This window comes from Leptosomus discolor, chromosome 4 (assembly GCF_034619465.1).
Source record: "Leptosomus discolor isolate bLepDis1 chromosome 4, bLepDis1.hap2, whole genome shotgun sequence".
Taxonomy (NCBI): domain Eukaryota; kingdom Metazoa; phylum Chordata; class Aves; order Leptosomiformes; family Leptosomidae; genus Leptosomus; species Leptosomus discolor.
The window spans coordinates 19454503-19583658 of NC_141394.1; the positions used below are offsets into that span (position 1 = coordinate 19454503).

The window sequence follows — 129156 nt, forward strand, 5'->3', positions numbered from 1 at the left end:
CTAAATGTTAATGCTGATATTTATGTGCATTTTTAAAATAGACATATGTAGAGATCTGATTCTTGGGGAAAAAAATGAACAAGACAGGAAGTACCTAAAATTTAAAGGGACGCTGTCAACCCGAATAGGACCTCAGGTGAAATTGAGTTCCAGGCAACATCCCTGAAGGATAATTTTATTTCATAGAACTTTTTTTTTCAAAGAGGATAATGGGTTTTAAGGTGTGCTTCGATTTTATTTTTTGAGTACGTGAAAGATCACTTCAGTGACACCTGCCTGGCTCCTAACTGCCTCTGCCTGGGACTGCTGCGCTGCAGTAGAAGTGCGGAGTCGGTCCCAAGCCTGGCTGGCACATCAGGCAAATGTGGCCAAGTGTGATGATTTCTGCTCCGACAGAAGGCAGAGCCCGTTTGCCTTTCCCTGGGTTCAGCGGCCTCTGGCTGCCCCAAACCCAGCAGAAAGAAAGTCCTGTCCCAGCTGCGGCCACCAAGGAAAGATCTTCAGCATGACCCTGCCTGGAGCCGTATTCCTAACCAGTGGACCGGGAAGCTTTGCTGGTGTGCTTCAAAGACAGCATATGCAGGTCCCAGAACAGATGGCAGGAGTCTCTTTTTAAAAATTGAAAGCTGTTTTTAAAAGTTTAAAAAATAAATATATATATATATATACTTCTAAGGCTGGATCTACAGCATATATAGCTTAGCTCTTAAAACTAACCTTTACCGCCATCCTATTATATCCTTGTTAGATTAAGAAAATAAAAAACCTGCATAGCATAAGTCTTCATTTACAACCGTGTAAAGTAGCAGTAATGGAAAAAACCTGCAAGATAATGTAACTGAATGTTTAAGTCTTACTGAGAACACTTTATATAAAATGAATAGTATCCTGTATCAACTTACTGAGTAATATGTTAAAATGAAAACTGGAGCACCTGCACTTTCAATCTCGCTTCTTTTATACAAATATTTGGGATTTTTTTTTTACGTTTTGTTAGCTGTTTTTTAATTCATATTTGTTCAGTTCAGGATCATGCCTACATGCCTAATCTTTCTTTGCTGTTTTGAGACTATTTTCTGTAGAATACTGTTGATTTTTTTATACTCCTGTATATTGCGTCCATGTAACTTGCAGATTTTTTAGCAGATGCTATGTTTAATTCTTTTGGTTTAAAAGACTTTAAACTGTCAGATGAAGTGGTTTTTAACCACCAATAGGTAATGTGAACAAATAAAGTACACTCTGCACAAATTTGATTTTTGACTGTTGAAGTCATGCTAGAGGGAGAAGTAGGTGATTGTGTTTTATTACACAGACAAATGACTGTGGATCTTCAACACCAGGTTTCAGAACAAAAATATTTGTTGTTTCCATGTGTGGTTTTGTTTAACACTTGAGCGCATTTAAATTCCATCTGCGACAAGCAACCTGTGCAAGCCTCTCTCACCCAAGTTCATCAAACGGGTTTCCCTGCTACACACACTCACACTTGGTGACAACAGCTGTAACTACTTGTAAAGACCCCAGATACTTTATGACCCATCTGTGCTTTGCTGTAGCTCGCTAGGCATGCTTTTAAGGCTTAATTATTAGAATGGTTTTTAGAGGGCACTGATAAGCTGAGCTATCAGCCACAAAACCGTGGCAGTGACGGAACAGGCAGGGGTGTGCTCTGTTCAGTGAATTGGGTTTTTGAATCTCGCCAGCTGTTTGTGTGCACAATGTTACTTTGCCGAACGCGGCTGTTGATTTCTAAGCACTGCTGATACATCCCTTGTCTCAGTCAGTTTACTGTTGATTTTTTTCTTTTATTGGGAGTAGAATTCTCTTCTTTCTAATGTAGCCATATGTAGACTACATGTGTAACGGGATGAAAAAGCAATATGGTCTTTCTGCATATGAGACTGTGCAGATTGGTTTATGTCTGTATCAAATAATGATATTCATCTGAAGCCATAATCACCATTTTGAAGAATATGACTTTGTTTTGACTTCAGGTGCCAAGGCCAGTGCAGGGTGCTTTGTTGTAATGCCTGGCAGCTGAGTAAGTTATCACAGAAGTCTTCAGCGCTAGGGGTTAACATCCTTAAGTGGACTGTTGACCTTTTTGAGTTTGCAGATCCCTAAAATGTTTCTCCTTTAGGTGTCTGTCATGATAAAGTGAATTTAAGCCTACCAGCAGTCTTCCACACACCCCTGGAGATGCACAGACCACAGATGAAAAACCTTTATCTGAAAAGGGCTTTGCCAGCTTTGCTCTGCACCCACAGGGCTGGGGACACATTGTATCCTGATAATTATTTTAGTGTTACAACTCCTGTAACAAGAAGAGGCATCCACAAGTTGATCTCTGGTTAACAAGAGCCGTTTTGCTCCAGTATCCTTCCTTACCTTCCTGATCATGTCAACAAAGCTCTGAAGTGTAAGCCAGGCTGTCTTTAAGAATGGCATTGCTATAGGTAGCAGCCAGGTGAGCTGATTTTCTCAGGATTTTTGCGGGTGAGGCCACTCACCTGATGAAGGCCACACCAAATGGCCCCCTGGCAGTTGCCTGTTTGATGACGAGACCTGTTCTTTAGTAGCTGGGTGAGAGCTGATGAGAGGAAAGCTACAGAAGAGTTCAACTGACCAGCACACAGCGATGGGAAACTGTTGAGAAAACGTGAGTGAATGTATTCTTTAAGTCTTACCTGTGTGCGTAGGCGTGCTACAGAAGCGAGTCGGTATGGCTTTAGAAGTGCCTGTGTCTCGTGCTTTGAGATACAGTCTCTTTGATCTATGAACTGTAGAGTTTACTGAGGGCTGTTAGTCTCACAGCTGGGGGAAAGAAGGAAATAAAAAAAAAAGGAAAATCTTTTTCCCTCTTCAGAGCTGCAATCTGTGACTGGAGGACACTGACATGTGCTGATTTTCTAGCTTGGTAGGAGGCTGGTGGCAACAGCGTGCTGCCTGCCTGCCCAGGGACAGCAGGTAATGGAGGAGTGGGAGGTTATTTTGTAGAGCCAAAAAGAAACGTTCTTCTCAAGTTTTCTTCCAGTCTGTCTTTCAACTGACTCAGATGCTGAAAGCACATGAAAGTTCAAGGGTACTTATTTCCTTCATTGTAGCATCTTGCAGCTCCTAAATCCTAGGTGTTACAGCTGAGGGTTGTGTTTGAGACTCGTGAGGGTTTGTGTCACGCGCATTTTGGGCAAGCAGACAGAAAGCCCGTTATGTGATGTATTAAACTTACTGAAAATCTGACATCAAAACCGGTAAAGAGAAAAGCACCTCAGGGGTTCTTACACAGTGACAGTTGAGCTTCAGTTATAGTAGATGCTGTATGTTGGGTGTTGTGTCATAAATTAAGATGGCAGAGGCTGGTATGGCGTATATGGTATGATACGCAAGGGGGCCGTGGGATGTATGCACGTTGATGAGTTCCGGTGCTGTTACTCTCCAAACTTCTGGCATCCCTGTGAGTGACTTAACTGTAGTCTCTCATCTGTTCTGGGTCTTGGCAATTTAGCAATAATAAGGTATGCTGTAGCTAGAAGTTGCCTTTTATCAGAAATATTAACTATAAAAAATACTTGATGCTGTTGTATCCATTTTTGTAAGGAAAATGGACTTGTCAGGCTTAGACTAAAATGTGGGAAAAATGAGAAAATACTGAGGCATAGCATACGGGTTGGTAGGTTAGCCCAGCCTATGGTGGAGCATGCTTTAGTGTCCTGGCCTTTTGCTTAGCTAGAGCACGCGGGTCCAGCGGCCGGGGCCTGCCTTCGGGCCCTGGCATCAACACCTGATGCTGTGGGAGGAGGCTGTCCCGTGACTACAGCTCGCCCGTTCAGATACACGCCGAGGCGTAACGATACAGCACGAATGGAAGCAAAGCAGTTGCGACTGTTACTGAGCCTTATCCTCTGGTTGGAAGAAAACATTTCTTTTATGCTATTTCTGTTTCTTTCCGCTCGAAGATAGTCTTGAGTCAATGTTACATACTTCAAGTGGCAATTTTGACTTTTAATGCTCATTTAAAATGCTGATTTATTCAACAGTGAAGGTATAAACTAGCCCAACAGCAATTAGAAAGGAACAGTGGCAGTGAACGTTACACTGGAATATGGCGATGTGTGACACGTGCTGGTCTCGGCAGGATCACTGTGTAAGAGCGTTTCAGGGCTGGGAATGCAAGGGATGAAATACAAGAAGTTAAGTCTTAACTGCAGTGCAGGATGCTCCCCATAAGTGGTGGCAGGTAACGTTTCAAAGCATGTCACGTCAGAAGATGACTTAATTCTGGTTCTTCTCTTTCCTGCAGTACTCAGTATCTCAATTTAAATTTCCTGAATAGCTGCTTCCTCATCCCATTTCTTAAAGTAACTGCTATTTGCATAACTGGCCGACTTGACATTTGGAGGAGTGGCATGTTTCTGTACTGCAGGGCCTGTTCTCTGCTTCTGAAGAAATAAAAATTGCTACAGGTGAGATCTTGTAGTTCTCATGTAGTGGCACTTTGGTACATTCATAGAAGCATTTGGTCCCCAAAACTCAGGAGCAGAAACAAATGCTACCCGAGAAATACAAATGGAACTGAAAAACCCAGTAAATTACTTAACATAGCTTGTGTGGAGATGAAGGAATGGTGGAACATACAGAGATAAAAATACTTTCTTGGTTAAAAACAAACAAACAAAAAAAACCATTAAAATATATCAGAGTTTCTCTCTCTTTCTCCAGAAAAGTTATCCAGTTCTTCTCCAATGCTCAGTTTTGTTCCTGGAGTCTTGCTCTCCTGCACAAAAACGCTTGCACTTTGAGTGAACTCCCAAGAACTAACTTCCGTGTCCTTCAGACAAAATCCTTGTTGCGGGTTTTTTTGGGGGGTTGCTTGGTTTTTTGTAGTGGTTTTTGTTTGTTTAAAGCTTAAAACAAAGCAAGGATTTCAAAAGTGACTGAAATAAAGCCTTAATAAATCCCTACCGCTTGCAGCAGAGTACAGCAGCCTACCGGTGTAATACTCTCTCACATTCCATAGTCAAAATTCTGGTCCATCACAACATAGTGCTGCAGCTAAGGAAACTCGGCAAAACTCCTCTCTGCCGCCTTCCAGCCCAGTGTGCTTTCTGTATAGGCTGTACTTCCTGCAGTGAGGCGTGCTTTCTGTGGTAGAGACCAAAAGAATTTGAGAAAAACCTTTCTGCTCGGGCGTAGAACAGAGTCAGGCAGGGGCTGCAGGAGCCTTTCCTCTCGCCTCTGGGCAATGCGCCGTGGCCGTGGCTTCGGCCGGGAGCAGCAGGGTGACGAAGGTCCAGGGAGTGTTAAAGGCCGTAATGTGCAAAAACTCATAACGTGTGCCAAACTCGGACTTTCCCATCGCACACTTTCTTGTTGCAACAGATGTAAGATTTCAGGTGGACTTGGGTGTAAGCGTGTTTTTCCATGGTAGCAGACTAATCTTGAGACTTTAAAACAAACACTCTTTGTACAGCTCTCCGAGTCAGATTTAAATCTCATTCCTTTCTTCTGGTGTTCACTTTAAGGTACATAACTTGGATGATGATTTAAAAATTAGGAAATGTACAAGTGCCAGCCAGCCCTTATCCCAGCTGTTGTTGGGTTTCCCAGTTCAGCTTCCGTACACCGATGTTCTGCTGCCTGCTATTGTGGCCGTTTGTGCTATAGCGTTACTTCCTAGGAACACGCCTTTCCTAGGCACAAACACAAGCCCAGTACAAGGATCGGAGAGACCTCTAACCAAGTTCTCTGAGATGGAGAGGAAAAAAACCTCAAAGCCACAAAAGAAGATGGCATAAAGCTTTCTCTGCTATCACAGTGCACATGCCTGAACTGAGAGCATGGCGAACTGGTAATTGTCACCTTTTCTAGCAGGCCATAACGCACTAATGTTGACATATTTTGGAATAACTGTTTCTTTATTTGCTACCATTGTAAACATCATTCTATTACACAGACATCACAGTTTACATTATTGCTTTTATACTGTGGTAAACAGAAATTTCTATTAGGATGCAGCTATCTAAGCACAGTGTGATAAGAAGAAACTGCCCACAAGCTGTCCTGGGCTGTTTGGGTTTTCTCTTCCCTAGAGGAAGACAATACGTAGACTGGCACACGAAACATCAGCCCAAAGATTGATCACCATTGCACTACAGCAACACAAAACAAGTATGACAGAAAGAAACAACAGGTTACATCTTTACCACGCGTCCACTGGCAGTATTTTCAAGAATACTGACTGCCGAACTCCCACCTAACTGAATACAAACTTCTTCATCACCATAACCCTTGAAACAAGGCTAACCAGTATTTTTTTGTAAAATGTTTGAGTTTTTAAACTAAGATGGAAAATCTGGAAAATGAATCCTTGGGGCTTTGTGTGTGTTTAATTTGTTTGCCTTTTGTTTTATTTCATTTTTCAAAGAGTATAAATCCAAAGCTATTTACCTGAGGTGCTTAAATCAGCCCCTTCTCCTATTGTCCTTTAGGACCAAACGCCCTGTTCTTCACACTGCTGTATCAGGTGACAGAAGCACAACCAGTTTAAAAATATTCTCGGTTTCTTTCTTTCTAAGTAGCACTGTCTTCAAATCGCTTTCCCATCAAGTTGGTTACTTATGAAGCCATGTGTTTACTTATTGAAAGACTAGATTTTACTTTTGCTTGTGTAAACTTCTACTTATCTTCAGATTAATATGTTCATGGAGTGGTACCACGTTTGGAGCATACACTAAACAACAGAAGTGGAGGTAGTTTGTTAAACAGTTGCTACAGGAACAACACCACAAAATTTAGAGAACCACCTTGTTGTCTTCAGTTTTAGATTTTTTTTTTTTTTTTTTCCTAAAATCACTATTGCATATGAGCTTTCACACAGTGAATGCTTTAAAGAGGCAGCAAGTTAGAAAGCTAACAGTACTGGCAAATTCTAATAAGGTAATACATACTTTAAAACATGACAGTTAATAAATAACAACAAGAGAATTTAACAAGGTTTTTAAGATTCTTAGAATAAGCCATGAGCAACAAATTCTGATGTTAAACAAATTGATTATATCAACTTGCAGAAAGGCGGCCTACCTCCATTTTGAATCTTCCGTAACCTCAGGATTGTCACCCTACAACAGTTAGTACAAAATACCACTGACAAGTAAAACATTATTCTTCCCTAAACACAATTTTTCCTTTTTCCATATATTTCCTAGCTACCACCCTAATACAATTAGCCTACCGCTGGTGTAAAACAGGGACACCCAGTTCTAGTCTACACATAGCGAGTGACTCCTAGAGAGAAGGACTGGGCTACTCAATCGTACAAAACTACACGCAAATTCTGTTTACTGGGAAGGTGTGATGGAGCCTAACATAAACGTTCACCTTAACGACTACATGCAAACTAATGCAATCCCATATATCTCGCTCATCTGGTGATGGCTGGGTTTACTTTGTTTCCCTTGTATACTGCCACAGTTTACTCCCAGCTCACACTTTTTGATTTTTTTTTAAAAAAAAAAAAAGCTAATAAAGATGCTTCTCACATCGGGCTCAATCTACATTCTACACTAAAATGTCTTAGGTGTGTGGTAGGAAACCTGAAACTTGATGGTTGGGCTTTAAAAGCCTCAGCCATAGTTGAACAAGGAGCCAAGTGAAAGTTTCAAGGCTGGAAAGACCAGAGCGTAGATTATTTTTGCAACTATTGCCCCCCCAAAAAAGAAAAAGAAAGGTTACAAGCTCTAGCACAGGGGAGCGTTTTAGAGAGATTTAGAGAGACGGCTCAAGCAATTTTGTTTTACTTGCTAGCAAGCAGTAGAATTTCCTGCTGCTGCTAAACAGAGCGGGGTCACTTGTGAAATTCAAAGTCAGTCTCATGTTGCTTGCAAAGGACATCTACAAGCAATAGAAAAGCGATTAGTGAGGGAAGATAAACATGACGGAAGCCGGGCCTAGCAAGTGACAGACAACTGATCTCTCGGCATGGGGAAAGTCTGCTTTCCACTTCCTCGGATTGTAGGAATGCCCGCTGTCTGGGGGTCAGAGAAACAGCTCCGCCGCAGGACCTGAATCCCAGAACATTCGCCGCAGGATCTTGGCTTTTTCAGTGGCGAGAATTACAGGACCCAAGTACCCAGGAGAAGCAAAAGAACGAGCCTTTCTGGGGTCAGTTTTGCATCTGATTAGTCAGTTTAGCTGTTCAGCTTACAAGCCCTGGCATAACTGTAAATACTCTCCCTACCAGCATCTTCACTTTGTTTTGTTTTGTTTTAGTAGAATAGCACCAACCCAACACGGATGAGATGAACCCTCCTCCACCCTGCACATGTTACACTTGGGAATTGTTCAGTTCTCATCTATACTTGAGGTATCATAAAAAGAAAACAGAACTGTGTTACCTCCCACATACGCAGTGTCTGCCCTCTGCAGGAGCTTTCCCACAGGCAAGAGATCACCAGCATTTAAGGGATCAGGAGCAACTGGGTGGGTGCAGTGCCAGAAGCCCCAAGTTACACAATACAGGCTCACAGAATTACTGAGGTGCGAAGCCCCCTCTGGGGATTGCCTAGTCCAACCCCCTGCCCCAAGCAGGGTCACCTAAAGGAGGCTTCTTAGGACCACGTCCATTTGGGGTTTCATTATCTCCAAGGAAACGTAGTACTACATATTAGAATAATAAATTTAATACTTATGTAGTGTCACATCACTCATTACAAAAAGGGGTTTGTTTTTTTTCTTCTCATGTTCAACATTGGTATTCTTCAGGAATCTCTTCAGGATTAGTGATTGACTAGAAGTTAACTGATTTACCTGAGATGATTTTTAAAAAAAAAAAAAAAGAAGAGAGGGGGCACAAAAGCTTCTATTAGCCTAGAAAGTTTGTGCCGCCGTGTGCTATTCAGGTATACACTGAATGAGACCCAAATAACTCGAGCTTCTAAGGCTGTGATCTGGTTACAGAATCAAAATAAACCACTAATTGAATAAAGCAGAAGGCACTTAGTTAATAGTAGGTTTTAGAAAACAAAGTCTGGTCATACCAAATCTGTTTAAAGTTGCTTTAAGCAAAAATTAGTCACAATATAGATATGGAGTCCTATTGACTAGATTGTCTGAGGATGCCAAGATTAAGGAACATGTCGCAGTTGCCTCCCTTCCATGGAAAATACACCTTTGTAAGAAACTTGTACTCAGGTGTGAACTTATTTTCACATAATAGGGACTGCAGCTGCAATAAAGGTTTTTAATGAGTGAACTTTATAAAAGGCCTAAGCTAACTCTCCTGTACTTCCCACTGAGAACACTTCATTAGCTGCTAAAAGAACACGCTGACAACAAAGTCAAGCAGCCTCAGCAGCTGAAGACAGATTAGAAAGAATTGAAAATCCTTACAGTAGGAATAGTTTTAGAAGGAGTAGCTTTAGTCTGAGGATCTGATCCTCACACTGATGACTTGTGGTTCTTTTTGTTTGCAAACTAAGCTTTTTCCAAGCATAGGAATTTGCTGGTAGATTTCCATAGATAAAAAAACTTCCTTAGCCAGAAGTAATTTCTAGTAACTGTGTCAGTGTGTTGATGGATTAAGCCTCTTCTCCAAAATCATAAGCAACTAACACATCCCCTTCGTGGACCTCTTCATTACAGAGAAATTTAACACTGATGAGGGAATGATCCAACTACATTTACAGAACAAGAACACCAAAAGTCTAAAACATGAGTAATTTCAACTAAAAGAAGTTTTTAAAAGACAATTAACAGTCAAACCTATTCACAGAAAACACGATGCGGCATCAACGCCCGCTTCACGTTCCTGCACCAACAAGTATAAAAGAAATCGTGAAAGCAAGTGATCCAGAGGCTCTTGAGAGTTGCGGGTTGGTTTTTGTGTTGGGCTGTGGGTTGCTTTTGTTCTGTGGTGGGGTTTTTTGTTTTTTGTTTGTTTTTTTTTTTAAAAAAAAAAAAAAAAGCTGTCCTTTGGAGAATAGCATATAAAGACCTGTAAACAGAAGTTGATTGTCCAAGCTTTCTTAACTGAATTTTGATTTTTTTTTTTTAAATGTAAAAAAAAAAAGTTCTATTGTTAAACAGTTTTTGGTGAAACATGCAAACTTCCATCCAAATGCATAATTCCATTTTTGATGCAGATCCTCATAGACTGCAGAGGAGTTAAGGTTTCTTTGTATTTTGTAAGGTTAGTATCACATTACAATCCAGCAGAAGTCCCTTAATTTTTTCATGGAATTTCTCTCTGTACTGGTTGAAGTGCATAATGCTTTCTGGTTCTTCTTCAAACCAGAACTTGTCAAACTCATAAACCAGATAACCTGTGAAGAAAATAAAATACAGATCTGCGAAAATGACCTCCACAGTTTCTGCCTTGATCTAGCTAGACCTAGAATGATCCTTTAGACTCTATTCAATCCCTTAAAATAGGGACTGTCCCATCCTGGTCAACAGCAAGCTTTTGGACACTGTAGCAATGAACAAAAAAAAAATCTGCAAATATTGAGTTTTCAGACTGCAGTCGCTAATATATAGGAAAGCCACGCAAATCTGCCCCTTGAAGGTACATTTCTGTAGCACAATGTTTAAGCATCAGGTGTGTTTCCAATACCCGATCCAGAAGATAAACAGCTTGCTCTGGCTAATGAGAAGAGTGGAAACCCACCTCAGAAAATCAGAACACGATGCCATAGGCCTCCCCCCGGCAGTCTGTACCAAAGAAGCTACAGATACTTACAGTAAAACTGATGGAAGTGCTCCATCTGCGGGAATCCAGGGACCATGTTGTACAGATGAGACTTTAAAGCACCATTCTTAAGTAAGCTGTATGCCATTTCTGTCAGATTGATTCCAACTATTGCATAAGAATATCTGCAACACCGATCATAGGTCAGGTTTTACCTTATGAATCAAAGGACTTCAAAGGTTCCCTGAAACAGCCTGCATTAGGGGAACTGTAAGGGTCAATTCTTCCTGTGATGCTTGTTGCCAAGCTGACTCCAGCCTACAGACCACTCTTCCCATTCCCTAGCGCATCCAACCATGTTAAAGTTATTTAAAAACGATAGTATCCTGTACAATAAATATGGGAAATGCCTCCCTTAGGCAATAATGAGATGGTAAGGCTAATCAACATTGACCTCAATTTGCTCATTTGAAATCATTAAATCTGCTGGAATATTAGAAATTGGACATCAAAAATGCGGAGATTCCAAAAGGACTGTCAAAACAGTGTTTCTGGGGGAAGGGAAAAAAAAAAGGATTAATCTGTGTCAGTGATGGGGGCATTTAATTGAGCTAAATGTCTCAGATATCCTATTCGTGACCTAGTGGCACAAGGTAATGTTGGTCACAAATGAAGTCACGAAAGCCCCCTATTCTGGGTTGGTGACTGAGTTGGGAACTAGATGGCTCAGATACACACAGGTTTACCAGCTTTCCTCTGTGTCATCTGACTGGTTTTAGAGTATATTTCCCTGTAAAATGAGCTAAATGTTTTCATTTGCAAAGTTTTCAAAAATTAACAGTTGAAAACCAACAGTTCTGTTGAACAACACCACACCTATTTGTACATACTTATTACAGAACAGAAACCTAGCAAAAAAAGGGACCTTGAGATAATCTGTACCATCCCAACACAGGATCAGTAAGAAGGTGAAGAATAACTATGCATTTCTAAATGTAATCCAAGCCTGTTACAAATAAAGCTGACTCTGATGTTCACTGTGTTAACCAAAGCCAGTAACTTGCCCAATTTTTTCTCCCAACCAGTCTTATTCTGGATGGAAAAAAAAAAAAAAAAGCTGCTGCACATAGTTCCCAGCCTGAAATTGATTTCTGTGTTCGGTTTCTCACGCCTTTCTACTTTGGCCTTTTTTTCATCCTTTAATGGAAAAACACACAAATATTTTCCTCTTTATTTTCAGGACATGTACTTGGCAGCTTCACATGAGCTCTTACACAGGACAAGCCAGAAAAAGTCATATAGTGACTTACCCGAGCGTTGGGTGATTTGAATGAGAAAGGATCTGCCGAGCTTCGTCGGTGTAATGCTTACTAAAATACCTGTCAGTGTGAAACAGGATCTTCCATTATTTTTTTTTTAAGTTCATAAAAAAAAATGTGTTCAATATCAAAATGTGCAGATTTACACTAAAGCTGAATACTACTCTGTACTGAAAAACAGCACAAAATGAAAACCGAGAAAAAGGTAGCAAATTAAATTATATTCAACATCAACTAATACAGTTAAAAAAAAGTCATTGTGATCTGAACATCAAATATGAAGTTTACCCAAGTCCACAAATTAGCTTAGCAAAATTATGCAAACCTGTTTATTTTCATTACAGTAATTAATTCAAGAATTTTAAAAGCTTTTGACAAGTTACTTTCTAAGTTATAATCTATCAAATCTACCATACGACAATAAAAAAAATGAGATGTCTTGGGCAACTTTCTGTTCCTCCCCTCACTTGTTGGCTCTACCCAACCACACGTTTACACAGAGCTGTTAGAAATGCTGACTTAATTCAGAAAGTACTAGTTTTCACCGTACAGAAGCCACCATTTCTATTTGCTTCTCTTCAGTCTTTATTAGAAATCGCACTAACTAGAGAAAATACAGAGATGCTGAAAGTTAGTTACAACAGAAGTTAAATACTGCTTTTTACTTACACCAGATTCACTAACCCCAGCAGGCCCATTCCTCTGAAGTCTGTTTTGGGGTCATCACCTTGGAAGCCAATGTCACACCACTGCTTGGTGATTCTGGCCTTCAGATTCTCATGAGGCATCAGTAAATTCCAAAGCTGCACAAATATGCTTCCAGTTACGCACAGCTGCTACAGCGTTCCAAGTCACGCCCTTCAGAACACCCGCTGCCGCGCGCACGCGCCAGAACCCATTTGCCAAGGAGCAGGACACCATCTGCACACGCCGCTCTTCTCGGTGGGCGGCCACCGGGAGTCACACTACAACGGCTTATATCAGCAGTTATGAAAATGATTACATTTAACATTAAATGCGACAATTCCCCTTCACGGACAAAGCCACTGCACCAATACTAAAGAAGCAGAAGTTAATTTACGCATCATTTTCTGACAGGACGGCTATAAGCTGAAATACAAATTCCCAGTGACTGCTTACGTAACTCGTCAACGTTGGGACTGGCATAGCTTGCACGAGATGCTAAGAAAGTGGCAAGCTCATAGATTTGCACAGTAGAAGCTATTTTAAAAAGCCTCGAGCAGCATTACAGAATTTGTCTGCTATTATTTATTGTTACCTAAAATACATCACTGATGGTTTTCCTCTTCCAGCATTAAACTCTCCTCTTTGACATTGACTGGGATGCAGTAATAAGAAAACACCAGTGTCTTTTTTTATTTAGTAATTATTGGTTTACAAAGTTAGACATGTGCACAAGGTTAAGTCTCTTTTTAGTCATGATCCCCCAGTGACCCCTTACAAAATTATTTTGCTAGCTATGTGTTGTTATGTCCGATTTCACACAACATAATCCCAGTGCAAGTAACTGTAATTTACTAATTACTTTTGCTTCGATGTTGTATTTTAATGTGTCACTTCTATAATGGCTCAGCAGTGGGAAAGAGCTTTAAATAGGCCAGCTGGTAAGAACACTACCAATAAATTAAGTTCATTCAAGCTGTTGGACTTGGAGAGGAAAAACCAAATAAACAGCTTTTGTATTTAAAAGATTATTTTCACCTCAATTAACTTTTCCTCGTGTTCTTCGTTATCCGAATCATATGGGACCTTCCTCAGATTTTCCACATTCAAATAAAGCTTTTTATAACCCGATATCTGCAGTAAGGATATATGCAGGTTTGTCTTAAACCTGAAATAATAACAAAACATCACACAGATGCTATTAGAGGGGTCATTAGCCATAAATTCTTGCTTGAACTACCAGATAAGACCTTTCTTACGTTAACGCAATGTAAACACTAGAATTAGGAAGTGCTTTATGTTTATCTTCCAAACTACAGCATCCTGGTTAAGGGTACTGCTATATGGATCTTGTTTCTACCTGAAAACAACTCTAGCCGATTCCAGTGCTGGGCAGTCAGGCCCCATTCACTTAAGTTACGGAAGAAGAAACTAATTTCGCTAAAATCTGTGACGACACAAGAAAACTCCGTATGTCATCCTGACCCCTGTACCTTCACCCACCCTCAAACTTTTTCTAAGCCTTCAAGTGAAACTTTGTCAGAAATACAGCTTCAAAGAAGCGTTTCATTAAACTTTAACATTTTGACTATTCACAATTTTTCCTCTCAATCGTGCATAATTCCGCAGACGAATGCGAACATTGGTCGGGCATCACTATACTCTCTCAGATACATCTGAGCAATTACACAGTTGATGCAATCAACCTACGCAATACTCATGTTACTTAGAAATAAGGAGTGACAGGAGGGACTTGCAAGATAGGGATGCAGTTACCCCAAATCCGTGTCAATTAAAACTTCGTGATTTTTTTTTCTAGAACTGAAAAGGACATAACCATACCTTATTTTCTGATGTCATTCTAAAGATTTGTGCTGAACGGCCTAAATATTATATCAGATTAAGCAACTGCGAGAACACACCCAGAAGTCAGAATTATCTGCCATGAAGAACTTATGTTCGGGTTCCAAACGTACCCTGTATCCTTCTGTTCAATCTTCTTTTCTTTCATTACGTCTCTGACACATTTCTCCACTTCAGCTTCCTCAACGTGTACGGCATTTCTTAAAACCTAGGAAGTTAACATAGTGCAAGACTTCAGGAGGAACGCAGAAATCTGTCACCTACTTTATTCTTATTTCTCACCTTCTGTCCACCTGCCATGCATGTATTCTTTACTATAAAAGAAGTCAACTTGTTGCAAAAGTCCACAGTAAATGGGCTCAAATCGCACATAAAAGATCTGCAATAATTCCATAAAAGCATAGTTTGTAACTTTGTCAGACTGTAAGCAACGTCTACACAGGAGCTCCATAAAGAATAAATAAAAAGCTCGAGAGTTGCTTAGTCTTGGTTCTCATTTGCTTTCAAATGCTGAATTGAAACATGTTCTTCTTAACACAGCTGAAACAAATGCACCTATCGAGGAGCAAAGACTTCAAGAAGGAAATAATATTTCAGAATTGGGAGATGGTGGACTAACAAGGTTGAGGTTTCAATGCTGGGGTGAAACAAACGAACTTAATGTAAGATATTGCTATTCTGCAGCCTTCCAGAGTAAAGGGCAAACACTAGTGACGATAATTATACACTGCCCACCTCAAATCACTTCACAACAATTTAACTTTGTCTTCTAAACTTTTATGGTTCTTTAATACAACTCATGCTAACACCAAGGCAGCTTCATTTCAGTAAAGCAAAAGGTCAACTCTTTCAAAACCGAACGTTACAAGATTTATTATCATTTAGAGATGCTAAAGGACCCACCCACACTGTGCTCTACTGCAACAAAGATGCTTGTGGCAGTTACTAATTCTCTCTCCACTGCAGTGATCAGCTAGAACAGGGAGAACACAGTCATCTCGCTGTCCAAAGAGGAAAAGTTTTGTTCAAGATACACAAATGTGAGGGTTTAAAGCATTAGCTTATGTCTAACTGCTGCAGAACAACTGGAATGAGCTTCAGTTAAATGTCTACCTGCAAACCAGCATTACATTTTTTTTCAAGACACTGTTGTACTCACCACATTTAACTGCTTTATCCATTACCGTTTACCTGCATCTATACCACACTTCTGGTTTCTACAAAAGCAGCAAAAGAGGCTGCTGGGACAGGGGGAACTGACCCTCCCCAAGACAGAAGCTCCATGTAACAACTTGTCTGACTTGCTGCTAAAGAGCAGGTAATCCTTCTGAGAGAGGGAAATGAACATTTGAAGGGACACAGGATTATTTTTGAGAAACCTTGACTAGCACTAGCATACACAACCCAAAATGCTTTTCTCTCCTCTGTTTTTTATTCCTCTACTTTTCTTCACCCTCAAAAAGTATATGCACATGTTCTTTTCTGGGATCTGTCTCTGAAGGAAGGTTTTATTACAGTTTAATGTCTAGTATCTCTTACCTTATTCTTTGATGATTCCAGTGAATGTTCTGCAATACAAAAAAAAAAAAAAGTAGCTGTTAAATTTAACTGAATTGTTGGCAATAGGTGTTCTTGGAGTATTACAAAATCTTGCATCCCTTTTAGACACATAATTCATAAAAAATTACTCAATCTTAAAATCAACAGGTATCAGGCAACTGAAAGCCTTCATTTACTTTTTTTTTTTTTTGTAATCCTGGAGTACAATGTTGGAAATAGACTTGGATTTTTTAAAAAATCTGTCAATTACATGTACAAAAATTTGAAAAGGTGTCAAGACAAAAATATGTCTCTTCACATTTTTCCATTCTTAGAAATGTTCGTGTGTTCATTACTGAAGTACAAGGAAGCAAAGTCACTTCCTCAAGCTATTGTTAAAACGGCAAAAACTATAATTAGTTTCTTAAGTTACTTATTTTAGATCAAACTTCTGCATCAAGCAGAATTGTGCATTTAATCGCTCTTCCTCCCTCCCCAAAAAAAGCCGCGTTCGCGGCTGTTCTGTGTGGCTTGTTTAAGAACAGGAAGGCAAGAACAGAGCGATGGGAAGCCTTACGTGAGGTTTCCGACTGGCTTTTTGACGCCACCTGGAATTACCTGCCCAGGCAGGGAAGCAAACGAGACCTGGCGTTCCGGTTTACCAACCCACACCGCACAGCCGGGAAGAAGGGAAGGGTGAAAGCAGGGGGTGCAGGCTGCATCCCTCGGGACGGGTCCTGGTCCCCAACGCCTGCTTTCCACGCCGTTTCTAAGGCCCCAAAGCAGCCCCCCCCCCGCCCCGCCCCGCCCCGCCCCGGCACCCCGCATTACCTATGCTCAGCGTCCGCTGCGCACCTGCCCTGGAGCCGCCCAAGACCCGCTGCAGCTCGCATTTCCCCGTCACCAGCCTCAGGATCCACTTCAGCCAGAACCGCACGTACTTGCTGTACAGGAACCCCCAGAAGTACACCAGCATCTTCTGCGGGAAGAAAGCCCACCCCCGCCCCGGCGTTAGCAGGAGGGGCGCGCCGGCAGCCCCGGCCGCCTGACCACCCTCCCGCTGCCCCCCGAGGCGGGCTCCCCCTCAGCCCCGCGCCGCCCTCACGAGCCGTTAGCGGCCAGCGCCCCCGCGAGGCCGGGCAGCCGTCGCGCCGCGGGCGGTACCGGCCCACCTGCCCCGGCAGCGCCCAGCGCCCACCCTGGCGGCGACCTAGCGGCGCCCGGCCGCCCCCCGCATCCTCCCGCCGGAAACCGCCTCCCCGACCTGGAAGTGCTCGCGGGGCGGAAGTGCCCGTCCGCAGCGTCGAGCCCCGTCCCGGTGGCCGTTACCGGCCGTCCCGCCCGCTCCTCGTGGGGCGAGTGGCGCTGGGCGCCCGGTTCCGCTCCCTCACCCGGCGGCTCCCCCTGCCCTGCCTCGGCGGGCTGAGGCTGAGGCTCCGGCCCCGCCGGCGCGGCCCGCTCCGGGGCGGAGGCGCGCTGCCTGCCCCGCTGGGAGCGGAGGGAGCCCCGGGCAGGGCGGCCGCTGGCGGGTGCGGCCGCCTTTCCCTCCCAGGCGCGCTTGGCTGCGGGCGGAGGGAGAGCGGGCAGGCGGGCGCTGCTTGGGCCGGCCTGCGCCCTGTGCCAGCGGGCGGCCTAGCGCGGGTGAAGAAGCACCTCCCGCCCTAGGAGCCTGGAGGCTTTGGGTGCCAGTCCGGTGCCGGGGGCGCAGGCCGCGGTGGCAGGCGTGCCTCCCTAGGCAGCGGCGCAGAGGCCCTCAGGCATGCCCTGTGCGGGCCTGCCAGCTGCGACACGCCGCTCTGGCTTCAGGGCTGACCCCAGCGCTAACTGGGGGATCGGCACAAGCAGCCCAGCTCGCACCCAGACCAAAACCCAGTGTGCCGTCTCGCTAGTTAACACCTTCAGCTCGGTGGTGGTGCCTTACAAAATACAGTTGGGGATTGCTGGTGCTTGTTTAAGTGTTTACAAAACTCTGCTCTAAGACCTGTTGCTGCCCTCCGCTGCAGCTGAAGGCAACGCTAATCAGGAAAACGTTAACGATTTTAGTTGGGCTAGGTGCTCTTAAGGAGAGGTGTTCTGCCGTTGCTGAATGGAGGCTCAGCTAAAGTGTTTCACTTAGTTCCAGTCAGTACTTCCATTGTGTTCCAAGTAATGATTGTTTCAGTAAACACGGGCTGAACAATTCCTTTGGGGGCAGCGGAAGGAATTCCTGTTCCTTTAAGTTGTATGCAAAATTTGGAGGGTTGAAAGGGAGCTGACAGACTTGCTTGACCACATTCTGATAGGTTTTTTAATGTGAGGAAACTGAAGTATCTTTTACACAGAATCAAAAGCCACACAGCAGCTCTGGTGGCCTATGTCACACAGAGGATTTCAGGGGGTGGACCAACACATTTGGCATCCTCCCTTTGGATTTTTACGCTCTTAGGGGTGCAGAGTTTCACGGGGGGGTGGTCATCATTGATACATGAATTTCAATTGTTTGGAGATCTGATTCCTACTCTTAAAAACTGTGAGGAGAGATGGTGCATGTTAAGAGGCAGCAGGTGGTAATTTTTTTCAGTGTTACTTCTTAAGTGAACAATCTGACTTTTACAGCATTGGAGTGCTACTGAATGAAAATAAACTAAAAAATATTTCTCTCTATTAAAAAGTATTCTTGCTCGGTGTCAGGATAGCATGATGATTCTGTCACATAACCTACCTAGGTTCAAAGGTAGCCAAAACCCACAAAATATCTTGAAAAAATACAAAGATCCAGTGCCTAAGAACTGATGAGAGAAACTGGAAGAAAGAAATCTGTCTGCATTGCAGGTCCTGGGCAATCTGCAGCTCCCACCTAGCTTGTACGGGAAAGAACTCTGAGCAAAGAAGCCAGATCAGGAAAAAAAAACGGTGGCGCTACACCTGCAATCTGATTGTTGGCAGAGCACTGCTGCTGCGGTATTTAAACCCAGCTGGGCCGGCAGCTTGTTGTCGGGAGAATGCTGGCTTCAGCAGCAGCGGGGTGCTAGGGTTTGGTGTTGGGAGGCGGGGGGGGGGAGTTGTAACAAGACGGAGGAATGGAAGGGTGGTCAAGTCCTCGCTGTCAGTCTTTGTGCCCACGCGTGGATTGCTCTGAGAGCGTTCATTAGGAGCACGAGCTACCGGAATTACTGAGAAAGTCCCGCAGGTGCGTCCTTGAAGTGTGGGTCTGTGCAAACAACACAGAGAAGTCTGTGCCTTGTGAGACTTTTGTTAATGTATACCAAAATAAAACTTTCCTACTGCTTCAAGAGTTTCACTTTCCATGCCATCTTTTAATGCATTAAATATCATCATACCAATATGATTTTTTCCCCCTGTTATTTATACTTAAATAGAAATTCCTTTTTGTATGGACTGTTAAGAACCAAAGCAACCTCCTCTTCTACTACAGGTTTTGGAATTTGTTCCACTTCCCATTTTGGTTTATGACAGTCTTTACTGTAACAATAAATACACACAGCACACGAGCGTTGTTTTCTCAGTCAGTTCTTTTTGCTTCCAGTCTCCAGGACTGATGTGTAGAGTATCCAGTGTTGACAATATACCACACTTCTCTGTGTTACAGTTAGACTTGTTGATGTAAGCTTGAAAATTTTGAAGGTCTTGTTTTAAAGCACTTCTGAAACGTGAGAGTTTAAAAGATGCGAGTTTTCATCTAGCCTATGCTTTTTTTGCTTATACAATGTTTTCTTTACTTAAATCTGTATTTTAAAGTAAGATCTGTAACTGATTACATTTATTTAAAAATATTAAAACATGCATTTTTGACAGGGGTTTTTTCACAGGTTTTTATAACTTGTTAATGAAAACTTATAGAGCTTATCTACTGTAGAGAAGGCAGGAGGCAACAGTGATTATACCAAACTCAGTAATTTTAGGTGTGTTAATTTCTCTTTAGGTTCCAAACTTCATGTTTTTCAGTGTATAACAGCAAATGTAAACTCTTTCCTTAAAGCTTCGTTGTGTTCTTTACAGAACCGAGTGATCCAGCAGCGAGCACATTTAATTTTACACAGATGTTAGTACCTGAATCATGCAAGATGCTTCTGTATCATCATCTTCAGTCAATTCATAGATTATATTAGGGCAGTCAAAAATATAAAGCCATGGCTTCAGAAAAAGTGTTCTAGCTTCCTCTTTTTGTGTTCAGTAGTTGCCTTCTAGTATTATTTCATAGAGACTTTGGTTGAAGGAAAGGTAGTGACTTATTGTTTACCTTTTAAAATGACATTTCTTAGGTGACAGCAGGGCAAAAAGGGACTTTAACCAGCAGTATCAGTTGGATCTCTACGCCATCAGAAAACTTTCCATGCAGCAACTGTTACCATTGTTAGTGATAGTTATTCTTTGTTCGCTTACCCTTGTAGATGAAGGGCAGCTGCAACTCACATGCAAAATAATCCATTACTTGTTTCACTCCTAAGCCTGTATTTTGTCAAATATTTATTTTAATCTTTCTTATCTCTATTCTTGCTTACACGCAGATGTGTGAAAACAGTATCGAAAACGTGAGACAATCATCTTAGCAAGAAAAGACATTCGGTTACAAAGCACAAGGACAAGCCTATAAACTCTTTCTTGCAGGTAAGCCGCCTCGATGGAACTAGTCCACTGAATGGCTTGCTTGGTGTAAGTAAGTATTAGAGGTTACTCAGCATCATGTTCTAGACAGTGTTTTTAAAGATGATCAGTTTGCCAAAAATGCAGAAAGTCTGCTGCTGGGATGTAAAACTGGTCTGAAACATTTAACCCCCCCAAAAAATCCTGCACGTCTTATTCCAGTTGTATGTAGTTCTTGAGCATATGCAGTAACGTATGAAGAAAGCGCTGGGAAGGAGATACTAGGAAGGCCTGCAGCAAGTAAGAGGGCCTGTTTGCAAGTAGGTCCCAAGGCAGTGGAAGTTCATGACACTTCCAGTGATTAGGTAATTGATTTTTATTTTTTTTTTGAGGAACAGTTACTGCACTACCTCATCATAAGCCACTGCACTAGTCAAAGAGTCAGCATTAAGTAAATGGTCACCACAGCTCAGCACAGCTGAGTAACTGCGTCTGCGTTAGAGTCAGCCACGATAAATACACCTAATGCACTCAGGGGCGGTCTCCACAGACATTTCCTGTTGTACTGGTGTGGCTGGGATAGAATCACAGCCCAACCAGGCTAGGCAGGCTCAGGGCAGCTGACCTGAGTGAGCTGCAGGTGTAGCCCATCCCATAGTGTCATGGTCATTACAAAGGGAGCGGGTTTACTGAGGAGAGGGAGCTCCTGTGGGGTTCCTCCTGCTCTTCCTCCTTCTCTTCCTCTGGTTTCTCCCGAGGACAGCTCTCTGGTTGATGGTGACAACAGCATATTCATTTGGCTGAGTATACCTGTGTCGGTATTGGTGGTGTTTTCATTAAATCTGTTGTGCTTCTGCCCACGAGTCTGCTCTCCTTCTTCCCAATTCTCCTTCCTGGCTGGTGAGGGTTTGTTGGGTGATAGAGCGACTGTTACAGTTTAGCCCCCGGTACAGGCTAAATTAGACACCCGTACAGTGTGTAGGTTTGTTATTAGTTTCTGGAAATAATATGATTTGATTTTTTTTTTTTTCCTTACTGGCTCTGAAAATAAGCTAAAATTAAATGTGTGTTAGATTTCTGTTATTTTTATCTTTGGTAGCCCTCCTGCTTGACCACATCATTTACATGTGCGCTTGGGCTTTGTAACAGCTAAACCACCACACAGTCAATTAGAAGGCATTTTATTCATTATGTGTGACATATTTAATGTTTATTTGTTCCTCTTAGCTTTAAATCTCTGTTTTACTGCAAATGTGCCCAAATCTACGTTGATCCTCCATCAAAAGTTAGTGCCTTGAGCTTTTCATTTGTTATCTTGGAGAGGGACATTGTGATGGGGTGGCAACAGTGTAAGGGGATTGAGTCATAATCGCATTGGTTAACATGAACAATTACAAATACATGCAAAAATACTGCTTAAAGGAAATTTGTCAGTAAAAATATCACAGATACAGTCAGCAACGGAAGGGGGAAATTTAGAATGAATAGAGGAATAGTGAGGTCTAAGTTGAGGTTCTGCAGTGATTCATGAAGGCATGCTCGGATTTCTAGTTTTCCATTTGTATACTGATGCAGGCTACCAGCAGCCTCCTGCATTATATAGCGAATAATGACATTTATAAAGTAATTAGTAAACAGAGAAGTAAACGCATCCATGTCGTCATTCAAACACGAGGAGGTTACGCTGACCTCACAAGGGCACCAATGTATGCTTTGGGGAGCCTAACTTTCAGAGAAGGCCAGAGCTGTGCTGCTGGCAGTATCCAGAGCGGCACACAAGGGCAGCGTTCCCATCAGGACTCCAGCACGCTGGTGGCTGGACACCAGTGTTGTAGGTTTTTGGTTTGCTTTACACAACGCTATTCCAAAAGGTTCAGGGTTTTGGTAAAAGATGAGATGCAGTTGTTACATAAACAAATAGAGAAAAGGAGGGAACAGATATTGGATTAATAATACCAGTACATTTTTATAGACCAAATTATATAAAATACTGTATCCTTTGGGTGAATAAGGTAATAAATTATATATGCTAGTAATGAGGAAGTAGGTACCAGATTAGATAGCAAACACCTTACTGCTTTTATCAGCTGACAGTCTGGTGCTAATTTCTGAAGTTGTCCTTTAGATCTTTGCAACACAGAGTGGGTAACGGTGTGTTCTTTATCACAGGTGTGGAGTCGGGGGTAAGTTTGTGAGCAGGTAAAGAACACGTCAAAGTGAAAGACACCAACTACTTGCTCATCAGGTATAAAAAGCAGGGCCTTTTTTCTTATAAAACATAGGTGGTTCTACTAGAACCGTGTCCCTGCAACAGCTTCTGGAAGGCTCCGTAAATAGGATGTCCCTTCCCTTTATACAACCTGTTATGGAAGATGTATTCTAAACAGTGACTAACTTTTTGTTTGCTTGTGGATTGCCGAGGCCCCAAAATGGAAAAGAGGTGTGCCTGCGGTAACGGGAAGGCCCATGGGTGAAGCAGGGCATAGTGGCCGAAGTGAAACACCTTTACCCGTGTATGTTAGGGTTTTGTCAGGTTAGATTCTACAGCTGCTTTCCCTGCTTTTTCTTTAAAGATGGACTGAAAACCGTTGTTTCCTTATCTGACTGTGCTAACGCCTGTATTAACTGGACACGACAGCCCGACTTCCTGGTACGCGCTCGTAGGCGATACGGCAACAGCTGCACCGCTGGCTGGAGATGAACCGAGTGAGCGCCGGTAACCACTAGGGCGCTGAGCGGTACCCGTCGAGGTGCCGGGCCGAGAAGTTTTTTGCTGTGAAAATAGGGCCGATGCTTCCCGCAGTCAAGAGGTGTTTCGGTTTGGGTCCCAGCACCGGGGGGGGGGCTCTGCCGCGGGCGCGCGCGCGCCTCGCCGGTGGGACAGCTCGGCGGCGGGAGGAGCGGGTCCTCCGCGACGGGCGCCCGCTCCCCGGGCAACGCCGCTGCCGGGCGGGAGGGCACGGCCTCGGGGCGAGCGGAGAGATGGGGCCGGGACATGCCCTCGGCGCCGGGGGCGGGCAGGTTAGGGCGGCCCGGACACGCCCGGCCGGCAGTCGCCCGGGCGGCAGAGCCGCGGCTGGGCGAGCAGGCGGCCAGGCGGGAGATGCGGCTGTGGCCGGGCCGGCTCCTGACGGCGCTGTTCCTCGGCGCCGCCTTCCCCCTGCTGTGGTACGCGGCGTGGCAGGGGAGCCAGGGTGAGAGCCGGCACCGGCCGCGGGGGGCGAGGGGCGCGAAGGGCGGGCGGCCCGGCGGCACCTGCTGCCTCCCTCTCGTCGAGGACACGGCGGCGCTGGGCTCCCTGACGGCGGGGCCGTCCCGGCGAGCGGCAGCGAGTCAGGGCAGGGGCGGAGGTGTCGGGGCGCCCCTTCCGCTGCCGCAGCTCCCCGCGGGAGGAGGGCCGGTAACGGCTGCGCTGCCGGCCCGGGGCGCGGAGCCGGTGCCCGCGCTCGGCGGCTCAGCCCCCCGGGCCGGGCCGGGCTGTCAGCCGCGGCGGGGGCTGCCCCCAGCCCGCCTCGGCTCGGCGCCGCGCTCGGCGCTCGCTGCCGCGGTGGGGAGGCCGGTCCCCCGGGGCACGGCTTAGGCGCACCGAGCTGCCGCCGTGTGTGACAGCTTACCGGGTTGTGTCCTTGGGGCAAACCTGTCCAGTTGCAAAGAAAAAGCAACATCAAAACCAGATATAAGGAACAAATTTAATAGAAGTTGCTAAGAAGCATCCTGCATTAGGATGGAAAGAACAGGTCTAAAGGCGATTGCCGTGGCTGTCCCTTTTTACGTGTTTTTGGTTTGAATGTTACTCGGGGAGGACAAAGTGGCATTATCTGCTCTGCGGTTGTATTTGTGCCTCGTGTACAGTCACTTTTCCATGTGTGTGTTTCCAGCACCAGAGTGCAACGTTCAATCAACAAAATAAAAAAACAACAGAGTTTTTATATTTTATTTATAAGCTTTAAAATACAAAATATCTTTTTAATAGGTTATGTAGGTGGCACATGTGGGGATAGATTGACAGAAAGCCATGTCTAAGATTCTCCAGGCCTACATAGGAAAGAGAAAACTGATGCTATTTTCCCAAAATGAATTGGAAGATCTGTCCAAATAGCACCTCTGAGGCCTGCAGACATGGCTTGTTAGGTGACTGTTTGGGGCAAGGGAGAGCTGGTGGATCTTTAAGTGCTCCCTGTATACAGCTTTATTAAAAAGGGCTGGTTTTATAGATGCAGAAGAATTAGAATAAGCTGATTAGTAATTTCTGGGATAAGCACCGAACTCTTGACTAGTTGTTAGTTTATTTATATTAATTGTTTCTGTAACAAATAGAAGTGGCAGCAGAGATCTTGGCCCCACAATGGAATATTGAATAGAGTGGAGACGGTGCTGATCCTCCTGCCTTTGTAACTTCTTGTCAACTATATGGTGCCTTACCTTGCAAAGCTTGACACTTTTCCTGGTAGCAATACTGCTTGGAGTGAGGAAGGAGAAAAAGAAGTAAAAGCAGGGTGTGTCTTAACAAGCAAAGATCCAAGAGATGATAGAATGAAAGCGTTTGCCCCATTTGCAGTTACCACCCCTATCACCATGTTACTGTGTGACTTGTATTTTGTGACTCCTCGTTACTGAAATTCCATTTTCATTCTGCTTTCTGTTTGGCCTTTCTTTGCTGGTGTTCCATGCTGTGGTGTTTTGCTTTGGGTTTTTTTTGGGGAGGAGGGGTAATATGTGTGGTGGTATATATATATAATGTGTTGCCTTTTCTCTTTCTGTAGTTGTCACCTCCTCCACAGTAAACAGAGTAACTAATTCCTCTCAGATGGTGTCATTTTCCTAATTATTATTATTAGCACCTGTTTTCTTAAGAAACTTTTGACCATTACAAATGTAAATATGTAGTGTTCGGAGACACATTCTCTCTTAAGCTTGGTAAATCTCAAAATGTATAAATAAAAGATTTGGTGATTAAAGGAGGAGGTAATAGCATGTGGTGAATGACTTTATATTAAGTTTATTTTGCTGGAAAGATAGTAATTGCTCCTGAGTGGTGCTAGAAGCCTTCTACCCATCCAAAAAAACCCCAGGAACAGCCATGTTCCACAGGGAGAGAAGCACTGGGAGCAACAATGAGTGCTGTATTGTTGGCACAGAGTATCTCTTTAAGAAGGTAGTTTGAAATTAATCTTTTTCTCTACAAACAGGCAGATAGCTCAGTTTAGATATTGTTGAACCTCTCTTCTTCCCTTCTGCGCTGCTGAACTTGCCTCTCTGCTGGCATGCCTAGGGCCCTACAGGAGCTCCCACTTTTCTCCCATCTCAACCTGTGGTGTTTGTTTTCTTTTCTAATACCCTTTTCACTTATCCCACCTGTTACCAAGAGGCCAAGTACTATCTCAGCTTGTCAGCTTCCATCTCTTTCACTCGTTTGACAAATGTTCTTCTCTGGCCCATTTTCTTCCACACATTTGTTAAATCTCCTCTTACTTCAGTTTCCTTCTCTGCTTTGCCCATTAAAACATTTCGGCTGCTCTCGATCTTTGACTACAGCATATCGCACGAAGCAGCAGTAGTCTGTAGTATTCCCACCGGTTTCTATCCAGTTATTGTTTGTTGGACTGTAGTGATGTTGGGATAGCAAATAATCTTTTTTGTTTGTTGTACAACTAGGACAGGGCATCCCAGCTCAAGACTAGCAGTCTGAAGTACTTCCATAATACGAGAAGTATATAATAGCCCTGTAAAACATTGCTCAGTTTGCCTGCAGTCTCAGAGCCTTTCAGCCCTTGAGTATCGGCTTGGAAGTGTAAATGGGGTATTAGCTCTGGCCCGATTTCTGTGCAAATAAAAATCAATGGCTTAAGCCAGCGGCGTTTAAATGCCTTATACTAGGGGGGCAGCTAGCTTGAGAGATTTGAGTTGGCATGTGTTTGCTGTCATTGGCAGCAGTAAATAATTGGGTGTTCAGAACTGCTTCTAACTACTCAGTACAGCCTGAGTGTTGACTTGCAGTTGTAAGACTTAACTTGAGCATGGGTAACTTGAACTGGCATGGCAGGGCAGATGCTCCTGCGTCTCTCGTGCACTTAAAAATGAAAGTTCAGAATCTACCAAAGCCACTAGACTTGAGCGATTGTGGATAATATTATATACATTTTAACTATCCTTGCAAAGATATGTTCATAGTCACTTTTCCCATTGCTTTCTAAATATAAGCAGAGGTTTCATTTTAAATAGGCTTATATTTCTGTGGCAAAAAATAAAAGGGAAAAAAGAGATAAAAGTAATTACAGAGTCAATTGGTAATTACCAGGTCTTCAGCGAAGCCTGATCCTGTCTGTCTAAACTCGCATGGTGATTCCTTCAACATCCTCCAGAATGCTTGTGAACACAGGCTGCCATTAGCAAGCAGTCATGAACTGCTGTAGCAATACCTGTCCCACCTCCTGCATGGTTTTGCTGTGAGCTTTTTGGTCCCTCCCCAGGCCCCAAGCAAAACCTGTCTGAAGCAAACAGTTTGTATCTGAGAATAGGAAAGGCTGTTATCAGGCTGATGCAGGTGTTCCTACCGTTGTGAAACTGAGTTACAATCCGCTTGTTAATTCACCTGACCAAAAGTATTTGCTCTCATATAAATACTCTTCATATAGATTTGCAGTTATGGAAAGTAGTATACAACTTACAATATATGTAGTAATTTTTCTCACACAGTTTTAGCTACCATTTTCCATGTTTATTAATCAACAAGATATATCACAGGTATACAAAAATACAAAAGTAAATGTAAGGAGGTAGCAAATATTTTGGTTTTTTCACCACTTGAAAACCAGTAAAGGAGAAGGCAAGAGTGCATTATAAACTCCTTATGAACTTACATAAAGTTTCTTCAGAGGAAAGACTATTCCTGAATAAAAAGAAACTTTGGTGTCTTGGCTGAATTTTTTAGAAGTCACAGCAGTGAGGTAAATCAGATCATCTCGTATGGCAGCGCTTCTTCATGTTGCTTGTAAGGGTGACAAGATCAGATCTCTTTGAATGGCTTTGTTGCTGCCGTCTTCACCTAAGTTTGTGGGATGCTTTATTCAAGTAAATTATAACTAAGCTTTGTTGGGAAGTTAGGAGAAAGTGATGCTGAAATATGATGTCACAAGGACCTAAACATGCTAATATATACATGTTGAGTCAAACATTGTGAAACCTCTATTTCTTTAGTTATTTCTTTGAGGCGGGGTGAAGAAGAGCAAAACTGTTTGTACTTAATTGCATTCACAGAAGTACACTTAAAGTTTATCAAATTGTTTAAGATACTAAATTTTTCATTATTTCACAAAACTTTTCATTAGGAAAAGGGGTACAAAGGGTTAAAAAGGTATTTCTGATTAAAGTCTTTTCTTTTGCAGTTGAAATACAGTAACGTACATGCTAGCCCAAACAGCTGATTACACATTTCTTTTCTTTCCAATAATCTTCTGGGCACAGTGGGATGCTTTGCTTCGGCTGGCCAACCCCTGCTCCTGCTGTGCACCCACACTCAGGTCCCCGGGAGATCCTCTCATTGGTGATGGAGTTCTTTGCAGGTCTGGCACACTCTGTCTTAGAGCTTCAACTAAATAGTGGCAAATTGACAGATTTGATAAGGGGTTTTTGATTACACCGTTCTCATTTCAGGCAATACATCTTATTCAGGTTTATGAACATGCAGAAGCCAACTTTCCTGCCTTCTCTGGGCCAGTTAGGCTGTGTTTAATGACCGTTTTCCCCAGTTGACTGGTAGGCTACATTTTCCCTCCTTGCCTTCGTGCATACATTTCCTTCCAGTGGAACTGAGAGTGCACAGAGGTTATGGCACATCCAGGTTTTGTCCCAACACGCAGTGGCTGAAATGCACAGTGTGGTAAGGGAAGAGTTTCTCCAGTCCACTGATTGCTTAGTTTCTTTTTGCAGTTCTGCATTTTAGGTATTAAAAAAAACCTCATACAACAACGTCAAATGGGACTTAAGACTTAGTATTTACTGATCCTGAATTTTGTATCAAAATTTATATCCAAGACTTACAAAAGCTGTATAGTTTTTCTGGCTTCTACATGTGTAATTAACTGAACTAAGAGTCTGTTGCTTCTCACAGTTACTTCAGGCCAAATAGTGGCTGCCTTGTCCTCAAATTTGAGGAATTGAGTCATAAATCCTATAAAGATTCAGGTACGAATGAGACCAGTAACTCTTGGTTTTCGTTGAGAAAGGGGTAGGGAACATTTCAGACCTCTCTTTGTTTGCTGTGCAGTGCCTCATCACAGCCTGTACTTAAGCGAGCATAAACATACGGCCTTCATACTTTCCTGATGTTGCACACCAAGTCTTGAGGAACGCAGTTTTATCGAGAAATATTTAGTTAGTGGCTACACACTTAATTAAATGTGTGAATAAATGACTGATTGTTGCTACATCAGGCAGAACAGTGAAAATGTTTAAAATACTAACCAGAACGAAGCAATAACCATTACTGGAAGTGAATGAGTATTTTTTTATTTATCTGATAAAGACCACATTCAAATCAGATTTTTCCACTGCTATTAAGAACCTGTATTGTGTTACTATGTTAAAACCTACGTGTACCAATTATGGGCAAACGCCATGCAATATCCATTCAATTTATATATTTTTCTGCTTATTTTAATACTATTCATTTCCTATATAGTGCTTATAATGATATTCTGACTGAATGTTTTAAGATTACTTTTTCACTACGTTCTAATATAGGAAAAGATTCAGATCTAAAATGATTGTTTGCCAACATTTAGGAAAATATTATTAGAACTTAAGTTGTATTTTCTTTGAAACAAGTTTGCTTATCTATTTTCAGTTAGATACAGTATGTAAGTGGTTCAGTAAAAAGTATTCTGTGCCAAATCCAGTAGTGAGTCCGTGTTCATTATACAATTGAGTGCGTTTTTAAAGTTCAGTTATTAACTTTGATCTGCTGTTCACTTTGTAAGGTGTTTTTGTTTGTTTTAATACTGGAAAGCGATTCTGATTCTTTTCCTAGTACTTCCTCTATACGGGCACAGATGAACCCTAACTTCCCCTGCCCAAGTTGCTGGCACACTGCTTTTCTTTGATGTCACTGGGTTAATGCAGCGTCCTTCTGCTGGCCTCGACTCTCTTGAAGCTCCTGATGTGGATACTGTCAAAGACGAGCACACTCACAGGCAGAACATACTGCTGCCTGGTGTCTCTGCTCGCTTAGACGCCTCTGTAAAGAGGTATAAAAACACATTGAGAGATTCCTCACTGCATGTTGAGCCCCACGCTTTGGCTTACCAAGCCTGCATGTTTGATGTTGCTGCTTTGTGGCCAGGCAAAGGTTTCAGCCAGTCAGCTGAGAATTGTGCCTGGCTGAAATTAATCTTTCTCCTCCTACTTGTAGCCTCCGCCACTGGCCATAGCAATAGCCCCTGCAGCCCAGCTGCCATCAGAGCATGGACAGGACAGACGAGTGGAAACAATGAGAAGCTTCCTAACCTGCTCACTTAACCTTCCCTTTTCAACTGTGTAAAATAAACCGACCTCAGCCCTGACTGACCTCAGAGGCTCCTGAAGATTTAAGATATACATTAAGACATGCTGTGTCCTATGCTGAAAGCCCAACAGTTGAAGCTACCCCAGTTCTGAGGAACATTAAACAAAATGGGTGAATGTACCCAGTGCAAGTGAAGTGGCTTCTGACTTTATGGTAGTTTTTCTTGTCTGCCTCTAACCTGTTGGGAGACACGAATAATTCTGTGCTTGAATAGAATAAACAAAATATTTAAAGATCATGCACAAATTCAGGAAGGTCTCCTTACCTGGAAAGGTGCTTAAATACTCTTAACAGTTTAGCCCATTGTTGAATTTAAGCGTTTGAGTAAGAACCGGCTGTTCTGAACTAAGACAGAGGCATTGGTTGGTGGATTTTTTTTTTTTTTCCTCCTTGCTTTGAGAGAACAAAACCCGAGCTTGCAAAGCATGTAACAAGATTTAGAAAGGTCTCTCTATTTTAGATCCGTTATGGGAAGATAACAAACCGCCACAGTTGTTAGTGCAATGCATGCCTCAATGGTTTAATGTGCTTCATTAACCTGAACAGCGAGCAGTGGTTCCAAGCACGGAGTATGACAAGATCTTTTGCAGTTAGGGTGCTTATATAGTTTTCTTTTAAAGAAGGCACTAAACAAAATTCAGTTTCTAAAAGAAAGTGCCTTTAGGTACAATAAGCAGCGTGGCTTGTAATCAAGAAATAAGAACAAGAGTCACTGCTAGACTATGGGGTGTTTTCTTTCCTCCTTCATTCTGCCACTCCCAGTTTTCCTTTTATTCTCTCTGACTCCTAGGAGGAGCTTGTCATGAACTTTTCCACAGCTCTCGGATATTGACAGAAGTCAATTGTTAATAAAACTGGAAGCATTTATGATAATAGGAAGTATGCATGTGTGGAGCTAAGAGAAATAATCGTTTGACTTTCAGAATGAGTATTTGCTTTAGAGATTACTATTGTTTCTGAACAGTTTCAGTTTCCGCTGCAGGAGGTTATATATATGTATCTATTAAGAGATAACACAAGATTGCATTTAAAACCAATTTTAAGTATTGCCATCTTAGAATTGCAGTAGTCATAAGTATATATGACAGTGTGTAGTGAACAGTCAGAGGAAATGCTGTGGTAGAGCTGAAAATTCGTTACAAAAGCTTTGAGTGCTATCACCAAGTCTAGTTGCTTGGTGCTTTTTTTTTTTTTTTCTCCCCTGGCTTGTATCCAGCGTCACCCCATTGAAATTTCCTAGTAAGGTTTCCTTAGCCCACCAGAGTGGTTCATCTTCAGCTCACGAAGGGGAAAAGAAGCTTGACCTCCATTTACTTTTTGTAGTTTTGCCATAGGTCCTCATCTTGCTGTTTTCTGGTTTTGTCCTGATGCTCCTGGTTGCTGATAGAACCATTGGTAGACAACGTGTGGCCAGGTCAGGCTGTTGCTGGGGGCAGACAGTGTTTCATGATACAGCCAAAGCTCTTTTCTCCTGGCCGTCCTTGCCAGAGTGAGCTATATTTGTGAAAATGCCCTGCCTACTTATTTTCAAGCAAGCTATTGCAAGCAGCTGTTGTAGTTCTCTGTAGATCCTTAGATACTTGAAGAGCAACATACCACACACATGCTAAAATCTGTTTAAACTTAATGACTATTTAAATATTTAGAATATTTATCTTCTAATTTTATCTTCTTAGCTTGCAACAGTTCTGTCGGTAATAAATACTGTTCATCACACTACCTTATTGCACAGCAAGATACAAAAAGTTAAGTACTGCTTTCCAAACACACATTTTTTGCTAAAGGTTTACTAATAGTTAATGTTGCTCATTTACGTATGCTCTAATAACACTTAGAACATTTCATATTCTATTTCAACTGTATATGTTCATAATAACAAACTCATTCTTCACTAAGGGTGAGCGAATACTACGTTCCTGTTGTCAAACCCTTGCTTCCCCTGCTCTCAAAATCAAATGAGATAAGCAATTACTAAGAGTCTTGTTCTCTACTAACCGAACAGAGGCTTCAATTCTGACAGACTCAAAAATGTGGTTTCCATCCTCTGGCCTGAAGGAATAGATAAGACTAATTACAAATGCCAGTTTCTTTGGGCACACTCAGTGATAGCTGAGTATTGACTTTTTATTTGCCAGAGGCATCTAGGAAATTTTGGTAGGCTCACCTATAAGTAAGCAAATAAAACTACAGTTACTTAGTGCTTGCCAAAATGTCAGCCCGGTGGTGACACTGGTAGTTTTGAGTCACACTGACACTGGATAGCTGAAACAATTGTAAAGAGAGGGACTGTGATGCTATTCATCTGCAGTTTCTTTACCGATTCCTCCTCTAATATAGTTGTACTGAGGGGAATTTAATTTGGTTTAGCAAAATCTTATGCTATTACAGCACTGGAAATGTCAATGGAACAACAGTTTCCAGCGTGTAATTATGAAATGTCTCCATTACAAAATGATTGATTCCCTTTTCAGAAGCAGTGAGTTGCATTCTGTGATAACATGTATTTATCCTATGATTGTGGGCTTGCTCTTTGTTGTTTGCATCTTCCCAGGGGCATGTGGAACTTTACTTCAGATTAAACCTCCACTTTTTCTTGGAACTCAATGCTATCTAATTCCTAATAAAGGCAATTGGAATTTATAGAAAAATGCACATCCATTACTGTATCTTTAGTTTATACCTCTGAATTTGTCTTGGAATTGCAAGATAAATCTCCACTGTGTTTACATGTATTGATGCTCTATTTGGAATCGCTTTCTTGCCATGAAAACAGTTTATTAATGTCTGTCAGTCACCTAAATCATCTTAAACCTTCTATTTCCATTTTATTCATATACGTTCTAAAAGCAAAAGGATAAAGGTTGGATTATGGCATTGGAAACACAGCTGTGAAAGAAAAGTACAAACCAAGAGTGTATTCCTACCTAGTAGTTTTTGAAAGGGATCTTCCTTAGGTGCTCCAATAATTTGGCTCATTTGGGGTTCTAGCTCTGAGGCCTGATGCATCGTGACAGATTTGTATTGGAAATCTATTTTAACCTTTCCCCTGCAGTTGTTAAAAGTTGGACTCTCCATCTGTTTCCTAATTTGACCTTCCATTTATTTATTTTTTATTTAGTGATTATTTTTTGGGGAAGGCTGCTTCAGTACAGTAGAACTTTCTTGTTGCACACAGCTGAAATAATCTAGTTTTCCCCTCCCTTCAACAATGCTAAATTTACATTCATAGCTGCATAGTACAGAATACTCCTAGATATGAATGCCTTTCTTGCAAGTCAAAATGTTTTTAAGACTGTCAGAGAATTTTAGGAAGCATTCATTTTATAGGCATTTTACTAAACTTACTTCATACTTTATATTTTTAATGAGACCAATAATAATAATCACAGGTTTACTTATTTTTTCTAACTACTTTCTTCCTAGATGTTTCAAACTTTGGGGTCTTCCAATCATCCATTTATCGATTAAAGACTTGTTTTTACTGCAAGTAAAAAAAACTGTTTATCCAAAATGCAAATTAATTCCAGTTTGAAATGCCTCTGCAAATCCTCACAAATTTCTATTACCTGTGCGTTTTTGCTCTTAGTCTATTTTACAGGCTAGAACCCCTGGGAATTCACTATTGCTGAGAGACAATGGTGGGTCCTAGAAAATTAGTCCTGCTAAGCATTGGACTTGGCAAACTCCCCAAAAAGAATGGGGGAAGTGTCTAAATAACAGCATTTAGCTCAAAAAAAAAAAAAAAAAGGCAGTATTATAAAACATTTTTAAATGAAGTAGAAGTCCCCTTCTGCCCTCTGCTCTCTTTACTTCCTTTTGCAAAGTGCGTAACATTATTGAAGTGTTGCCTTATATTAATTTTCATAAGTCTAAGGATCTTTATTCACATGACAGTGAGGCAGTGGAGGCTCTGACAGGAATGAGTCTTGTATATCATCTGTGATAACTGAGAAGTTCTCACAGTATGTGCTTCTTAGGAAAGTGGATCTTCTGTAAACATAACATTGACATTATGGGACTATGCAGAACAGCAGAGGTGTCTGATAACCATGGCTGAGAGTACAGTGTTTCTAATAGCGATATGATTGTGGAGTATCTCATCAAAGGTAGGCTATATGTTATGAAGGTATCCTTCAATCTAGAGCACAGTTTCAGTTGTTATCTGATTAAATATATCCAGGAGTTCAAATAACCATCTTTACTAATATACTCTGGGCACTCTTTAACTCATAGATGAAGACTGAATAACTTACTAGCTGTATTTTAATCTTAATAGTGTTTTATACAAAAGACAAGCCATTACATAATTACACTCTTCTATGTCACAAGGGTCATCAAGATTTGTCACTTCGTAAAAACTGTTGTTGGCTTTACTGGATAGCACCTCCTCCTGCAACTCACAGTCTTTCACTGACGTTTTCCTTACTGTGGGTGTCATATTCTTGTTCCTGTCTTCAATTGCAAGCCTTTATCCACCTGTGCTCCCTAAACTCTATTTAATACTCTTCCGGACTTCTGCATTCCATGCATAAACTTTGAGTGGCCTCTTTTATTGTTGTTTATAATGACTTCTGGTCATGTCTTCTTCTGGACCATCTCCTGTTCTTAAACTTTCTCTTTATTCCATCATGTAACACCTTTTTGAAAAGAAATTATGTTCTCATTGCAGAAAGTGACTTAGACATGTACCGAAGCCAGTTTCTGGAACTTAAGCAAAGACTATTGTATGCTGAAAAGGAAAATAAAAAAAGATCACGCCAACTGAGCAGTGCCCTGGACAAAATTAAACATGTAATTGCAAAAAGAATGAACTTGACAACAAATCATACAGGTTTGTAAGCATAAACATGTACTGCGTTAACGGTTCAAAGTTTTGCGTGCTCATGTTTCTTTATCACTGACGTGGGGAGAAAAATCATAGATTTGATTATATTAGCATTAGGTAGAAGTTTCTGCTTTAAGAAAAGGGTGGTAAGGTAATCTGTAGTCTCTCTCTAAATAGGATCCGTTAGTAACCAAACAAATCAGGAGAGAAGAAAAAGGGGATACAATAGACTGCAGTGGTGTCATAGTGGCAAAGCTGTACATATTGCTAATCGAGTTTCTTACAGTGCTTATTCCTCTCTTGCTGCCAACTACGGAGCATGAAATGAGCTATTTTAACCAGCTTTTATTATGCCAATACACCCTGATAAATAGTAGGGCTGTATCTAACCTGGAAGGCAGGCACACCTCCTCAGATGTTCCACAGTCCTGGTCCCCCTCCTGTCCAGGAGGCATGACTTTTTAGGGAGACTTTTTGGCCATGAGTGCTCTGCTATCCTGTCAGCGGACCCCAGGCACCGAGGTGCACGTGAAGGGTATGCAGTCTTATCTCAGCAGGCAGACCGCATGCAGCTGGGTGCTTGCTTGAATCTGGGAGCTGAGAAGCCCCATGAGGTCTTGCTGCCTAGATACAGCCTAAGAATGTTCCCTCTAGAATTTTTGTTTGTCTTGCAAGTAGTTTGTTAATAATCTGAAGAAAGTGCGAATGCCTGTAAGTGATGCCAATTAGAAGAAAACCTTTGAGGGGGGTTTCTCTGCTTTTTCTTTTTTAGAGGGACACCAACATGCAATTAAGCTTACTCTAGTGATCTGGCTTCTTCCCATTGTTTAATTAAACACCTTATTTATTTAAAAATATATTAGATTCTTGCCTTACAGACTGTGGTACATCCCCATCTATCTGCACAGTGTAGTTGCATACAATAGATTAGACAATTTGATTCTGTCCCCTAAAAGAAATGATGTAGTAGTGCAGGGTCTGCCTTCCTCCCTGTTCAGTTTGGAAGAGCTACTTCCCTGGGGAGAGAAGGAAAAGTAGAAGGGGCACCTCTGCACTGGAATCATTCCACAATACACCTCGACTTCAAAATTAGTCTGGATGCTACCGAAAACTACTTTTTAAAAATCCTTATTTGCATTCAGTACAGCAGGCTGGTATCAGATTAAAATAGGGAATTAACCAGGACAGTTACAGGGAAAGAAGGAACAAGGTTCATTCCTGCTTTGCGTAGTTGGCTTCATGTCTTATCCTGTCCTTCCCTGCCTCTTTTTGTCTGTTTATTCAATATGAATTCAGTTCAAATGTGTAGGAACAAATGTGTAAGTGTTGGCAGTGTTGTGGCCTTACAAGCTTTAGAATAGAGACCATGTTGTCAGCCACCAGTGGCCCCACATACTGTGGACAAAGAGTTATTGCCTAATGCACATAATAGCAGTAGAAGAGAGTCCAAGTTCCCCTTCCCTCTGCTCTCCATTCTTACTGGAGCCAGCTGAATATCAGAAAGTATTAAAGCTGTCAATTCACAGGATTCAAAGTGGAAATTTCTTAAAATCACTAAATAGTTTTCCTTTAATTTTTACTTACCCTTCTGCTTCATTCCAGCCAAGTTTTTTTTATTGTGTGCAATAAAACTAAAGTCACTTGCCTGACCCTTGATAGGCACTAATTCCAAATGAAAATGAAAAGTTATGAAAGTGGTTAAAAAAAAAAAAAAAATTTTTTGTGCAGCAAAATTCCAGTATATTTAATGGCAAAACAGAGTGGTAGGAGTTGCGGTTCTCTTGTTTGTACACAAATGTCTGGACGTATATATGTGTGTTTGATTGGGTTTTTTTAAAAACTGCTTTCTGTTGAGTCCTAATTTTCAGTGGGAATTCTTTTGGAAAAGCTTCAAACAAATATTGCCTATTTGGTAAGCCTCTGTCTTCATTGATCTAAGCTGAGTGAATAAAGCTGATGATGGTCATTTGTAAGACTTGTTTTAAGTAACTTTGAGCGGTAATAAATCTGGGGAGTTATCTTGGATGTATTTCTTAGGAAACAACTTTCCGTCTAAGTCAATAAACCTTCTGTTGCTTTTCTGACTCTGAAACTGAGTTTTCAAGTTTTCTGCAGCTTGGAAGGCTGTTGACATGATTTGTTGGCTAAAACTAATTGAGCTGGTGTTCTGTGCAGAGCTGATAAAAGTGTCTGGAGGAGGCGCCCACTGAAGTATGAATTGCCTTAGATAAATTCATAGGAGCTTTATTTTTCTTTCAGGGCAAAAAGGCATACGCTTTGTAGGTAGCTAGTAGGGTACAGAAAAATTCAGAAACAGAGAATGACAGACAAAATTCTAGTATGAAAGTGATATGGCAGCTGTGTCATGGAAGCAAGATTTAAGCCTTTAGAAACTGGTAAATAAAGTCTGGAGTGATGTTCAGTTTTGTTTCCAAGCAGTTTTCTTAAATATTAGAAAGACCATTTGCTCTTTGTAAATACAGTCTTAATTTTAATCCATTCAAATGCCTTTTCAAAAATTACATGGTGTGTATCATTTCTGCCCCCATGGGTATCTTATATTAAGCACAATTTTTTTTGCAAGCTTATAATTGATTTTATAATTATTTTAGAATTAAGTTGTTCATGTTTTTATTAAATTTATTTAAAAGAATTTTTATCACCACTGGAACATTCAGGAATGTTTACATCAAGGAAGATAAATGAGTAAATTAATGGTATCTGGTTTTTATATGGCTTACTTTAAAAAAAAATGTTTTTATAAGGTCACACTTGAATTATTTCAACATGAATAAATATTCTGATTATGTTCATCTTTATTTTAAACTAGTAAAGAAAATATAAACATTCCCTACTTTTCTCTTAAATACAACAGTCTTTTGTTTCTCTATTAGTTTCTAAAGGCCTGGATCTTGTTGTCCTTTTTGCCATAGGACTTTTCATAACCTGAGAACTTCTGTTTGAGCCCTGAAGACCACCATGCAGTGTTTTTTTAAGTAATTAAGAAATTTATTAATCAGAATCTGTGTTTCTGTCATTTGAAAACTTGCTTGCCAACTATGCAAAAAACAAGCCAGTTTTTTTTTTTTTTTTCCTGTTGCTTTTAAAATAACTGCTTATTTTGTTTTAAGATGGCTCAATCCTGCAACTGTCCACGCATAGGGAAATGCAGGTGGAGTTTCCAGGATGATCAGGCTTGGAAGCTCGGAACTGTCACCGGGGTTGAGAGGTTGTACTGGGCAATTCACAGTTTATCATCACAGGAGGGTAGTATATATGACATATAATCACTTCTGAGGAATAGTTCTGATTGAATAACCTTCTCTGTGGTAATCTGCTGGTATTCAGTTGAGGAAAAAGTTGAAATAATATGCTTCACTGCTGGCTTCTTATTTTATGTGTATAAGTGGTCTTGTTGTTTCTTTAAGATGATACGAAGTGGAGAGTGTTAAACCTCACCAGAAAACTTCCTGTGCATCTTACAAACATGTACTACTATCTACCTCACCTTCGAGAACATGAAGATGCCATTTTCCCAAATGTTATTTTTGGCCAGCAGAGAACTGGAGGTAGGAAATAAAGTTTGGCTTATATCTTCTATATATTTATATTTTATATTAAGTTCTGTCAATGAAGCATACTCAAAAGTTTGGAGGGGGTTTCTCCCTAAACTTTATGATGTTACCTAACTAAATAAATTTTTTAACGGGGATGGCAAAAGCACTTTCACCACTACCATCCCAATTTCAAGTCTTCCCCAAAGTATTCTGATAAACCTTTTCAAATACCAGCCAAAAATAGTCGTAACTGAAAAGCAGTATTATTTTTGTTCTTAGTCATGGATTCCTGTGGCAAAGGTGCATTAGCTGACATTTTTTTTCCTCAAAGATTAGTATGAGTAAGGAAGCCAGGGAGAATTTACAATTGACATAGTTTGTTAAAGTTAGAAGCAAATGGAAAGGTGATGTGATTATTCGAAGGATATTAATAAATCTTCAGTGTAACTTGCATCCACGTGAGAAATCAGCTGACACCTGCATAAATCATAATGAATTCCAGTGAACTAATAATACAAATAGTAAAGTTACGTCTTCTGATTGTCATGTGATAGGTAAAAAGAACATTCAAAAGCAGTAAGCAAACAAGGAACTAGTCAACCATTTTGCTGGGTTTTGTATTTTGTTGAAATGTTGACTTTTCTCTAGCGTGATTTTATATAAAGAAACATTGTCAGCACTTTTGATTTGACTAAAAAACCAACTTGGCCATGCCCATGACAATGGATAACCTTCTCCAGTCTTCTCATTAGTAGGTGGTGGTGGCGTAGCAGTGTGATCTAGTGCTGTAGTTCTCGCTGGAGTGCCCGTAGATCAGTCTCAGTCTGCAAAAGACCAAAGGTTGTCAGCAAAATGATTTTCAAAAGACCCTCAGAAAACCAGATACATTCACAAGGAAGGAAAAAAAAAAAAAGAGGAAGAAAAGTAATAAGTAATAGAAGAATGCTCCATGTTTAATTTTCATTTATTTGTACATGAAAATCACAATAGCAAGACTGCAGTTTAACAGGTTGACCTTCAGCATGTAAACCCCAAAGGTTTAGCAGGTTATGTGTTGGGAAGGGGCATTGGAAATTCAGCATTTATGAGCTGACACTGGCACGGATGATGAAGTCTGGAGCAAGTCACTAACTGCACCTACTCCTTTCCTTCAAAATCTGCTGCTTCCTTACCAGCCTTCCGAGGTTTTGGTGAATAGGAATTGTCTGCAAGGACTAAGAATTCCACAGGTTAATGAGCTATATTAGGTCGCTGATTTAGGTAATGCCCCTGCCAATGAAAAAAGATGTCCTGCTTACAATCTAATAATGTAATACAGCACAAGTTTGCTACTAGCAGAGTCTTTGCTAGAGACAATTTCAGTTCCTTTCTTCTTAATAACGGTGACGTCCAAGTTCATTTCTTCTTTTTATTGTTTATGTCAAAGCCATTGATTCATATCAATCAAATTGCTCAGAAACTTTTTTGAGCTCGATTCCTTTCCGATTCACCTCCTGTGAGAATTTGCTTAGTAAAGCAGTCTTGGTTTAAATCTTACTACTCAGATCTTCAACTCCATACCAAGAGCTAGCGCTTATTTTGCAATACCCACTTTTGAAACTCAATACCAGATACCTTTGTGTTTGCCAGAGGTAGTAATATCACCAAGTTGTCAAATGTTAACAGTCTACACAGTGTAGACCTGTGCTTATTACACAGACACAGGCGTCTCTAACCTAAACTTAGCTGGAGGTATCTCTCCTTCCAGGTAGTAAAGCAAATGCTGTCACTGTGCTATAGGAATATTAACTGTCACCAAGTCTCATGACCACATCAGATCAAAATTAACATGTAATTTCAGTTTCCCTTTACCTGACTTAAAATGACGTGGCTTGTGGACCTTTTTCTTTGCAGTCTCACTGGTGATGGGTATTCCTACTGTGAAAAGGGAAAAACAGCATTACCTGATTAATACACTGCATTCACTACTGTACGAACTTTCTGAAGAGCAAGAGAACGACTGTGTAATCATCGTCTTTGTAGCAGAGGTAGGTTTGCATGGAAAGGTGCAGTATGCTGATGGACAATATGGAGCTTCATGTCTTAGTGTAATAGCATAGGAGAGGCTGCAAAATACTGTTAGGTAGGCCTTTGGGATGGATTTCATCAGGGCTGGAGGAGATAGTGAGCAGTTAGTGCCTCGGTGTTCATACGTGGAAAAAACTCTGTAACTCAGATAATCGAAGGGTAAAAAGTCGTATTACTTCTACAAACACAGTTGTTACAGTCAGATTTTCAAATAAAACCATATGAACTCATTATTTATCTCCAAAAGTAAAGTATTCTACTTCAAGAATAAAATGTTAACCTTCCACAGAAAAATTGCATAGACTCTGAAAAATGTAAACTTACTCAGTCTAACAAAAGTTCAGATTATTTTTCTGCTGCTTTGATGTCGTATATCTTGCAAAGTACCTTGACATGCTGGAGCCTTGCCTTCTGTATGTGTATTGACATTTCTTGTGAAAAAGAAAACTGTTCAGAGACTTGAATGGTTCCACGTTTGAGGGAGTGAACAGTGCTGAAGGTAAAATACTAGGGGTAAATGAATTTTTTTCTTATTCCAAAATGTCTTGATCACATTGGAAAAAAGCTACAGAAGGGAATTAGCTAATGATAGTTACTTGCAGGTAAGAAGTCTGTGTTATTCAGACTTCGTATTTATTCTTCATATTTTTTTGTCCTTCCATAAACAGCATTAAATTTCATACATGTATTCATTAAAGTTGGCTTTTTTATTTTATTCAGTCAACACTTAGAGCAGCTTTTGCAGCTGTAATACTGTCAAACAGAACATAGTTCACTTTATGAAGTTAGGTCATGACTTCCACTTTTCTGTTTGGATCACAATGGTAAGTAGGTAGGCCAAATTTTACTGGCTGTAGTTCCTCTTCAGCATAATTTTCAGGAGCTGAACTTAGTGTACAGTTGCTGTTTCCCCATGAAGAGCCCTGGCAATGATGAGCTTTGCCTAGGTGCTGTTCTATAACAGGGCTTCAGAGAGTTCCTTGAGCTTTTAAGGGTTAACTTCTGACTACTACGGTTTCCCACTGTGGATGGTCCTAATGTGGCACTTTCAACAAACAGTAGTTTTGGTTGTAGTAATAGGCCATTTCAGCCAATTTAGGATTAAACTGCGGTTGTAAGAATCAGTCTTTCCTCTTTCTTCCATCCCCAAAGTCACGTTCTTGCAGCCTCCATTTTTCAGCCATGCAGTAAATTAGAGTAGGTTGGTCGTGCTGATATGAGAGGTGATAAGAATATTTAATTATGAGAGGAGGGCAGGTGTGTTCACTGGTCATGAATCCACACCTTCCTTTTTCCCAGCAGGTTTCAGAAGATCAGGGTGAATGTTTACATCATTGGTTAAGTCAGAATAACTTATTGACTGAAAGTGAGTTGTGAAGTTGTTGGTGTTTTTTTCTTATCACAGTTCTTTACTTATTACAAATTTAATATATAGCTGGTAACGATTATTTGTGTACTTAGAAAAAGAATCGGAACTGCTAAGACAGGTATTGTATTGCTTTGGAACTCCCATCCATAAAACCTAGCACTCTAATATCGTTAACAGATTTGTTTTGCACATTAAAACTGTTACTTTTATGAAACAGCAGCAATGAATAAGTATGTCCTCAAAATTTCCAAACTAAGAGCCGTAAGTTTGTTATATTAGGAAGAAACTCTAAATAAAAATTGTAAATATCTCTAGCTTGGGGAAATTTTGCTTGAGTGACTTTTCTTAACAGCCTTAGACCTCTTCTGTGATTTTTAGATGATTAACCTGAAACAGCCCTTTTTACTGACAGTTATATGACATGCTTTTCTGGCATAATGGAAAGCTCTAGAACAGAATTTATGCAGTAAATGTCTTGGCTTCCTGCAGAAGCAATGAAAACAAAATGCAGGGACCATAGCTGCAGATATTTTGGTTCTGCTTTCAACTACGTTGAAGTTCAGTTGGCTTGAAAACCCCATACTGTCCTTTAGTAGAAATGCTGCTATAAAATATTGCTTTTGTTTGGAAAGAAAATAATTAGAGAATAAAAATTAAGTGTTTGCATATAAGTATTCCCTACAAAATGTTGCTTAATACAAAAACGGGTGACTTGAAATGAAACCCTCCTTCTTTTCTTTAGGTGAATGCAGAGTATGTTAACAGTGTTGCAGGAAGTGTTAAAAGCAGGTAAGTCCTGTAGAGTGTAACACCCAACAGCTAGTGAATACATTTTGAGCTTTTATGGAAAGAATTAGAGCATTTCAGCAATAAATTGTAACTCTACCATACTGAAATGGAACTGCTAAGAAATGAGGCAAATGTGCACTCTTAGTACGTGTATCATAACACACTAAAATTCAGAACAGAAGGATATATATCAGTTTATTTTCCTGTCATAAATAGGCTTTAACTAATCAGGCAAGGTCTCAGCTTAAGCCTCTGGTAACTATTTACTTGAACCTAAGTCTTTTCCCTGTGAAATTAATGATGCAGTTCAAGGCACCTGAGGCTACATGTGTTAGGTCCCCACTGACTTCTCAGCCCTCCAATGTGTTCTGCTCTCTGTCATGTTTTCTAGGTGTTTTTGTTTCCTTATTTGCCTCTTTTTCATGAAGGCAATGGACTTTGGACAGCAACGGGATTACATTTATAATGTTAAATACTATTGTATGATGGGTAACATGAGATGGATATTCTTTGCTGTGCCAAATTAATGTAAGAGCTATCAAATGAAGGCTTAATTCCCGCTGCAGTTTTGCTTTTTGTTACCATTCTTTCCCATAGATGTTTACAGCATTGTGTGCCTGTTAAAAACGTTAGAGCAGCTTGAGAGGAACTACTAAACTAAAATGTCTGGGCAAAAAAATACAGTCATTGGTAGATTTATATTGTCTTAGAAAAGCTGCTGAGAGATAATATAGTGTAGCTAACAGTCACAAAGCAGATAAGGCTAAAGGCCCTGAAGTGCTGCTGACTGAAAGAAGCAAGAGATGAAATCTGCATTGTGCTGCAATGCTGGTGTTGCTGGTTTCTTTGATGCAGAAGCTTATTTGTGATTTGGTTACTCTGACAGGACGCCACTTTGGCCAGTATTTGAAGCGAAACAGCCTTTCACCTCTCTCCTTTAAAATGACTACAGGAGAGCTCTCAATCTTTGTATCAATTTCCGTTAAAATCATAGAATCATTTAGGTTGGAAAAGACCCTTAAGATCATTGGAATCTTAAGTCCAGTCGTTAACCAAATGCTGCCAAGTCCACCACTAGACCATGTCCCCAAGTGACACATCTACATGTCTTTTAAATACCTCCAGGGGTGGCGACGCCAACACTTCCCTGGGCAGCCTGTTCCAGTGCTTGACAACCCTTTTGGTGAAGACATTTTTCCTAATATCCAATCTAAACCTCTCCTGGCACAACTTGAGGCCATTTCCTCTTGTCCTATCACTTGTTACTTGGGAGAAGAGCTGGGCACCCACCCAAAACAAAGCAAACAAAAAAATTGAACCAGATCCCTGGAAAGGTTGCCCTTTTCCTTCACTTTTGAGGCTTTTCTGCATGTCCTGCTCCACTCAAGGGTTTCCGAGACTGTATTTAGGGTGCAGGTTTCCCCCAGAAGGCTCCCCAAAGCTCAGCCTGCTAGCTAAGTAGTAGCAATAGCTTTCTGCCTCCAGAAGGTTTAGCTCTGCTGGGAGTACTGCAGCTAGGACAAGGTGAAGAGGCAGTCCTCAGCACTGTTGAGCACCACCAAGGTACAATACATATGGCAACTTCATCACTTAGATAATTTTCATGATTTCTTTATGGGTTTTGAAAAAATTACTGCAGAGTAGATGCTTTGTCAGTGCTACACAGTAGGATTGAGATTCTTTTTCATAAGCGTGCTTGTACTGTGATGTACTTAATTTTTAATGTTAGCTTTTTTCATTAATCAGAGGAAATGGGTAACTTGGTTCTGAAAAATCCTTATTTCAGTGATCCTATACCTATTAAAACCTGAAGAAAAGTTGGGGTTGTTTGGTTTTGGTTTTTTTTGTTGGGTTTGTTTGTTGTTTTGTTTTGGTTTTTTTTTTACATATTCTGGAGGAAGGGGGAGATTTGACTTCCAAGTTTGGCTCCTAAACTTGATTATGCATTTTTTCAATGACTTTTTAAATGAAAAATTTAATCCTTGGAGCAGAGACGAGACCCAGACTTCCCATACCAAAGCCCCACTCCAGGACAGTATCATTTTGGCTAGAACGTAGAATTGAGAGTTAGAGCAAGTGTAAGGAAGCTAGGACCTCTCATGCAAGGGGGAGCAGTTGTGTGTCATTCTAGATAGTGGATTTGGTTGTGAATTACTGCTGCATTTTGGCAGCCATCGCAGGATTACAAGTAAGCATCTATAGATGCAGGAGGGGTGGGATTTCTGAGACACACTTCAGTGTTTTCCAGGACTTCGATTAGTTACTGTTCTGCCTGCTCTGATGGGTGTCAAAGACCTCTTCTCGGTTCCTAATATACAATCTATGTGACTCTAGTTTCTTTGCTGGAGTTGTGAATTCCATTTATGGAGGAGCAGGTCTAACTCTGGGGAGCTGCTCTCCATGGTTGCCCTCAAGTCCTTTTGAGGAATGGGATCTCACTAAGCTTCTCTTCACAGCTTCCCCAGAGAAATCCAGTCTGGAGTCCTAGAGGTTATTTCTCCTCCTGCTTCTTTTTATCCAGATCTTTCCAACCTGAAGAAAACATTTGGGGATTCAGAGGACAGAGTAAGGTAAGATAGCTGTGTATAACCTAAGAACTTTTGCTAAGAGTATAAAATGGAAAATTCTGCAAAAGTCAGCGTTGTTTGAGTTGACAATGTTTTTGTATTTCAGAGCTAATGCACCTGAAGTGTACTTTTAAAAACCCATTATTATACAAGGGGATCTTGAGAAAAGCTGTGCTGCACATCAGCTTTAGGGTGAGAGCCAAGACTGCTTCTTTGTGTCTTGACTCTAGGCATCCCACAGGTTTTAAACCAGATGGATCATGCCAAGAGGTGATAGGCTAGATGATCTGGTCATAAAGGGAAAAATAGGCAAATCTTTTATGTGACTGATATGGGAGAGGCTCTGTGAACACACAGAGGAAACCCCATGTGGCCCCTTAGCTAACTAGTAACAACTACTGTGGGTTTAATTAATGACTTTTGGTAATAATGGACTTTTTATACTACTGTTAATAATATATCCTAACTGGTGATTCCATTTGCTCATGTGCCCCAAATTCACTGAGACAGAGATTATAACCTAACAAAATTGATTTGGAGGAAAGTAATTTTCTTTTGATGAACACTAACTAATTTATCAGAAGCTACCCCAACAATGCAGCAAGAGAGCTGCAGTACTGAGTTTAGGTTGGAGGAAATCAGCAAGTGTATGTATGCATGTATATTTGGTTCATAGATAAACCTTATATCTTTCAGTGCTTAAAACATGTTTACATACTGAAGTTTCAGGTAAGATTAGGTTTGAATCAGATACACTTTTATGTTAATTAAATACTGATAAATTACTCTGTAGTCTTTTAGCATTGATTATCAAACATTACTTTCATCTTCTGGTAAAATGAGAGACAATACTTTGTAGAGAAAAATCTGTGTTTACATTTAAACCTGAAAATGAAGTTTATCAACCTGTTTCTGTGCTGTTCATCAGTAAAAGCACTTAATTTTTTATCTTTAAATGATCATTGTGTGTTGATCTGTACTGTTCATAATATAATGAGTAGAATCTTTAGATCACTTGACATGAATATACTTGTTAGACATTTTGTTTCAGGCTGCATTGATACAGATCAATATTTTTTGTTTAGTTAATGTTAACTGTTATAGGAAATAGGAAAGTCAAATTATTTACAAATGTTTACACTGATTATAGAGGATTTTTTATTCACTTAACAATGAGTTAGAATACTCAACCTCATGATTTTAGTGTAGAGAAAAAACAGCAGAGAATTAGAAATGCTTTTATGGTAGAAATAACTCTTGCAAATCCCCCCCCTTCCCCCCCAAAAAAAAGCTTATCAGAATTTGCTGCTTATGTTTAGGTGGCGAACTAAACAGAATTTGGATTATAGCTTTTTAATGCTGTATGCCCAACCTAAGGGAACATTTTATTTACAGGTATGTTTGTATTATCATTAAGTAGCTATAATACATCTGTACCGATTATTAGCTTTGGCAATTTTAATTTGTTTCAAAGGCCTCTTTAACAGTAGTCTGTTGTTATTTTTGGTGTATTTTGCACGTGCTCTTTACAAGCATCGACATGTTTCTGTGTTTATATGCGTCTTGTAGCCAGGTACTATTTGATTAAATCCATCTGTACCTTCCTGTCATTTGTGAGGTTGAATAACAAGATAACTGAAGCATGAAGCCCTTATTTAATTAGGTTAAGAAAGCCAGAATTTAATATGTTTTCACTTGGTGCAGCAGGACAGAATAGTGGTGGTAGGTCCAGGTTCTAGCCCAGATCACAGTGAACCAAAAAACCCTTACAGATAGGAAAAATGCCATAAAAAGGTACTGGAGACAATATTAAACTGCAAGTTGGTACAGATCCAAAATTCTCCAGAAGATTTAGTGTGTTAGACTTTAAGAAGATGCCCATGCATTCAGGCTTAGGTTTAGCCATCATTCTAGATTTCTGTTAATTTGCACTCCATAAAGATGATAATCACCACCAGAGATTCCAAAATATATCATGACTGTTCAATAATGGAACAGATCCATAAAATTTCATGTAGCTTGTGAATGTGAACAGTTTAAAAAAACCCCTCAGAACAGCATTTTGCTTAGTTCTTAGTTTTCCTGAGTCTTCTGCTCAAACAGGCCTCAGACTCTGTATCACATAAGTACATCACGAGATTCCCAGAAGCAGAAGAGAAGACCACAAAAGCAGGCATTTTGTGCAAGTCTTGTCAGCGTTTAACACAAACACATTTGAGCTGGGCTACTCAAGAGTCTATGTTCCATTCTCAAATTTGGCTTAGGTGGACAGGTGGACAAAGGAAAATGTTGTCTATTGAACAGTTAAGGTTTACTGGAAAATGAACTGTTTTCCCGTGACTTTTGTATATTTTTAAGAACGCTACCCAAGTTTACTAAGTGCACTAGAGCATTAAGGCATGGGAAACATGCTGAAGGGAAATGTTAAACGTGCTGCCAGACACTTAATATCCCTTTCTATTATAAAGTACTCCAAGCATTCATGTTTGTGCGGAAATTACTTAATTATGTATTTGTAAAGAGATTTGAGAATATGTGCTGTTTTATCTGGGACATTATATAAGGACTGAATGTGTTATTCAGAGCAAAGCCTGGATTGTGATGGTCTGGTGGTAGTTATGGCTTCATACAGCATTTTCTTAGAAACTATGCTTTCCTTATACTGCTACCCAGTACATCCACTTCTTCAGTTGTGTGTCCAGTCTGCAACTGCTTCTGTAGCACAGATGCTGGTCTGCCCAGAAGATACTCTGTAGAGTACAGGTGAAAGGAAGGAACGCATGCTGCCATAAAGTTAGTATGATCTCCCTCCATTTGGAAGCCTTGTATTAATGGAAAGCGAATAACTTCAAAAACCCCCTTTCCTCAGCCTAGTACAAAGATTTACTTCAGTAATCTTAGGGAAAACTTGAACTAGCTTAGATTTTACTTACTGCTTTGTCAGGAATATTATCATTTGGGTGACTGGTATTAACTTCTGAATTTTGAAAGAAGATAAACATACGTAATTAGCCTTGATGACTCCAGAACAGTTGATGTCATGAGTCAGGCAAGATCTTTGCTGGATAGACATGTAAACGCTCATTCTAGGATACTGCTAAATCAGGATTTAAGCAAGTAGCTTCGTGAAGTCCCTTGAAGCTAATGGGACTACACTGTGGATGAACCTTACCTACTTATCAAACATAATCTTTGCAAAAGACAATAAATCCCATCAGTCATCTCATCTCGTCTCTTATACTTGAAGCATCTCTTCTACTTTGCCAGTCATTTTTTTTTTCTGAACCAGCTGCTGCTCCTTTTGGGCTTTTTTTGTCAAGTTTTCTTCATCAATAAAACACTAAGAGAACTTTGAAATACTTGTTTCCACTTCCACTATACTTCCTAGAGTCCAGCAGATCTCCTTGAGACACTTGTAATAATGTCAGAGACAAAATAATGGGATCTTAACATAGTCATAAAAACAAGTGTTCAAATCCCAACCTAGTAGTGGGGAGATGCATTTGTTCTTTGTATCCGTGTAGACTCAGTTCATTCTGAAGTAATTAAACATTACAAATCTGAAAGTATCTTGGAGAAATTCAGACAGAGCAGTTTTTTGGAAGTGTTTTCTATTACCACTCAGGTGAACCAAAAATAAAACATTAAATAAATAATTTCACACCTTCAGTTAAAATCTGTTACATATTTCAGACTTAGTTAACTGAACTACTGCTATGCTTTTGTCACCTCATGAGTTTTTTTTTCTCATGGAGGCTGGGGGAGCTTTGTGTATATATATATATATATATATTTATATATAACATATATGTATATACTGGTAATATATATTGCCAGCAGCACTTATCTGTACACCATTATTACAGGTTTTCTAGTGTGTTTCTCTAATGGTTTCAAGGCCTGAGCAATACCTCAGTGAAGTCATTAGGATCTTTGTTTTGATTTTTGTTTTTATCTTCCTTCCCCCCTACGAGCCTCTAGGTCAAGCCTGTTATTTGGTAGAGCTCCTAAAAGGAGTAACTTTCATGAAAGTGCATTTTTAGCTGAAATTTGCTTTATGCTTGTACTTCATTTATGGAATGACCTGTTGGAGGTTTGTTTTCTGTGAGAAATGAGAGAATAAGATTTTTCAGCTTGACAGTCTTCACATATTCATTGAATAGTGATTCAAAATATAAAATTACCCTAATATAATTTAGAAAAGAAGATACTTTCCTGTCTGCCTACACTTCCATTGTATGCTACCACTTTTTTGTTGCTTCTTCATTTTTACTTCTCTTAGACAGATAACCCACATAAGAAAAATGAATGGAAACCCATTTATTGTCTGTCGTTTAGGAAATACACATTGCCTTGCTATTGTGCATATATCTTTTTTTCATCCCAAAGTACTGATGAGTGAAGGAAAATTAGCTGCAATCAGGTGTTCTGCTGGCATTATCATGGCAACGGGGCAAATGGACTAGACAGTTCATATCTTAAACTTCCTGATCCAGCTGCGTAGAGCCCCTGCATAATATCCTTTGGTCGATAAGAGCATATGAAAAACAAGTGGCTCTATGCTGAAGCCAGAAAAATTCAAATTTAAAATCTGGGTACCATGTACTAAATGTTCAGGATAACTACACATAGTATAACTTACTGAAAAAGGACTGATACTAAAATCTCTAAGCAATGGCAGATGCTCTTCAAGAAGATGTACTTTAGTTGAACACAAATTATGGGGCTCAGTACAGGGTTAACTAAACAATTTGTAATGGCCTGTGCTACATAGGATATCGAACTACATTTTCTCTAATATTCACTTTTAACCGTCAGCTTCAGAAAAAGACTGTTACAGACTTCTCACTATGCAGAACCACTTCCAGTTCATAACCACATTCACACCCACTTTGCATCACAGCCTCTGTATTTTTCATCTTTACTACTTTTGTACGCTTTCTTCTAGTGTTTCTTGATATGATGATCTCACTAGGTTTTTGAGATTCTCCTCTCTGCCTTTCATCCTTTTTTGGGTGCCCTTCAATTTCTCTTTAAGGATTCTCTGAAAGTCTTATTTGATTCCTTGCTCTTCTCCTGTTAAATCTAGCTACTGGATAATCCTCCTAGCTCATTTACTTTTATGCAAGACTTGTAAGTTGATGTTTTGGGGGTTTTTTGTTGTTCTCTTTTGCGTAACTGTGACCTCAACCTGATCAGTCCCCAGATCTCAGAATCTGTTAATAAGCATTCATCTCAATCAGTTCATCTTTATCTATTTTTTGTATCTTACCATCAGCAAAAGCTGACAGGGTCAAAATTTCTTAATCTTGTCTTTCACACGTCATTCTGCTTCCTCCTGTGTTCACTGTTGACAACGCATTTCTTCCCTGCCAGCCCTACACTTGTAGCAGTGGCCAAATTCAGCTGGAAGCTGTGGGCCTTTGCTGCTCTTGCTGCTGACTCTGCACTAAGTCTGTTGAAGATGCAAAACCAGCAGGAAACCATGATTTTTTTTTTTTTCTTATAGCATTCATTTTCTACCTATTTTGCTTTCTGAACCAGATTCCCACACCACCAGACAAGCAGCAGGGCCAATGAAGTACAGCAGTTAGATCAAATTAACTGTATCATTACATTACACTGCACACCAAAAACATTTTCCTGAAGGCTTAGCTTCCTGTTCCTGTGTTTTTCACACCCATACCAAATTCAAACCCTGAATTACTCGCTGCTTAGTTATTTCTGGAAGTCATTTATTTCCTTTGTGTCATTACCTCTAAACTCCTTGTTTGGACTCATTATCTCAGCTTTAGTAACTGGAACAGCTTCTGGCTTTTCAGATCCCCCCCTTCTGTGAAAGCCATGCAAAAATGCAGCTGCGGCCTTTGCCGTTTCTTTGGTGGATGCCAGTCTCCTTTTCTGACGGTCTTCTCTCAGTCTTTAGCTGACTCTACTGCTGTATTCAGTGTCTGCCTCAAATCTCTATGTATTCCTGTCCTTCAGTGTGCTTCACAGCACACTCCTTCTTTCATGACTAGTATTCCCTGAAACAACTTGCTTTCTACTAGCGTCTCAGTAATCATCCACAGTCCTTCTCAGTCACCTTTTAGGTACGATGAATTCTGCCCAGGCTACTCTACAGAGCTTTTAACCACCTGATTTAGATGCCTCTCTTTTCAAAAAATTTGCTCCCGCTGCTTATTAATGCTTGTACAACTTCACTACAAACTGTCTACTGTCATCTTCCCTAACCTATTTTTGCTTAAAGTTTTCTTTTAAGTGAGATCTTTTAAGATAGGGAGTCCTCCTTTCTCAAAGAAGTGAGAAGCACTAGTGGCGTTATAGTCAGTCCTCTATACAGATATTGAATGAATGATACTGAAGCAGAGATATATGTAGAAGCTAAATAGCATTCCGCTGTAGTTTGGGTCAGCTTCAGTACACACTGTACAGCAGTTAAACACAATGAAGTTATCACTTACATGTGGCAACAGCACCACTCACTCTGCAAGCAATAAAACCACCGCTTGCCTTCTCTTTTTTTGTTGCCTTTTTTTTTTTTTTTTCCCAGCTAGAAGATGATATCATAGCCAAACCTGATTATATTCAAAGTATAAAAATCTTTACTGCTAAACAGTCTCAAGAGTGGATGATTCTCGAGTTCTCTCAGCTTGGATTTATTGGTAAGTATTACGACCTCAGCAGGGTCAATTGGATTTGGAGCTGTGTAGGTCAAATAGGTCTCACTCAGAATTTCATTTCAAAGCATGGAAGGGCTTGCATACCAAAACGTCCTTAGTTCTTCAGGAAAGCTCCCACTGAAAGTCTTCTACTTTTTGTGCTCTTTAAAAATCTATTTAATGCAGAGTCTCCCCAGCATAGGATCTAATAGTTGGGTTCCCATAAGTAGTAAACTGTTCCACCTCAGGGCACAATGTGCCCTGTAGCATGTAGTCTTCTTTTCAAGAGTAGGATTTGAACAATCTATTAAGAAATCTGCTTCCTTTCCTTTGTGGAGAAGAACATGCATCCCATATCATAAGGAAGGGGGTTTATTATTTTTGATAGTAAGTTCTTTTAATTGGTTCTAATACAATTTACTTGTGATAACACCTTGTAAGTGTTAGGTCAAAGATGTCTAACAAAATCTGCTAATACAATTAGCAAGAGAACTAAATCAACAGTGATAGTATTTTAAAAGCAGCATTCTTCATATCTAGGTCTTAATTTAAAGATACTCAGTGTAGTACTGCTAGTGAAATTGCATGTCTAGCATTTTGAGGAATTATTCAGACATCATTTCATCTGATACACTGATACAGGTGAGTGGCAGATTTGTGTTTGGAACTAGGATATAACTGCACACTTTATTAGTCAACTGTTTGACAGTGTGAGAGTATCTCCAGGCATGGGATGGAAATCTTTTCAAAAGCCAAACAAGCTCGAGTCTGTATGAAATTTTCACTGAATATCAGAATTGCATCCATGTATTTAAGGCTAAACATAAAGCTGGTGATTTTTGCACAGCAATAAAAATACCTGAATATGCAACTTCTTATCTTGCTTTCAGGAAAATTGTTTAAATCAGAAGACTTGCCACTCATAGTGGAATTTTTTCTCATGTTCTATAAAGATAAGCCCATAGACTGGCTTATAGACCACCTGCTCTGGGTTAAAGTGTGCAGTCCAGAAAAGAATGAAGTAAGTATGTCTATGAATTTATGAATATAAGTAATACTCAGTCTCAGTGACAAAATAATTTATTTTCAAAAAATGGAATAGAAATTTCTCAAACCTGACTTACTTTGGAATTTGTGGGGAAAGATCTGCTGCAGATCTGCGTAGTGTAGCACTATGTTTGGCCCCATTAGGGCATATGGAGAGGCCTGACTCACAGAATTTCAGATTTACACACTAGAGCTGTTTTGCATCTGTCAGCTCAGAACATGGATAGCACACGCTCACATCTGCCTGCAGGTGGTCACATAGGCAGCCCTGCAGTACCAAGAAAATTTTGAATATGTAAACCAATGTGCACTATCACTTCTTGTTAGGAGGTCAGCAGAAATTTACATGAAAGGATAAAGCATACAATTTTACAGTCACAGTGGTTCTGAATTTTGCCTACCAATTCCTTTCTTTTGGGAGGCAGAACTTAAGTGTTTTGCTCTAAGTCTTTTATTACCTGGGAAAAAAAAATTCACTGTTTGCCTGAAAAAAAAAAAAACAAACCAAAAACAAACGTAGGGAAACATGTAAATCGAATGAACTAAATGAAAGAAACAGTTGTGTTGAATTGCAAAAGGTGCCATTTCTAGCACTATGGGTGTGCCAAATATGTTAAGTATTTATTATTTTGCATTCTTTCTCTCACCAGTCTTTGGTGCTGATCACTACTTGCACCTTTATTGTATAACAGACTATGCCACAGAGGACTGATGACAGTTTCTGCTCCTTCTTGGTTTTTAAGGTTCAAGAGTTTTATTTGAATAGTGTAGCCATTCCCCACTCCAGGTGTTTGCACATGTTATTTTTGTGTTGATAAAGAAGGAAGAAGAGAATGATAGGAGTAGTGCGGAGCAGGAGATTGAGGGGAGTGCAAGAAATGGGCTTCAGGTTTTACTGTGTAGCAGAGGTGACTCCTGGGGACAGCGGAAGATCCCTGGTTTTACACTTAGTAATGCCACTGAGGAGTCTCCATACCCACTTTATACAGATAGGAGTAAGCTTTGAAATCCTACTCCGTGGGTTAGGCCAGCTCACAGGAGTTAAAGCGAGCCTCAAGTACCTCTCATTTAGGTTCTTGCCTGCGTGTCATAACAGAATTAAAAAAAGATACTGTTATGTTAACATCACCCATTCCAGATCTGTCTAACGTGCTAACATCCATCCAACAGATGAAACATTTAGTTTTATTTTTTAAAAGACTGTTGTAGCTTCTAAGACCCGATTCATACCTAAACTGAAGCTGTGTTCCTGAAAGGCAGGCAGTTCGTGCAGGTCTGCTCTGGCTAAGCCAAAGTGAAGTGGCGTCAGCAAGTTTCTAGTGGGTTTCGGTTCTGCAATTGCAATTTCAGTTGCTGTGAGTAGCAAAAAACTATTGAGACAAGTCAGTGTCACACTGCCCTTGGGTGGGAATGACCAGTGATATGACCTACTGGGACTTTCCATGAGAATGCAGAAAATGGAGGCTGGAGAGATCCCAGCTGCTGCTTCTCCTCTGTTTGACAGATGAAAGCAGTGGACTTTCCTACAGGCATGAGAGAAGGCAAGCTCACAGAAATCCTCCTGCTTTCCCCTTTCCAAGCAACCAAGAGTGTCACTAAGTGATCACACTCTATGCCTCATGGGAGGGTCAATGGGGCACTCATTCATGGCTTTTATGTGCCATCCTGCGGTGACAGGTGTTTGGCACATGTTTTCAGCCTGGGCTGAGTATTAACATACCGTGATTCAGCTACATCTGCTCACCGACTTGGAAAAGACAGTTTGTGATGATCAGAGCCATCAGATCACTGCGTGGCTCAGAAACGTCGTCATGTTTACCTCCTGTTGAACCATCATCCAGTTCTGGTGTTCCCAGTACAAAAAACCCCATGGACCTGTTAAAGCAGGTGCAGAGGAGAGCCACACAAATGATCAGAGGGATGGAACACCTCTTCTATGAAGAAAGGCTGAGAGAGTTGAGGCTCTTCAGCCTAGAGAAGAGAAGGCTCTGGGAAGATTGTGTTGCAGCCTTTCAGTACTTCAAGGGGGCCTATAAGAAAGACAGAGAGAGACTTTTTACCACGGCCTGTTGTGACAGGACAAGGGGCAGGAGTCTTAAATTGAAAGAGCATAGATTTAGATTGGACATAAGGAAGACATTTTTTTCACAGAGAGGGTGGTGAGACATTGGCACAGGTTGCCCAGAGAAGCTGTGGCTGCCCCCTCCCTGGCAGTGTTCAAGGCCAGGCTGGATGGGGCTTTGAGCAACCTGGTCTAGTGGGAGGTGTCCCTGCCCATGGCAGGGGGGTTGGAACTGGATGATCTTTAAATAATCTTTCAACCCAAACGGTTCTATGGTTCTGTGATCATCTGCAGTTGCATATGCAGTACCTATCAACGTAGTGGGGACTAGCAGGCTGCAAAGGCGGGAGCCCTGACTCAACAAATCACCACACCAGTCCTGTGCTACTGGTTATTCTCAGCTGCTACCTTAAGTAGCTCTTTTGGTAGAGCTGCCATAGCATGAAAGGAGACATGCTAGAGACTACGTTATTATAGGGGATGAACTGCAAACCTTGTCAGTAGAAAGACTGCTAATTTATTTTCTTATAATGATTTCTTTTCTAGCAAAACTATAGTGTGATTTTCAAAGAAACAGCTGCCAAGAAATCGGTTTGCTTGTATTGTGTTTTTACATTGTTTTGCTGAACATCAGCTGTGGACAAACATAAAAATACTTAGTTCTTGGGTATATGTCATGTCACCAAGTGTACAAAACTGGAAAATCAGGATTGAAATACTGTATCTAAGGGCTTTATATAATCATAAGATAAAAGATATATAATGTATAGTATAGTATAATACATTATAAGCCTCTCAAACATAGCAGAAGATAAAGATTGAAATGTAACCAGAGTCTATCTCAAGAAGGTCAGTTCTGGTCAAAACAGTTTAATTAGAATGATATGACCAGGCAAAGAGTTGAAATGAAATTTGCCAGAAGCAGTTTAAAAAATCAATCAGTTTCAGATGTGAGGTCCATTTTTGTCACTCTGAGAAGTGATTGATGGTATACAGTGCAGAAATCCTTGAATTAGTGGTGGTTGAGCCTTCAAACCTACATAGCACCATGAGTAGAATTACGAGTTTAGGTCTAGAAACAGTGTATTTGAAATAAGGTGACTGTTAATCTAAGGATTACTTTTTAAAATATGGATAAAAAACCTGGACCCATACCCTCAACTACATAATGAAATTGCCTTATGGAACTTAGTTTGTCTACCTTTTATTTAAATAAAACTTCATTCCCTTTTACTTTCTTTCCAGATACACTGTGAAAAGGAAAAGGCAAAGTTACGTATCCGTGCTAAACCATCTCTCTTTCAGCATGTGGGAATTTATTCGTCATTGGCTGGGAAGATACAGAATCTGAAAGTAAGGATAAGAAATTAATGCCATATTTCTAAATTATATGCTTGTGTTCTGACTTGTTTCTCAAATCAATTTCAAGCATTGCATCTTTGGCATTAAATGACATTTCCATATCCAAGAACATTGGTTTACAGATTTGGGGGAGAATATTAATCTGCCATCTAAATTGCAAGTGGGGCACGCTGCTTCTGCACATACCTTTTTGAATCTCTAATCTGAACACTTGTACCAGTCATAGTAGCATTTAATGGCATGTAGGAACCCTCTTCACAGCTCAAGGTTTCATGTGACAGATAGCCCACAATCCCAGTATGGGGGACTATTAAGAAGAAGGTATACTTGTAGGACAAGGGCGTGGCTATCATGATGGCCATAGATCTTTAGGGAGAGTTTGGAGGGCAAACAGGGGATCTACCACGTATCTGATAAGGGCAAGAGTGATGCTGCACCAGGCTTCAGGGACGTCCTGATGGTGCCGTTTAGACTAGTCAGGAGATCATTCGAATTGCTGCATTGGATCAGACTAGAGGTTCATGTAGCCTTTAGCAGAGACCAATATCAGATGTTCTGGCAGAAAGCATAGTAGACAACTGTGAAATAGCCTGCTGTGGAGAAGTTTATTTTTTAAACCTAGGCAGCTGAGAAATAATCAGTACAGCTCTGTCTACAAACTGTAACATTGAGTCTCAGTGATTACACTGAAATGAATATCTATTTCTATTAGAAACAGATAGTATATTTTTTGACACTGACATACATATTTTCTAGAATAGTTTCCTGTAGTAATTCAAGATATTGGAACACTTTTTTTTTTTTCATTGTATAAGTGAAGTTACATTTCTTTATATCCAACAGGATAAAGATTTTGGCAAAAATGTGCTACATAAAGCACATAATAATCCACCTGCAAAAGTGGATACAAGCCTAAGAGTATACCAGCAATATACCTTAGAAAAAGTTTATAATGGAAAAGACTGTTTTTGGGCTTCATTTCCAGTGGCAGGGGACTACATCAGCTTCACCTTTTTGGATCCCCTAAAAGCTGAAAAGTAAGTATTACATGATATAGAATATGGAAGCCTACATATATCCAGTTTGGAAATTATTTGAGTCTGTTCAAAATCACCAGTGCTCAATTGTTCACATAAACCATAGCCACGCTACCGACAAAAAAAAAAAAAAAAATCCATGGTTTGCTATTTATCTGCTCCCCTTCTTGACTTCCCCTGCTGAAATGCGTTTCTCCCTTGGTAATTACAGAGCTTCTTAAATTTTTTTCCTTTTAATTCTTCAGTTAAATATTTTCCGTTCTCTTATGATAATTCTCAAAGGAATTTGTTTTTAATGGATGAATTTCATCAGTGGAGTCAGTGAAAGCTTTATTTCTATAGTTGTTAACAGAAAGGCTGTTTGCGTGATGTGAAGTCAAAGGCCGTGTCCCAGACCAGACTCTGATCAGTGTAGGTGAAAGCAAAGAGAAAACACCACTACTGTGGGGAAATAATAGAGAGTGATTTAATAAAGGTGGGATTCAGTTGACGATTCAGAGACTTGAATGTGGGTGTTTACAGTAGAGGTGTCTACGTAAGGTAGGTGTGTGAGCTCCTGCTATGCATGACAGATAGGGATCCACTTGATACAGTCAGTGGCAGCTAGACAGCTATTCATCTCCTGCTCTGTTTGGTCAACTGAGTCAGTTGCTAAGTTTCACTGAGTGTATTGAGTAGACCTCCATTGCCTGGAATGACAGCTGATCACTGAGGTCACAGCCAGACTTCTAACTTCACGTGTTGGGATCCACAGCCAAGTCCCACGTTGAATGTTTTCCTCATTCGAAAAGATAGTTTCATCTTCTCTGTTTTCATATCACTCAACTGGGGCATCTTTGAAAGGAAGGAACACCTGTAGCTTAAGAGAGGAGTGTTTTTCAGAAGGACTCTATGAACAATACAAGTTGAGGCTGGCACCAAAAGAAGCAGTCTTAGTTCAGCAAAGTTTCTTCTTTCTGTGTCAGACTGGAGAACAGATCAGAGTTAAAACTAACCTAGCAAGAAATACGGTTCCAGGAGAGTGTCTCTGACACAAATTACCATAATTAATATATCTCTGTAATGAAATTCAGAGAGAAAACTCTTTCGCTGTTGCTAATACTTCCTCCCAAAACTGGTCACAAAACTAAGAGACTTCTAGTTCTGGAAAGACTGTAGATTTCTCATTTATTTAAAAAAAAGGTCTAAGAAAGCAAGTCTGTATCTTCATCTAGTGAGCTGCACTAAATGGTGGTTGTTTATAATAAACACTGGTGTTATGCGATCAACATTGTTAATTAACTGGTTTGTTCTTTGGGAAACTTGAGTAGCCTATATTTTTGCATTTTCCTGTTACTGGGAAGCTGTAGTGGATGAAGCTAACGTACATTTGGTGTTGCCTAATGGCTGGTCCCAGCCCCATCACACTGCTAATCTGTGAAAATGTACAGTTAATCCTGTAATACTGGGTGGTCATCCTAGGCCTTGATTGTTTGCTACCAGAGGAGGGAGGTTGATGCTTTAAATTTCCTTAGCTCTTTTTGGATCTAAAAGCCTAAGAACTCTGATGCCAGAAATTTAAAACTGAACGGAGATTTATTTATTTATTTTTTAAATCTCATAGGTGTTTTTGCTTGGATTCTTGCTTTGCCAGTGCTGTTGCTCATTGGCTATAGAGAAGATTATTTAGAAGCACCTGAATTGATCAGTATTGATAAAAAGGGGGATTCTTTTGGCATGCAGCATATGGTCTAGTAGAAACAGGGATTTTTGCTGCCATTGCATTCCAGAAGCCCATCTCACCTCGGCCTTAGGATGATAGGAACAGATCAGAGGGCAGATCTTCCTTAGGCATTTAAACTTGGGAAGTTCATTTGTTTGGAACTTGAGCACTGAAAAGGGGGGAACACTTGCATTCATGGTTCCAGAGAAAGATGGGTTTAATGCTTGTTCTGTTCAAGATAAAAAGCCTCTAGTATGGTTTGGTCACACATTGAAAAGTTCAATTCAAAATCAACACCTATTTCTGTTCTCTATAGCCCACAATTTATTAGAGAAAAGGTATTTGAAGCTTTCCATCAAAGCTGAAAAGAATTACTTCCCTAGAACTTTTCTAAAGTATAAAATACCTGGAAATAATATGCCTTTATCATCAGGTACTTCTTCAGAAGTGGAAACATGGAGCATCCTGGCGATAAACTGTTTAACACTACTGTGGAAGTGTTGCCAGCTGATGTAAGTCTCTCATTTCCAACTGTAATACACAGTGCTATTTCATTTTAAGAATGAAGTTCAGCGTAAAATGTCATGCCCTAGAAAATATTTCTGGAGATTTTATTGGTTTATTTTTTACAGGAAATGCTAAGAAAAGAACTGATTGACAATGGAAGTAAATTTAACTACCCAGCAACCAAAGATGGATATTTAAAAATAGGTAAATTGTTTATTGTCACTTCAAAACCAGAACTTTTGTTCTTATGTTTAAAATGTTTCTGCATTTGAGAATTTCATTAACTCTGTAATAAATACAGCTTTCAAACGTGAAGTAGTAAGGAAAAGGAACCCTTTGCACTACTGCGTATTATAGTATATAATGTTTGACCAATGACTATCCTATTTTGTTTTAAATGATGAAGAACCCTACCAGCAGTGGCAAAAGCTAAAGCATCTAATTAAGAGAAAAGCTAACTGCAGGATAATTAACTCTGGTTTGGATTTTGCAGCCTTAGCTGAAGACAAGGATTCCTTATGATTGTGACAGCATTAACTTGTGCTCCAACCTGATATGAAGAGGAAGCATAAGGCAATACACCTTTCCCCTTTTTGCCTCCTCCCCTCCTTCCCCTCTTCCTTCCTCAAGGTGGTGGGTGGCTTCTCTTAACTGAACTGCAGATTCTCCACACGCTTGCCAAGGCCTGGTTTCCACCATTACCTGAACTAAAAGGCCACTGTGTGAACAAAAATGGACTACTGGGAGACGTCCTTTGCTCGCCACTCTTGGCTCTTCTATCACATAATTGCGCTTTTCTCCCAATGAACCCCTTTCACCTCACGAACGCTTCTTTGCTTCGATTTGCACCTCTCTCCTGCCTCCTCATGGCTATTTTGCTCTAATCAGAGATCCAATCCGAAATGCTGTCAACTCACAGTTGCACATGCAAGTTGATAGGAAATTAATACCATACACGGGATGAGGGGTTTCATGTGTCTGCAGTGATTTTATGCCAGTTTAACAAGGGTAGTTAAAAAGCGTTGAAGAAATGTATCAGAATTGGTCCATGATTCCTAATATGTCTTTTTAAAAATAATACTACTTCTCAGAAAAGTTCTTTTAGATTATTTAACATGACCATATGTGCCATATGCATATGGTCGCTACTAACATATTTAAATTTATTTTTTAACATTTGTAGTTATAGGTTCTTTATGTTCTTGTATTCTTCTCCAGCTCCTAGTTGCTGTAACTGAAGGAATGAATCCTTCTTCTCGTTTATAGCTTTATCTTTCAGTTGTGGTTGTTTGTCTGTTTCCAAAAGATTTTTTTTTTCCCTAATGTTGTATCCCTGGTGTTAATTTAGAATTTGTAATTTAGAGCTTTTGTGAAGTACACTTGGATGCACATTTCATTCTAGTATATGTTTGTACGGGTCTTGTTTTATTTTTTTATTTAGGGGCTTTTGAAAATGGAATTGCAGAAGGCAGTATCGATCCATCAATAGGAAAAATACAGGCTATTCGTTTATCAGTCAACTCTGATTCTCCTGTATGGGCAATACTTAGTGAGGTAAGCATGTTAATAAAAGCATTTTAATTAAAGCTTTATTAAATGAGTTTCAGTTCTTCCTGCCATATAGTATTGATAATAATTAATTTTTATTTAATTTTGAATGGAATTTTGTGTGAAAAATTCACACAAGTAGAGAATTATGTTAATTATTCAGGGGAGAAGTTAAATATACTTCATAGAAAAAGTGCTGGAAATGCTCAAGTGGGATGATTCGCCAGTTCTGCAGCGCTGTAAGTATAGCCATGAGAATTTGGGTCATGATAAGCAAACCAACTAAAGGAGACAGGGAGGCTTTTCTATCTTTTTTTCAGTCACCAACTTGGATATTAATTATAATATGCAAACATTTTCAGATGAACATGTGATTTTTTTGTTTATTCTTCAAGTTTCTCCCAAGTTTCTGAATGTGTGTGAACCCATAAGTAGAAAATATTCAGCAGAAGACACTGAAAAGAATTACTACAACCTTAAACTATAGCCATAGCTGGAAGGAGGGAAAAGCTAATGTCTCAGGGAATGCTTCTGCAGATTTTAGAAAATAATGTATTTTGATTTTTTTCAGGTATTTATCAAGACATCTGAAGACTGAAAAAAACCCACATTTTTGTTGTGTTGCTTGTTACAGATTGTTTGAAAACTAGGCTAACAGCAACAAGAAATTGGCTGGTTAAAAAGAACAAATCCAAACCGATTTAATTCTTATTAAATATCTTGGAGAAGAGGCAGAGTGTGACAGGAAAGGATGGAGCGCAGTACTCATCCTACTGCCCCGGCCCGGACCTGGGCGCCGAATAGCGTCGCCGCGGCGAAGCCGAGGGGCAGCCTAGGAAGGAGCTGCCGGGCGATTGGCTGGGGCACCACGTGCGGGGAAGCTGGCATCGGCGGGCCGCGCCGCGATTGGCGCCCGCCGCACGGAGAGCGCCCTCGATTGGCGCGGTTACCTGCCCGCCCGTCCCCGCCCACACACGCTCCGCGGTGGCTCCTTGAGGTCGCGGTTCGCGCTCGGATTGGGCAGGGCCGTGCCTGCTGCGCCCTGATTGGCTCGGGCGGAGCGGCAGCACCTGCTCCTCGGCTCTCGCATCCCTGCGAGCGTCGGGGGAGGTGGTGCGCATGCGCAGCCGGTGATGCCCTGGGGAAAACGGCCGGGTCCGGTCAGCGGGGCGCGGAGGGGGTCTCGTCGCCGGTAATCCGCCCGCCGCGGGGAGGGGGTGCGCTGGGCATGCCGCTGCGGCCGCCCCTCGCTCCGCGCGGGGGGCTGGCTGGGCAGCCGCTCTCTGCGTGGCGGTGTTTGATAACTAGGGCGGGGGAGAGCGGCGGCCCGGGCCCGCCGTGGCGGGAGGGTGCGTGTCGGCTCGCTGCGGCGCCCGTCCTCTTGCAATCACACCGGCGGGTGCGAGGGCGGGTCTCCGCCGGCGCTCTGTGTGCGCCGGGGGCGGGGGGTGGGGTGTCAGCGGCTCTCCTGGCCCGCCGCCTGCCGCGGGGGCTCCTCGCGCGGCGGCCGTTGCTGGCCGTTAGGCTGCCTGCGGCGGGGAGGCAGGAAGCGCGAGCCCGGGCAGGGGCGGCCCCGGCTCCCCAGGCCGGCGGCGGTGGGGGAGAGCAGCCGCGGGGGTGGGTTTCGGGGTGAGGGCGAGGGGAGCAGCCGCGGGGGTGGGTTTCGGGGTGAGGGCGGGGGGAGCAGCCGCGGGGGTGGGTTTCGGGGTGAGGGCGGCGGGAGCAGCCGCGGGGGTGGGTTCCGGGGTGACGGCGGCGGGAGCAGCCGCGGGGGTGGGTTCCGGGGCCCGGCCCCGCGCAGGCGGAGAGCCGCCTCGCCGGAGGAGTGTGGCCCCCGTGGCTCTGCGCCGTTGTCCGGCGGGGTCGCTCCTGCGGCAGTCGTCCTCCCTTCGTGGTCTTCTGAAAAGCGGGTCTCCGGGTAATCTGCGGGAAGCGGGTTGGTTTTGGGCACAGGCTGGAACAGTGAGTGGCCGCTTGACTTTTTTTTTTTTTTTTTTTTTTTTTAATTGAGAAAGAACTTACTTCTGGAGGTTTTACTCAAGCAACTCGAGTTTTTTTTACTCGAGCTTGGAAAGGCACCTGCTTGAGTACAGTGCTGCGGCTTGAGTAATTGCTAAATTACACATTCAGCGTTTATTTCAGTACAGTGTTTTTAACACTTCAGCAAAAGATAGAAAAATACAATATTCATACAAAATAAAGAAAAATAAAAAGTTGTGTAGGAATGCCTGGGTGCTTTTCATGGAGCAGTTTCAGCTGGGTGTTGTCTTTGGTCAGGTTGATGCCGATGCAGCTATATGGGGGAGGAATAAGGCAGCACGTGGTTGTGGGTGGAAGAAGGGGTGGGGGGAAAAACACCACTTTCTGTTGCCGTGGATGGAATTGGCCCTAGGAAAAGCCCTTGTGTTGGCACTGGATGCAGAAGCTCTAGACTTTTGAGTGAGAAAGGCTCTTAATGTCAATCTCACTCCCATTCTGCTTGAGAATGCAGAACTCTTGAGAGTGATGAAAAAGGCATGAAGCTCTTCAAAGTTCAAGGAAAAGTTATTAATAATCTAAAAGATCCTGAGCTCTAATTGGTTCTGCATCAAATGGAATAGCAATGCCATTAATTTGTGTAGAATAGGCAAAAGACTGTGGTGCAGAGGTCTGAAGGTTGATACACGTGCACTGTGCAACCGTCTGTAGAAATCAAATCATTCAGGTGGAAAGGGACCCCAGGAGGTCTCTGCTCCAGCCTGCTGCTCGTGGCAGGGTCAGCTCTGAGGTCAGTCCAGCTTGCTCAGGGCTTTATTCCTCTTTGCCCAGAGAAGCTGTGGCTGCCCCCTCCCTGGCAGTGTTCAAGGCCAGGCTGGATGGGGCTTTGAGCAACCTGGTCTGGTGGGAGGTGTCCCTGCCCAATGCAAGGGGGTTGGAACTGGATGATCTTTAAGGTCCCTTCCAACCCAAACCATGACATGATTATCCAGTTGGTTTTGGAAAACTGAGACTAGGCAACCTGCACCACTGCTTGCCCGCCCTCATGGGGGGGAAAATATATTAATATCTGGTCAGAATATTCTTTTGATTTGTGCCTGTTGTCTTTCCTAAATACTAGTACATGTCTCAGAAACAGCAGCCTGTAACTAGATGCAACGTTACACTGATGTTGCAGCACTGTGGCTGGTCCCAAGAGCATGCTATGCAGTAGTACTGCTGGCTCAGGTGATGTGTAGATGTGCTGTAGTTACCCATGTTCCCACGGAAAAGAGCGACCAAGCTATGCAAAAAATTAAGTTTAAAATTACAGGTCTGAAGTTATATATATTGACAGAATTGTCAATGTGTTTATCTAGAGAAAGCTGGATATAAGCTGCCCATCCCAAAAGGACCAACCGAGAATCCCCTTTTGGAGATGTAATTATTATTGGATAAGTTTCTGTGACTCAACTTCTATGATGACAGCTTTTCAGAATGGAGATCAGCTATCTAGTTCTTCCATGGAACGTACTATAGCTATATCACACTCCTAATTGAAACTGCTCCCCAGAGGTATGGTTTTGCAATTACCTATGTGATGTAGCTCCCTGAAAGATGGTTTGGAAGTCACGGGTCTTTGGCGTTTAGTCCAAGACTGCTACTAAACGTGTTTGGTGTTGGTGCAAGTGCCATAGACTGGGAATACTTGCTTTGTTGCATTGAGGAACTTTTAACAATGGGGATCCTTTTGGCTTGTTTTTATGGTCACTTTGAGGAAAGAATAAGAAAAAAATATCATAGGTTTTTAATTAGGAAAGTTCAGTAGGTTTTAAAGACAATTAAATGTGTCGTGTGAAGTTCCATTTTGAGACCAAAAACTCCAAGGCTTAGTCGAAAGATTTATTTCGTATTCTAAGACTGTAGTGCTGGCAGAGTTCACAAAAGTAGAAGATGTGATGGTCTTGCTTAAAACTGTCTATGCCTGGCAACTGAGTGAAAGCTGATTGTTCTTGGTAACAATTTTGATGTTTCTGGGATTATTTTGAAAGTGTCAAAAAAAGTGCCTTCTCTTCTTGAAGGGGAAAAGTAAGAGATATAATTGAAAACTGAATGAAATTAGGGAAGTCCTAGGCTAGGATCAGGGAGTACTGGTAAGACTTGGCATGAGTGAAGTGAAAGCATCAGGAGTTTTGGAAGGGAACTGTGTGGAAAGGTGAGTACTAGTCTGATTTCTTGGGTGCCCTTGCTAGTCTGTGTGTGGAACAGAAGTGGATGGGGCTAATTACAATAGAACTGCAGCTATGTGAGTGAAAGTATTGACAAAGAAAGATGTCTCTTTTTGTCTGCTTTAGGAGAAGAGGAGGAGACCACCTGCATGACAAACTAGCTAAAGTAAGGTAGGCAAGTTTTATGCTGAAAAAGCAAGTCTTAATACTTGATCAATATATGCCACTTTAGCTAAGAGCTAAGGAGTCCCAGAAGGTATTGGTATGAAATTCTTCCACTGTTTGTCCTAATATGGTGATCAAGGAGAAGAAAATGGTAATGGTAAAACTTCAGTGCGATAGCCTCCAGACCAGAGGTGTTCAGAAGGGCACCGTGAGGTTCAATGTTCACGAATGATAAACTGAATGACTTTAAATCTTCAGCGCAAGATTATTTTAGGTTCTAGAATTGGCCAAGGAGATCTATGAATTAACAATATCTGTAGTTCTTAACTAAAATTAAAAAAAAATACAAAACCGCAAGTAAAATTATTTGTTAATAACTGAGAAAAGAGGGAACCGTAGACTTGCCATCCTCAAGCAAAATACACAGCAGGGTGAAAAGACCCACAAAGAGTGGCATGGATTGTGGGTAATAGTGGGGGAGGAAAAAGAAATGGTAACATAATTAATGTAATTTTGTGGGAGATAGGTGTTTGTCCCAAGAAGGGAGGCTTTTGATGATTTCCTAGTATTGACATAGTACTAGTGTGTGAAACACTTCATGATACTTTTGGGTGTTGGCTCTAAGTATAATCAGTGCTGTCAATATTAAATTAATAGGTCTTAAAAGGAATAAGGAAAAAAAAAGTTTTCTTTTTGGACATTTGTAGTACACTCGTACTGACATGTGGGGTCTTTTAGCCCTGGTACTGTTTGATCTCTAGATGTGTTGCTTGATGGAACTTGCAGATGTTACAAATTGAATGATAAACAATTATTGGTGCAATTCTAATGTTTGAATTGCTTAGCCAATCTGATAGAGCCAGGAAGAAAGAGACTCGCACTTCTGTATGAGGTGGTATCATGAATTGCTGGGATATTTAGGGTTGTAGTAGTAAACAATTTAATCTCTAAAGAGCGATGATGTAACTAAGAGGGTGACTGCTTTCTCAGGCACAGAAAGCACCTCAGTAGCAGGATATGACTGGTAGTGGCTAAAAGTAATGCAAGGTTTGAAAATGTCTTACAATAGCAAACTAAATATCAGTATTTATCTTTCTTTTTAAACTCACTGCGGATAGAAATTAATAAGAGCCAAAGCATAAGTACCTGTGCAGTGGTATCTGTTTCCAAATTCATACAAAAACAAATTCAGAAAGAAGCATTTTCGGCAAGGTTGTTGAGGAAACGTGCATAGGCACATGCTTGATACTACGCTGCTCCAAACCACTGCATACTCAATATAAAACTGGATTTGTATGTGTTAGATGTGAAGCAAAAAATACTGGGCAACAATCTTTTCTGTTTCGTGGCAGATTGGATCGGGAGGCTGGGGTGGTTAATCTCCTATTGACATTCATACTTGCGCAGATTAAAGATTTTCAGATTTCCCTGAAATTAGAAAGATATTTGCATTTAAGCTTAAATTTTTATGCTTATTGGATAATTTTGAAACAAAATATCTTCTGAAACAATCTTAAACTTTCTTTTGACACAGCTGGAGTTGGTACAAACTCTGCACTCATCTAAACGTAGACGGGGGAAGAAGGGCCCAGCACAAATAAGTAATTCTGGCAGTGGATCCTAATACATCCTAAATCTGTCGATTTGATTTTCCCTAATGAAAGGGATGTTACTTTTTGCTATACTGTAGAGACTGATTCAATTTGATTGCTTGTTCAGATTGTTAAGGAATGAGAAAAATAAAAGCAGTCTTACTTAGTTCTTAAAAACACATACATACGACTGTCAAATCTTTGTTAGATTTATGGCCTGGCAAGAAGAGGGAACAGGCTACAAGCACTTCCTGAGGGACATCAGGAGGGAGAAAAAGAGTCTTGAATCAGGACTGTGTAGTAAGAAATTTTTCAAGTTAAAATACAGCACTTGACTAAAATTCTACAGTGACAATATTTTATTTCTTATTATTTTATGTGGTTTTTTTTCTCTTGGAGATACAGTCTTGGTTAAAATTGAAATAGTATTGATAATATCCTTGCAATGATATTTAAAATTTAAAACTTTCAGTTCTTCAGATAACCAGGATGCACTTCCAGTGGGACTGGCTGTGCTTGGGCTTCCTGATAATTAGCTCAGTGACTGCAGAAATTGAAAACGAAGAAACTCTGGATGCAGATGTTGAAGTGGAGGATTTTGACAAGCAGTCTCAAGAAGCTGATGTTGACAGAGATAAATCTTCCTTAGAGGTAAGATTACAGAAGTCTTTAGTTAAAGCTTGTTTAATGATAAGATACGTAGTTATAACTAGTAGAGAAATTAGTGGGCAAATGCATTTAAAAAAGAGCAAGTTAAGACACAGTTGACAAGTGAGCGGGTGTGAAACCCACCAGTCTGAGTTTTTCAGTTGTTGTATGTGACATGTAGGACAAGCTTAATGAACGATTCTGCTATGCCAAAGTGTAAAATCGGATCTGCCTGGCGTGGATGGTCATGAAGGTGGCTTTGCCAGTCTGTGCTTCAATCGAGATACGGAACCTTTTATTCTAAGTCCTGACACACCATTTCTAGAGAAGAAAGCATCTTGGTCTTTATGAGATTTTGACTTCAGACCAGGTTCTTGATTTCATCAGTCACAGCTGCCTTTTGACATGGTTTTTATTCCCAGAAAATCTCTCTGCATTTGTTATGCTGTACTTCATGGTAGATGTGGGCGATACTCATAAATTTATTTTTTTTTTCTGTGTAGCCCAACTGTAATGTGCCAAGTAGACAGGAAAACAGAAGAATGGAAAACACATATAGAAAGAAATAAGAGGAAGCAGAGGATTGGTGCCAGTTTAGTACATTTTCTGGGTTTTTGTTACATGTAAGATGTGTAACAGTACTTTAGTTATGAGCTTTGAACATGAGAAGCAATTTTTAAAATTCACAGATGTGAAATTACGCAGTTAGAAGGATGCACCCAAACTGTAGAAATGAGAGGGCCGTGGCGGGGGCAGGGAAGGGTGTTTTATGCTGCTAGCTGTTTCTGTTGAACAAAATCTGATGGTCTGTCTGGTGGACTACTTCTGGAGGTGTGATAGTGTCTTTCAAATAAAAAAATTATGATTTATGTTAGAGCATGTATCTGTGCATGTTTTTTAGGTTGTGTACCAGACTCCAAAGCCAACTGGGGAAGTATATTTTACAGAAACCTTTGATGGAGTATTGGCTGGGTAAGTTTATGCCTTAAAAAGTTAAATTTTTACTTTCAGCAGTGTAACTTATAGTGGCAGGACTTATTTTGTATTAATTTTTCTGCTAGTACCTTTATAAAAATTAATTTTTACAGGGGTTAGAATTGGGATGGCTGGTAATGCTTGCTCCAAATATGTCATAATGTTAAGCTGGACAGTTAACATTTCAGTTATGTTGCTATTTTTTTGTGTTTTAAGAAAGCTTCTAATAAACTCTGGGTTTGTGGACATTAAGAAAAATAATACAACTTAAAGATTAGCTAGTTGAGTTTAACTAGCTGCAAGGTGAAGTGCATAGCCATTATGCTGCAATAGCGAACTCTTTCTTCCTCTTCACGTGCACTTAGGTATGTGTAAGAAGGCAGTGCCTTCACCATTATAGATAAAACCTTTATCGGGGAAGACCTTTTTTAGCAATATTTTATTAATTTATTGTATTGCTTCCCATACTCGGTAAGAATTAGATATTTATGAGACTGCTGTAGCGTTCTTAGGTAGTTTGACCTTACTGGATTTAAATTTTAGAAAAATCTTCAGGTTTATCTCAACAAATCTTAAGCCAGAAATTTTTGTCTTGACTATATCTTGTAAGATTTCTTCCAACAGTATGGCAATGTAAGGAGTAACTGCTACTGGGTGACTTGTGTTGCTCAGTGAAAAGCTGTGTATTGTGAGCTATAGTCAGTTGCCAGCAATGCGCTGTCAGTGACAGTGAATATAATATATTACTTTCTGTTTCTGGAATAGACTTCAACTTGGCTTTCAGTCCTCTTTCTAGCTCAGATGTAAAGAATGTAGAATATAAAGGAAAACCAAATGAGTACCATGTAAATGTGGTCCGTATGATCACTGACTTTGCTGTTTTGAATCAAGCCAGGGTAGCATACCATCACTGGCTCAGGTAAGTGTGTGTCCAGGTAGAACCTGTGATTGCACTAGAAATCTCTTTAGTAAGAGCTGGTGTGGTGAGCTGTTAAGAGTACCTTCTTGCTATCAGAAAAGCTTTTACAATATGGAAGTCTCTGGGTTTTAATGACAAATCAGGTCTTGTTATTGGTATATTTTTTTCCTGTACACTTTGATGCTGTTGAATGTAAGAGCTGTCTTTTGATTTGTGAAGAGTCATGAAAAAAGGTGGTTTTGTATGTTACTAAAATTGATGAAGAAAAACTAACTCTCCTGTGAAGAGCCAGACAGAGAGGTGAAAGGAGATGCAATGTGATACATTCATTATGGTGGAACTTAAAGCTGCCTGTTTTTAACTTCCTATGAGAAGACTGAGATCCAACTACTGTAGGAGTGAGGTTATACTGTCATAAGCTGTGTATGGCTGTTGAGGATGAACAACTTAAACTGTAAACAAAATAACATGGTAGCAGGCACCAGTAACTTTTGTAGGTTGAATCTTACTCCGTTTTTCCAACTGTTTCTAAACTGTTCTCTTCTGTGGAGTTATAGGGAACTTCAGGCCACTGAACATTGGTCAGTTGTTACTCACATTATGTTCTTTCATATTTTCTTATTTTTGTTACTTTAGACCAAATGCAGAAGGAAAATAACAAGCTCCTGTCTTCAGTGTATCACTTATCTTAAGGATAAGTCACTTGTAAATGTTGAGAAGTGCAATACAAAAGCAGTACCAATGATGACAGGAAAAGTGATTAAGTAGAAGAGGTGATAATGGTTATTTAAAAAAAAAACCCCAAACACAACAAAACAAACAAACAAAAACCACGCCCCCAAACAACTGAAAGCCCTGATTAACAAATGCAAAACTTAACTGGGATACTTGAATGATATCATTCATCCCAGTTTCTAGCTGTGCGAGATCTGTTCAAAGATTAGTTTCTCTTCCTCCTAAATCTAATATCCAAAGCTTTAGCTGCAATGCTTAGGATTTTTTGGTCTAGCTGTACATAATTTACTTAAGAATGCCAAGTATGGAACTAAGATATATGAGAAAGTAAGCAGCATGTTGCCTTTATACTCTAAAATGAGGGAAGAGAGTCGATATAAATTGACTAGGTTAATCACCAGCTTTTTTGAGAATGAGCCTTGAAAATCTTCTGCATGACTTATAGAGTTGCTTTATTTCCTTATTGGTCTTTTCTCCTGGTAGACCAAGGATCCAGCTTGCCATTTATACTGTGAAGCTTTTCCAGCATCTCTGTTAATGAGTTAACAGCGAACAAATTTGACTGAAATTCAAGCAGAAAAGATAAAGTATTCATCCCCGGAATACTCCATGCAGAGGATAGTTCAAAATGAATGAAAATAGTTCTTTACAGAGTTAATCATGAGAATGTCGTATTGTAGTTGATACAATAACGAGTTCAGTGACACTGTTGGCTTAAGATATTCCTGTGCATGGCTCAGGATAGAACCACTGTATGACCAGATGGGGTGGACTGCCCTTTTTTTCCCTTTATTTTATTTTTTTTCCTCCTCCAAATGAACACTTTGTGTGTAGGGTACATGCATCTCTCTTTGGTAACCTCAATCTGATAAGCTGAGTTTGCCTTGTTCATAGTACCAAGGAGATCAGGAGTTTGTTTACCCTATTGGGATCCCCTGTGTGCAGTACATTTGGAATCTGTTCAGTGCATAATTGCATTTGTCGCTTGGACACTTTTACCCCTTCCTTTTGTCCTCTGCTCTGCATGTGTACCGTTACTGTCAGATAGCATCAAGGTTTCTTTGGGTGATTTTTTCCTTTCCTTATACTGAAGGTTTTACACTTGACCCTTGCTATTTTCCATGTATTTTTGATGTTATATGCTTACATAATGTTCTTACATTCTAACAAACTCAGCTTGTATATAAAGCTGAAGTTTATTCAGAATAATTGAATTGCTTCAGAGTTACATATACTTCTTAGGAAGTGTTTTGAAATGCTATATTAGGTTAACCTATTTTAATTTTTCTTTTCACATTCTTTGAACTACATCAAATTCCATGATGCTGACTGTCAAAATCATTCTGATAGGTTCACAGCCCAGAAGCGAAAGCTGTTTTTCCTGTGCTTGTTGCCTAATACAGCTTTGCATAGATAAGTTCAATGATGAGTACATGTCTTGTTTTAGGTGGGTGTTGTCTAAAACCAAGAAAGAAGACACAGATGATAACATTGCTAAATATGATGGTAAGCAATTTTAATGTTTACTTCCACTGTATTGTTTCTGATGTTCTGTTGCTCTTTGAGAAATAACTGCCCCTTACGCTTTGAAAACCTAGATGACATAGCTCAAAAATGTTGTATAATGACTGTTGTACCGAAACTGAGATGTGAAGTGTTGCTCTTTGGGTTACTTAGCGTGAAGATTTTTTTTTTTTTTGTCATCCCAACAATCTATTGCAATGATTAATAGTAGAATACCCTCTGGCACCTGAATATTCAGTATTCGTTGTTTGTGAATAGTGCTTCTTGAGAACTACCTTCTCTGAAATCATGACAGAGAGATTTGCCACTGCAGTTTCAGCTGTTAAACATGTTTCTAAAGCAGCATGTTCCATGTTGCTGTGTCTCTCCTGCTGATTCATGGGTTGGTCTCCCAGTCTAGCCTCCAAAACAAAAAAAGTTAAGCTGAATGATGTTTTTCTTTAAAATACTTTTCCAGATTCTCTGTGCTTGAATGTAGGCTTCTCTAGTGGTTTGTGTACAGTTTATTTTTACACTAGTCTAAAACAAATTTGGAAAGCAAAACTTAAAAAGTTGTTTTGGTGGTTTTTATCATTGAGGTTTGCATTTGATTTATAATTCCTAAGCCAGGATTGCCTGCTTGAGTGTAATTTTAAACTGTTTGACAGATGTATGATCTGTGGCAATAATTTTGCAGCCTGAATTTATTTCATTCAAGAGAAAGTGGGGAGAACAGAAAAAGTTTCTGCTGCAAAAGAAGAGTATTTGCTACTGCTTTTATGTCAAATTAAATCAATTAATGTTAATAGAAAGTGGTAAGCAAACGAAACTTGTAGGACTTCGGCAAAACAGTACAGAACGGAAGTTTTTAGGTGTAGCAATTACCAGAGTAACTGGTGAAAATAAAGAAGTTGCAGAGGAGATAGCCATACAGATGAGGTGCTTGTAAGAACTGAAGTCTCTCTGAATATTTGGCCTCATATTAGGTAGAAATTGTCTCCGATGTCAAAAGGTCATATTTGCTTAAAGTCACCCAGACAATTCAAGATTTAACAAAGCGTGTGGTGAAAAGACCTTTCTGACTTTTTTCCATGTATTTTTTTTCTTGGCAGTGGTGTTTTGCCTAGTATTATTGCTTGGTCTTAGTTTCCAGGAATGAACACTATTGAAAAGGAGGGAATTCTCCTCCCTCCTGTTTAGCAGACTAGAAGAAACTAGAGATTTGTTGTTGAAATACATAACTGCCTTTCCTTAATGACCTTTCACAAATCACACTTCAGTTGAATAAAAGTAAATAGCTGTTTCATTTGGATTTTACAGTTTATGAATCTTCTCTAAAACACATGCTGAAGAACTTGTTTTCTTCTTTACGTTCACATTGACACATGCTTGTTTCAAGATTACAGTGAACTGTAAAAGTAGTCTTTTCTTTTTTGCTGTGTTCACTCCTGGGGAAAAAAAAAAAAATCAGTGAATCTTGTGGTGCTAATCTCTGAGAAAATATAACTGCCCTTTTAAAAATCTTGTTCTTTAGATATTGGCCATGTGTGTAATCAACTGTATTTTTCCCAAACTCGGAGAATTTATAATAATATAATCTTTTATTTTTAAAGCTGTAGTCATGTTTGTTTGTCTTTAAGATAAAAATCTGATAATTCTTGGAAAGACTTCAGTGGTGGGGAAGCTTAATCTTCCATGTGATTAGATTTGATCTGAAAGATTCTAATTCCATATAAGCAGGAGGAGAGGAACCATGCAGGTATCTAGCTTACACAGTGCCTTGTGACTAGGGCGATGAGTGGATCGAGAGCAGACCTGAGGAAAAGGACTTGGGGGTGCTGCTGGATGAAAAACTGAATATGAGGCAGCAATGTGTGCTCGCAGCCCAGAAAGCCAGTAGCATTCTGGGCTGCATCAGGAGAAGTGTGGCCAGCAGGTCGAGGGAGGTGATTCTCTCCCTCTGCTCTGGTGAGATGCCACCTGCAGTGCTGCATCCAGCTCTGGGGCCCCCAGCACAGGAGAGATATGGACCTGCTCGAATGGGTCCAGAGGAGGACCATGAAGATGATCAGGGGCTGGAGCACCTCCCCTGTGAGAACAGGCTGAGAGAGCTGGGGTTGTTCAGCCTGGAGAAGAGAAGGCTCTGGGGAGACCTTATAGGGGCCTACCAGTACTTACAGGGGGCCTGCGGGAAAGGTGGGGAAGGACTCCTTATCACGAAGTCTAGTCATAGGATGAGGGGTAATGGTTTCAAACTGAAAGAGGGGAGATTTAGATTAAATATTAGAAAGACATTCTTTCCTGTGGGGGTGGTGAGACACTGGCACAGGTTGCCCAGAGAAGCTGTGGCTGCCCCCTCCCTGACAGTGTTCAAGGCCAGGTTGGATGGGGCTTTGAGCAACCTGGTCTAGTGGAAGGGGTCCCTGCCCATGGCAGGGGGTTGGAACTAGATGATCTTTGAGGTCCCTTCCAACCCAAACCATTCTGTGATTCTATGACTAATGCTTTTATGTGAGAATAAGTCTAAAAATCTGGAGAAATATTTTACGTTCCTCTAGGCATTGTGGGATACCAAGATACAGATCTACATTATTAAAGTTTTCTTGTACATTTCTATAAATTTGAGAAGAGCAAGGAGTAATGTATACTTTATACATGTACTGTCTTTATAATACTGAAAGCTAGCATTATCTTAACTGGCTAGAACTAACACCTTTTTGGTGAAAAGGGAGAGTGGGCTTTTCTGTGTAGAGCTATGTATACCCAAAGTGTAGGCATCTCTCTAATTATCTGCCAGTTTCTTAAGGTTGAAATAGACTTTTACAATAAAACTCATTAAATATGAACCAGAGCTTTGAAACAGTCTGTATATTATAAATGCAAGCATTGAGCTTGAATAAAATGACATATCTAAAATGTATTGGTCCTTTCAAGCAATATTACAATTAAACAGAAATCCAATGGATATTAACACATAATATAGGTTTGTGCAATAAACTTAATTGTTTTGTGATGTAAAAACATTTTATGTTCTATGTTTACATTTTTCTATTCAGTTTCATTGGTTTATGGTGGCTTATGATAAGGATGTGGTTCTTTCCTGCTTTGGAGTTCATGGGTGGCTTTTTCAGTTGGAAAATTGTTTTACACATAAACCTGAGATTTTGATAGCTTACTTTCTTTTGGCTGTAACAGTTATGAAACTGGGATTTTTATTGCTGTACAAATAGCTACTTGGGGAAAGAAAAATAAAAAAGCTTGTCACTTGTTGTTACAACTACTTGTACTCTTTTTCTCTAAGCTTTTATTCCTCCTTGCTGTCTGAGCCAGAACATTGGGTTATGTGGATCTTCGGCATAACAGAGTTTTTATTTTATCATTAGCTGTGGAGCTGGATTTCTAGTGGTTTCTAATTATTGAAAAGTGCTAGTTAAAACATTCTGTCACTGATTTGATACAAAGATGTGAGCAGCAAATTTGTGTACCTTGAATGGTTTTCTTGTATTGGAGTGCTGTTGAGCATTTAATTTGGGGAAGTGTAAGCTGGACTTGAGTAACATTTTGTATTCATGGTAGAATTACCAGTAATTAATTGGATGATTATTGTTTAACTACTTTGGCATCAGATGTCAAGATTTCTTCCCTACTTTGGCAGCGAGTCTTTATTTTATTTGCTGTTAGCCTTATTGAAAGCAAAGAGTTAGGATTTCTTTGTTTCAGCCTACATTTTTTTTCATAGACTCTGTGTGTGTTTTAGGAAGATGGGAAGTAGAAGAGCTGAAAGAAAACACAATGCCTGGAGACAGAGGATTAGTGTTAAAATCGGTGGCAAAACATCATGCAATATCAACTATGCTAACAAAGGCATTTCTTTTCGATAGTAAACCTTTGATTGTTCAGTAAGTAATCCCTCAGGTTTTTTTACTTAATATTAATTACCATTAAAATCTTTAAGGCAAGGAAGTAATGTGAATCCCTGTAGAAAAATACTGACTTCCATATAACGTTGACCTAGCATATCCAGAGCTATCAGAACTGTAATCATGAATGATTTAATAATCAAGTAAGATTGTACTACAAGTGTTAAGAAGTGATATTTAAACTCTTTTGAAATATTTTTGGACAGAAATTTCATACTTTACAAGATTGCTGAAAAAGCTCATTACTTTTCAGTCTTGTTCTGAAAGATGTAAATCATATGTCATTTGAGTACAGTGTTTTTCCTCTTGCAGAATACTTCTGTGTAGCTCTGTAAAAGCAACTTGAATCTTGAAAGCATTAGTGCAATATTGGTGATGGTGAGCACCATGGCAGTATGACTCCTGTTTTTCTGCTATTCAGACTTGCTTTGTTGTACTTGCAGACATATCCATGATTCTCTAAATTCAGTGTGTCATATGGGCAGTTTCAAAGATGGCACAGACTTTCTAGAACTCTTGCCCATTTCTCCTTTGCTTTGCTGTTTGCACCTTGGTTGATACCACCTTGAAACTTTTCTTCCTGGTGATACCAACTATAGCAATTGCTACTGTGACAGTTTTTGATTGACGTCTCTGCTATATTAGCTTGTGTGGCAATTAAACCTTTTGGTCACGTAGAAGTGTTTTGACATTAGTGACTAATACACAGTCGTAATGTTTTCATAATTAGAACTGCAGTGAGAGGTTAATTCGTATTGGTCTGATACTTGGAATGCTTTTTCTTAACTTGCTCTTTGCCCAGATATGAAGTGAATTTTCAAGAAGGCATTGACTGTGGTGGTGCATACATTAAACTTCTCTCCAGTAGTGATGACTTGAATCTGGTATGTCCTCTTACTTAACATTTGCTATCAGTTATTTGTTTGAGGAGTGCATAATTGTTCTTGTGAAATGTCAATAAGAAATTAATTCCTAATGCTTCCTAAATTCTTAAAAGCTTCCCAAATGTTTAAGCAGAAGATTGGGCAAAGTAATTATATACATATAATTGATTATATATACAGAAAACCTTTGGAGCTGTGCATTTTTTACTGCTAGAATATTTGATAACTTTATTCTACTTATAATTTCTATTTATTTTAATGAAACTTACAGGTAGTCTAAAACTTCAAACTATTAAGAGATATATTCACGCAAATCTCAATGTGAATTTCAGAAGGTTAGAATTAATAGTTCTGGTTTTGGAATTTCACTGGCGGTGTGATGAGGTCACTTAAGAGTCGACGTTCTCTCTTTGTTGTTTAACTTAAAAATTGGACATGTCTCAATGTTGTGTATACGATTATTGCTATTAGAATAGTCAGTTAATTATTTTTAATTCTCATCAGTGTCATTTTCCTAAGACTGTGGAATGTTGTAAACGGGACCAGACAAAAAAAACACAAGCACTTCTGTAGTGCATAAAATGAAAATGTTTTACTTTGCATTCAAAAAAAAATTAAAAGTAGAGACTCATCTCAAGCAACACATTTATGGCAGAAGAATAAAACTTCCAGAAATCAAGTGGTCATCTTTCTCCAAGCAATTGCTTAAGAATGTTAAGGCAGCATGTTACTCTGTGTTCCAAATACAAAAATCATAGAAATAGTTGATAAATATGTATCTAAACAGCTTAATGCAACATGCTCTGAAGGAGACTAACTGGTATTTTCAGAGTTGTTTGTTGTTGCTTAATTTGGAGCAAGAAGACTGATAAAATACTGGATAATAATATCCTGGGCTTTATCTGTATTGAAAAATAAAATCATTATGAAGAACGGTAGCTAGTTCCCTTCCATCTTTCAGTGTAATGTTTGCAGAAGGATATAGATACTGGGGTGTTTTGATTCGTGACAGGCGTTTCTACTTAATGTAAGGGTAAGGTCTAAATAAATACATTCCTCTTCCTTTGGAGAGGCTTCAGTGATCTCTACCGTTAGTCTATTCCCTGATAACAGAGCACCCAGCAACTCAAAAGGACTGTTCAAGTCCTTCCATGATTTACCCTACCAATTCTCAGTTACCTTTTAGGAAAAGGTAACTATGCTGTATGCCAAAGCATCAAGGAGAAGTAGTACCCAAAATGACTTCACAAAATGTACAGTATAACACATGCTCAGCTTTCTTGCTTCTACAGGAATACTTTTTTGACAAAACACCTTATACTATTATGTTTGGACCAGATAAATGTGGAGAAGATTACAAACTACACTTCATCTTCAGACATAAGAACCCTAAAACTGGGGATTATGATGAAAAACATGCAAAACGTCCTGACGTAGACCTAAAAAAATTCTATTTGGACAAGAAGACTCATCTATATACTCTTGGTACTGTTTAATTCTTATAAGTTTAAATTGGAAAGGGGAGATTAAAAGTGTGTTTCTGTTCAGTGAAGCTTGTATTTGTGTCTGCTTTTTTGTTTGTAACAGTCTGTTAATTCTGAGTGGTGGTTGCTTAGTGATTTGGTCTTAAATGATTTAATGACTGAACTTAACTGCAGGACATAAAAGTGACTTTCAAATGCTGCTGTTTAATATTCAATTACAGGAAAAAATGTACCAGCCCTGGCCAGCCTTTAGGGTGAAGAATTGATTAATATTTTCAGTACTTACTATGATAAAAATATTTCTGTTAAGATTATAAAAGATGCACAACTGTCCGATATTCTAGGAATTCAGATAAATCTGCAGCACGCCGCCCACCAGTGTCCTCCATGTGTTAACTAACACCTGCATCTGCAGCAGTGTGCATGAACAGATATGTTACCGCATTCTCTGCAGGCGAGTGAATATGGGCTGGTTTTAATTCATGTGACATCTCTTTCTGTACCAATGAACAGTATAGCAGAGATGAAAGTTTAATTTCTTTGTTCTTCCCCTTTTTCTAATTTCTGAGGAAGAATAAACAATCAGAGAAGAATATGCTAATCTGTGGCATACTGCAAATCTAGCTAAATTGCCTATACTTTTGAACTTCCATTGAATAATAATGGAAGGCACGTTCAACTGCTGTGCTGTGGGGAAACCTACTGTTTTTTAAAATAGATTACTGTAGTGTGGCATAGCAGACTTTGGCTTTTAGATAATAGGAATAAGTGAAACAAAACACTGTTCTTGTGGTAAAGGAATGCATGTATTCCTGTATTCAGGTTGTTCATTTGAAATTATGATTAAAGATACTTAAACTTAGATTTGATTTATTGTGTTATAATTGTTCAGACAGACTCCATAGAGCTGCGTGATTCTAATGCATTATGTGACTAATAACAGAAGTTTAAAAATAAATTCTTTGTTGTATCCAAAGTGATATGGTAGGTTAATTTTTGCATTTTTGGATGTTTTAATACTGTTGAAAACTTTTAGGTTGCAAGAGCTTCATTAGATACTATCAGACAGTCATTGTGAGACTGTTACTCTGGTTTTCATCACCCATCTTCATAAAACTGTCATAAAAGTGGAATAGTATTTATTTTGAATTAATAATCTTTGTTGTGTTGAATGGACATTTGAATATACTTGTTAATCACTTATAATTGTGCTCACTGGTTATTAGAAATGGATCTGGATACAATGTCTGTTACTGGATCTGATGCTGCTCAGTTCTATGACCCTGGCTTCCCAGTTACTCACACTTGCTAAAATACTTTAGCATTTGAAGATCATTTTCTGTATTTGCAGCCTGGCGTTTGAGGGGAATGGCTGTCAGATTTGAATCAGAGAAAATACTGCTTGGATGCCCTTCAGCTGTGTTACTGACACAGTTCTTGTGTTTCCATGCTTTCAGATGTGAAATTGTCATTTGGTAGCAGAGATGCCTTTTGGGGCAGAGGTTTGTCTTTCAATGTTGGTGTTTTTAAATAAATAAAGAAAGCAGAAGTTTGGCCAAATGGTAGGTTTTTGAAAAATTTCTTGGAGTGTGCTTGGATGTGTTTCAGCAATTGAATTTGCTAGAGGTTTCATTTTTGGGGGCCCGATACTGGTCACATATCCCCACAGTAATGTTTTGTGTCCAGATCCAGTACCTGGGTGGGGAGTCTGTCTCCTGCTCTGCTAGTAAGGATCCTGGTTGCTGTTATTTGTCTAGGTCTGTGCTTATTATAAAGGTTTTGGTTAAAGATATTTGTAAAATGAATGCTTCCCTTGTTTCTCTAATACAAATTTCTTCAATTTAGTGCTAAAACCAGATGATACATTTGAAATGTTAATCGACCAATCGGTTGTCAGTAAAGGAAGCCTTCTTGAGGATATGGTTCCTTCAGTAAACCCTCCCAAAGAAATAGAGGATCCTAGTGATAAGAAGCCTGATGATTGGGATGAGAGACCAAAAATACCTGATCCGAATGCTGTCAAACCGGATGACTGGTAAGGAGAAGATTTTTATCTGTACAGTACTTTTTACATGCAGATTATTCATTTGAAAGATTTGACTGGTTTTAATTTGGTTTTTGCTAATGACAATAGGGATATGTTTCACTACTAAAAGCACTGAAGTTGGAAAACGTAGTTGAGATGGATACAAGGATCTGGTCATCTTCCAAGGAGAGAAATAAAAAATTGTGCTTTTTGCTGATTTGTACCCTATATGGTTGCAAGTAATAACATAAGATTACTGTACCTGAAAGATTAGCAAGAGGGTGTGGGTTTTTTCACCATATAGTCTTAATTCACAGTCAATGATTTCTATTTCCTTCTGTGTGAACTACTCTTCATACGGCAACTCAGGAAGAGGAGGGAAAAACTTAATGGGAAGACCTGACTGACACCTGCCAGTTGATGGCAGCAATTTCTGTGCGAAGTAGTACTTTGAAACAATGTAAATATAATTCAGATATTTATAAACAGATAATTGGATGTCTGATTCTCGTGATCAGTGAGTCTAATTCTGTTGTGCCTTTGAAAAAATCATCCCTTTCATGCCAGTTGTAGTCCTCTGAACAGAACATTGGTTCAGTGTCAGGCTGCTGTATTTTCTAACGTAAGTCTGTAATTGAAGGGATGAAGACGAGCCTGCCAAAATAGAAGATCCTGATGCTGTTAAACCTGAGGGATGGCTTGATGATGAACCACAGTATGTTCCAGACCCTAATGCAAAAAAACCAAAGGACTGGTAAGAACTTGATCAATAAATGCAGGTTGTTAATGTGTCTTGTAGATAAACCGATAAACCTGCCTGTTCTCTATGGCAAATTGAGTTGTGGATCAGAAGCCAATCCAAATCTCATTGTCTTTTGAGGTAGTAAGTTGGAATGTGTAAGGTAGGCTAAATATTTGTTGTTTTGGGGGACTGCTTTAAGAAAACATGAACATGTCCATTGCCTTTTGTTTTCTGAAGATACAGAAACGAAAAAAAATGTGAAGTGCCCCTTTGAAAGAATTTGTGACAATGTTAAACCGTGAAACAGTTTAAGTTGATAACTTGAAATCATCATAGAATAGTCTCAAAGGGATCTCTAAGCATCTTACAGAGAAGTGTTTCAAGCTGTCTGCAGATGCAGGGATATATCACAGAATTATCATAGAATACCAGGTTGGAAGGGACCTCAGGAATTGTCCGGTCCAACCTTTCTTGGCAAAAGCACGGTCTAGACAAGATGGCCCAGCACCCTGTCCAGCTGAATCTTGGAAATGTCCAATGTTGGGGAATCCACCGCTTCCCTGGGGAGATTATTCCAGTGGCTGATCTCTTTGTGCCAAACTTTCCTTTTGTGTCCAATCGGAATCTCCCCAGGAGGAACTCGTACCCATTACCCGGAGTCTTTTCTATGTGACTCCTGGTAGAAAGGGAGTCTCCATCTTCTTTGTAGCCACCCTTTAAATACTGGCACATGGTGATAAGGTCTCCCCTAAGCCTTCTTTTCTCAAGGCTGAACAAACCCAGTTCTCTCAGCCTTTCCTTATGTGGCAGGCTTCCCAGTCCTTTGATCGTCTCTGTGGCCCTTCTCTGGACCCTCTTGGCCTGTTACCTTTAGAAAATCCTAAAAAAAAAGTGTTTCTGCTGTTGGGTGGAGTTCTGTGAGCTGGTCAAAATTCTGAAGTGGTTATAGCAAAATGTGTGTGGACCCTAACTTCAGACTGACTGCTGGTGTTCAGACCAGTGCAGTCTCAAATCAGTTTGTAATTTTTTTTTTTTTCCTGTAGGGATGAAGAAATGGATGGGGAGTGGGAAGCCCCTCAGATCCCTAATCCAAAGTGTGAGACTGCACCTGGTTGTGGACACTGGGTGCGTCCCATGAAGAATAACCCAAATTATAAAGGAAAATGGAAAGCACCTATGGTAGATAATCCTAACTATCAGGTAATAGCAATATTGTAGGTTGTTGTTAAAAGGTACAGAGCAGGCAAGTCAAAGTAGTGTATTTATCTAGGCTTTCTTACAGTATATTTATATTTTAGAATGAGTCTGAATACCCTCACATTTTCAGCTTTTTTTTGTATTTAATTTGCTTTTTCTTTCAGTGTGCTGGGAAATAGAAATGCTTCCTGTATTAAAACAATTTCTCTGAGTTGCTTTTGCTGTGCTGATGAACAAAAGCCAAAACTATATATTACATAAGGAGAGACTAGAGAAAGAAGTAATACCAATGTCTTATTTTCCTGCAGTAATAGGAAATTTGTTTCCTAGAATTAAACTAGGTAGCTTACAAAGACTGTACCTGGAATGACAGTACCAGGAAGAACAGAGATACTTTGTACAGTCAGTTATTACTGAAACCCTGTGTGGATAAAAAAAATAATAATTTTAAGAGGTCTGCCCTAAACCAGAAACTTGAGACCTATCTGCCAAAATCCTATAGGCTATTTCCAATTCTGGTTTTATGTAGGTTAAACGCTAGTGCTTGTCTCTTTAAATAATGCTTTTAAAATCGTTGTGAAGTTCTAATTATTTTAAAATTTGTTTCACAGTTTGATTTTTAGTGAGGTATAGGTAATGTGATTACTTTTTTTTTTTTTTCCTTATAAGGGAATCTGGAGCCCTCGAAAAATACCTAACCCGGACTATTTTGAAGATCATCACCCCTTCAAGATGACCACTGTCAGTGCTATTGGTTTAGAACTCTGGTCTATGACACCTGATATCTACTTCGATAACTTCATTATCTGTTCAGAAAAAGAAGTAGCAGATCGTTGGGCAGCAGATGGCTGGGGCTTGAAGAAATTGGTGGCAAGTGCTAATGAGGTATAAACTTTGCTGTGTTCTTGGCAGCCAAAAGTAGTGAGGAAGATGTGCTGTTGGAAGAATTTTCTGTCAATTAATGCTGACAGAATATTAATTTGTCTGCAACTAATAGTCTTGCCAAGTAACTGCAGTCAGGTTTTTTCCTTATAGTTTGGCCTTTTACCTTTCTCAGATCAAGATCCCCTTGAAATTAAAAGGGTACAACGTTTTACTTAAACATCTAGTGAAAAATTGGCTTCATTATAGTTAGTGAGTCTTCTGCTCTTCACAATGATACTAGAAATTCAGTACCTGTCTGCAAATGAAAGCCATGACTTACACTTAAAGACCTCTTTTTCCTTTTTCTTCCTTGCCCCCCCCCTTCCTTGCCCCGCCCGCCGCCTTTGCACCCGCCCCCCTTTGCGCCCCCCCCTTTCCTGTGCCCCCCCCCAGCTAATTCTATTGTGTATGTTCTTCACATGTTTCCCTCCCATGAGGAATGGATAAATACTCATGTGTTTTTTCTGTTTAATAATCTTAGGCCTTTGGCTGCTTAGATGTATATTATGCAGCTCTGAAAAGAGTACACGTATGTCTTAGGGAGCTGTGTCTGTTCTTCTGTGTGTCCGTGCGTCCGCATGTTGTTTGTAGGCTGCACTTGGCCAGCCACCGCGGTTTTTTCTAGCGCTCTTCCCGACATGCGGGATCGTGTGCCCCTCTAGTGGCTGCCTTTACCGACTACAGGTTCTTTCTAACAGTCCTGTGTTTTCTTTGATTGAGTGGCAAGAGCAGGCCTGATGTTGTGGCAAAGAAACAAGGGGTTGGTGGCAAGTGTGGCCAATTCCTGACACCTGCTATTTGTTACAGGGTGAGCAAGTAGCAACAGCATATCTGCCGATGCAGTTAGGAGAGCCACCTCTTCCCACAGCCTTGCCCTTTTCTGAAGTGTTTGGGTTTATGTCTGGACCTGCATCTATACCTGCACACACAATCTTTGAGTCCCCTCCCTCCACTGTGCCTCTCAAACTTCCTACCGTAGCTGCTGGTGTACCCTTTCCAGAGGTCTTACTGGACCAGGCGCTTGCCTACCTGCCTCTACCGTGTAAGTCAGAGCTGGGCTGGGAGGACAATTTAGTCCCCGAATAATTGGCTGTCAAAGGAGAGAACGTGGTAGCACAGCTGGAGCAGGACATTGCTTTTCAGGAGGCTGGATGCTGCTCTGAGGTTCTTGACGCCTTGGGAGCATTCAGCTGAGTCAGCACAGCGTGGGGGAAGAACAGAGTAGCTGGAAAGGGTGTAAAATGTGAGGTTGCCAAGACTCTGAATGTTGCTTTACAAAATTGAGTAGTGGCCAGTCTAGTATGTTTGGAGTACCAGGTTTGTTCCTCCTTAAATAGCACCTGCTATTTGTTTGCAGTCTGTCAGGTTGTTACTTTACTAGTATTGAAATCCAATATTGGTTGAGTCATTAAAAAGTAAAGGTAAAGAAGGGTTTTCTTTGGGCAACATAAAGCTTAAAATATATACAGTACACTTTATAAACTTACTGAAGTGTTGAAAGGGATGCAAATACAATTTTTTTTTTCTTAATTGTTTTTAATGTAGCCCGGTATGTTTAGTCAACTGGTGACTGCTGCAGAAGACCACCCATGGCTCTGGGTTCTTTACATCTTGACTTTAGCTCTCCCTGTTGGCCTAGGGGTGTTGTTCTGCTGGCCAGCGAAGGTTAGAGAAATTTATTATATTTTTATTTAGTTTTATTCTAATGCTTTATTTGAAAACTGTTAGCATCTGTGCAACAATATGCACTTCTAATATGCCATTGGCATTGCTTAGCTTACAGTGGCTGTTGTGTTTAATTCTTAATTTGAGTTTAAATGTAAATTGATTTTTTTAATTTGTTGTAGAAAACAGATGAAGATACTGACTTCAAAAAACCTGATATATGTAAGCCAATTACAAAGGGAGAACTAAAACAAGAGAGAGAGGAGTTTGAAGATGATGAAATAGAATTAGAAGAAGAAAAAGAAAATGAAGATACTGCTGAAGATGGTAAGATGAGCAAGCCAGCTTACAGTTTGAATAAATATAAAGACATGAATAGGACTAGTTCATGGATTGCATTGCCAGTAATTACAACCGGTTATCTTAGAATATGCAAAATCTGCCTTCCTCTGAGTCTTCTTTTTCTCTTGGACAAATTCCAGCGAGTGGCATTCCATGGCTAATAGCCCTTTGATAAATACAAGTAGAAAGCAAGGCGCTCTTCAGTATTTTTTCGCTTTCAAGAAATTAATGTGCTTCCAACAGTCTTGTTATGTTTGTAGAAGTGATGCGTGTTTTCTCCCTTCTAAGTATTTCGTGCATTGAACACATGTGGACAGTTCAGATACATATACCTGGAGTGGTTAAGGTCACATTGTTGTGTTTAAAATGTGTCTGGAATAGCTTTAAGTCTTTAACGCTTTAAGTCTTCCTGCTTATTCCTCTGTGGGAGGGTTGTGCCTTGAACTAGTCTGTTGGCGCTGACTTTAGTAACTCTCGTGAAAGCCTGAAAATACAGTAGGCTCGAAATACTGCAGTCTGTGTCTTCCTCTGCGTGGCGCTCTAGCAGTGCATTGCGGGCCTGCAGCGGCCTGTCCCGCTGCCCCAAGGGAGGAGCCAGTGATTTGGGAGGCTGAGCTATACTTCGGCACCCGAGGATAAAATCTTCTTGTGCTACTGTACTGAAGGTTACTGGTACTGTTCAACTATAGCTTTGATGTTCTGTTAGCATTTCCCTGAGTCCATAGTAATGAATAAAAAGCAAATCACCTGACTTTCAGTGCATTATCTTGACTTCCATGAGAAAATCCTTGGCCTCAGACCTCTACAAGATTCTGCCTCTTACTTCACCCTTGCTTCGTAGGAAAAAACGTAAGGATAAGTGACTGGCATGGAAAGTTAGGAACCTAGCAGACATTCTTTTTTTTTTTTTTTTTCCACATTGTGGATTTTGTCTGTCTCTGCACTATGCTCCATGAGTGTTGATGGCTTCTGCCTGTATGACTTAAAAGTTTACTCGGCATCAGATGTTCCCATGCCAGTATTTACAGAATTGAGGACGTTGTTGGCACAATGTTTGCCACACCAAGTTTAGTCCATCTGCCTTACCATTTGAACACCTTACCTAGGCATTTTATTATTATAATTATGCTACATAGATATTTTTTATGCCTTTCAGCATTGTATCTTCCTCCATTTTCTTTTTGATCTTACTCTACTTTACCTGCTCTTTGATTCTGAATTGGAGAATCTGTTTTCTTTTACCTCAGTCTTGATGCAGACCATAGATACGTTCTGTAGCTACTATGCTACTGTTGCAAGGCTGTCAGAGATACCTGCCTGCCAATATTCTTCTGTAAGTCAGTCAGTTAATTTAGTTAACTACAACACATCACTTAATATGTTAAAGTAGATGTTTGAATGTTAGAAATAAGGTCCAGGCAATCGCAGGAGAGTGCTGTTTAGCTCCCACAATTTTTTTAAAGTATTCCACTTGGAACAGCTGTTCATGATGTTTCAAAAGTGGTTTCCATTTTAGACCTTTACTTTTAGTTGCTGAACTGAACACAGAGTAAAACTAATACAACTAGCTTTTGTATGACTACTCCAAGGTTTTCAAGTGAATTCTGGGCTTCAGAGGGAAGGATTACATGTTGCTGTCATATGAGTTCCCGGTTTCTTTTTCTTTGAGAAGACTCGCTTAGCTTCCCATAGCTTCCTGCCACCTTCTACATTTACAGGTTGAAATCTTCCCTTTTTTTCTATCACTCTTTTGCCTCTTCATATCTGAAAGCATTAGAGAATTTGTCTTGTGCCTCCTCCTGCTGATTCTTTTTGCTACAGAGAGAAGAGAAATGGAGGAGACAAAAAGAGAGCTTATAGAGGATACAAAGAAGATGGGAAGGGAGGCTTCTCATTAGGTACTGGGAAAGGGAAGTAATTTGGGCCAGGGCTTGAAAATGGTCTCTCCTGCCTGGGTTTTTCCCTCTGCTTCCTTGTTGATGGTGGAACTTCAAGCTGGTGGATGCCAGCTCTCATCAGATATGGATGTGAGTTTCCTCTGAGGTTCCTCAGCATGGTATCTGTAGTCATAAGTGTTTTCTACTAGTCTCTGGATCCTAATAATTTTCCTTTATAATCATTATCTGCTGCTTTGTTTTCTGGAGTGGAAGGTAACAGGGTTTGAGCTGTGGAATACTGAGTGACTTGAGATGTGCATTTTATCATGGGGCCAATAAAAAAAAGGAAAGAAAAAAAAGTGTGGCAAAATAGCAAATTTCAGAAACGCTTGTAGATTTCTTTGGCTCTAGTGAGAATGAGTTGCTGGCAGAGTGCTTCTTGAAGGACGTTGTCCATGGGATTTACTGTTTTGTTTTTGTTCTATGTTAATTTTTGTGGCATTGCTAAAGGTTGATGTGTTCTTGACTTGTCCACTTGTTGTCTTTGTCTTCTTGCTTTCCTTGCCCTCTAGAAAAATATTCCAGGAAGTAAAAGAGTGTTGCCAAGAAATGGAATTTCAGGGGCACAGTCTGAACTTATTTGTGAAGTTATGCATTTATTTATATGAAATACTGTTTAAATTAGTACTAGACTAAATTAAGATTAATGATTTTAAATAGTATAGTTGTCCAGTTCTGGCTTTACTACTTCTAATGTCTGAAGTTTTTTGTTTTGGTTTGGTTTATCCCCTCTATTGAAATTAGTACTTACAGGAGTTGCTGGATTTGCATCATTTAAATTTTCTGATCTCTTCATTAGAATATGAGCAAAGACTTTGTGAGTTTTTGCCAAGCTCTTCTGTTAAGAGCTTATTTTTAGAACAGAAATCTTTGTCTACATCTATTATGATCTCTTTTTGTTGTATTTCTTCTTTTGATAACAATAGGAGAGACATTATTGTAGACATGTATGAGGTGTATTTACAGATGGCAAAACTAATTTCTTACAGCTTCACTAATTGTTATGAACTGTTTAGCTGAATTTATAGCTATACTGTAGGCAAAGTTTTTTTGGTACTCCTACAGAAGTCTCAAGTATTTTAATAAATTAGGGTTTTCTAGATTTTCGTCACCAAGAATCAGGGGACTGGCATCTTATATGTGACTACCATCTGAATTTATATGGCTGCTTTTGTTTCAGTTTTACTGAGCTGAAACAGTAAGAATTGGGGGTGGGGGTGGGTGCTGGCTTTTTGATTTTTGTGGGTTTTGTTTTGTTTTTTTTTAACGCTGAAGTAGTACTTATTAGATGAAGGCATGACCTGACAAGGATAGAATTGAGCACTGCTTCATTACTCTTTAACTGAGCCACTGGCAGACTGTTAAGTTGTAAAATGCTGTCTTATATCCTTTCTATCAGATTTAGATATAATTTCTTGTTTACTTTTGATAGAGTATTGCAAAGGGTATGCAATTTCTAGAAGTTCTCAATTCAAGACCTCAGTTTGAAGTAAAGGAAGAGACTTGCCAAACCCCAGTAACTTTTCTTTGAATCATGCTGTGGTTGCTGAGGTTTAGTACTTATAATGAGCATAGACACCAAAAATGCAGGCATGGGAATGCCAGCTTGGAAGTACTGAAGCCCAAAGTGGAAATTAAAACAGCTGGGTGCCTGGTCTCCTTCACAAAACATGCAGAACCTAGAGAGTTGGTTTCCTTAGAAGGGCAGCCTATGTGCTGATCAGAGAGCAGCCTGGAATTCACAATATTCGGTGCATGTGCTGCTGTCTAGTGCAGTGACATGGCCTCAGTAAGAAAGTAGAAACTGCCGCCTCTACGTTACTTTGCCTATAGTTTGTCCAGAGAATTCTGGAGGGTAAAAAGGCACTTTTTAAAACTTTTTTCTCCTCTCCAGTTGCTGTTGGTTCAAAGGTCTAACTCACGCCAGGTCTCACAGAAAGCTTACTGCTTTTTGTGAATAGTTTTATCCTAGCAGTGCAAGCTGGACGTACTTCGAGTGAGCTGAGGGGGGAGTACGGTGTTTTTCTGACTAGTTTCTGCGTTGCAATAATGCATACGAAAGGGTGTAAGCACAGAGTGTTTATGGGTTATTGTAAACAAGCAGTTCATTCTAAGACTGAAATTAAAGTCTAAGAACTTCTTTGCCTTACTGGTATGTCTGGATATAGTGCATTTTTAATACAGGCCTGTTTACAAAGTAAAAATAATTTCTTCTGCAGAAGATGAGGGTGAAGGTGGTGATGATATTGATGACGATGATGAAGAAGAAGAAAATGAAGTTGCAGATGGAAGTCAAGAAGAAGGTGATAAGTCAAATAAATCTGGCTCAGAAGATGAGGTAAATCTAGGTGTTTTCCCTTATTTTCTCCTTGACCTTGTCCAGCATTGCACTTCTGACTAAGCCTAGTTACCTGCAACAAGTTCTCCTGTTCAGCCATAAAACAAATCCTGAGGTTGGGATGTGTTTTTATTTGAGTTTCATACTTCAAATGCTCTGTATAGGATTGTGAAACATGTCTCTACCTGTGTAATTTTGGCTAGGAAATGGTATCTGTTGTAAAATTAAGTATAGTATAGAAGTGATCATTCAGGTCTTGAAACATTTTTACAGGAGTATAGTTTTTAACAGCTTATTAAATGAATTGCAAGTCTTGAAAATTTAGATGGTGCGGTAGATGTCAGTGTCTTTTTGCTGTGCTACTTAATTGGGGGAACATGTGCTTCTAACCAAACAGCCTTTCAGTGAGACCTAGAAAAACCTTAAGCTTTCAGTTTTTGTTCTTAATTCCAAAATAACCTTTTAAGCAAAATGACCATACTGGTTTTGAATTCAGCACCTCCGGTTTCATTTTTCTTATGCAGATTAATCCAGTCACCAGATAATCTATAAAATGTTTTTCAGATAATAATATTGTAGAATGGAATTAGTGTGTGTTTTTCTTGCTGTCAACTACTCGCTATCCTTTTGTTTAGAAACCGGTATGTCTGAAAAGCTTCAGTTCCACCCCCAGTATTTCTGTTGGTCATCTTGTGCTTGGCACTCCGCAAATGAGTACCTTCCCAGACGTGGGGAGCTGTTTAATGTAGCGTTAACTCCTTTTCATATAAAACTCCTCTAGGAAGCTGTACCTTGCATGAGGCTGCATTGTTTCAGCACCAAAATTCTTCGTTAATTACCCCTTATCCAGTACTTCCTCTTGTTCCTCTAAGAAGTTGGTTTTCTTCCTTGTACGTTTACCTGGGAATACAGCATCTGATGAACCCCATTAAGATGCATGTGACTCTTTGTGAAAGCAGTAACAAGACCTGAGTGCGTGTATGCTGTCACGCAGTATCACAACGAGGTTATGGCGTGCTCTTCTCTGGGTATTCTCAGGGCGTGCAAGTTTCTCTCATGAGTTAGCTAGTGACCTACTTGGGAGATGTTGTGTACACCATGTCTTCACTCAGGTTATGCCACATTCTGCGAGCTGTTCCTTCTGAATGAGGTGCTTCCCATTAGGTGATGCGGGGAAGTGAAGCAATGCGTTGCCTGAGATCGGAGTTCATGTTGGGAAGGCTTTTCGTGCGCCCTCTGTAAGCTAATTGCTTTTAAACTGAGAACAACACATCTGATTTAAGAACAGCTTTTCTATTTGTAGCTCTCCAAAGGCAGCAGTTAGAACATTTTAAATGCTTCTTTCTTAAGAAGTGGAAAGTAAAATTGGTACAGGATGTGCTTTTTAAGGAAGTTGCTAAATTCATTGAAAAGTCACTGCTTTTAAACCAGTGAAAAAATGCACAAAACCAAATTTCTGACATCAGTTTAGATAGACTGTTCTCTTCCTTCTGAACATAGAAAGGAAAAGAAAGTCTTCTACCCACTTTATTTATTGTTAGATTTGTATTGTGGAAAAAAGTCATGCTATCACTTGTTGCATTTAGTGATAATATGACTGGGGAAGTAGGGAGGAGGCATAAAGTAACATACACATTTCAATAATTAAATTAAAATTGGTTTAAAATTTTAATGCTGAAAGTTTTTGTTTTTTTTTTTTTTCCCAGATGAAAGAAGCTGATGAAAGCACAGGTTCCAGAGATGGTTCACTGAAGTCAGTGCGCAAAAGAAGAGTACGAAAGGACTGAGTTGCTTCCAGCTAGTATTGGCAGGGCTAGATAATGGTAACTTCTGGTATGCCACTTCAGTGGGCCTGACAGGATGCAAGTTCCTGAGATTTGAAGGAAAAAGGGGGACTCATTGCTACTTAACCTCCTACTTTAATTCTCTGACCTCCTTTTAACCTTCCCAAACTTCCTTATTCCCTTTTTTTTTTTAAGGAGAAGTACTATCTGTGAGGAGTTAGCTGATGTTTCAAATTCAGAATAAAAGTGAAATTACTAGTTGGCCAGCTGATTTTAAGTTGAAGATTCTTAAGATTTGAAGATTCCTAGAAATTAGTATTAGTTGGAGATAAACTTACTCTAAATATTTTTTAAAAACATGAGTAAATTATAATATTTTTGCAGCTCTAGCACAAAATTAGCTGTTTACACTTTTCGGCTAAAAGAGGACGATAGTATAGATGTAGCATCTGCAGCAGTTCACATTGCTATGAGAAAAGGTTTTTTTCGGTGCAGAGCTAAATGCAATAATTGTTTTTTGTATAATGATTTAGTGTTAGCAACAATTTTTATTGTAAATTATTTATTTTAGTTGATCTTGTTACATGGGTAGTCTCCTGTTCACTTTAGACACTGGTTACAGTAATTTATTTTTAAGAGATATTTTAAAACAGAGTACTTACAGAACAAGTGGTAATTGATGTGACTTGTTTTAGTTTTGAATGCAGATAGCCAATCTGCAGAAGTGATATACAGAAATTTTTTTCAAACTTTTATAGTTCTCATGTTCCAAGACAGAGTGGTATAACCTCTGTTTATAGAATACTTGCTAAGTGTACATTGCCTCCTAAAAATATTTAATAATTCTTGCTTAACATGAAATTTATTACTATAGATAAGAATTTTTGATGGATTAAGTTTTTTACAGATGTGAGTAACTGGGCATTCTCATAATATAGTTTAAATAAACTGCATATTGTAAAAGTTTGTTTTGTTAAAGTCTGGCTGTATATTAAAGCAAACAATAAAACTGCAGTCACTAGAGACCTCTTGCTGCTTGCAGCTGCCTATAATATTAGTAGGATGTAAAATGCTAGCAAAAGCAGCCATACATTAAAAGCAAGTAGAAATACATTAATTCATAAGGAACTCAAGATTTCCTTGTGCCTGGCAAGGTTAGTTCACTGAAAAAAGAAATATTACAGCAAATTGAGTCAGCAAAGATTCCACCAAAGTCTCTAACAAATGAATGCTTTATTAACCCTAATGAAGAAGCCAGGGTCTTCAAGTGCTTGTGTTGAAGTGTTCAAAAGTTAATTATATTGGACTCTTATTTTGTCTGAACTACATGGAAAGGCCTCTGGCTTTTTTGTTTGGGTTTTGTGGTTTGGTTTGGTTTTGTTTTAAGTTAAATGCAAGTTCCCTCCTCTTTATTTAGGGTCTACATGCAAAAGGTAAGAATGAAGACTCCAGATTCCTCCTCCTGCCTGTGACTTTTCAGCAACAGATAAAGCTGTTACTGATGCGGTCTCTGGCTAGTACGAGCTACTGTGAGCTGTCAGGGAGCATTTCAGCACTTCCTTTTGAATCAATCTTGCTGAGCCTGGAGAAAACCCTTTGGAATTGTTACGGCATTTGGGTGTGGTTTTGGGGTTGGGTTGGTTGTTTGTTTTGGGATTTTTGTTTGGTGTGATACAGTTACTCCAGGGACTGGTCACCCCACAGGGGATGCCAGTCTTCCCTTACGGTTTTGAACTTAGTCTTGATTAATGCCCCATCAACATCTTTGCTTTACCTCACTTCAGTAAATAAGGAGCCATTTATTATGGGTAAAATGGTCTTGAGGCCATGACTCGGGGTGCTGTTTGCAATAATACTGCCTCCGTAAGGCCTGTCTCCCTTTAATACTGTCTTAATGACTTAGATTACCTGGAACCTGGAGATAGCAGACATCCTTCTGCACACCAGCTTACTTGGATCCAGTCTAGTAATTAGGGGAGAAGTATCAGAGCTTTGGGGATTTGAGGCTCTGGATCTAGAAAGCCAGGCGAAAGGGGAACCCCCTTCCGTTGACACTTGCAACACTGAGATTTCAGCCGCAGTTCCTGTGCGTAGTCCATCTATATCTGAACAGATATTTTGGGAAAAATACTTGATCTTCCTATCATGGCTGCTTGAAAGTGCTTTGAAATTAACAAACAAATGATAATCCTGTTCCAGGATGCCTTGCTATTAAAACTGTCAGTCATCTTTGGAACTCCATGAGTGTCAGACCTCGGCAGCCTGCACTCCCACCACCTACATTGTAGCTTAGGAAAAGCTGAGGACACCAAATCCCAGGCTGAGGATCTTCTATACACAGGGAAGGCCATGAAAGACCGAGGCCTTTTTTATTTAATTATAACTGAAGCTACTCCTCAGTTAGCTTCCACCTTCATGAAGGTACGAAGAAGTAGTAATTCTGGTTTCTTTCTAACGTAGAGCTCATTACCTGTGTAGGAAAAGGTAAAATCTCTTCTATTCTGACCTGGCTTAACGTTCTCCCACATGCAGAGGTGCAAGTTTTAGCTTTGACAACACTGGGTGCTGCCAGTCCTTCTCCTTTAGCCAGAACAGAAAAGTATACAGAAATGTGAAAATACCAAGTGAGTCAGGAACTGGAAGCTTGCTGGAAATAGACTGATTAACCCAGGCTTAATGGTAATACTTGCTAATTACATCTAGTCTTTAGACACTTCAGCTATGTAGAAACAATTAAGGGAATGGCAAACGCTACTACTTTTCTACCGTTTGACTACAGCTAGTTGTGAGAAGTTTCAGGGTTTACAAATGTTAGACCAAACTAATTGAGCCAAATCAAAAGTTTTTATTTAGTGTAAAGTCAAATACAACATCTTTAAAATGTTCATAAGTTAAATGAAGGCCACAGTAGTGGGATGTAAAATGGTATATAGATTAAATGACTACTATATACACACGGATGGGTAAAGTATCACTATCCAATCTTACAATACAAAACCATGACTTTAAGAGTACGTGATCTCAGGAAATAGCTGAAGTCTAACAAGCACATGCTCTGTTACCACTTGATCTCCTACAGTGCAGATGGAGGTGTGCAGTGACACGGCTTTACAGCTAGGATGGCTGTGATGCAACGCAATCTTTGCAAGTTGAGTGCTTGGTGTGATTGTTCTATTTTCATGCTCAAACCCTGGACTAACCATTTGACCCACTCCACCTGCTAGCAATTCTTGGATGAATTTCGACTTCCAGATAGGCAGTAAAGTGAGAGAATAGTCCATAGAAGATTAAAGATAATTTTGGTTGCTTACAGGACCCCATGACACAAATGGTATGAGCCATTTGTGCCTTGGCGAGTAAAACTTTTTCATCATCAGGTTTCTTGACTCAGACTTGTAAACAGCCCTCGAGCCTGAACTACTAGTGCGTTGTTTGAAGCCATCTGACTTTGCTGATGCTCCAGTGAGCGCTGTAGAGTCATCTTAAATGGGGAGAAACAGGAAACATCTCCTCTGGGAGCGGGCAGCCTCCCAGTGTTGGCTTACACTTAAGACATAGCTTACACTTGAGTGCTCAGCTGCCAAGAAACTTGGGGTTAGAGAGGGATTTGTTCTATTACATCCACTCATTCAGTTCCTGCAGCTTTATTTTATAGCTCATCACAGCAAGGTTGAAAGAGATCCTTAACTCGTGGTTTCCTTTCGTTAAAAATAAAGTACAATGGCTTCATTACTGAAGAGAGAGACCTCGGTTCTAGGTGACATCCATAAAGGTCTGCAATGCTGCCTTATGGTAAGGTCAAACAGATGCAGTTGAGCACTGCTAAAACTTAGGTTGTCGTATCTCAGCTTCTGCTCTCCCTGAACACTGGTGATGCTAGACAGGCCACCTCTACGGGAGCTGCTCAGGCCCCTACTCTGGGCTGGACTCTACAAAACCTGCTAGCCGACAGCCAAGCCAGGGAAAACAGGGCCCCTGACCACACTAGGTGTTGCTCCGAGCAGCACAGGTTGGAGGGGCAAAAGCCACCTGGGTTCGACTGCAGTCTCCTGCCTCAGGAGTTTTTGTGCAGTGCCTCAGGAGGTACTTCACAAGCTCAGGCTCTGGGGCAGGAAAACAGTTGCTGTAAGGCCTGAAGCGGAGACAAGTTTGGCACTTCAGGGGAAAGTAACGGGTGGCAAGGAAAGGCTTGTTCTGAGTTCCTCACTGCGGACTGTTCACAACGAGCATGAGGAACGTGGCTGGCCTTCTGTTTCGGTAAAGTTCATTACTCGGGTTTCTATTTAACTCTTCGTCACAAAACTGAAAGCTTCAGGAAGGTCATACATCACAATGCTGTGCCTGACCATTCTTTGAGGAAACAGGAAAGTGAAAATGGTTTTTAAGTGTACATCTTGTGAACTGCAGTCTGATGCTGCACCAGTTTGGTACTTCCCTGATGTAAGTTGCTTATTATCCTTACTCCTCTTCCCTTACCCTCCCCCTTCCCAAAAAATCTTAAGTGTTTTTCTGTATGCAAGCCCTGCAAATAACATCATACTGTTATTACTTCACAGAAATTCTTAACTGGTTTACAGGATTTTGTTTAAAGTTGATTTACAGAGCTATTATGGTCAGTACTACCCAGTAATCTAAATATATTTGAGGTGAAAAAGGTGATGCAATTAGACTTTGAGTATTTTTATCAGATGAGGTTTCAACACAGTATTATAACCGTATTATTTTGCTAGTCAAGAACACTACCCTACGACCTCAAAGAGCGCCAACAGACTTTTAACCTGACAAATGGAATCCAATTTTTAACAAGATATGCTCATTTTTAAAACAAATATGAAAGTTTAGTAAGTCTCTACACTACATTTGCACATTGCTTAATCTTAACAATACACAGACTTGCGTCTCCTGTTCATGATAATGTTCTTAATTCTGTTTACCACCAAAGTTTATAATCTTCCAGTATCCAGTAAAGCCACAAACTAAGGTATTTCAGCTCATGTAGCCTATGCCAATTGAAACAAAAAAAAAAGACAGCAGCAATACAATGACATCATCTGTGTGTCAACCCTTACTTCCTTTTGCTTTTTGTGTCAGTTGTTTGGAAAACACTAGATGCTGACATCAGATTCTCTATATACTGTCCAAGAACTTGGTTTTCTGATTTCAGTTTCAAGTTTTCTTCCTTAACAGCATCTACTCGTGCTGAGAGATCTGCGAAGGCGATATTATAAGAAAAATATTAGACACCACGGCATGCAACAGTGAGTATGTTCTATGTGCCTACATCAAACCGGCCACGCTTTTAACGCGGGAAACACTGCCATAAGGTATGGTCTCACAAAACGCTGTGCTACTCACAAGTTTACATCTAAAGCCCCTTTTTCCTGTCTCATTTTGTTGCACAGTATTTTGACAAACTTGTTACACAAACTTACTGTCAGTCTATGTCTTTATTCTTTTCTTGAATTTTTGAGTTAAGAAATTGCAAACTAAACTTATTTGGAAACAAAAGTTCAGTGATGAGCAGACTCTAAGATGTGTCAGCTAATGGGCCTGAGAAGGTTAACTGTGTCGCCCCTTCTGCTTGATGTGTATTATGAGAGTCGAGCAAACACGGTGTGGCATAAAGGGGGGCAGGGGGAATATTTCTGAGACCTTGCTTATGTGCCTTCGCCTGCAGAAGTGACATACTTCTGGCCACTTTGGCTGAGGTAGGGCAGAACCGTAAAGGTCTCTTCTTTTGTTATTACTGTGTGGTCGTAAAAAATCTGATGTGTCAAACTGCTAACCTTCAAGTGTGTGCTGCAGTTCCAAAACTTGATTAATAAGCCGTGTTTTCTCTTCTAATTCCACCTGATTCTCAGCCTCAACAGCTGCAATAAATCATACGAGTTTTAATGCAACCTCTGTAACAGCTGGAAATGACATTAAGTAGAAAAATAACAACTAAGAACAAGAACATTAAGAACTTATACCATCCATGTCAGCATTCATCATTGTAGACTGGGCTCTTTCCACTTTTGCGGAGTGTATTCCTGAGAGATGCTCTGCTTAAAGGAGAAAAAAAAAAAAAACCACCATCACTGAGGCAACTGTTAATGTCACTGCCTTTAGAGGCAGATTTTAAATGCATTTCTCTAATTCGTATTGAAAAGCCAGCACTTAAGCCTAAGGCAGAAGAACATTTTTTTGCCATTCTTTAATTATTTTTCCTGGAACCTTACGTAGTGTGTAAATATGATTCCTCAAGGACCTCTCCTTCAGTTCACAAAAATAACTGATCTAGATGACTCTCCAACGCACAAAATAACCCTGTGTTCCAGTAATGCAACTGCTGCCTCCTCGGCACCGATCTTTCTGGAACCGGCTCCTGAAGAAGTGCAGAAGCCGCAGGGCCCCTCCATTGTCCGCCGCCTTCCGCCGTTGTCACAGCGGCCGTGTCGCCGACAGCAGGCCCGCAGCGACGCGCGCGTTGCCCCCGGCTCCCCCGCGCCTCACAGCGCCTCCTCCGCCAGCCCACCTCCGCGCCCCAGCCCTCCGCTGCAGGACGGAGCACGAACGGCTGGCGGCCGCCCCAGGGCGCCTGTCCCGCTGCCGGGGCGGCACTGCAGACGGCTTCCGCGCAGCACCCTCCGGGAGCCGCCGGTAGCTCCGCGGCCCTGCCCCGGCAGCCGGCCGGACCCGCTCCGCGGCCCAGCGCACCCTCCCCACCCCCGGCCCGGCCCGGCCCGGCCCGGCCCGGCCGCGACGCCCCGCTCCGCCTCCTCACCTGCCGCCGCCGCCTCCCTGCGGGCTGCGCCCCGCGCCCCGGCCCGGCCGCAGCTGTGCACCTCCCCGCCGCGCCTGCGCCGCCTCCGCGGCAGCCGGCCCTGCGCGCGCACCGCGCTGCGCCCGCGCTAGCCAATGGGCACGGCGGGGCGGGGCTCCGCCGCCGGGGCGCGTGTCACCGGCGGCCGGGGTGGGGGGCGCCGCTCTCCCTCCTTCCCGCCCTCCCGGCAGGCGAGGCCCGGCCCGGCGGCGCCGGGGCTGGAAGAGTCCCGTCCGCCCCTCCCCCTCCCCCCCCAGGCAACGGCCGGGGGTCCGGTCCCCGCCCCGGGTCGTGCAGACGAGGGGGCGCTGAGGGGGTGCACAGCGCGGGAGCCCTCTGGCTCCCGGGAGAGCGAGTAACCCCCTGCCGCTCTCACGGGCTCATTTTCACTCGTGAGCGGTCCTTTCCCGTTAAATCCCATTGAATCGCAGGTAAAATAACGGAAGTAACTAGTAAGTACACGGTTAAATCAATACCAACATTTTTCTGGTCCGTTTGTGTGGCACTTGGGTAACGAGGTGCCCGGAGTGGCAGGCCTCAGCCAGCGGTGGGTCTCTGTGCCTTGTGCCCAGAAGCTAAGAAGTGGCAGGTGTTCTCCAGCACGTAGCTCCTTCAGATTTAGGTAGGTTTGGCAAAGCCTGAGGAACATTGGAGAGAATCGAGCGGGTGTAGGTATCGTTGATGTGCTGGTACGTGGAGCTCTGGGACAGAGAAGCCTCCCAGCCAGAGTCCAGCAGAGTTTGTCTGCTCCGGTTCAGCGCCATGTAAACCTGGCCTAAATGGCTTCTGGCCTGGCAGATCGATAGGCCTTCTGCACAGTGGTGTCCGGGTTAAGAAACCTGTGATTTAGCTCCTTGTTTCTAGATCTTACAGCATTAGAGATCGCATCACACGGAAACTGAAATGACTTCGCATAGTTGCTCTCACTTAGCCAGGCTTAAGAGCTCTGGACCAACGCTCCTGTGTCTCTGTTCTTTCCGTTCTTCCCCGGTGGGAACAGCCCTCGTAGAACATGCTGCACGGGGTGCCTGCTCCCTTTGGACCTCGTAGGACAGTCTGTGAGCCACGATAAAAGACAACGTGCAGGACCCCAGCTAATTTTAGTGGCTTCACCGAGGTGACTGCATTGCATAACCTGTAGTATCTTTATAGGTACTATGTAGCTTGAACCATATGTCACAGTGAAATATATCCACATCATATCTATATGTCACAGGAATATATCCAGTTATAAGTAAATAACTTGATGCTGTGTTGATACTCAGGAAGATAAAGGTATTTGGGAAGTGTGCCCTCTACTGTAATTTTTAATACACTTCAGAAAGTACGTATTTCTAGTATCCACATCTTCTGGGTGCCTCCACAATATTATTAACATTGTGCTAATAACTTCTTTAACCTCACAATGAGATGAATTCAGATTAGACCAGATGCTGTTCAAGTTATGAAAACATATTTTAATTAGTCCTGCAGTCTGTTTGTACTGGAAAATGAGTCTGTTGTTTTCAGTTCCATTAGATGGTTTACTTAAAAGTATATCACCTTCTCTGCAAAAGGCAATTTTAACCTGGTAATCCTCCTTAATCCCTGCAAGCAGTCCTCTCAGGTGGTGGCTGGCCTTCAGGAGCTTGTTAGTAGCTCTCCTTGATGGCTGTTTTTAAAAGGATAGGCGGTTCTCATCACCCTGTTATGATCTTGCTTGCTGCGCTGCTATGTGGCAAGGCTGGCAATCAACAGGTTCTCATATTCTTTCTAGAAAGACAGTCTCCAGCACTTCCATTAATGGGCAAAAAATATGGCCAGAGTCTGTAGGTGGATACAGATGGATGGTGAGCTTGCTGACCTGGTGAACAATTTGCTGTGTTTTATACTGTAAGAGGGGAAAAAAAACATTGCAGGCTAATCTTGGGGAAATCCACCTCTCTGCTGCAGAAATTCCACATTGTTTGCTGCATTACATTTGCAGTTTATTGTCTATACTATCCCAAAATGAGCAAAGTGGGGTAATCCTTCACACGAAATAATGGGACAGAATGGAAACCAGACATATTGGCTCCTGTGCTGTCATAGCCAGAACAGAGTAGTAATCCCAAGAGCTGCTGGTTTACCTACTGTTTCCATTTTGGTACATATGCTGTTCTACTCATATGAGTAGAACAAAACAAAGTTTGTTCTACTTTGCATGGTTGTGGCTTCTGACTGTAGTATTTTCTTTTGATTCTTAACGCTGATGTTTGAGCTTGGGCACCAGGCTGAAACTCCTTTCCAGGAGTTAACCTGTATGAGAGGTTTTTTTTGGTTTTCCTTTAGAGAAAATCGGCTTTATCTGAGCCTCCACCGTTAGTATTGTCAGCAGAGAGCAGATGGTGTCTGTAGCCTATATAGAGCCCCGTGGTACTGGGTTAATGTTAGAGTTGCACAGATGCTTCCTTAGGTTTGTACCGCAGCGTACTCGGACGTACTGGATCCCACAGAATGCATCTTCCTACTCAATATGAATCCCTTTATCCAGGTATCTGAGATTGTGCAGCCAGCCCCAGCGCTTAGTTTCTGCATGACCTGGCTGTGTCCCAGCTCCATCTCTTGGTAAGATCCACACATGTTGCTTTTTTCCTTTCCCTGTCTTCCATCCCCTGACTTCCAAGGGAAATATACGTAAGTGGTGAGCCAGCGGGGAGCAGCCCTGCTGTGCACAGCCCTGGTCCGCACAGCCCAGGGACTCAGACCGTTGGGTTGGTGCTGCTGGGTGCCAGTTCCCCAGAGAGAACACCTAAGCTCATCTTGCCTTTCCTTTGAAAGGTTAGCCTTCCTAACCCTCCCTCTGTTTTCCAGCAAGAAGTTAGCCCCAAGATTCTAAATATCTGATATATTACCAGATTTAAACAACCAACCAACCAACCCCAACACACCACAGAAAAAAGCCCACAGCCCGAATTATTTGTTTTATGATAAATCAACCAAAACAACAGAAGCTTAGTATATCACATGACTTACCTATTGTTTTTTTCAAATTCTTTACCTCACCTGGCTTGCATTGAGTGATATAGCATCGAATCTGTTGTGCACTTTAAATTTGAAGCTTTAGGGATTTAGAGTATATCCCAAACAATAGGATTCCTTTTATAATGCAGCATGTGTCCCAGGGAAGGCATACCTGTGCGCGTGTGTAGAGTAACCAAATAGTAGCTTGCATTTTAGGGGTGTGCTTGGTGTCTCCTGTAGCTGGAGGTGGCTAATTCAAGCCCTTGTATAACAATCCTTGTGTTTATCAGCCTGTAGCATTTTGTTAACTCTTATGTTAGAAAGTGTCATTTCTTTGTTCTGTAAGTTGTTAGCGTGGCGAGCCTTGCCTGGGGACTGTTCCCCGGAGAACCTGAAACAATCCTTCTGAAGACTGGCTTCTGTTTGACAGGGATCTGGCAGCATTTGCTTCTCTGTGGTTTCCCCACTCACTGGGAGGGGCAGAATTAATGGGGTAAATACCAATTACCTGTGAGCGTGAGCAAATCGGTCAACTTTGCTATGTGGCTGTTTAGTTTGGGTCTTTTGGAATATGCAGCAACAAGGCTGAGACACTGGGCATAACCTGTGTTCACAGAGTTTTTTTTAGCTTTGTTTACAAACTTACTGCTCTCTACTTTAGAGAACATATACCTTATCAAGAAAATGAAATAATATTCACAAATGCTGGAAATTAATTGTTTTCTTCTGTGGAGCAGCATAACAACATACTAATAGCCACTCTGCAGTTTAAAAGAAGAAATAAGAGGATTCTCTTTATTACTGGAAGTACTTGAACACTGCCCTAAGTAGTGTTCCACTGTTTGGTGTATTAAACTGTTTTTACATTACACGCTAGATCACTTGCTTCAGGTAAGTGGATTTCCTGACTGAAGAGTTATAAAGAGAAGTTTTTGGAAACACGCCAGAGCTCCTGAAGTCAAAATTTACTTGGCTGTAACTAAGAACAGGTGCTAATCCCTTTCTTTCTTACTAATTCATTTTATGTTTTCTAAGGCATTTGGTTAAAGCAGGGGAGGCATTCATAATGTCGTCATCTGGATTAAATTTATAGGAACAACAAGTTTCACTTTATAAATGCAATTATCAATACTTACTTGTATCCTAAGTTCCAATTAAGCTTTCGTAAAACTAGCTGATGTTTCTGGCAAGAGGAATTAGTTTTTTCAGTTTCGCCTAAAGAGCATTTTTTGCTTAAAATAGCAACAATCTCCCTAGGATATGAAGCATCATTAATAGTTTACCTGAATGCGTGTATGTGTACAGTTACAAAACCACAGGAGAGAATTTTATTGCTCTGGACTCAGATTCTAAGTTGTTGCTGCTGATGACAAGCGTTTTCAGATGTTTCGTTTCAGGAACTCTGGTGTACATCCTGTTTTTTCCATGGTACACAGTGCAACCCAACAAGCCTTTCACTTCCTTTTTGGCAACGTTACAGGCGCTAGAGGCGCCTGCATAAGCTGACTGATGACAGAGGCTTCACTGTCCACCACTAGAATAGGAATGTATTCTCCTTTTCACTAATAGAAGAAGGAATTGTACATGGTTCTGAGACGAGATTGCTATTTGAACTGTACTGTTTTCTCCTTTAACTAATTATTGCTGCAAAGAAAAAGACAAAAAGGAATACAAATGGCTTAATTCTTTTTCCTCGCAATACTAACTCGCAAGACCCTTTACATCAAATCTCCATTGTTTTATTTCTCTGTGAAAATGACAGATAGACTCTGAGAATTTTTTTTTCAATTAATGTTGCTTTACACCAGAATTCTCTGCAATTCTTGTTGCTCTTTCCAAGTAACCTCAAAAGGCTTTTGTAGCCTTGTGCACATCCTTGTGCAAATTTACAGTTACAGACTTCTGTCCAATGTAGAATTTGAGTAGTTCTGAGTTCGCACTTTTCCCAACTAAATTAAATGTGCAGCTATTTTGGCTATGTTAGTCTAATTATTGTCTGTGTCCTTACTTATATTTTGTGTTTTGGTAGTGCCTTAGGTCCTGAATGAGTATGGCACCTCATGAGATGACGTAACTTGTGAGCATACAGTTGGAGGGAAAAAAAATCCAGTCTCTTTAGAAAGTCTACAAAAAGAAAGCCTTAGAAAGTCATATTTTCTCTTTAACCCTGAAGAGGCCTGCCTTCTAACGTAACTGCGTCCTATCTTTTGCAAGATTGTGCATGAGTGGAAATGTTTTCATTTCTACTCTGACTCCACAAAAATGCATTTTTAAATAGACTGAGCAACTGAAGTCTTTGCAGTTTTAGGCTGTGAATACCAATATATATGACATAATGTTGGCTTGTTAACAGTTTGATCCTCCTTATAATCATCAACTATAGGTTTGCCGCCAGATTTTGTGGAAGGTCCTTTAGTGAGGTTCCATAAAGCTTTACTGGTAACTTCATGAGATGAAAAACTGTTTTGCCTTTCTATAAGTTAGGCCTAAACATTCCAGGGTTTGTATCTGCTTTTTAAAAGGAGGAGTTTACATGAGAAATGTAGTCCTTAATGTTGGCTTTCTGGAAAGCATATTTGAAAAGAGAGTAAGAGGATTTCTAGGTTCTTTACAATGAAGAAAGAGAGCCTTGATTTGCTTACAGAGCAATACAGAAATTTTTGCAGCTGTTGGGCATCGTCTCACTGTTTTATTTTCTTTTTTAGTTTTGTTTCTTCTGTGTTTTTGTTTGAGTAGGTAATTTTCTGAGTGCACTTTGCTATGAGTTTCTAGATGAAAAAGTATTTCTTTCATTAAAGGTGAAAATATTTTCACAAATGCTGTTAATGAATGCTTTCCTTGATTTCATATGCTTTTGATATTGCTATTAAAATACTTCTCGAGAAGTTTCTGGTTTGCTGCCATTTTGTGTTGATGTTGATTTACATGGAAGTGTACTTAAATAGAGAAACGCTGCTGCTCTGAAAGAGCCATAGCTATTAAATATTCATGCCTTGCACTCAGTTAATCAGGCTCAGTAACCCCTGTTGCTTTGCCACAATGGCTTTTCACTGTACTAAAGAAACTTTGATACGAAGACTGTCTTATGATTATGCTCAGATTGTACGTACGTAGTATGTTGTTCTACTTGTCTGTTTAGTATCTTTTCCAGTACATTTTAAGAAATGGGGGATAGCCTTATGCGATTACAAACGGACTAGGGTTCATTAAAACCAGTGCATCTTTGTGATCCTACTTAAAATTTAATTATGGAACACTTTCTTCTGAAACATCAGGTCATCCTCAGGCAAAGTGCACTTATGGTCCTCATATTGCAAGTCTAGTTTCCTTATTCCTTGCTTGAACTTGCTGTTGTTCATCCTAAGGAATCTTTTTCTCTCTCACCATGTAAAACTTTTCTTTTATCCTGTCTGCTTTTCTGGAATTGATGTCCTTCTCCAGCCTTACAGCTATAAGGCCCATTCTGTTTGTTAGCTTTTGTGCTCCAGAGTTACTATAATTAGTCTTAACTTCTTCAACTAGGAGAGATAAGGAAGACTGTTTCCCAGAAAGTATATGATAGTCTCTTCCTATTATAGGTTAGGAATTTTCTTATACCTTTCTCTCTAGCCTCTGGGTGTTACCCTCTGGCAGAAGAAGTGGAGCAGGGTTATCATGTTTGCCATGAATCTTACTGTAGTCTCATTCTATGCCTTCAAGCTAAAAGCTTCCCTGAAAATGTAACTTATTTTCAGTTACTCTGAATTTCTCTCTCTACTTTTGAGTGACGCCCCACCTATTCACTACTAGGGGACAAGCTCTGATATTGGTAGCAGATCCTGCATAAAGAAGCCTTGTTTATGGTCCTCTTGTGAACATGAGCTTTCTCTGACCTTGGGTGTGTTACTGCCATCAAGAGTCTAGTAAATTTGAAGTGCTCAGTTTCTGAGGTGCAGCAGAGTGTTATTTGCACTGTTGCCGAGCAGCTACTTTTATAGCAGTGATACCTGCCAGGGCTTGGCTTTGGTGGGTATCAAGCCCTGAATGCCTAGGTTGACTTGGGTATCCAGTGTCAGTTGGTGCTTGAATGAGAGAGTTTTTAACTGTGTTTTCATCTGTTTTCTCCTGTGTATTAACTTTTTCCAGGCTGCAAGGGTGCTGGGGTTAGAGTAGCAGAGGAGGCTAGTGGGTGTTTGCCTTCTAAAGAAAGCAACTTGACATCTTCTGAAAGACTAAGCAAGCAATATGGCAAACACACCCCTCTGCGAGACAGGGCAGATTCAAACCCATCCAGTAGTGTGGAGTCATCCCTAGCTCAGCTCCGTCTGGATGCTTTGCAAAGACCAGACGACCTTGCCACTGCATGCTGCCCCTCAGCTGTCCTTGCCATTATCAGCTGTGCAGCAAGTCATGCAACTTGTGTGTCGTAGGATACCTTTTCCTTGCTGTTCTACACCTTGCTACAGGGAAAGGGTGAGATGCACTGTCAGGAGAACCTTTCATTAGTGCCCGACTTGGACCAGGGTTTGCCAGTTTCTCTTTCTGTGAACAGTTTGGGTCAACCACATCTTGCTGTTGTTGGGCTCTATGCTGTATAAACAAAGTCCAGTCAAACATGCAGTTCAGCCCCATCACACTAATATGAAATTGCTAGAAAGTTGTTTGGTTTTTTGTATATAGGAGGTAAAGATAGCATGTGCAATATCATTCTTTATACTAAAAAAAAAAAAAAAAAAAGGCGGGGGGGGGGGGTGTGGTGTGGAATGGGACTTGTATTATTCATTAATAAGCAATCCAGATTCCTAGCTAGCGTAAATTAGCCCAGCTCTATGGCAGCCGTGCTGACATGATCAAGTTGATACTCTGGCCACACCTTTCTAAATAATTTATTATCAGTTCATATTAACTTACTTAATTTTTCCAGTATGTAGAACTATACTCCTTCCCATTCCAAATAATTTTTATTCCATAAGCTAGAAGGGGGGGCAGGTGTGGGGATGGGGGGAGGGGAAGGCAGTCTTTGCTTTTGTAGTTTCTTTTGAAACAATTAGATGCTTAATACTGGGGATTTAAATGGATCAGTTTATTTCCATTACAAATTAATTTGCATCACTTCTTGTGAGCTCTCACTAGATTACGGCAAAGAGATTATTGTTCCATATGCAGCAGGAAAGGCCAGCATCATCTGTATTTTCTTTGATAGTGGTGACTACTGAGTTAACATTTCTGTAACTTTTTCTTTCTAACCAGTGAAAGGCTATATGTGCTCAGATGACTAACGTATTTTACCATATGCTATTATGTGAAAACTGTGGTAGCCTCCACACCCACAGATTCTCAATTCTTAACTAATCCTGGTGTTTATTCAATTACACAACTAGAAAAGTTTATGTGAGGGCATTTTTTAAAAATTCATTGTACACCGTAATTAGGATCTACAGATTTGTGTGCTCCCCTAGTACTATTATTCACCCCATGGAATTTGTAGCAATAGATTACTGTAGTTTCTTACCTGAATCATCTGCCAAAGAAATGTTGGTGAAAGTGCCATCCTCCTCATCCAAAGGTAACTCCATTTTGCTTCCTTTTTTCAAAGTTTTTGAGACGTGCATTAAGCGTGGCTGTGGTCAGCCATTTTTCAGTGTGCACGTGACTTCTCTGGTTAAATCTTTAATGAGTCCAACACACAGGTGGTATCGCGCACTGTTGGCAACTGCACACGTCTCACCCGGTGTGGTATCTTGTCTGAACCTTGAGCTCTTTTCCGGAAATTAAGCTGGAAGGTGTCAGAGTTCTAACTGCTTCGTCAGATACCTGCTGAGCAAACACTTATTGCAGGCTCTTTTCTGTGAAAGAACTATGTGTTCACCCTAGCTGGCTTTTTGTGGTGGTGGTTGTTCTTGATTTTCTCTAGGGCTGTGTATAGGTTTCTGTTGGAAGGCTTTTTGATACAGAAAAGAGGGAAAGTAACTTAAAGTTCTCAAAAAATGTTACTTGCAGTCCGAGCAAATACAATGGACAGATTTGGGAGCAGCAAATTTAAAATGCAATCTTCAAATACTTAGGAATGTGAGTAATTTTACTTACATAAACAGTTGCATCAAAACCAATCAGCTAATGTGAACAAGTGAAGTTCTATAAGTGCGCTTGTGACGTTCTGTGATAGTAGACAGAGGAAGGAAGAGAAATCGAGTTCAAAGAAACCCCCCCCTTAGTCTTCTTGTTTTGCTTCTCAAAGAAAATTGGACAAAGTTTGAATATATAAACTAGAAATTCACCTCAAGCTACTTACCTCTTTAGAAATATCTGTCTTTTGTACTCCTGGAGTAGAATGTTTTCTTGCAATTAATTTAAAAGTATAAATGGCCCTGATCTCGATTAAAGATGGTACAGTGAGTAGTGGAACCTCTTCATGTTCAGGGGGTTGCATGTTCAGAATCCATCCGTCTTTTCCTTTTGTAATTTGTGTTCAGAAAAAGGCTGTAAGGATAGAATGCTGACAAATAATTTTTTCTTAGTTGTAATTAAGAACCTCTGTGAAGTCTCACTAAAAATTGAATCTCAGTTTTGTGAAGCAGTGTCCAACTATAGAATGAGATAGTTCTCAGAATTTACAGTTTGCTTTTCACACTTTTACACATAATCTTGATTTCGACTCCCGAGACAGCTTCTATGTACAAAGGTAAATGCACTTAACTTTTCAGGACAAAGGGCCTATGACACTAAGCATAGGAATTGGTGCAGCTTGCAGAAATGAAAAATGTAATGGTGCTGTTTAGTTTTTTCTTCTGATCCTTTAACTGTTTAGTTTTATTTAAGTTTTTTTGTTGGTGTGGGTGAAGTTACTGAGAGCTGCCTTCAGATATTACTGAGAACCAAGCACATCTTTCGTTTTCAGACTTGTGTTGAGAGTTACTCATTTTTGCTTTGCATCGATCAGAACCAGTTCAAAATTTACCTTACTGGTCTTGAGTCATCTGTGTAGAGACCTAGTGGTTTAATTCCAAATCCTTGAGTATCATAAGGGGGAGTCTGGATCAGTTTTGTGGGGTTTTATTTTCTTCTTTCCGTGATGCAACAGCATGCTTCAAAGCTCTCATGACTATAATAATAAAGCTAGAAAACATTTTGATCTTTTGTCTTTATTATGTCTTTTATTGTTCTCAGACATGTTACATACAGTAGAAGCATTTCAACAACTCAGTTTGGAAGGGCAGATCCTAAAACCACGTGCAATTATATAATGTTATTTCTGAATTTTGCAAAATCATACACCTGTGGAACTAAGGGTTTTATCTTGTCTGAACTGTGTAGCACTCACCTAAAAGGTTTAATTAACTTTTCTTGCCTGTGTCAATATTTTTCTATTATATTGGCCATACAGGCTCCCTCTGGTAGATACAATTTCCATGTAAATTAGTAGCTGGTTTTAGACAGACTCTCATAGCAGCCTAGTGAATATGGATGTTGTGCAGTTGTTATTCATGTCTAGATCAAAACCGTTAGTAAAAGCTGTATTTTAAGAAGAGCCAGTAAGAAAGACTCCTCAGGGTGAAGGAGAATATGATTCAGAAGGAGTTTGGCTGCCTCATGTGAGATGTGTTGATCGCTACAACACACGGAGTCAGGCTCTTGCCTTGTGCCAAGTGCATTCCAGTCCATGTGGCACCAAAGAGCCTGAGGAGTTATTCTTCCTGCCCTACAGAGTCACGGCTCAAAAATAAGGCTGCTCTGCAAACGTTTCAGAACTCATTAAAGCTGCCTTTGAAAGAAAGGCCTTTGGACAGACTGCTCGCTTCGTTTCCTCAGTCAGTGCCTCCATGTCTGAAGAAGGAGAGAGCAGAAAGTATAAATACAGGTGTTTGCGTACGTGTCTGTAGTGGTATGCCTGTGTATATAAACAGAGACCAATGTGGGACTGTGGTGCTGCACTGCTTTCGTGAAGACTTTGCCTTTCATGAAGGCCTGGGATGAGTTAGGTTTGTGGGAGCACTACACAGCTTGTTCATGGAAATGGAGACTCGTTTACCAACAGAGAGAGGGATGGGATTTAACTGAGAGGACTCTACAGACATACCTTGTTTCTTTCTTGTCCAAAAGATTTTTCATGTTTAAACATACACCTGTGTTCTATAATTTTAAAGGCACTGTAGAATTATACCTGTACCTTGTTTGATTTTGTGAGTGCTGTGGTGAGAAACGTTTTCTTTGGCTGTGGCCAGATATTTTATTACTGAAATAAGGTCTTTGGATAAGACATGGCATGTATATATAGTAGAAATACCCATTTCTTGCTGTCATCGTCTTTGTTTTATAAGGAAGAACAGAAAAGAGCAGCAGCAGACAGAGGAACTCTGACCTTTTAAAAGAAAGTTTAAAAGTTTAAAAGAAAGCTGTATAATAGAATTAACTGTCAGAGCACAATGAGTTTAGCTATTTCTATGTGTGAATTATTTTCACTGGAGTAATGGACGTTAATGTAAAAGTTAATTCGGTTGTAAAATACCAGTTCATCTTTCTGAGGTTGATGAGTAACATCATTACTAAGTTGAACAGAGGATGTGGAGTACCTGCCAGCTGTCTGGCTGCCTTTTCAAATAGGTGGCATAAACTGCCAGAGGAGGTTGAGGGTAGGGAAGGTATGGGGACAGCCTCTCCTGTGAACCTTTTGTTTGACTTTATAGCAATAGCATCAGCTGATGTAGCCATGTGCTAGCCCAGTTTTGATAACTATTGATAACAAGTACATTAGCAGATCACTGTCTGGATATGATGGTCATGAAAGCAGCAGATAAATACCTGAGAATGTCTTCAGGTTTGGAACTGAAATGATTCTCCGAGCTCAGGATTTTGTAGTTGGTCAGGCAGAGTTTAGTACATATGTACGGAACGTTTTAGCTAAACCACAGCATGCGCTGTGACTCCTATTTATACCAACAGTGTAACTGTGCTTACAGAGTGGGCAGACTTCAACACAACCCGTTTTTTGTAGGGTTCAGCCTTGCACTTATGAACTGAGCTACAACATCAAAACATTCAACAGCCCTTTTCACCTGCTTCCCCTGTTTCCTGGTACAGTGCTAATTTGTTATTTCTGGGAATCCACAGCTGCAGTGCCTTTTGGAAACACTTTTCAGTGGCTCTATGTCAAATATTTTTCAAGCTTGGAAAGCCAAGAGGGAAGAGTGGGGTCAGACAGGAGATTAGTCAGTTGAGAGACATTTTTGCTGCCTGCGCCACCTGGCAAAACCTCACTGACTTCTTGTTCCAAAGGTGTAATAGTATAGAGATGCCTGCTGTTGCTCAGATACTTTCTGAGTATCAATAATAGAAAAGTTTTTTTTTTTTTTAAGTCAGAAAAACACTCAAGTAAAAGAAGGTTTCTGTTGATTTCAGAGAATACCGGGACAGTCAGATTACTCTGGGTAGGTTCGATCCCCGATCTTCCCTCAGGCTGCACTGTGCAATCTTTGTGCATTCATCTGCTTTTCTTATACAGGGGTTTGATCAAGAGTCCAATGTCAAGACAAATTTTGCAAATGTGGATGTATATGATGTAAGCAATGCAGTATATTAAGTCACTAAGGGATTCTAAAATAGGAAAATCGTCTTGCATTCTTAGGAGATAACTGTATTGTTCTGCTTTTAGATAGCACATTTAAGAACAAAACCAAAAATATTCCTTTTGGTTTGTATTTTTTTCAAGTAAGACAATAAGCTCTGAGTAAAGAGTAGAATCCAGCTCTGACTGTACGGCTGGGTAATATACATTTGTATAAATTTGCTAGTACTTTCTAGCATACCACAAAGTGTTTGGAATTATTCTTCTTAGACAAAACATTATAAAATGCATGCAATGTATCAGTTTCACACTGTATATAAAACACAGCATTTTAAAAACAAGTGCCTTCTTAGGAAATGACAGCTGCCAGTGCATTTCTGTTTTAATGAACTTTGACAGAAAGGAACTGTGGCACGTGTTTAGTGCATGCTAATAAAGCAGTAATCGTACCAGTAAATTCACAGCATGTTCAAAGCTAGTCTGACTGACACTGTATGACAGTAACCTACTTGCAGAACAACAGTTTACTGAGGTGGTGACAGAAGTGTATTAAATGTGTCATTCGCAGATTTAACCTGTAAACTGAGGTATATTTTTGCTTGTCAGTAAGTCTCCTAGGTGTATATTCTCTTCCCACCGCTTCCCTCCTCACTCGCCACTTACCAGTTTAAGATACTTAGAAGCCATCTTGTGGCTGAGATAGTCTTGCAAATTTCGAGGTAAGCTTTGAGGGCATGTTATGCAAATGAGCATCACTGTTTGCAAATGCTCCTTCTGAAGCTGCATCCAAAGTCAGCCACCTGGAAACCATCCACAACTGCCCTCTTACATTCATATCCACTCACTTACTACATTTAATTTTGATAAATGCATCGATGTTGTTCTTTTCTGCATGAGTAATTTCTTAAAAATTTAGATCTGCTGTCTGAAAATGAGTGACTTGTTCATAACATCTGGTATGTATGTCTTAAAATAGACCCACTTTCCTTCACACGTGTCCATTCTACTCTCAGATTTCCTGTCATGCATCTGTCTAGACTTGAAGAACATTTGCCCGCTAAATTAAAAAAGTAAAAAAAAAAATCTACTGCTTCAGACTATTTCAAATACTCCTTAAAGTTTAATTCTGTTGTGATTCCTGTAAAACCAGACAGTGACTGGGAAATGGGTGAGACTATCTATATTTTACTACTGTGTCCTCTTCCATTTCCTGCTCCTTTCTCTTTCATCTGATACATCTTCTCATAATTCTTAACTAGGTGACTCGGCATGTGCAGCAGAACAGGACTCCTCACTGGGCTTTGGAATGATCAATCTGCTTTTCCCTTTGAATGAAAGACCGTTCTGCTTCACTCCATTGATCTATAATTCTAGAGATGGCACTAATTCAGGAACGGCACTGGCTCAAGTAATTTCTACATCTCCAACAATTTTTCATTGGGTTCATTAAAGATACTAGGAAATTATTGGTTAGCTCACTGGAAAGTACCAGTGTAGAAACTAAGACGACACATTTTTTTTTCTTTCATCACTCTGTAGTCATACTAAATGTTTCCTCCACCTCTTTGTAATACAGAGATGCAAAGGGTTCAGCAGTGCATGCCTTGTCCCAGGGTATGTGTTCCTCATGCTTTTGACAGTGTTCTCTGATGTGTCTGGCCACTAGCATCCTTCTAAAGTGAGTGTGACCAGTAAGAACATAGGAACTTTTCCTTCTTCTTGGTCCTTCCTAGAGCCCTCCAGCTCTGTAACCAGCTAACCTGTGTGTTTCTTCTGTTCCACAGTGCAGTTAAATGCAGAACACTTCGGATTTTAGATGTGTAGTCATTAAAATTGTAATTGTTAAATGGATGGGGGACGTTTAATCCAATCAAAGTTTGTTGATTAACCAACAATTAAATTCGTACAATACTAAGAGATTTTACTTTGCCAGAGGATCACAAAACCAGGTGGATCTCCGTGCAGCCATAGAAACTTCCTGCAAGACAGTTCAGGTGCTGAGATAGCTAGTTGTGAGTACTTAAGCAGTCTAGCTCTAGCAACACAGATTTCAGTGCTGGCTTCAGCATTACTGCTAGCTTCAGGAGCAGAGTAAGTTGTCATTCATGAGCCCTGTGCCACAGCAGCAGCAAGGCGGATACTGGTACACAGTCCAACGGTGTGTCAGCCCACCGGCTCTTCTGTATGTTCTCTCTGAATCTTTGCACTCTACAAGGGAAAAAAAAATAGAGGAGATATTTTAAAGTATTTTGCCATTTCAAATCTTTTGAAAAATCAAATGTGATCTCTTGAAGGCCTGAATTCTGCCTACCTTGGGCTTGATCAGCTTCATTGCAAGTCCTCTGACTGGGATGCCTGCTGTTGCTACAGGCTTTGAAAGAGAGGGTCATGCAGAACTGCATATGCTGGTCTTGCATACTTTGTGCACCAAGGGAGTTTTTCTTTACAGGGTATTTTGGCTTGTTCATAGCTCTGTAATGTGTAACTGGTGAAGAGGACTGGGTCCGGAGTTGCAGGCAGAATTCCAAAACTCCAACAATTTATTAGCTAAAACAAATTTGGCATTTGTTGCTTTCTCCGCTGCTGCTTGTCTCGTGGTCTGTCAAGTACCTGAAGCACTCGCCAAAGCACCTAAACAGGCTGCTGCACTTAGCCTGCTGAGCGGCCAGTGGAGCGCTCTGCAGAATAAGGTGTCAGTCTGTCAGCAGTCAGATACTAAAAAGCTGAGAAAGGCAAAGTCTATGCCTGTGTATATATTTTTTCAAAGTCCCATACTTTAATAAACATTATTGACACTTGCATATGGATGCCCCATTTGAAGATCTCACATTTCCTGTTGTCACATACCTGGTTTCTAGAACTCTGAGAAATCCCCAGTGAAATGTAATCCTGTGATGTGTTTGCTCAATCATTTGTGTCTTGCTTATTCTTGGATGTTGTCTATTTAAGCTGCAGCTATGCTGACTTTTAGTACGAGTCTCCTGGAAGGTTATTGCTGATGGCATCTGTGGCCAAAACTAGTCTGTAGAGATGAATTATTTAAGGTGACTAATGCTTTTAATGGACTTGATGATCAATAATGCTTATAATAATATAATAGCAGAGAAATCTCAGTTGAGGGAGACCTCATGTGTGAAAAAAACAGTTTCTGGAGAAGGAAGCGATCTTTGGGCACATTTTTGCCCCTGTAAAATGGGCTGTTTTCCAGTGACTTTAATAGAATTGTGCCCAGATCTTAGTTTTGTCATAAGTCTCACAATAGTTGATGCTTCCGTAAAAAAAAATAAATCTGAAATTATGTGAGAATATTTTTCTCTTTTTATTTTTAAAATGCAAGACTTGTGATAAGGAGTTGAAGTTTAAAAGAATAATACCTGTGAACCCTGGCAGAAGCTGCACACAAATGTGAAGGATCTGAATGTATTAAGGAAAAATTCTGTTAGTTTAAATCAAATTCCTTCATTCACAACACTTAAATGGTGTAGCACGAAGGTGGTGGTGTTTTTTTATTTAGGAGTTTAAAAAAAATTTTGAGACTGTGCGAGTGGTTGTTACAAAGTATTATCTCTAACCTTTGTGTTTGAGTGGTTTCCCGTGCCAACTTCTCTGGGTGGGAATTGCATCACACTGGAGTGTAGGTTTCCAGTTTTCATTTGGGAAAGCTGAAAGTAGAAGGGGAAAAGAGAAAACAGTAAGTGTGTAGTGAACAAACTCAACTTCCAAGCCAAGTAAACTATTTAAGAAGGAAAGAATGAAGCTGTGACAGGAATGCCAAACCCAGAGATTCAAAAATGCTACTCTGTAAATGGTTCAGCCTCAAAAAATAATAAATATTATTTGGATTGTTTTATTAGCCTTTGCATTCTTTAGCCATGAGCATTAATGCTTCTAACGCCTCTTCAGGCCCAAGCAAATATTTTATTTTTTTTTTTAATAGAGCATCAAAGGTAAGATGTTATGGAAGTGTATCAGTTCAGGAGTTGAAACTGGAAGAAATACACCACTATGTTATCACAATCTAGGATAAAATGGCAAGAGTTGCAATGATATTGCATGTAGTGAGAACCGGCTGCAAGGCCCATGCAGCATAACAGTACATATTGTGTGTGAATGTCTGTTATCAAAAAATTCACCAAAAGACAAGAAACAGAAAAGTTGCTCTCAGACATTGCAAGTCTGGTGATGGAATTATCTGTCATGGGGCAAAAAACGGGCCAGGTGAAGCAGCAGCAGGAAGTCTTCCTCTGTCTGTGCCCCAGCCGAAGTTTCTGTGGGATGGACCTGAAAGCTGTTCTCTCGTAGTGAAAAGCCAGGGACAATGTCAGTAACACATCTGTTAGCTTCCCGCGGGGTCAGGTCTCCTCTGTTTCACTTGAGGACATGCAGTTTTAGCCACTGAGGGGAATCTGACCCTTAACGCTCTTTCACAGGAGTAATCCCAGAAGAGCTTTGCACCTGCCCAAATGCAAGGCAGCCCTAAACACTCCTAGTTTTATGTGTCTTAGGGAATAATATTTCTGTAGACTAAAGCAAACTGTAATGTCTGTCTCTTTCTCCCCTCCTTGCCTCATTCTGCTGCACACTTTCCTCCTCAGTATCCCAACTTCACGCTTCCTCCCCAGCCCTGCTCCTGCTCCATCCCTCCTTCTGTGTACCTTTACCTTTTCTTGCCTTCTCAGCCCTCTTTACTTGACCCTGGTTCTGTCATAAGTCACTTAGTGCAAGTCCTGACTCCAGATGAGTTCTGGCAGGCCCAGTATAGTGGGCTGCCTCCCACTGGGGCAGATTAATATTATTTGATGGGCAGTAGCTCACCTCTGTGCTGTGGTTCACAGCTCCCTACTGTTTGATCGTAAATACAAGGCAAGAGTTTAGTACCTGCTACACTGATGGGGGGGAGGGATGGGTGGGAAATCCGGCTTTATTTTTAGGAAAATTATACTGAACAGCTTAACATGAAATGATGCTTTCACAGTGGAAAATGAATAAATGTTTTATAATTATATTATCATGAGTTTTGTCCTTTGGGAATGAAATGCAGTAACTTCGGAGGTGGCATCCAGTGCAACAATTTCAAACAGAAAGTGAAGATTGAGTCTGCATGTACTAGAAATGAATGGATAAACAGCTTTCCTAAGCTCCATGGATTCTTTGTAAAAAAGGCTTATTAGTTCTCTATATCCAGGTAGTGTATGAAGGGACAGATCCTAAGATGCCTACTCAGTTTTTCCTTTGACAAACTCTGAGGAAGAATTGTGGTTAAAAACAAAATGAAAACAAACAAACAAAACCAACAAAAAACATCTAAGCAACCTCTCAGGATGTGACTCTTCTCATTAGTCAGAGGGTGTATTTGCCTTATGTGCCTGTACATACCTTACAAAAAGAAACATGTTTTTTCTTAATACTCTTCACAGAAGATCCGCTTCATCTTTGACTTTCCCAATAGACTTCAGTCCCTTTCCTTGTATTAGTTCCCAGTGGAGTGGTAGTTCCACACTCCAGCAGTGTTCTGAATCAACAGCCAGTCTTCGGTGATGAGTTTGACATTCATTAATGCTAATTAATCATGCTCCGTGTGTTGTATACTTTGCATGTGTATGGAAACCAGATCTCTACAGCTCTTTTGTTTGATTAGCTGAGAGTGCTACCTACATGTTTCCTAAAATCCATTGCTTTGTTTGCAAATTATCCTCTCTACTCAAAGTAGGGAAGGCATTGCCAACCGGTTTTGTAATGTCCCTGAATAAGTGTCTAGAAGTGTGCCCATTGTCATTCAGATTGGCGCAGGTTCCAGGGACTATTGCATAACGTGTTCAGTTTAATAGATATTCCCATCTCCAGGTCCATGGCAAACATGGCATGAGATGTACAGTTTTTCAGGGTGTTATCTTTTAGATAAGACTTTAAACCTTTTTTATTTTTTTTGCTAAATTTTGATCACTGATAGTTGCTCTGATTTGGTTAATTATGGTTTATCTAGCTTTCATCTTTCATCTGATTTTTTTAATGATCTTACATAAGCTGTATTTATTTACATCTAGAAATAGCAGGCAAAAATTCTGTTTTGCTACGCCACTTACTTTTCTCTTTGGGTACGTCTGCAACTTTGTAAAAATTATTAAAATGGCTCTCAGTCTCTTACAAAAGCAAACCAGCAAGCTGTCTCACCTTTTGCTTTAAACTACAGTACAATTGTGCTCTGGTATTGTAGAACAAAATGTGGCCTGTGGTTTGCAAGGTCTCTTCCAAGATGGACCTTACATAGGAATCGGCTAAAGGATGCGGTATTAGACTTCAGTCCTCCAGAAGAGATTTTCCTGTGTTATTCTAAACTGAAGAGTGTTGATGTCTAATCCAAAGGAGGGCAGTGTTTTCTTTTTTTTAGAGAAGCATTTCTTTCAGTTTGTTTGAAAAAGACATCTGATTGAGAGACTTCTCAACTCTTTTTTTTTTTTTTTTTTTTTTAATTGAAGTTGCTCTGCCAATTGTTGCTTGGGTCAGGAAAGAGCATGGTCAGCTTGCAACTACCAGCAGCTAATGGAGAAATACATGTTAGTAAGTCACTGCCCTGATACAGTGTCACTGATTTTAAATCATGGATGAGGCAATGAGTATTTTCATACGCTCAGAGGGCAGTTCACAAAGGCAAGTTAAGCTAACACGTTCTGCAACGTAGTTGTGGCGTACTAGTAATGCGTCTATCATCAGTTATTACAGACTAGTTTGGAAAGTCCAGGGGTAGTTCAGTTCCATTTTATTCTGCTAAATATACCTAATATTTATGTAAAGTTTTTGTAAGTGTTAGTAACTTTTTTTAAAAAAAAAATTCAGAATGTATTTCTGATTCAAATAGAAAGTAGAACTAAACAAATCTATAAAAGCTTCTGGTTTTGGAGGGAATGTTTGCTCGATTCTGGGAGTGCCAGAGTAATAAAACTCTGCAACGAATTCTTACACACACAGACCAAGGAAGTCAAGCCTCAGCCTTTCTAGTTCTGCTTTTTGTTGTTGTTCACCTCTAATTTTAGCACTTTTATGCTGTGAATCTAATATCCACAACACACGTCCCTAATTTAGATCAGTTTTGTGTGATGAGGCTCAAGCAAGCAACACAATTGTCATCTGGGCACACAGATTTGAAAAGTTAGGCCTTGGGATAGATGAATAAATAATAGGAATTCAAGCTCTTCTGGTGGCTAAGCAATAAACATAGCAACTAAGAAAGTGTTACTCTAGTGGTGGCAGGACACAAAAAAGCCGAGTTTCTGTGTAAAGCTGGGATCACTTTCTTGCTGTAGTGCTCTAGTGTCACTGAGTCACATCAACAGGGTGGATTACTCACAAGAGGTAATTTAATGGAGATGCACACACTTGCTTTCTCCCTCTTTCTGTCTCAGTGTGTATATTGAGGCAAAACATCCAACAACTCATCTTTCTATCCGTACTCATTGTAGGACTGTTACAGCTGCACATAGGTCATCGCTGTTGGGTCGTACCGGATCACTACGTACAGGAAGGACTGTTACTGTGGTGCAGCCTTGAGGTGATCTTGCAGTTATTTTCCAGTAGCTCAAGCATGTGGCCATTTGTTAAATATGGTGACAAGTAGTGTACAAATCTATTAAATGCCATTATTTTAACATAGTTTTCCTGTGACCTCTTTTAGGATGGCATGCAGTTTCTTCCCTATATGCTGACAGTTATACTGTATGGAGATTCACTAGCTAGGTATTGCATGTAATGTGGCAATAGGAATTGTCTTTTAGAAATAGTTTTAGTGATATTTGGAGCCTTACATCAAGTAATTTTGGACAGTGTAATTAAAAGGGTACTTTTTACAATTTTCTTCCTTTTCTGGCAAAGCAGTAGTATGATAAAGTTAGTATGATATCTGATAAGAATGTGTTTGGAACAGAGCTCAGTAACCTGACTGATTATGTTAGAAAGCCACTCTTTGTAACTCAGCGCAGTAGCTCAGTAAGAGGAAGGCATGATGAAGAATACTGGACGCTTCTGCTTGTTCCCAGTCACATGAGAACAGGCAACGGCAAGGGAAGACTAGTGAGAGCTAGGGAGAACAGTCATGAAACGTCTTGGAAAGCCACACAGCATTTCATCTAAAAAAAAGAAAGAAGAATGCTGAAGTTAGCAAGGGACTTGAAAAGAACTCATGTACTTTACAGAACTTTGGAACAATTTCTGTGATGGGAGATATTTGATTTCTGGGTCTTCCAAAGCTTACTGAGAAATGTTTCCATTGACTTTGAATTCGTTCCTGAACTAACACACCTTAGTAGATAAGATGTGAAGTCATGGACAAAGGGATATGCTTAGTTCCTTCCTGGTTCCTTCCCATAGCAAAAGATAACACTGATGAGTAAAGAACACTGTCAATATTAAAAAGTTGCATAAATTTCAAAGAATACTGGAAACATGCAAGAAGGTGTAGTCATTCAGTGTGCTTGCTTTCTAGCGTAAGTATTCAAGAGACAATCTCTAATTCTCTTTGTACAATAGAGCTCTTTCCAGAGTGGGCTCTTGAAGGGAATCGTGGAAATAATAATGAGAAGCAAATTCAGTATGAATGTTTAGAAACTAGTTTGGACATTTCATCTATATCTTTTATTTTGATATTTTTCTAAATGTGCCCAAACTAGATAGTTGAAAAGAGAAGCTGTATTGATATCGCTGATGATCTCCCATAGCTCAAACCCTACTGGTTTTATTCAGCTTTCATCACTTTGTACAAGGTGCTTTACAAAACAAGCCGATACTGTGATCCCTGTTGAACAGAAAGGGACATAGAGAATACCTCCTATAGGCTGAAGTCTGGCAGCAGAACTGGGAACTTACTGTGAGTTTCCCATGTCCTAGGTCAATACTAAATCCACTATGAAACACGTCCTCAGAAGAAATATTATTCATGAAGAGAGATTAGAGGAATTTTATGGCTTTACCTTAGCAAAGCCACATGCTTTGGATATTTGGACTAGGTAAGTAGCAAGGATGGAGGGGAGTTATATGGAGTAGTATGCTAGAAGTAAAGGGATGAAATTTAAAGGGGAAAATTTAATCCAGATCAGGCTGTTTTAACTACAGAACAACTGTAGTCACATTATAACAAGTGTGCAAACCTGCTCGATCACCAGAAACTGAGAACCAGGATGGATAAAATGATAGGAAATGTGTGTTGGGGAGAGTTGGACTGGGTTGCATGACTGGGTGTATTAAATTCAGTCATGTGGAACAAAGTATAAAGAAAAGCTCTGCAGATGGACAGGTGAGATGCTTACCTCAGATACTTGAACTCATGAGACACAGGGGAGATAAAAAGGGTTTGTAATGCTGAGTTTCCCTGTACCATAGTTGTCTTCATAGTAAAACTTGCCTCTGGATTTAATCTAGAGTGCTGTAATACCTGAGGTTCTTGCTTATAGCTATGCCAACAGCCCTGGAAAAATGCTTTTTCCTGATTTTTTTTTTAACTCTAAAATATTTTTTTGTTTCTGCCAAAATATATTTTTAAATAACGTTTTGCCAGAAATGCTACCTAGAAATATTATGATGCCCTTTAGAAATCAGAAAGTGTGCCAGCGTAATTTACATAAATGTAGTCCTCTTTACAAGTGTGACTTGAGCTTACTGGCATCTCCTCAGGCTCTGCCCTGCAGTATTTTCTCAAAGGAACTGTGAACCTCTTTAGTTTTGTTATCGATTGTATTTATGTTGTGTACCTGATCCTTAGCCACAGATGGGGATTTCACTGTGTGTCATGCTGTACAAATACAGAACAAAAAGATCACTGCTCCAAAGAGGTTGCAATTAAGACAAACTAAAAAGAGGAGGAAACAGTGGGATAATGTTGGCAAGATGCCAGATGGTATTTTCAGCACACTGACAGTCTGACTATTGTCAAATCTTTTCTTTAGGGCATCAAGGGAAAGAGGGTTCTGAAGGGAATTGTGGAGATTAGGGATCTCCTAATCTCCAGGGGAAACATGGCAGAAAGCTCGGGAATGTGACGATTAGGCATGCAAGCTTGCATCACAGTGTGATCAGAACTGAGCATCTCTGTAAGGCCCAACAAGATGAGGGAGGAAGAGAACTGAGAAGCCTGAGGAATCAAAATGAGTGAGTTGAGTTTGTAGTAGAGAAGCAGCTGCTATTTGAAAATTACAGGAGAGAGATGGCTTGGTCAAAAGAATTAGTTAAGAGAAATCATCTTTGCAGTAGTATTTTGAATGAAATAAGACAGACAAGATTGCATCTGTCAAGGCCAAGGAGAAGGATATTGTGGTAATCAATATGAGAATCAGGGTTTCAGCTGTGTGGATGGATAAGAAAAGTCATGGCTTAGATATGTTGTACAGCAGTATGTACAAGATACACAGGCAGTCTGCTTGTGCCGAACAAATTAACTTCTAATGGAAAGTACAGGTAATCTGTCTCAAGCAGGTGTTTATTAAAACAGTTATGAAACTGTTTGTTTGAGAGGAAGTGGGAGGAAAAGTGAACAGACAGATGAAAGAGGTGAACAGTAAACTGTAACAAGGTTTTTCAAAGCAGTGCTTTCATATGGTAGCATACTGCAGCCAGAGACTGTCTACATAAATCTGATTATGAGGCCAAAGTTGGTCTTTTCTTCGCTGTTTCAGTGCTTCTCAAATCAGCAGCCTTGGTACTGTAACCTTGCACAAGTATTGTGTGTCCACCCTTCCAGGTGATGATTCTTATAAGGTAAACAGAAACATAAGGGCCTGTAGGACTCTGTGAATACACCACTGTCTCAGACACCAGCAGAGCAGCTGACTGGGCTTGAATTATTAACCAAGCCCTGTTTACTGATTTATGGGTTTTCACCAGCCCTGTTACACCGACAGTAACCACTTACGAGTCAAGTTTGACTTGATTCTCCGTCCTTACTTGATAACAATGTTTGGGTCTTTAAGTGTTATTTACTGAAAGATGCCATTGGCTGGAGTAACAAGTTCATAGTTTTCTCCCAGTTCATGTACAAGTAAACCAGGTTGTTCGTTAGAGTTAAGACTACAGACAGAATCTGGCAAACAAGTGACCACAGAATTTGCTACTCTCTGGAAATTCTCAAGGTGATAATTAGACCTTTTTTTCTTCTGATGTTCAGTCCCTGAAGTAAAGCTTTCTTGTAAATTAATTTATGTGGCTAAAAAGATACATAATTCTGTCTCAGTGTTATACTTCAGAGACAAAAAAATTTAAATTTTAGCTGAGTCATTACCATATTCTCTTCCTGAGGATCTTTCTCGTATGTTCTCCAAACAGTCTTTTCTATGTAATAAAATGTTAGTTCACGTGAAAGCTAGCTTGTAGCTCAGAGAACTTTCTTGGAATATTTCCCCATGAAATCTTGTTGAGAGTTAATGTGAGGGAAGGATGCTGGCTGCTCCAAACAAGACGATGTTTTGGTAGCTACTGCTTTTACTTGGTTGGGTGCTGAAAATAAGTCCTCGATTCACAAAAGTTGCAGTTGCATGTAGTGAGGTTCTAGAAATACAAGAGAACAGTGCTGAAATCTGGGAACCTTTTCAGTAGAATGACTTAGCTACTTAATTAAAACAAACAAACAAACCCCAAAACAAACAAACAAAAAACCCAAACCAGAACAAGGCAACAGGCTTGTTACACAGGGAAACAAGACTTACAGTTCTGTGGCTGCTTCTGTTCCTGAAGAGCACTAGGTGATGTAAGGAGAGGAAGGAATACAGAGAGCTGCATGGTGAGACATGAAGGAGTTAAGGGTGGAAAATAGTGGTCAGTTGTGTTCTGCTGTTTTCCTAACAGTGAGATTCCTACTGTCAATTCTAACTTCTGTGGCATGCTGGCATCACACTTGGCATCTTACAACCTTCTTTTCAGGAAACAGTTGACAACTGGCCCTATCACTGAGACCAGTAGTCCTGTATCCTTTTATAGGAAACTTCCAGTTTTCCCAGGACACGTTCAATTTTTCTGGCTGTTACCATTTGTAGCATCTGTTGCTAAAACAAATTAACTTAGGGAACTACAAAGTACAGGTCTTGAAAACTTAACTCTAATAAATGCCCATAACTGCTTCATGAAATTTAAAGATATTTTCTCGCTGTTGTGCTGCCCTTATGAGGAGTCCTGCATATACACACTGCTCCCCAAATGCAGATGGATAATTTTCAAAGGAAATAGATGGGAGTCATTTAGGCTGACTAAATGGAGTAAAATAATAATTGATTCTCTTGTTCCCATAGCTGTAGGGACAAACAGCCTTCTGCATCATGCTCATTTTTTGCGTTGTTCATGGCAGGGAAAGCCATAACCCACGTGATTTCATGTGAGGAAAGACTCTGCTCTGGAAGGCCTACTCAGTCACTGTCCGCAGAACGCGTCTTGGCTTTCAAAATTCACACGTGCTGCAGTAACGTGGTGTCCTGCTTAAAGGTTTATAACTTTTCCTTTCTTTAGGGTGCTCAAAAATCATCTAACCTGCCATGCAAGGCTATAGATGACGTGGTACTTCTTTTCTGTTAACCCTATCTGGTTAAGATTTCACAATCCAAGGAGGCAGACAACCAATCATTAGAGAAATTAAAATTCCTTCCCTGTCAGTTGTGTTACAGCAGAATAATGTGCTGTTCTGAACTATCTTCAAGAATCTCAGGATCCTATACTTTGCCTAGCTTGTGGAAGAAAAAAAATTAATGTTCATCAGGTGAAATAATGTTTGTTTGGTTTAATATAATCCATTGCTCCTTGAGTGTCACATTAATTTCCCCATAGTTCCAACACTACTTGAGAGACTTGAATAACATCTAACTGTTATGTTATCTTGGCGTCATTTTATAGCTGGGTCTCATATTTCAATAAAAATTTCAATAGGAATAGCAATTACAAATGTACTTGAATTACAGCTTCCCATTTGTGAAGTTACTGTAACAGGCATCTACATCAGGAACAAGGATTTGCCATTCTTTGTTCATTATCAGAGAGCTGTTCCTCTTTTACCTAAAGAAATTCAAAACTTTCCTGTGCATATATTGTAAATATGTGCTGGTTTATTGCCAGTTAAAATACTTAGTGTAAATTTTTATAGCACAATTATTTGCCTACAGAAATATAGTACAAAAATGAGATTGTTGTTACTGACTATATAGTAAGGTCTGTGTGTCAAAACATAGGCTGGACCAATGTTGAGCACTTTTGAAAATCCAGTCTGAACTTAATTATTCTTTTGCATGTCTATAGTATTTGTTTCTTTTGCCAGGAAGTGTCAAAAGAGATTCAGGAGTCTCCCTTCCACTGCCTGGCCTATGCTCTAAAAATACGGTTTGATTACAAAATCACTCCTTTCCCCTCTCTCAGATGACAGCCCAGCTCCAAGTCTGTTTCCAGAGATGAAGGATCTCTTGCACTGAATGACATTTAACCCATTGGAAAATAACTTTATTTATGGTCAATATCGACCTGTGATTAAAAAAAAAAAAAAAAGAAAAAGAAAAAGAAAGATTTAAACAGGTGCATCAGTTGTTGTAATGTTTTGTTTTTGCCAACGCTGATCACAGAACAGAGTAACGCTGATACTCACAAAACAATGCTTTGGGTGCAGCTTTCCCAATAGATACACACACTATGGATCTTTGGATTTGTTATACACATCTTCTTTGGGTGTCATGGCTGGAAAGATGGAATGTTTGATGCACACTGGGAAGTGCATGTTCAACTTCTTAAGAGCTAGTACAAACAAGAAACAAAACCATGTGCTTGTGTGCTGAAAAGTTCCCTAAGTTTTTGATGTGTTCCTGCATTGAGGGGGACATTGTTACAGCTGATAAACTTCTGCAAACGTGAGTATGCCAGATTAATTATTTTTATTTATGCCTTGCTCTGTTTGGCATAACAGTAATAAGGCTAATTAGATAACAATATAATGATTTGCTTTAAGATCTGTTTCAGCAGGGGGGAACATGTAGGACATCCTATGCTTCCCTTCAAATCTGTGTATTTAAGCCTGCCTTTAAGTTGGTTTGTTCCAATTAGTTCTGTTAATTTCAGAAGGACCTGGTGAGGTGACCTAGTCTCTCCCATCTTCTGCAGCACGTAGTTTTGGGAGAGGAGCAGCGCCCTTTCTCCTCTCAGGTGGTGACTGTCCACTCGTTAACAATAGTTCTGGTTCACATAGCAGTATGTGGAGTTGCATCTTTCTCTTCAGCTCTCATGCTTTAATTGATGTAGGCCACAGAGTAAAAGGAGCTTGAAGACCGTGCTGTTGAGTGCTGTTGAATGAACAGAGAGAAAGATCTGGATCCTGGGCAACTAGCAAACTTCCCAAGGGATCAGTTCTTCTCCCCTTTCCTTTCAATTGTATCCTACTTCGCTTAGGGACAGTACTTGTGCCAGAAAATACAGAGTACACCCTGAACCTCAGCATTATTTCCTTTGCTGTCAAGCTGTTCAAACCAAGAGCAGTTGTTCTTTAGTCTGATTGTGATTCAGCATCAAATGAGAAAAGTAGTTTCTGCTTCTCTCTTCCCACCTCCATCCTGGCAGATAAGGCATAGCGCGAGATTTTTTCCCCTCACTCTGTGGTCTGCCAGCCCCTTGAGTGCTCTTTTAAACCCACCCCAAAGTCATGATCTAGTTAGAACAAAGCTGGTGAGATCAGAAAATGGGCAGGTAGAATGAGAAGTGCTAGTCTGTGCAAAGATGTTTGCTATCTATTTTAGCAGCAGTACCTCTGCTGGTGTAGACTGTAGTGCTGACTGTGTTACAGGTCTTGCTGTAGTAAGAGTCATGGTGGCAAATGTTTTTGTGGTTTTTTTTCTTTTAATCTGTGCTGCTGTGGAAGCAGGAAAAGAGGAATGCTTCCTAGAGACTGAGAGACTAGGAAATCAAAGGCAAAAATTCAAGCTGTATCACTGATAAAAATGCCTAGTATAAGTTTGGGCAAGGTCATTAATGGGTCTTGTGCTCTATTCCCTTTATCTAATTTGGGAATATGTTTTCTCCTATCATCTCACTGGCTCATCTGTTTAGACTGTTAGTCCTTCCCTGGAGAACTGTTTGTTATTGTGTATTTGTACAATACCAATTTTAGTTGGGGTTAATCTATCCCATTATTCATCCTTGTTGTCATTTAATGTTTGGTTGCTTTTCCTGTTTCAGTACTTATCAAATACCCACCTGCATTTGTTTATAAAAAAATCTTTAAATTTTTAACAGAATATCTAAGTTTTGATTAACATATATTAACTAAGTTTGAGTACACTTTGCTGCAGCATCTCATTTCCTTGACAATAGATAACAGATTTTGTTTTAAAAGACAGGTGACTATTATAATTTTGAGGGCTATAGCACAATACTGTAAATCAGACTTTGCCTGAAAAGGATCTATCCATTATTGTGCGACTGTCAAGATTTTCAGACCTTGAGATTTTCAAGAAATGTAGAAAAAGTCACCTACTTGCCCATATTTCAATTCACTTATGACATTTTTTTGTGCCTTAAAATTAAATTGAACTGTGTAGTTGTTCCTTTTGGGAATAGTTTGTAAATTTAGGCCCCTGACCTTTTGATTTAATATTTCAAAATACAAAATACAAACCCATCTATCTGCTTTTGCAAAGATGTGGGCCAGCTGCCTGCATCCTGATTCTAGTGTTGCCGATGATTTTCTGAACTGTCTTCCATGTTCCCTCCTGAGTAAGACTCGATGCTCGTCAGCGTGTTTTCACCATCCAAGAATTTGTGTTCTTCCTCATTCTGTTGCATAGTCTTTTTTTCTTTCTCAGTATGATCTCTTTTAGAATGGATGTTTCTCTGTTATACAAGATCATAATCTTGCAGTCATGCAACCCAGCTAGCTGCGTTGTTTAAGATAACTTGATTTCAACCTACCTCTGGAAAGTAGTTTGGAAGATAAGTAATGTACATTGATTTCTTTTCACTAGTCATATTCTAAGCAGAAGAATTTAGGAATTTTACCTCAAGGTGAAGTTTCACAAGACTGGAAAGGTTACAGATCGACATAAGTGGATGACTGTGTGTACCAATCTAACAGAATATTTAAAGTAATTATATTGAAGCTGATCTTACTATGGCTTGGTATTACAAAGAACAGGAGGAGAGTGTGTCTCTCTTGTCAGCTGTTGGCTTTAGTAGGTTATGGTGACTTCTGTTTTTTGTTGAACTACATGAATTAGGTCTTCATCACTGGGGAGCATCCAGAAAGTTCTTAAGTATAATGTTTACCTTTAAAAAAAAAAAAAAAAAAAAAAACTACATTCTGTAGAGGCAGATGAGCAAGGAGAGCCGAGAAGTTTCTGTGGAAGTGGCTACTTGAGTGCCTGCTGAGGAGAAAAGCTATTTGAACTACAGGATTTTGTTGATGCAGAAGAAATGGGTGAAGTTTGGAAATGAAGAAGTTATCGTTAGTTTAGCAGAGAATTTTGGTTTGACAGCATTTTTGTGCTCACTTGCCTGAAGAGAAACCTGCTGTAGAGGGTACAAGGCAAAGGAAAAGCATCTGAGTGAAGAACACTTGCTTTGTAGAAAATTTGTCTTAGGTCCTATGGCTCTTTTCCTGCCTCTTCTTCTTCCAGAGACAAATGCATGTGACTTTTGCTCTAGATTTGTTTGTTTACCAGTTATTAATGCTTCGGTAGTCCTTAGCCTTGGTACTAACTGTTGATCAGTGCATCTTTGGCCACTGGAGAGCGTGACAGCTCAAATCAAGGAAGTGAGTTCATTTGGATTGCTGTGTGCTAAGAAACTGAAATACTTTGGCTCATTTTCCCTGAGTAATACTCCACTTCTTTCCTTGGAAACAGTGACAGGTGGAGGGGTACATAATCTGCTACCCTCTTTGACTGAACAAACAGTTTTATTTTTCAAACAAATTATGCCTATGAGAATGGTTTAACCATGCATGGAACATGCATTACGTTTATTTAATTTATTTTTATTCTCAACATCTACTCAAACATATTCTGATCAGACTGAAGTTATTTATGCTTATATAAGCAACAAAAGAAAACTTGCATAGTTACAGATGAAGTATGATAACTTGGTAACTTTACAATTTGCTTTTGTTATTTTATTTGCCTGCCTGTGACTTTCACATGAGCAGCATGCTTCTAAAATGCTTATTTGCAGATGTCACTTTAAATATTATTTTCCAAGAGTTTATTTTTCTTAGAAAACAGATGTCTGTAATTATCTTCTTTGACCTTCGAGACTTATCAAAGTCAAATAGGTAATCATCCAATCAGACGGGCTATCATTATCAGAAGAAAAGTAATTATAATCTGAATATGTTTGAACATGATTATTACAAGCCTTAAACAGTTACACTTCTGATTGGGGCAGAACTAAAGACATTATCACTTCATAATTCACATGATATAACTTCACTTATCCTTGTAATTTTGGAATATGAAGAGCTAAATTTACTGAACAGTGTAGTTCTTTAAACTTGGAAAAAAAATATGTAATACCCTCTCTAAAGCCAGAAGAAGGATTCTCAAAATCTTTATTCTGAAATGAAGGAAAACTGTATTTAAAAGCATGAGAACTAAAACACAATATCAGCAAAATCTCTAAAAGGGCTGAGAAGTACAGCATGTATTTGTGTATGAAAATGCACTTGAAATGAAATGTTTTACTACTCTGGGTCCAATCTAACAAAGCACTGAGCGTCTCCTTGGCTCTAAGCATTTATATGATCAGCGCTCTGTCTCCTGGGATCAGGCTCAAAGCTCGTAGGTCTCCTTCAGTGCATATATTCTCATATTTAGGGGAGTGGGAGTTAAAGTATCCTTTGCTGAGCACAGCTTGAAAGGCAGAGTACTAGCTGTCCTTGGCTGAGGTCAGTGACGGGATGGCCGTGCCACTCCAGAAGGGCTGGCAAGTTCACCAGGGGCTGGAACCTACTGAGGCAGGAGTGGAACTACACTGCTGTAACCCTTGTAAGTACAGTTGCTGGGAAAGATAGAAGCAGGTTTTAATGTCATTCATGGCAGTTTTGAAAATCATGCAGATAGGGAAATTTATTCTTTAAAATGGGAAATTGTGGTAATGTGAAAAAAATGCAGTGAAGCAGTAAAAAATGCTGATAAATGGAGGATGGAGGAAACAAGGGCAGAAGGAGAATACTTAAATATAGAGGGTTGCCTGTGGTAGATGTTTTGATTGCTAGGGTGGGATGCTTTTACCTGATCTGACAGGTTAACACTCAAAGCTCAGAAGTTACACGTAGTGAGAGAAGGATTAATTTTAAAAGAAAAATCCTGAAGGGATTGTACCTGCTGAAGTTTGTGTGGGTCCGAACAGCAATGTGATCATGTTCAGTTGCTGAGTATTCCTGCCCTGCAAGAAATAACTGTGATGGTTGACTTCCTAAAGTGTGAGCTAGCAGAGCTATTATCAGCTGATCAAAAAATGCTCATGAGGGGATAGTCCAGATTCTGTTTAGTGTATTTCAGCGCTATACTGTATGTTCAAATGAGGTGGAACAGA

The 129156-nt window shown here is 40.2% G+C and overlaps 4 protein-coding genes across 11 annotated transcripts; 2 read left to right on the forward strand and 2 right to left on the reverse strand.

The window, feature by feature from the left end:
- Window positions 1-9993: 9993 nt before the first annotated feature.
- Window positions 9994-17384, reverse strand: ELMOD2 (ELMO domain containing 2). 2 transcript variants are annotated; one of them, XM_086464166.1, is made up of 9 exons: window positions 17357-17384; window positions 16924-17071; window positions 16093-16121; window positions 14667-14761; window positions 13729-13858; window positions 12676-12809; window positions 11998-12066; window positions 10739-10872; window positions 9994-10322 (listed from the first exon to the last, which is right to left on the reverse strand). In XM_086464166.1, exons 2-9 carry the CDS (start codon window positions 17066-17068, stop codon window positions 10165-10167), a joined length of 894 nt encoding a protein of 297 aa, XP_086320292.1. In that variant the 5' UTR covers window positions 17069-17071; window positions 17357-17384; the 3' UTR covers window positions 9994-10164. The 2 variants fall into 2 exon arrangements, with proteins under 2 accessions (XP_086320292.1, XP_086320291.1); XM_086464165.1 differs by lacking the exon at window positions 17357-17384 and adding an exon at window positions 17291-17324.
- A 6395-nt stretch (window positions 17385-23779) lies between these two features.
- Window positions 23780-62039, forward strand: MGAT4D (MGAT4 family member D). Its single transcript, XM_086463958.1, has 15 exons — window positions 23780-23870; window positions 34908-35069; window positions 38492-38632; window positions 40514-40647; window positions 42799-42845; window positions 45302-45415; window positions 46732-46807; window positions 51966-52077; window positions 52965-53095; window positions 56429-56536; window positions 57389-57582; window positions 59718-59796; window positions 59917-59995; window positions 61233-61345; window positions 61911-62039. The coding sequence occupies exons 1-15, from the start codon at window positions 23780-23782 to the stop codon at window positions 61935-61937; spliced, it is 1608 nt and encodes a 535-aa protein (XP_086320084.1). The 3' UTR covers window positions 61938-62039.
- A 3635-nt stretch (window positions 62040-65674) lies between these two features.
- Window positions 65675-92326, forward strand: CLGN (calmegin). Of its 5 annotated transcripts, XM_086464599.1 has the most exons (16): window positions 65675-65694; window positions 67753-67931; window positions 68830-68900; window positions 72005-72063; window positions 75818-75959; window positions 76783-76864; window positions 78157-78349; window positions 80194-80383; window positions 81015-81128; window positions 82160-82316; window positions 82983-83198; window positions 84783-84902; window positions 85085-85229; window positions 87066-87140; window positions 89398-89519; window positions 91226-92326. In XM_086464599.1, exons 2-16 carry the CDS (start codon window positions 67770-67772, stop codon window positions 91304-91306), a joined length of 1929 nt encoding a protein of 642 aa, XP_086320725.1. In that variant the 5' UTR covers window positions 65675-65694; window positions 67753-67769; the 3' UTR covers window positions 91307-92326. The 5 variants fall into 5 exon arrangements, with proteins under 5 accessions (XP_086320725.1, XP_086320726.1, XP_086320727.1 ...); XM_086464600.1 differs by lacking the exon at window positions 87066-87140 and having other exon boundaries at window positions 89401-89519; XM_086464601.1 differs by lacking the exons at window positions 84783-84902; window positions 87066-87140 and having other exon boundaries at window positions 89401-89519.
- Window positions 92327-94132: 1806 nt separating this feature from the next.
- SCOC (short coiled-coil protein) lies at window positions 94133-106681 on the reverse strand. 3 transcript variants are annotated; one of them, XM_086463965.1, is made up of 4 exons: window positions 106582-106681; window positions 97276-97350; window positions 97090-97173; window positions 94133-96511 (listed from the first exon to the last, which is right to left on the reverse strand). In XM_086463965.1, exons 1-4 carry the CDS (start codon window positions 106679-106681, stop codon window positions 96369-96371), a joined length of 402 nt encoding a protein of 133 aa, XP_086320091.1. In that variant the 3' UTR covers window positions 94133-96368. The 3 variants fall into 3 exon arrangements, with proteins under 3 accessions (XP_086320091.1, XP_086320092.1, XP_086320093.1); XM_086463966.1 differs by lacking the exon at window positions 106582-106681 and adding an exon at window positions 98070-98098 and having other exon boundaries at window positions 97276-97347; XM_086463967.1 differs by lacking the exon at window positions 106582-106681 and adding an exon at window positions 98070-98098.
- Window positions 106682-129156: the final 22475 nt, after the last annotated feature.

What these genes read in the sequence shown, in the direction of transcription:
- CLGN (XM_086464599.1), top strand. Translation starts at nt 67,770, where the DNA reads ATGCACTTCCAGTGGGACTGGCTGTGCTTGGGCTTCCTGATAATTAGC. An exon ending in GAGATAAATCTTCCTTAGAG is followed by an intron (nt 67,932 to 68,829) that starts GTAAGATTACAG and finishes CATGTTTTTTAG; the next exon opens with GTTGTGTACCAGACTCCAAA. An exon ending in GACTCATCTATATACTCTTG is followed by an intron (nt 78,350 to 80,193) that starts GTACTGTTTAAT and finishes TCTTCAATTTAG; the next exon opens with TGCTAAAACCAGATGATACA.
- MGAT4D (XM_086463958.1), top strand. Translation starts at nt 23,780, where the DNA reads ATGCGGCTGTGGCCGGGCCGGCTCCTGACGGCGCTGTTCCTCGGCGCC. An exon ending in TCATCGTCTTTGTAGCAGAG is followed by an intron (nt 40,648 to 42,798) that starts GTAGGTTTGCAT and finishes TCTTTTCTTTAG; the next exon opens with GTGAATGCAGAGTATGTTAA. An exon ending in GATCCCCTAAAAGCTGAAAA is followed by an intron (nt 57,583 to 59,717) that starts GTAAGTATTACA and finishes CTTTATCATCAG; the next exon opens with GTACTTCTTCAGAAGTGGAA.
- ELMOD2 (XM_086464166.1), bottom strand. Translation starts at nt 17,068, where the DNA reads ATGCTGGTGTACTTCTGGGGGTTCCTGTACAGCAAGTACGTGCGGTTC. An exon ending in GCAGCGGACGCTGAGCATAG is followed by an intron (nt 16,122 to 16,923) that starts GTAATGCGGGGT and finishes TTTGTATTGCAG; the next exon opens with AACATTCACTGGAATCATCA. An exon ending in CTGGGGTTAGTGAATCTGGT is followed by an intron (nt 12,067 to 12,675) that starts GTAAGTAAAAAG and finishes TCACACTGACAG; the next exon opens with GTATTTTAGTAAGCATTACA.
- SCOC (XM_086463965.1), bottom strand. Translation starts at nt 106,681, where the DNA reads ATGCACGTCTCAAAAACTTTGAAAAAAGGAAGCAAAATGGAGTTACCT. An exon ending in TTCTTTGGCAGATGATTCAG is followed by an intron (nt 97,351 to 106,581) that starts GTAAGAAACTAC and finishes TTCTCCTTTAAG; the next exon opens with CAGAGCATCTCTCAGGAATA. An exon ending in ACTGCAGCACACACTTGAAG is followed by an intron (nt 96,512 to 97,089) that starts GTTAGCAGTTTG and finishes TCGCCTTCGCAG; the next exon opens with ATCTCTCAGCACGAGTAGAT.